The sequence below is a fragment of the Cucumis melo genome, chromosome 6 (genome assembly GCF_025177605.1).
Source record: "Cucumis melo cultivar AY chromosome 6, USDA_Cmelo_AY_1.0, whole genome shotgun sequence".
Classification (NCBI taxonomy): domain Eukaryota; kingdom Viridiplantae; phylum Streptophyta; class Magnoliopsida; order Cucurbitales; family Cucurbitaceae; genus Cucumis; species Cucumis melo.
In genome coordinates this window covers 29,950,004-30,090,280 of record NC_066862.1, presented here as the reverse complement: position 1 = coordinate 30,090,280, position 140,277 = coordinate 29,950,004, and the positions used below count along the sequence as shown (strand labels likewise).

General features: G+C 30.5%; 14 protein-coding genes and 1 long non-coding RNA gene across 20 annotated transcripts; 6 read left to right on the top strand and 9 right to left on the bottom strand.

Annotated features, from left to right (window-relative positions):
* Positions 1–6,081: 6,081 nt before the first annotated feature.
* Positions 6,082–10,284, top strand: LOC103490919 (NAC domain-containing protein 26-like). Its single transcript, XM_008450668.3, has 4 exons — positions 6,082–6,221; positions 7,232–7,417; positions 8,347–8,624; positions 9,388–10,284. The coding sequence occupies exons 2-4, from the start codon at positions 7,258–7,260 to the stop codon at positions 9,835–9,837; spliced, it is 888 nt and encodes a 295-aa protein (XP_008448890.1). The 5' UTR covers positions 6,082–6,221; positions 7,232–7,257; the 3' UTR covers positions 9,838–10,284.
* On the bottom strand, positions 9,280–11,659 carry LOC127149963 (uncharacterized). The gene is made up of 2 exons (XR_007821862.1): positions 11,408–11,659; positions 9,280–9,872 (listed from the first exon to the last, which is right to left on the bottom strand). It is a non-coding gene; the product is annotated as an uncharacterized LOC127149963 (long non-coding RNA).
* A 15,389-nt stretch (positions 11,660–27,048) lies between these two features.
* LOC103490918 (protein YABBY 4-like) lies at positions 27,049–32,574 on the top strand. The gene is made up of 7 exons (XM_051086495.1): positions 27,049–27,527; positions 27,619–27,789; positions 28,025–28,142; positions 30,207–30,255; positions 30,554–30,629; positions 31,031–31,118; positions 32,221–32,574. The coding sequence occupies exons 1-6, from the start codon at positions 27,429–27,431 to the stop codon at positions 31,070–31,072; spliced, it is 555 nt and encodes a 184-aa protein (XP_050942452.1). The 5' UTR covers positions 27,049–27,428; the 3' UTR covers positions 31,073–31,118; positions 32,221–32,574.
* Positions 32,575–32,856: 282 nt separating this feature from the next.
* Positions 32,857–39,616, bottom strand: LOC103490916 (probable trehalose-phosphate phosphatase F). 3 transcript variants are annotated; one of them, XM_008450664.3, is made up of 14 exons: positions 39,480–39,616; positions 39,291–39,381; positions 35,923–36,022; positions 35,320–35,817; positions 35,087–35,227; positions 34,923–34,994; positions 34,694–34,819; positions 34,490–34,546; positions 34,290–34,391; positions 34,116–34,193; positions 33,957–34,026; positions 33,814–33,884; positions 33,627–33,719; positions 32,857–33,310 (listed from the first exon to the last, which is right to left on the bottom strand). In XM_008450664.3, the coding sequence occupies exons 4-14, from the start codon at positions 35,614–35,616 to the stop codon at positions 33,212–33,214; spliced, it is 1,206 nt and encodes a 401-aa protein (XP_008448886.1). In that variant the 5' UTR covers positions 35,617–35,817; positions 35,923–36,022; positions 39,291–39,381; positions 39,480–39,616; the 3' UTR covers positions 32,857–33,211. The 3 variants fall into 3 exon arrangements, with proteins under 3 accessions (XP_008448886.1, XP_008448887.1, XP_050942451.1); XM_008450665.3 differs by having other exon boundaries at positions 35,923–36,075; positions 39,480–39,615; XM_051086494.1 differs by having other exon boundaries at positions 35,923–36,017; positions 39,480–39,615.
* Positions 39,617–47,038: 7,422 nt separating this feature from the next.
* LOC103490915 (probable xyloglucan galactosyltransferase GT19) lies at positions 47,039–48,888 on the top strand. The gene has a single exon (XM_008450663.3). The coding sequence runs from the start codon at positions 47,239–47,241 to the stop codon at positions 48,607–48,609; it is 1,371 nt and encodes a 456-aa protein (XP_008448885.1). The 5' UTR covers positions 47,039–47,238; the 3' UTR covers positions 48,610–48,888.
* Positions 48,889–50,214: 1,326 nt separating this feature from the next.
* On the bottom strand, positions 50,215–54,085 carry LOC103490914 (flavin-containing monooxygenase FMO GS-OX-like 3). 2 transcript variants are annotated; one of them, XM_051086490.1, is made up of 7 exons: positions 53,289–54,085; positions 52,642–52,712; positions 52,305–52,457; positions 52,145–52,227; positions 51,521–51,656; positions 51,260–51,433; positions 50,215–50,549 (listed from the first exon to the last, which is right to left on the bottom strand). In XM_051086490.1, the coding sequence occupies exons 1-7, from the start codon at positions 53,812–53,814 to the stop codon at positions 50,340–50,342; spliced, it is 1,353 nt and encodes a 450-aa protein (XP_050942447.1). In that variant the 5' UTR covers positions 53,815–54,085; the 3' UTR covers positions 50,215–50,339. The 2 variants fall into 2 exon arrangements, with proteins under 2 accessions (XP_050942447.1, XP_008448884.1); XM_008450662.3 differs by having other exon boundaries at positions 52,642–52,703; positions 53,289–54,063.
* A 97-nt stretch (positions 54,086–54,182) lies between these two features.
* Positions 54,183–57,977, bottom strand: LOC103490910 (flavin-containing monooxygenase FMO GS-OX-like 3). Of its 2 annotated transcripts, XM_008450655.3 has the most exons (7): positions 57,241–57,977; positions 56,586–56,656; positions 56,234–56,386; positions 56,074–56,156; positions 55,306–55,441; positions 55,045–55,221; positions 54,183–54,511 (listed from the first exon to the last, which is right to left on the bottom strand). In XM_008450655.3, the coding sequence occupies exons 1-7, from the start codon at positions 57,764–57,766 to the stop codon at positions 54,335–54,337; spliced, it is 1,323 nt and encodes a 440-aa protein (XP_008448877.1). In that variant the 5' UTR covers positions 57,767–57,977; the 3' UTR covers positions 54,183–54,334. The 2 variants fall into 2 exon arrangements, with proteins under 2 accessions (XP_008448877.1, XP_008448878.1); XM_008450656.3 differs by lacking the exon at positions 54,183–54,511 and having other exon boundaries at positions 55,045–55,226; positions 57,241–57,945.
* A 7,795-nt stretch (positions 57,978–65,772) lies between these two features.
* Positions 65,773–67,439, top strand: LOC127149961 (uncharacterized). Of its 2 annotated transcripts, none has more exons than XM_051086492.1 (4): positions 65,773–65,952; positions 66,044–66,433; positions 66,614–66,709; positions 66,797–67,439. In XM_051086492.1, the coding sequence occupies exons 1-4, from the start codon at positions 65,788–65,790 to the stop codon at positions 67,385–67,387; spliced, it is 1,242 nt and encodes a 413-aa protein (XP_050942449.1). In that variant the 5' UTR covers positions 65,773–65,787; the 3' UTR covers positions 67,388–67,439. The 2 variants fall into 2 exon arrangements, with proteins under 2 accessions (XP_050942449.1, XP_050942448.1); XM_051086491.1 differs by having other exon boundaries at positions 66,026–66,433.
* Positions 67,440–67,982: 543 nt separating this feature from the next.
* On the bottom strand, positions 67,983–69,787 carry LOC127149960 (uncharacterized). The gene is made up of 5 exons (XM_051086489.1): positions 69,466–69,787; positions 69,312–69,377; positions 68,844–69,233; positions 68,661–68,756; positions 67,983–68,569 (listed from the first exon to the last, which is right to left on the bottom strand). The coding sequence occupies exons 1-5, from the start codon at positions 69,766–69,768 to the stop codon at positions 68,012–68,014; spliced, it is 1,413 nt and encodes a 470-aa protein (XP_050942446.1). The 5' UTR covers positions 69,769–69,787; the 3' UTR covers positions 67,983–68,011.
* Positions 69,783–71,380, bottom strand: LOC127149962 (uncharacterized). The gene is made up of 2 exons (XM_051086493.1): positions 70,292–71,380; positions 69,783–70,028 (listed from the first exon to the last, which is right to left on the bottom strand). Exons 1-2 carry the CDS (start codon positions 71,003–71,005, stop codon positions 69,867–69,869), a joined length of 876 nt encoding a protein of 291 aa, XP_050942450.1. The 5' UTR covers positions 71,006–71,380; the 3' UTR covers positions 69,783–69,866.
* A 181-nt stretch (positions 71,381–71,561) lies between these two features.
* LOC103490911 (uncharacterized) lies at positions 71,562–73,580 on the top strand. Its single transcript, XM_008450658.2, has 7 exons — positions 71,562–71,765; positions 71,997–72,089; positions 72,374–72,518; positions 72,620–72,730; positions 72,801–72,883; positions 73,001–73,058; positions 73,268–73,580. The coding sequence occupies exons 1-7, from the start codon at positions 71,562–71,564 to the stop codon at positions 73,345–73,347; spliced, it is 774 nt and encodes a 257-aa protein (XP_008448880.2). The 3' UTR covers positions 73,348–73,580.
* Positions 73,581–79,657: 6,077 nt separating this feature from the next.
* On the bottom strand, positions 79,658–84,411 carry LOC103490912 (flavin-containing monooxygenase FMO GS-OX-like 3). The gene is made up of 7 exons (XM_008450659.3): positions 83,563–84,411; positions 82,680–82,750; positions 82,247–82,399; positions 82,091–82,173; positions 81,228–81,363; positions 80,974–81,147; positions 79,658–79,953 (listed from the first exon to the last, which is right to left on the bottom strand). Exons 1-7 carry the CDS (start codon positions 84,086–84,088, stop codon positions 79,768–79,770), a joined length of 1,329 nt encoding a protein of 442 aa, XP_008448881.1. The 5' UTR covers positions 84,089–84,411; the 3' UTR covers positions 79,658–79,767.
* A 589-nt stretch (positions 84,412–85,000) lies between these two features.
* Positions 85,001–88,709, bottom strand: LOC103490913 (flavin-containing monooxygenase FMO GS-OX-like 3). The gene is made up of 7 exons (XM_008450660.3): positions 87,976–88,709; positions 87,132–87,202; positions 86,716–86,868; positions 86,533–86,615; positions 85,923–86,058; positions 85,670–85,843; positions 85,001–85,293 (listed from the first exon to the last, which is right to left on the bottom strand). The coding sequence occupies exons 1-7, from the start codon at positions 88,520–88,522 to the stop codon at positions 85,075–85,077; spliced, it is 1,383 nt and encodes a 460-aa protein (XP_008448882.1). The 5' UTR covers positions 88,523–88,709; the 3' UTR covers positions 85,001–85,074.
* Positions 88,710–95,512: 6,803 nt separating this feature from the next.
* Positions 95,513–101,002, top strand: LOC103490909 (glycine-rich domain-containing protein 1-like). Its single transcript, XM_008450654.3, has 9 exons — positions 95,513–95,677; positions 96,041–96,212; positions 96,457–96,574; positions 96,663–96,929; positions 97,315–97,776; positions 97,924–98,462; positions 99,301–99,505; positions 99,833–99,988; positions 100,072–101,002. Exons 2-9 carry the CDS (start codon positions 96,055–96,057, stop codon positions 100,792–100,794), a joined length of 2,628 nt encoding a protein of 875 aa, XP_008448876.1. The 5' UTR covers positions 95,513–95,677; positions 96,041–96,054; the 3' UTR covers positions 100,795–101,002.
* A 560-nt stretch (positions 101,003–101,562) lies between these two features.
* Positions 101,563–109,246, bottom strand: LOC103490907 (adenine phosphoribosyltransferase 3). The gene is made up of 6 exons (XM_008450653.3): positions 108,918–109,246; positions 108,700–108,810; positions 105,944–106,036; positions 103,536–103,685; positions 102,764–102,822; positions 101,563–102,074 (listed from the first exon to the last, which is right to left on the bottom strand). Exons 1-6 carry the CDS (start codon positions 109,003–109,005, stop codon positions 102,015–102,017), a joined length of 561 nt encoding a protein of 186 aa, XP_008448875.1. The 5' UTR covers positions 109,006–109,246; the 3' UTR covers positions 101,563–102,014.
* Positions 109,247–140,277: the final 31,031 nt, after the last annotated feature.

The following is a 140,277-nucleotide window of genomic DNA, read 5'->3' as shown; positions in this document are numbered from 1 at the left end:
ATTTCTTTAGTCGATCTCTATGCGCTATAATATCATATTTAGATAGTACGAGGTTTCATCTCTAAGTCATTTGATAATAAGAAAAAAGTAATTCATCAACTATTTCATAAGAAGTATGATGTCGTAATTATATATACAAAGTTGTTTACAAACCGACCATATAAAATATTTCAAAATAAAGTCATAAATTAATTAACAGTGATAAAAAAATTCACAAGAAAACAATGGAAACTTGGGGTTAATTTTCTTATTTATTATTTGAGGTTAAAAACATAAACAAAAAGATGTTAATTAATATCAATATATATTGTTATAAGGATTAAAAGAAAAGAAAAGAAAAAAGAGTCAATTTTAGGGATATTAACAAAGCAATGAAACTTAACTCAAACAAGAAGTTATTAACGTGGGAACAAAAGAAATACCAAACCTTCAAAAATTGAAAATCACTCTATTTTCTTAGTCATTTGTTGGAGGGAAAGCAACTAATACTTTAAAGGTAGGGTTGGTAAATCCCATAAAAACATACAACCATTCCAACATATATAAACCCTCTATATATATATATATATATATATATATATATATATATATATATATATATATATATATATATATATATTATGTCGTAAAAAAAAGTAAAAGTTTGAACTTAGATAAGGACTATTTTCAAATATAATAAAATGTTATTGATAGATGTTGATAACCACTGATGAACTATTATCATTTATCACAGTCGGTAGACTATGAAATTTGTTATATTTATAAATATTTTCAATAATTTTATCATTTAAAACAATAATTTTCCTCTAGTGAATGTAAGAGAAAAATAAAATCTAGAGAAAAATATACTTTTAGTCGATAAGTTTTGATTATAATTTTTATTTTATATTTTGTTTTTAAACCGTTGTATTTTTATTATTAAATTCTGTAAATTTTAGTTTTCGTTTGATTCTTAAGTTTCTAAATCGTAAACCTTTTACCACTAACGTTTGCTTACTAATTTTGGCTAAGTGACAACAAAATTTAATGAAAATTAATTTAATTATTTAAATTAATTAGTAAACAATAAATATAAATAAGTAAAATAAACATTCTTGAAAATTCAAGAAGACCATCCTCAAAACACGGATGAGCAAGGCCTACATAAACCTTTGGAAAACAAACATTCCCAAAAAATGTAAAGTTTTCCTTTGGACCATAATCAATGATGCTTACAAATGATAAAATCTAGATGAGGATGAAATCCATGTGTCTGAACTCAAACTGGTGTGTAATGTGTAGAAAAGAAAGCGAGACGGGTAATCACATCTTTCTATCTTGCCAAACAGCCTCTCTTCTCTGGCACAAGACAAACGATATCCTAAGCAAAAGTAGTAGCTACGACAGCCTCAGCTCTCTCATCTCTTTCATAATCAACCAGAAAACAAAGATAAGAAAATGTATCATCTCTTTCAATATATTGGTAGATCTCATATGGAATATTTGGTTGGAAAGAAATAGAAGAATTTTTAAAGGTTCATCGTCAAAAACAGACTCCATATGGGACTCTATATGCAACTAATCTACCACTTGGTTTGCAAAAGATAAGAGGTTCAGAAACTACTCATCTTCTACAATAGTTTTAAATCTTAAGCCTATTTTTAGTTTTTAATTGGCTTATCTTAAGTCTTTTCTATCTATGTATCTTGCTTGTCTCTATTCTTCATGAATAAAATTTTGGATTGATGCAGTCTTTATAATACTAAGGCTCTTTGTTGAGGTAGCTCCAAAGCTCTGCTTTGGTTTCCTTCAAAAAAAGAAAAAAAAGAAGAAAAAGAAAATTCAAGAAGTTCGAAAGTGTATAATTATGAAACATATATTTGGATTTGGTTGATCTCATATTTAAACTTCTTTTTAAGTGATTTTTGAAGTCTAAACAATTAATGTATATATATTTCTATGGCTAATTAACTAGATCCACTTATGTGTTTGGTTGTACGTAATAATACTTTGGAACGTTTGTAAAAATAACAAAAAAAAAAAAAAATTATAATATGATCTATATTATACATTTTTTAAATTGCAAAAATAATAAATTTAAAAGCTGATAAACCTCTAATATTTTTTTGATAGTTCTCTGATAACCCTTTGATATATCTAATTATTTGTCATATTTGTAATATGTAAAAAAGAGGTGCTATGAAAGGATTTTTTTTCTAAATTTTTTTATCATCTGATACAATTTTCCTAATCCTTTTGGTCCTATAGTATTGCCCTATTTGTAAGGCCACATTGATCTTTGGTTTTTAAAGAAGAGCTCCTTAGTTGCATTGGTTGCTTAGTCAACTAGTGTATTCACATTGGGAGAATTTAATTAGGATGCTATTCGATCTTAATATCATATTTAAAAGTGAATATGATTTTGAAAATATTTGTTTTTTAAAATAAATAATTGTAGTTACTATTTAGCATGTTTTTATATTCTAATTATTAGTTATTGATTAATTCAAATTTGTTTTACTAATCTAAATATATCTTGCTATTCTTTAAAATGAGATTAAAAAAAAACTTAGTTAAGATAGTTTTTGAGTATCACCAAATTTTGACAATGATGAACAATCATTAAATAGAAATAATTATGTTACTTTTATATTGAAGAAAAAGGGGTATTTTTGGTAAAAAAAAAAAAGGAGGGAGATGTTTGGATCAGATCAATTTTGCAAATTTATGAAAGTTTTTTTTAGCTTCACTTTTTATTTAGCAAAAGAAAAAAGAAAAATTAATCTTATTGTTGAATTAAAATGAGTGAAACACGAAAGACTTTTCAAGTGGTCACCCAACTTAGTAGTATTCTCGTCCAAGCACCCTTAATTAATCTTATGCTGATTATTTTTCAACGCATAAAAAGATTTGTTGAAAAAACATCCCCTTTTAAAAATTGTCCGACAATCAAGCAATGTAGGCATTCTCAATGTCATGGTCGTGGCATCGGGAAAGAACACTTATTTTGACAAAAATGAATTTAGGTGTATGATAGGTTTTAATTTCAAAAGTAATTGAAAATCTTTTATTTACGGAAGAAGTGTGTTTTTAGTGGAAAAAGACATTTTCTTAAAAAAATTCAAATATTCAAGATAATTTTTAGCCTTAATATATTATTATTATTAATAAAAAATTATTGTAAATAACAAAACTTGCGAAAATATTTATATAAAAAATATATTAAAATTTTAGATATTATCAATGATAAAACTTATAACCTACATTAGAATTAAAATGCTTGATATATATATATTTAAAATATTTTAGTTTATTTTATGATATTTAATTAAAATGTTCATATGTTTAATAGTCATTAAACAGAAAATAAACAATCCAAAATTTTTTATTAAAAAAAGGGAAAAGGAAAAAAAAATGAGGATAAAATGTGCATTTGGAGGGACAAAATGAAACTCCTAACATCTAAAACTCATTTAAAACTATTATGATTGTATAGTCTTGTATGGATCGATGTGAAACTCATTCGAACACTTTTCAATTGGGATCAAAGTTCGTTTATTTGGTGAATTTTATGTGTTAGAGATTAGCTTCCATGCTAAAAGAAGAATAGAAAATTATGTTTATGAAAATTTCTTAGTGTCATGGAAACTCTTTCATGTTGTAGTATACATACTTTTAGTTTTCTCTTAGCCTCTGTTCTGAGATGATGATTGCATATTATCTGACTTTATTATTCTTATTCATAATATAAATTTGAGTAGTGACATACAAAAAGAGAGAAAAAATAAAAATATAAGATAAAAGAGAATATCTAAAAAACTCAACTCCATACACACATGACACTGATGTCAAAATCTGGGCAGAGAAAAACATACATATACATAACGTTCGTTTAGTAATAACAACTTTTAAATTTGTAATATGGAGAAGAATGTGAACTGCAAGATGGAAAAATCTTATACTGGTTTGGTATTTGTAATAATACAAACTCTAATGCTTAAGTCATATATGTGTAATCTGATAGTTTGAGTTAATTAGAACAAAATTACTTTCCCCGGAACCATCATGATTTATTTATATGTATAGTTGACCTAGGATCTTTTCATTAGGATTTTAGGGAAGCATAAGATATATCCTTTAAGTACTTTCTAGATTAAGAGCGTGTAAGGGTCGTCGTATGTCCCTTTTGACATTTTGCTAAGGTCGACCTCTTCCCAAGGTCTAGGTGGAGCACATCCCTTTTGCTATACTCTAGATCTAAGATAATCCCTTGGGTAAGAGAATGCATGTGTTAGGTCTATTAGGCATTTTGTGAGGTTTGACCTCTTGGCCTTGCCATAGGTCGAACATGCTAATTTGGCCAAGATCAAACCAATCCTTTATCTCTACTCCCATTTTTGGTTCTCGTGTGTGTGTTGTCACTTTTAACCTAAATTTTGCTATATATCTTTTGGACTTTGTTATCTCAGACGTTGTTTGTAAATGCCGATAATGTCCTTTTGGTCCAAAATTGGTCATTATGGATTTCGTCGCCCAAATCCGTGCCAAATAATGTACCGAGCCACACACTAAGATTAGTTTTAGTCGCAAGTTCGGGTTAATCACAGGGAGCACATTGATTCTCAAACAAATTAATTCTCGACCAAGGTAACCGAACGGAGGGGTGGGGTTTGAATGTAATTGTGCAAGAAAGTAAATTGCAAGAAAGTAAAACCTGTGAGAAATCTATGTTAAAACAATCTAGTTTGGGTTGTTGCGATATGTCCCCTCTTTTCCTAAGAATTTATTCATCGAACTATCATTGCTTAGCCATATGTAATCTTTACCTAACCAATTTTAACTGGAATTGCCAATTAAATTTTCCTAAGACTCTAATTGTTCTAACCCAATAGCATGCAATATCAAATTTAATTCCCAACTAGCATTAAGTTCCCTTAGGTAGAATGTCTAATTTTCATGCATCGAATTGACATTCGATAGGTTCAATTCTAAGTTTTGGTTAGAACCAATGTGCATCAATTTAGATTTACGAGCTAAAACCTAACCTATTGCTTCTAACCAGTTCTTATCTAATTCTCATGGGTCAAAGAATTTAGTGCAAAGCTATAGTCATACATTTCCATGCGCCCCACATATAACAATATTCATTCAAGATCAATGGAATTAAACCAAAGATTATATAAAAGTTAAGTTTAAGTTCTCGCGAAATTCTAAAGGACAAAGGGAGAATCTAAGAAAACCTGAACTAGAAAAGAGTACTTTAGCCTCCATCCACATGTCAAATGATGTGGAGATGTTTGGGGACTCAAAGTACATGAAAAGAACACAGAAAAATAGAGAGAAAGAGTGTAAAAGTCGACTGGATTAAGTTAGATTATAGGCTGGCGGCAAAATAAATATATAGAAAACGATTGAGCGCTGCAGTGCTTGAAGCTTTGCACGTGCGTATGTCTGCATTGATGTTCAAAGCGTTGCAGCTCTTGGCCTCTTTACGCAAAAGCCAGCTTAAACTGCGAGGTAGAATCCCAAATGACTTTTTTTGCTCTCTTCCAATGCCTCAATTTGTTCCAACTAGTCTCAGTTGACGTCATTTAACTTCGTATATTAGTCCAAAATTAGTTCCAAAATTTCCTTAGCACCTCATTTCACTTATAAATTGTTCAATACCTATAAAATATCTAAACAAGAATGTAAAATCACGAAACAAACTTGAATTAAGTGGAAATAGATAACGTATTTCATGCGCTATAAAAAAATAACCTATAAGACTTGCCATTTATACAAATAATGTTGTGCATCATTTCCTATATATATATGATATTATAGTATAGTATAGTACTTGATTAACATATATTCTTTTTCAAACTCCAAAATCATGTCACTTGAGCACCCAACTTTTAATCCTAACCATCCATCATCCTATCATATTTCTTCAACATTCTCTCTCTCTCTTGAACATGAAAAAAGCAGACAATTCCTTTTTTAATTTATTATTATTATCATTTTCTCTAGTCTCTATCAGTTGCTGGTGGCCAAGTTTTTGCTAATGTCTTTCTCTCTCTAAATACATTTCTTCACCACCTTTCCTTTGCCACAAAGCTTTACCTCTCTCTGTATAATCAACAAAGAAGAAGAAACTCTCTACAAAGTTTTAGCTCTCTCTGTATAATCAACAAAGAAGAAAAAACTCTCTACAAAAATCACTCAAAATAGAAGAAGGATTCATTTCTGAGGCACTTGTGGTATATATTTTATAATCCTTTATTATTAAGTATTATTATAATTGTTATTATTGTTCTAATTTTCTTCTCCATTATTACTTTGCTCATTTTTTTTGTTCATCACAATTTGATCTCTTCCTTTGTGTGTTCTTTGTTTGGTTAATTGAGAAGAAAGATTTGTTGTTTTAAAACTTTTAGAGAAAATAAGATTTGGGTATTAAAGGACAGATCCACGACAAGGTAAAAATTTGTGTTTGTTGATGAAATTAATATTATTTTTAAGTTTCACAATGATGATGAATATGGGAATGAGACTTTTGAGCTAAGCCAAGAACATTAATTAGGGTTTGTTAATTGATCATCATTTTGTGTTTCTTTTTGTCTACATTTCAATAATGATTATATGTTATATATAATATTATACGTATTGAAGTTCATAAATTTTGTTGTTTATAATTCTTTTTAGGGTTTTTACAATAACACGTTTTTTTTTTTAGTTTTTGAAAAAACAATTCACAAATCTATGTATTATAGTGTTAAAAAAATGCATCCAATGTGTTCTATTTGGCTTGATCCAAACAATATAATCTTCAAGAAATTACAACAAAATTTAATGTAGATCTTTCCTGCTTCCTAATAACGATACTTGTACAATTCTCTCTAAATTGGACACATTTTTCTCTGCTCTTATACTTTTATATATCCATCAATGAAGCTCTTTGTAGTGTCTTTTTGACCAAAAAAAAAAAAAAATTTCTTCTCCAACCTCATAAAATTGTCTCCTGATCAGTTCTTTCTCATTAGGGTTTTCACACATAAAATATTTAGATATTAATTATATCCCTTTTATCTTTGTAAAAAATGATACTTTTCCAATCAATTTCTACAAAAATAAATCATTATTGTTATACTTAAAAGCTGAAAGGTTATCTCGAGAAGATAAGTAAATTCATTTGATCATCGAAGTTGTTAGGGTTTTGGAGTAATTAATTAGATGAGAATATTATGATAGAATAATAATGTTCGTGCAGGGGGAGTAGTGAAGGTTGGGGAGAAGATGAATACAATTCAACATGTTCCTCCAGGCTTTAGATTTCATCCAACAGATGAAGAACTCATTGATTATTATTTGAGGAAAAAAGTTTCTTCAAAAAGGATTGATTTAGATGTCATCAAGGATGTTGATCTCTACAAAATTGAGCCATGGGATCTTCAAGGTATTAAAAAAGATACCAACTCTTCTATATATATAACATGCATATATACATGAAATTAAATATATTTGAAGAAGATACCCTTTTTCTTTCTCATCAAGCATAGTTTTTTTTTTTTTTTTTTTTTTTTTTTTTTTTTTTTTTTTTAATTTCACATGACAGAGAGGAAGTTAGGGCATCTACAAACATAGTAACTATTTTTGAAGGAGGTGAATTCTATAAGAATGGTAAAACATATAGTTTAGAACTTTCAAATGTAACATCGAGGCAATGATATTCAATTATTGGATTTGAGGTATATATGATGTGGGTGTTACAGATGTATAAACCTAAATAGTTAAGATATCTTGGTGAATCTATCTCATCCCACCCATCTCTCCTCTAATAGTTTGTTAAAAAAAATTCACAAGGAATTGATTGGTGGTTTATATATATATATATATATTATATAAAGATTTCAAGCTTAATTTGCTTTAGGGTTAACATTAACCAACTTCCTCAGGTAGACGACACAAGAAGTTTCTTTTGAGAAAAGATCACAAAATCAGTACATCTCTAGCTAATTAGAATTAATTTGGTCAAGGAAAGTGGATCTTTTATCTCATCGTAGTTCTTGTACTTTCAATAAAAAATTTTAATTAATTTATGCAAAATGAGAACACATTGAGTTATTTTTTTTAGAATTTATAAAAGGTCATATGCTAAAACGATAAACTTACAACACGGATTAAATTTAAGATTTATCGATAGAGACTAAAATTTAAACATTTGAAAAAATAGATGGAGAAAAATACGAAACTCAAAGTACACAAGTCTAAAAATGATATTTTAATCCGAAACGAAACTAATTATACACAAATTCAAATCACTGTCTATATAGATTATTACATATATTATCATGCAATATATATATAAATATTTTGTACATATAGAATTGTGCAGAATGGGAAGTGAAGATCAAGAAGATTGGTATTTCTTCAGCCACAAAGACAAGAAATATCCAACAAGCACAAGAACTAATCGAGCAACAAAAGAAGGGTTTTGGAAAGCAACAGGAAGAGACAAGGCTATTTACTCAAGGCATGGCCATGGCTTAATTGGAATGAGAAAAACCCTAGTCTTCTATCGAGGACGAGCCCCCAACGGCCAAAAGTCTGATTGGATCATGCATGAATACAGACTCGAAACGACCGAAAATGGACCTTCTCAGGCAAGTTTACAACCATAATTTCGATTATAAATAATACTGATGTGTTGCTTTGTTATAGTTTACATGGTATTAGAGCAAAAATAATTTTGGTGTCGTCAAACACACTTATATTAATGTCAATTTCTTTTTACAAGCATAAGGGGTGTAATTGATTTTATAATCGTAATTTATTATATAGCTTAAACTTGTTGATCAATTGAGGATTTAGCTTCAATAAGACTAAACGGTAATTAATTAATTTTGCCTCGTCTTTAGTAACCATTTATTAATTTTAAGATACCAAGCATGTTTTCATTCCCATTTCTACCATGCTTTTCATCTTTTCTTAAGCCATAGAGAGTTGGATTCTAATTAGCTAAACTAAAGAAATAAAACAAGTTTTTAAAACTACTGTTTTTAGATAACCATTTCATTTGTTTTGGGTCTGAAAATTAAACTTATTTCATCTCAATTTCTTAAAAAAAAAAAACATAAATCAAATTTAGAATTTTAGAAAAAAAATATTTTTTGTTGTAGTTTTTAAAGTTGTGTGATTTTTTAAATCATTGGCAAAAAAAAAATAGATAGGACTTTTTAAAAAAATTGGATCGAATGTTTATAGACTTAATTAAAGATCTTATACTAAAAATCAAATGGTTACTAACGAAGACCTTAATTAGTTAATATTAACGACGATTTAATTAAACACATGTCCGGAACACGTAAATCTAATGGGTTATATGATGTTTTTCATCTTTTTAATGTCTGAATTATTTCTATTCAGGAAGAAGGATGGGTGGTGTGTAGGGTTTTCAAGAAGAAAATGACAGCAATCCAAAAGATGGGTGATTATGAATCACCTTATTGGCAAGATCATGATCAAATGTCCTTCATGCCAGACATTGATTCTCCAAATCAAATCTCTCACCTCTGCAAGCATGAGGTTGATGATCATCATCATCTTCACTTCGCCATGTTCGATGATGCTTCCCCTCAGCTCCCACGACGTCCCGAGCTGATCTCTGACATCTCGTCAAGCAGCTATGATCATCTCCGAGCAAACAGTACCCCCTCCTCCTCTCAAACATTCTTTCATGCTTTTGATAACCAATCGATGGATTGGCGAGCCATGGACCGATTCGTTGCGTCTCAGCTGAGTGCGGATCGAGATGATCATCATGGAAGAGAAGAAGAAGCAATTTACTCTGAAGACACCAAGTATACAAGTGAATGATCAACTGAAAAGCTTGGACTATGGAGTTCTTTTTCCTACAGATTAAATGAATAGCTCTCTATTAATTGGAGCTGAATAAATGTTTTATATACTATATAGTAAGAAAAAACTTACATATTTATGTTACCTAAAAAAGATTTCTATTTAAAATAATTAAGCACATATCCATATACTCAAAATTTATGTGCTGTTTCATGCATACATGATTAAAGTGTCGTCACGTGTGTGTATATATATATATATGTATGTATGTATGTATGAGCAAACTTCAGAAATAGTATAAGAAGTTTGTACTTTTTTTATGTCCATATATTAACATAAACTTTTGATGACTTTACGTAATTTTTGGAACCTCACATCTAAAAAAGACCCATCCAATGGAAACAATTATTAGTTTTATTATCATTCATAAACTATACATCTCTTCATATTTTTGCTAACTTTTATATATGTGTCACAAGTCTTCAAATTTTGTCGACTTTGAACGTAGCTCAACCTAGTCTACATGTGTACTTGACCAAAAGATTGAAGATTGAATGGTTATATAATCAATGAAACCTTGCTTAATTAGCTTACGAGTTAGGGTAAATCTAATTAATATTATATCACTTCTAATATTTCTATCCATTTATGAGCTTAAAAACTTGTTGAAGAAGATAACAAGCGACAACATTCAATATTAATTCAGAAGAAAATGAATTTACAAAGATTCGAGAGGTTTTACTTTAGCTATATGCTAGAAGGTCGTTTTTGTATAGAATTAAAAGTTAGACAAGTGAGAGAATATTACTTTTTTGGCAGAAGGTAGTCTTGTGTAATCCATTTTTGCTTTTAACTAAGGTTGTATCAAATCAATACTATTTGTTGAAAATATTTGTTGAAGGAAAGAGAAGAGGTAAAACTTCAAATATTTTTTTATTTTTTGTTTATTGAAAAATAAAATTTTCTTTCTAGTATGATCTATGTTTTCTTTTTAAAGCAATTTAAAATTTATGATCGTGTTTGTTAGCCATTTGGTTTATTTATTATTGTTTTGTGAAAGTTATTATTGTTTTTCTTACGATTTTTTTACTATGGTTTACTTTTCAAAATTTTTAACAAACACTTCGGTTGAATTTCAAATTCTAAAAACTAATTTTAACTTAAAACTAATTTTCTTAATTTTCAAACATTTAGATTGGTTTTTGAAAAAAACATTATTAAAAAGTGTTTATACTAGAGTTTTGTTTTTCTAAAAACCAAAAACCAAAAACCAATGGTTATCAAACATTCTATTTATTCTTTTAACAAAAATTTATAAGAAGTAGAGAAATGAAAACAAAACAAATTAGTTCAATTTTTTTTTTTGTAGTAAACAAAACCGATTTTAATTTCAAACATAAATATTTAAACTACATGCGTGTGAATGACATTTAAATTTGATCATTCATGGAAAACAAGTACCTCAAGATGCATGAGAAATTAAAAGATTATCACATGAGAAATTCAAAGATTATCATAGTTTTCAACACAAACAAATGCAACTATTTTAACTTTCCTACTAGAGACTTCAATTTGGTATATACTTCACCATTAATTTGTTGGGCAATTTCTTTTGCAGCTACCCTCTTCTTTTCTTGGAGCTTTCGTTGTTGACCTACGCCGTCGTCATACCCTTCTTTTCACCTACACTTCACTGGCATATTCCCTTTCTTTATCAACGACCTTTAACATCGTCGAGAGATATGTTGTCGAAACATCGTTAAATTTTTTGCTCATGGCTCCTAAATCAACAAAAAGTTAAGTCTTTCAATAATAGGAGAGGTTGAAAGAAACTCTATCACTTGAGAGTAAAATAAAGAAAGAAAGGGAAAAAAGCCATATATATATATATATATATAAACAATGATTTGGTAAGGCTAATTTAAAGAGAAAAGGTATAGGTAGCATGTGGTATATTTTTACTTGGAGTTGAAGTAGAAGCATGAATTGTCCTAAGCACACTAAGTCTCATCCCAACAAGACACAATCATTGGGCGTGCTTGGGAGTGAGGGAGAGTAAGAGTAGGAGAGGATAAGGATTGGAGAGCTTCAATAATATCCAAAAAGTGATCCATACAAATTTGTATTAGGTGACTCAAGTATAGTATAGACATATATTGATGTCGTGTTAAATTATTTGAGAGCAAGACTGTCACAATGTAGTTGACAATTTTACATTGTTGAATACGCAGGAGAGAGAGAAAATGTAAAATTTTCTTGAGTGTATGTAAAACTAGTTTTAGATAGGGATACAGAACAAAGTTTTAAATTATGTTTTTTTCGCATAATATGTAGGATGAATGAATACATTTTGTGGTAACCTTATTGAGTGCGTGTTTTGATGAATTATAAATAATATATCAAGTAAGAAATAATAGTCTCCTATTTACCCAAATTTGGCTAGCCCTCCAACTAGCTTAATTGATTAGGACATTATAATTTTATCAAAACGTCATAAATTCGAATTCTTACCGCAATCGATAATGTTGACTTAAATAAAAAAAAAAAAAAAAAAGGTCAATGAAAATCTAAAACCAAACATGAACTTGGATTTTTATAGATATATATTAATTGTTTTACATATCTCCAACAAATCAATCTTGTGCATATATTACTAAGCTCAAATTTGAGCATCTAACTTTTAAAGTTAATAGTGCAAAATAACTATGTCAACTAAACTAAACTATTCTCATTTTACTTTATTTTATTTTATTTTTGTTAAAAGTGTAAACTTATATAAGTCAAGCAATTTAGAGTACAAATTGTTATTTCTTGAAAACAATATCCCATAGGTTTGATAGAAACGTTATAGAATTTTTTTTTATAAATATAATAAAATATCATAATTTATATATATACATCACGATGGAATAATATAGATTTTTATATGATATCATGATACATATAGACACAAATAGTAGTCTATCTTAGTCTATTGTGTCATAGTCTATTGTGTCAATCATAGATAGACCATAATATTTTACTGTATTTTGATTAGTTTTACTATATTTGGAAATAGCTAATTAAGAATCTTTAATTTTCTAACGTAGATTATAAGATTGTCGTGAAACATTAGAAACATAATTAACATATAAAAAAAATAATCATAATTAACACTTGGTGGTTTTAAAAGGATTAAGGGTTTGGTTTCTCCCATCTCTCCCAATGTTGTTGAATTAACAAAATTCATATTTAAGTATTAATCAATCAATTATATATAATTAATTAATGAAAAATTCACTAAACAAAATATTTAATTATCTATCTATGATACTCATCTTGTATCTTTTTTCAGAAAAAGAAAAAAAAAAAAAAAGAAAAACAATGAAACTCATATATTCAATATATATGAGACTATTTCTCACTCTCACTCTCTCTATTTCAAGTAAATTAAAATTCAACTCACTTCATATATGAAATCCATGATATTACAAATAAAAATACAAAACCAATATATATACTATAAAGTAATTAATATGTTTTAATATAATAAAATAAAGAGATATTTTATGTATGAAAAGTGTGTGTGTGTGTGTTTTTGTTTTTTTGTTTTTTTTAATTCTCCTATTTTAATTCGTAATTAATTGTCTTTAAAAGTAAGAAGATAACATATGGCATCATCAAACTTCCTTAAGTTCAAGAGAACATCCCATGTGAGAAGACATAATTGTTTATGTTTTCTTGTTCTTTCACATGTTTTTATACTATACCCCCCATGTTCATTTTATTTTATTTTTATATAGAAATTATATACAAATTCTAGAGGAAAATTACAAATAGTACAAATAAATGAAACTATTTATAAAAATAGCAAAAAAATTTAAATTTAAATTTAGCACAGTTCAAGACGTTCAATATTTAATGTAACCCTTCAAATCCAAGATTTAGAATCTAGATTCAGCAACTGACGCCCCAACATTTCCCTGCGGTCTAGCAACAAACATCATTACTTGTCTTGGAGGTTCATTATAATTGTATTAGGCTAATTAATTAAGCACATTTAACTTTGAAGTTCTTATGACTGAGCCAAAAAAAAAAAATGTATATCGTTGGTATAAGTAATAACTTTCAGTTCTTTTAAGCCTTTCTTAGTCTTACTTCCTTGTCCTCAGGATTTCTCTTATCCAGATGTGGTATCTGTCTATTCATGTCCTCTCCTAAATTCCGGGCATTACATTTAATCTTAACAAAAAAGGAAAATTTTCAAATATTGCATAATGAGTCAAAATATTTACATAATATATCAAAGTTTTAAATTTTATATGAATGATATATTTTGTAAATTTTTTAAGCAGTTTTTTCATTAACAATAATTTTTTAAAAAAATTATTAGCTTTTTCAAAATATATTTATAATTCATTATTTTATTGTCTTTAATTTATTAAATCCATTATTATAGATATTTTTAAATCCATTATTTTTTATATTTAATGCAGTGGTTAGCTTTCTTACAATTTTAAATATTTCGAGGGTTTTCCATTTTGAACTTCGAAATTTATTTTATTTCATAGCTTTCAAGTTCATTAGAAAACGTGTAAACTTTAAATTACTATTTTCTATATGTTGCAAACAACTTTTTCTCAAGAGATTAGATTGTTAAGTAATTGTTATATTTTACTTTAAAAAATTATTTACAATTTTTTAAGTAAACACGAATGAACCGATAATACATTTGAATGAAAAGATCTCAATTAAGGACATGAAAGTAAGGTTAAGAAAAACTTAAGAGAATTTAAAGTTACTACCTATATCATGCAACAAGGTACACCACTTCCTTTTCGGTGACTCGATCATAGAAAGTCCAAAGTTAAACGTGTTTAGTTTTGAGCAATATTATGTTAGAGTGACTTAGGAATTTTCCTAAGATGCATGTGTATGAGGAAAAAGCATCCTGAAAAGACTCGTGTTGGTTTGTAGGGAGAACTTTCACTCTAAGCCATTAAGACAAGTAAAAGATGATGTTGTCAGGAACAACTTTTTGATGATGGTATCGATGGTTGTCGATCTTAGTTACTAATCACTAACTGTCTAATCTTGGTTGTTTGGTTATGTACTTTACTAGTCCCTAATCCAATCACCAAAGTGGTTGTTGGTCATACTGATCTTCGACTCTAGTTGTTGATCCTCAATCTCGACTTCCCTTCACTCCCGTCTGAATCATTGAAAACTTTCACCGATCTCTAATCTTGATCACCCACGACCACCTTCCATCGTTAGTGGCCAATTACTAATTCAAGGTGTTTAATATTTGTCTTTTTAATAGTAATTTGATATATTTGTAGAATAATTTTAATGCACGAAAACCAAACATATTGTCCTTTTAATAATAGAGTACAATTTTGAAAAAACATTTTTCTCCTAGATAATTAAAAAAAACACAACCTTCATCTACCATATTTAAGAAATGAATGGGGTTGAAAATGACTCATCACCTTTTCTTCTTCAACTCTCAACATATTGTTAACATTATATATTTGGATAAATTTTACTTTTCTCTTCTTGGTTCAACTAGAAAAATAACAATTTTAAAGTTACTATTTTGAAAAATAGCTAGAGAAACTTTCATACATATAACAACACGTCAAATTATCTACGGCCCGTGTAACAAAGACTATGAAATTAGCCATTTTTTAAATATTCCAAGTTTTCCCTTCCACCTTTTCTTCTTTTACTTGCTGCGATTCTTTCATCGTCTTCCTCCTTGCTGCGATTCATTGTCTTTCTTCTCTTTCTCTTCTTTTTTTTTTTTTTTCTGCTGTAATTTCTTTCCATCGTCTTTCTTCTTTTTTTATTCTTTCTTTACGTCGTCTAATCTTTCTACCGTCTTTCTTCTTTTCATTTTTTTTGCTACGACTTCTTTCTATTGCCTTTCTTCTTTTCCTCTTCTTTTTTTACATCGTTTAAATTTGGGTAACCAAATCTAAATGATCATGTACAAAAAATAACAAAATCTAAAAGAACGTATATAAAGAATCTTGAAAAAAATCATTTAGATTTGAGTAACTAAATGTAAATGATCGTGTAAAAAAAACAAATTATTTGGTAGACAAATCTAAACGATCGTGTACCAAAAGAATTAAAAAAAATCGTTTAGCCAAAACTAAACAATCGTGTAAACAAATCTAAACGATAGTGTAAAAAAGAATAAACAATCGTGTAGCAAAAGAATTAAAAAAATCGTTTAGTCAAACCTAAACGATCGTGTAACCAAATTTAAACGTAACCAAATTAAACAATCGTGTAACAAAATTAAACGATAGAATTAAAAAAATAAAAAAAGTACATGGTGGACCTCTGGGCTTTTTTCGTTTTCAGAATTGTTCTATACAGTGTAAAACTTCTTTGTTATATTTTTTAAAAGACCACGAATAGGAAAACCACTTTTTTTCTTTCAAAAATGACAATGAAAAAAATATAATAAATAAGAATTTGCAAAACCCCAAGGTACCCCTATACACATATATTGTAAGCTACTTTGTTACGCTAAAATAAAATAAATACACTTACTTGTCCAATCAAAATTAGCACCCTTCATCTTCATTTTCCACACCCGTTGCAATGATCTTCATTTTTCATTTTTTTTTCGATTCTCCATCTTCCATTTTACGACTCTCCATCTTCCTTCATCTCCATTTTCTATTTTTCTTTTTTGATCCCATCTTCGGACAAACCCTAATATTTCCACCATGAAGCAGGCAAACCCCAATATCCACCCTCCCCTTTTGCAAGTTACCATTTCATCTGAAGTTTCAGTTTCATCTTCAACTTCATCATGCATTTTCAAGAAGAAGAATATAAACATTTGAAGCACGTAAATAATATCTTCATTTTTCCTCTTCCATCTTTGATTTTCAAGTCTACAACCTGCGATCACGCTTGAGCTGGAAGGATAAAAACCTTCATTTGGAAGAACAAAAATACAAAAGTTGCATCTTCTTTACCTCTTAGGGGAAATTTTTGCTTATTTTTTACTTATTTATGTTATTTAATTAATAAAATGTAGATGGAATTTGGGAGATTTTATATCTAAAAAAACATAATATCTTAGCCTATTTGGTTAGAAAAAATTGAAATTTTAAAAATAAATTAAGATCTTAATATGAAAACTAATTTTAATTTCCAAATAAAAATTAAAATTTTAAAAATAAATTAAGATCTAACCTAAAAGTTAATTTTAATTTTCAAATTATGAAGGGTTGAAAGATTCAACATTATTTTGAAATGGTTAAGATTTAGCCAATAAAAATTAATAATATGGTTATTTTGAAATAAAAAAATGAATAAATTACAGACTCATAAGTGCAAATCACAAATTAATTTTAATTACACTGAGAGAAATTAATTACATTAGATAAACTTTTGATAAGAAAGCATATATATATTGAAATAATTACAGTTTGTGAATGTGAGTTTTTTGTTATTGTATGAAATACTATGCCTGGGTAGCACTCCCGAAATCATGTTAGTTGGTATGTTATTTCTTCGATCACATGGTCAAATCAATATTGATAGAAATTATAATTTAACTAGTGTTATTCAGTAAAATGAACATGTTTTGGTTTAAAAGTTCTTTCTAAACAGAAATGGTTATATATATATATATAATATGAAGCAGATTCTCACTTGAACAAAAACGGCATGAACAAAAATTAATAAAAGGAATAATAATTTGATTATTTTGAAATTCAATTAAGTTTATTTTAAAATAAAATTAATGGTTGAGATTCTCCCAAATTCAAAATAATAATTTTGTTATTTTGAGATTCAGCCAATTAATGTTATTTTGATATAAAATCTATCGTCAAAATTTTCCAATTTTAAAAAATAATTATTTTTTATTTTAAATTCAAGTAACGTAATTGGTAAACAAATCAATTGTTGAGATTCTCCCAAATTCAAAATAATAATTTGGTTATTTTGAGACTCAACCAAGATATAAAATCTATAGTTCAAATTTTTCAATTTTGAAAAATAATAATTTTGTTATTTTGAAATTCAATTAAAGTTATTTTGAAATAAAATCTATCGTTGAGATTCTCCAAAATGAAAACAAATAATTTAGTTATTTTGGAATTAGTAAAATTGAATATAGTAGTTAAAATGTTGAATCAATTAGTTGAATCCCGAGATATTAAGAAAAAATTATAATATAAGTTGTTATAGTTTACCACGTCGAAAAATAATTAAAGGCTCATAAATACATAATATAGATTCATTATACTGTACAGTTTGAAAATGTAGATATTTTGGTATTTTATAAAATACCATGCACGAAATGAAAAGAAAAAATGATTTTGCCATTTTTCAAATGACTCCTAAAAGCCATGCTATAAACTTTATTATTCCTTCTTTCATCCGATATTTTTCATTTTCCCCAAATTAATGACTTATGGTTTTCCCATGAGGATTCACTTCATTTCAATTATTTTTTCTTCTTGGAAGTATTGTTCACCAAAATGCTGTTGTGAAGTGAAGATAAAATCCAACACCAAGTGAGAGCTCATTATATATTTAAGTGTCCATATAAAAGGTTCTTCAAAAAAATTCAAATAAGCTGCAAACAAATTTAAAAATTAGGGTTTAAAATGATACAAATAGAACGTTATAAAATTTAGATCAATTTAGACCGATCCTTCGTTACAGTTATATATCTTTGAAAATTATATGAACTTCAATATTTTCACATGTGTGTCCAGATTTCAAATGTCTAGCTAAAGTACAAAATGACCTATTAGACTTAACTAATTAATAGTTGTTCTCGATAAAAAAAAAAAAATCTAATGGAATCTAAGAGTGTGTTTGGAATTCATTCTTAAGTATTTAATTTAAAAAATAAACCATTTTAGTAAGAAAAAAAAGATGCTTGACAACCACTAAAAATATCTTTTGGATCGAAGTATATCTTGAATCATTTTTATCAAAGAAGTTTAAATAAAAATGAGCTTTAACATTTTTTCATAAGATCCAATTAGTTATTAAAAGTTTAAAATGATACAAATATAATGTTACGGAGTATGTAAATTGATATGCTAAATAAAAAAATAATAAGAAAAAAACCTTAAAAGACCAGCTTACATACATAATAATTGATACAATTATTACTACAAGATATTTATTATTTGATACAACTTAAAAAGTTTAGCGCGTAAATTTATATTTTTTCTAATTCAAATAATTCAAATTAGATAATAATATCCTGAAATATATCATATGTCATTGTTGTAATATGTTGTTGGTGAAATTAACTTGACAAAATAGACTAAAAGTTAGAGAAATGAGACTGAAGTTAAGCTCTCAAATAAATCCAAGGTTAACTAATCATACAGATACAACCAAATACAATCTTAACTTGTGTTCGATGAGAAAAAAAAAAACTCCAATTTTCTAATTCTAAGAGAAAAATGTAAACATCAAGTACATGATTATAACTTTTATGCAAGAGAATTATTTGATCTTATGATTTAACATGAACTACTTCTAACCTATTTTCCTCTCAAAAATAATTCTTCATGATCTCTTGCTTGTAATTGATTTTTTTCTTTTTAGATATGATCTCTTCTTTAAATTTAGAAATTTAATGTTGGTTGTCACGTGAAGTAAAATTTCACTTGCCTTCAAATTTGGGCATCTAACCAGACCTCAACCATATGAAAGAAGAGGCATTTATGAAGTATAAAAAGTTAGAAATTTGGAATCCAACAAATGCAAATAGAGAGAGAGAGAGAGATTGAAGTTGAGAAATATTTAGAAGGGGGAATTGATTGATATATATCCCCACTTTCATTACCCACCCAATGGCCAATTGCTATATAGTTGGCAGGCTTTATACAATGAATATATTAAGTCATATAGTACCATTATTATGCAGAGACATGCATTTTTAATTAATTCAATGCATTCAATATATATCTATGTCACATCCCATGCTCCTAAGCCCTACATATAATCTCAACAGTATTCTACACTCACTCCCCCATCCCATCTTCTCTAATTAACATTGTTAAAATGACTGTGATTCAACCGAGGCATCAATTAATTATGTTAGGATAACTTCAAAGTTTGAAGTTCAATCCTCTACCTCACATATTATCTAAAAAAAGTAATTAAGATTTTTTTTTTTTTTTTTTTTTTTTTTTTTTTGCTTTAGACATCATATTTCTTTGCTACGAGGGTAGAATTTTTTTAATCTTCTAATTCCAACTCAGGTTGAAATTGAAAACAATGTTTTTTTTTATATATATATTTTGTTTGATTATAATATTATTTTTTCTCGTTTAGTAAGTTAAAATTGTATCGTATCGAATTCAATCAATATATATATAAAAGATTTAAATGATCGAGATCTTTTCTTTGGAAGACATGAGATATATCTAATATTGATGCATATATATATTTTGATAAGAGAAGGAGAGAGAAGGACGAAGAATATGAACCTTCCTTAAAAGGATGTAACGAGACAAGAGGGCAGTTTTCATTGGATTTTGACGAAATATTAGGAGTGCGGTTGAAAAAAGTAATTAGTCCAAGCATTATAAAAATCAATCTATATATTTGTACTACAAGAAAATATGTATTTTCTAACGCACAACACAAACGTCAAGATAAGTAACTTCAGGAAAAAGGCTTATCCCGATGTCATAGAAGCTCCGTCGAGAAAGGTTGACAATTCCGATGCGACATAAGGCAACGTCGGTATAAAGTAATTTAATTAAAAAATTATAAACTTCTCTTGACGCCATGCATAATGGCATCGAAAAAAGTTTATAATTTTTTTTTTTTTTATATATATTTAACTTCTTTTGGCGCCATGCATAACGGTGTAGGGAGAAGTTTATAATTCTTTTTAATATATTTAACTTCTCCCGACGCCATACACAACAGTGTCGGGAAAAGTTCATAATTTTTTTAATATATTTAACTTCTCCCGATGCCATGCAAAACGGCGTTGTGAGAAGTTAATAATTTTAATATATATATATATATATATATATATATATATATATATATATATATATATATATATATATATATATATTTTAACTTCTATCGGCGCCATGCATAACAGCATCGAAAGAAAGTTCATAATTTTTTAGATATATTTAACTTCTCTCGACACCATGCATAACGATGTCGTGAGAAGTTAATAAATTTTTTAAATATATTTAACTTCTCCCGATGCCATGCATAACAGCGTAGGGAATTTCCCTTTAAAACCAAATTTTTAGATCTGTTTTACAGATCTGAAAGGCAGCCAAAAAACAAGAAAAAGAGAAAGATTTCGAACTTTCTAAAAGATGAAGAAAATTCCCATCGCCGACCACCATCCAGTCTTCCCGTCAAACTCCATCGTTCGGTCTTCACATTCTCTCATCGCCCCTTGTCAACAGTATGCCAAACTTTATTGTCTATCCGATCTTCGTCGTCAAACCCCTCACCGACAGTAAATCAAACTATGTTCATTTTATTGTGGATTTGTTGTTGATTGTAAATTTTGTTTTTATTTTGTTGATTATGTTGTTATTGATTTATTGTTATTGTTCTTTATGTTCTCTGTCCTCCCTTCCGATATGGTACCACCGCCACCCCTATCTCTTTCATTTAGTTATTTATTTAAGTTAGATTTTTGCTCTAAAATCCTAAATCCTACTTCTAATTTTGTCTTAGCTTTGCTAATTTTTCCATTCATTTGCTTGATCTCTCATTCTCATTTTGCAAAAAAATCTCTTCCATTTAATAATGGAATGTATTTTTTTAAAAAAAAAATAGAGGATCTCCCGACACTATATTTTGTGCGTTGGGAGATCCTCTCCCAACTCATTTCTTCCAACTCCAATCCCGACGCGGATTTATGCATCGGAAGAGGATTTTTCGATGCTTTTTCATATATCTCCCAATATGTTTGTGTGTTGGGAGACCCCCATTTTCTTGTAGTGTTAGCTTCTAATTATCCAACTCGAAGCACTTTAAGATCAAATATACTTGTTGATCAATTGTGAAAATAATAAATAAAACATTGAATGAGTGCTTTTGTAATTGGAGTCGGGGAGAATAGAAAATTATTCTATGTATTTGTAATAATTTTCAAATCGTCCAATCAATTTTTAGTCATCGATTTTCTTTTCTTTTCTGGTTTAGAGTTTTTCCACGATAATTATCGTTTTCCAAGTTCATTGTTTTCTTTCCTTTTTTTTATTATTTTTCTTTTCATAAAAAAACTTAATTGTTTTTCTTTAAGAAAAAAGGAAAATTAGAGCGTTCATATTCGTAATAATTAATAACAAAAACTACGATTTGAAATTAAATCACTATAATTTTTAGAACAAAAAGTAAAGTTACGAGAGTCAAAAAAAGCAGATTGAAAAGTGTTTTATTTGCCTTTAATTTAGAGTTGGTGTTTTTTTACTTAATATTATAAGATTTGATTTGATAGTGAAAGAGATCAGGAGCTAAAGACCAAGATTTAGAGTTGCTCATGAAAGTGCAAATCATCCATTTTTGTCAAATAGAAAGAAACAAGAGCAATCTGTAAGCAAATTTTAGAGTGTATTTGGTGTTAGGCTCGATTGTAGAGCATTGGAGAGTCGAATTCCACCTCGAAGTCGGGACCAAAATGCTAGATCACGTCTTTCTTTTCCTTTTCTGTCTTAATTTCTTCTCTGTATTTTTGTATTTTAATTATGACTATGTGTACGAAAGTCATGTTAGGCTAAATTACTTTATTATTCAAGGACTAGTTGAACTCTTTAGATTGTTTCTAAACCTATCATGTAATCTTGAATTGAATTAGCATTGAGATATTTTTTGGCATAATATTTCCTCACGCTTTTAGACAAATAATTATAATATGTATCTAACTCGTAAACATCAATTATTCTAAATATTTTAGCTCTCATATATTTAATATAAATAATATTTATGATCCAAACAAAGCATTATATGTAGTGAGAAATTGTGAGAGTTGGGAAGCAAAGTGGAGAAGGTGAAAATATTGAAACAAAAATTGACAGTTTAGTAAAGGACGAAGAAAGTAATTAAAAGAAGAGCATTTATGTGCTAACAAAATTGCCTTTTTGGGATTTTAAAATTATGTATTTTTTCGATATTTGTGTTAGGCAAGTGAGATTGAGTGGTCAAATCAAACTTTAAAAAACTATAGAGTTGTACTGCCAAAAAATAACATGTTATAGTATAGAAAGTTTTGGAAAACTATGCATTTTCACTATTTGGCAAAACAATCAAGAGATTTTTAAAAAATACAAGAAAGTGCAAAAATATTTATATAGTAAAAAATAAATTTTAAAAAAGAAACAAGCTCTCAAACCCATAATGTGAAATAACAAAAATACCCCGTGGTTAATCGGTCACACCGTGTAAAAGAACGATTTTATACCTAGTCTAAATGATGTTAGTACACGATCTTGTACCTTTGTATCCAATCTAAAGGATCTTATATCCTTGTACACAACCTACACAACAATTTACCATTGTATCTAGTCTAAACGATCTCTACACAATCGTGTATACCTTTGTACCTAATCTAAATGATATTGTATCTTTGTACTCAATATAAACGATCTTAAACTTAGTCTAAACGATCTTGTACCAAATCTAAACGATCTATTAGTGATAGTGGTCTATCTATGTTTATCTGGGATAGACAACTAATCATTTAGATATTGGTACACGGTCGTTTAGATCATGTATCAATATCGTTTAGATCTTGTACCAAGAAGAAAAAAGACAGATGAGAGATAAAGAAGAAGGAAGAAATTTTGGAAGAGGAAATGAAGAAATAGCAAACAAGAAGAAGTGAAAATATGATGATGATGAAGAAGTAATAATATGAAGAGAAGAAGAAGGAACAACAAAGAAGAAAAAGAAATGAAGTGAAGTGAAGAATGGTCCCGCAATATTAAAAACAACAAAAGACAAATCTAAAATTTAAGAAAAATAATGGAGGCTTCATGAACTTTAACTTTTTGTTACCCGAGCTGTAAATATTTTTTGGTTTTGTTACATTTATGTAAATTATCTAATAATTAAATTAAATTAAGCATTCATCTATATTAGACTTCAAAGTTTGTATTTGTTTAGTTTCTCAACTAATTTTATTTTTAAAAATTTTATGGATAGATGAAACAATTTAGCAACATTTTATTGAATATATAATTCAAATTCATACCTAATAGGAATTGATTTTTAAGAATTTAAAATTTGTGGACAAATGCATGGTATACCTTTTGGTTGTTCGAACTTCCTACACTTTGATATTTACTATAATTAGATCGATTAACATAAGCTATTGCATCTCACAACTAAATAGTAAATTCATCCAGGGGTAAGAAAGAGGACATATTCTCAATAATTGTTTAACTAAGAGGTCATAAATTCTATCTACATACAGTGTCACATACTTATAAATTAATTTTCTTCGAGATTTCTTGACTCTAAAATTTAATCATATTGGTAAGCATTATCGTGTGAAATCCTAAAAAATAATTAAATCATGTGACTTCAATTATTCTTTTATCTTTTATGTGATAGTTTCATCATATAATAAATATGTTAACTTATTTATTAAAAAAATTAACAATCATTACTATACTTTTTCTTCTATTTACCCAAAGTAATTTCAAACACCAAAATAAAGTCATTATAGGGATCAGAAGGAAAGATCATAATAAATCAAAACATGATTTTTTTTATACAAATAATTTTCTTATTTTATTTTTCTATGAAATGCAGAATGGAAAAAATCAAAACTAATATATATATATATATAAATGGGACAGTTTAAAAAATAGCAAAAATTGAAAATGTTAATTATATAAATACTTTAATTAATTATATGTGTTGATTGAAATATGATAGCAATGCAAATAGTGGGCCCTTTAATGTTAAGGTAGTTATGAAGCATGTTTATTTTCTTAAAAGAAAAAATGTATTTTTTTTTTCCTTTATTTTGACAATATAGAGGAACAAAAGGATATGTTATTAAATGAATTAAATATGAGACTTTGGCCAACTAATTTATATATATTCATATTTGAATGAAAATAAAAAGTAAACTTTTAAATGAGACCTTCAAACCTAAGAGTTTTTTTCTTTTTAAAGAAAAAATTATTCGTCTTAATTTAACATGGAAAAAGATTTGAACATTTGACCTCTTAGTCACAAACATATAACTTAATCAATTGACTTAAAGGTGTTATGTTTATCTAGTTCTTAAAGTGGGTCTAAAGTTATCAAGGATACTAATTTTCTTAAACTTTTTGATTTGATTGTGATATCATAGTCTTTAATTAATTATTTAACCTATAACTAACCCCCCATAGTGTGTGATATAGTGTGTGATATATCTATTACTACAACAACAAATAAAAGAATTAAATGTGTCTAAATCTCCAATTATATTGCTCAAATCCTTTAGGGAGGAAAAACATCATTGTGTTTAGTGATTCGTAATGAAATGAGTTTATAATGTAATGTACAATCTAAAATCCAGGTTTGAATCGGCTATTTTTAGCTCAATTTGTAATATTACAATTCTCTGTGTCGGTAACCTTCAATTCTACCTTCTTTTTTTCCACTATTTTTAACACTTCACAATCTCATTTTTGTTTCGTCTTCTCTAACTCAGGTTTTCCAATACTCTTCTAATTCCAATAATTCTGATTACATTTCATCCTTTGAAAAAGGACATTAATATATATTGGTTGTCAAATTAAATTAATGATATGTAGTGTATCATTAAATAGATATTTCTTGTAGTGTATCCAAATTAATATTTTATTTGGTTTAGTTTGACACCATTAAATATAAATAGATGGGAGCTAGTAGGGAAAAATATAGGACAACTAAACAAAAATAATGTCACATTTGCAACGTGTGCACTCTAGCAACCATACTCCAAATAAAGTATTATCTATTAGACATATCAATATCATCATCGTCTAGCTATTACTACTAGCTAGCAATAAAACTATAGACTATATATGAATAATAATAAAAATAATATATATGCATTTAATCCAAATATGTTATTCAATGTTGTTTTAAAAGTTGCTCTATATATATAATGTAGTTTAAGAGTTTACAAGTTTGAACAACTCTAATTTTTTAAGATTGTGTTTAAGGTAATTGAACTTTAAAAGTATTAGCAAAAGGAAAAAAAAAAAAAAAAAAAACAAAACAAAACAATTCTAGACTTCTGATTTTATTCCATTTTAGTAAGTTTTGTTTTTAAACTTTAAATAATGTCTAATACGTGGACAATTTATTAGAAACTATGAGACCCTTTTGACCAAACTTTAATTATATCATTCGAATTTTCAATTATGGAGTTTATAGTTTAATATATACTTAGAACATGAAAGAAAATCAAAGGAAAACCAATGTTGACAAGTGAGATTTAGTTAGCAATATGGTTGAAAATGTTGATGCCAACTATATTGATAAGCAATTAAATTTTACATTGATGTAGAGATTTTTTTAAAAAAAAACAAAATGTAAACAAAAAAGTATAAGTTGATAAATAAATATTCTACAAAGTCTTAAACAAGTTAAATTATTTATCAGCTACCATTCTTTCCATTAGTGACATGTTGTTACATATTGTTTGAATGCAATGAAAAAATGTTGATCAATCATATATGTTTTTTTTTTTTTTTGAAAAGATACGAATAAAAGGAGCTAGAGAGCAGCCATCCGTTAAATCCATAAAAATATGAAAATATTCATAAAAATATAGATATTTTCAAATATGATAAAATAAATTAAAATATAAAATAAATTTATATCAATCTATCATTGATAGACTTTAATAACAGTTTATTAGTCCTTTTTAAGAGTACGTACATCTTAATATAAAAATATTTAGTACTAACTCATTAGTGTTACCGAAATTAAGAAAATGATGATAGTGTGATGATTATGCCATTATTGGTCACAAGAAAAAGAAAAGTAAGAGAGGGTTTGTCTGCAAAAGGACAGAAGTTATAGGCCAAGAGGTATAAAGGAAAAGAAAATATATTATTTAGGGTTCGGAAATTGAGGAAAATTAAACTTCATAGCATTGGAAGAACCCATAACACAACACAACACAACACCCCTCTTTAACTTTTGAAAACTACAGCTGAGTTTGTCACCTCCATGCATATGTCCTTTTCTCTCTCCTCTATGCATCGGGAATATCAAAATCATACATACATACGTACATACATACATCCATGCGTGTTTTCTGTGTCCTTAATTACATAGTATCAGAGCACAAGTGATTTTGTAAAACGAGTGGAACTTGCTAGGAAGGAAGGAAAAAGGGTTTTCTCTTTCGAACATTTTGTTTATCATTTGGATTCGTTCTCTTTCTTTTTCTTTTATTTGCTTTATATCGATAATCAAAGAGGGAGAAAAAAAAAAGAACATAGATCTGAAATGAAGGTCATTTAGTTAAGTTGTCAATCCAATCAAATCAGTCAATCAAAAACTCAACCAATTAGAACCACAAAGTCGAAGAAAGGGAATCGTAAAAAAAAAAAAAAAAAGGAAATAGAGGGCACAAATTGTTAAATATGTCATCTTCTTCCCTTCCTACTACTTTCTCTCAACTTCCTCCTCCTTCCGACCAGCTTTGCTACGTTCATTGTAACATTTGCGACACAGTTCTAGCGGTAATAACAATCAGAATGTTGTTCTTTTTTCGAACTTTTTAGGGTTTGTTCTTGTTCTTTGTTTAATTATTCTTAACTTGTGTTTGTTTAGGTGAGTGTTCCTTCTACTAGTTTGTTCAAAAGGGTTACTGTTCGCTGTGGCTATTGTGCCAATCTTCTGCCAGTGAGCATGTGTGGTGGAATGCTTCTCCCTTCTCCAAGTCAATTTCATGGCTTCACTCACTCAACCACTTTTTTCTCTCCCAATACTCACAATTTCTTGGTAATTCTCTTAACACTAAACTCTATTTGTTAAACGTCTTTATTTATCTTTATTCTTGTTTTTCTTATAACTTCAATTTTCATCCATATCCCTAGCTCGAACATCCATTTTGGCTTTCAAAATCGAACATGTAACACATGACAAAACCGTATCGAACTAACAACCCTAAAATGATAGATAGGTTTGTAGAGCTCAAATTAATTTAAAGTTTTGGTTATTTTTGTTGTTTTTTCAGGAAGAGATCTCAAATCCAAATCCAAATTTTTTGATGAACCAAACAGAAGGAATTGATTTAACCATGGCCACTCGTGTACCTAATGATGTTCCAAGGCAACCTCCGACCATAAATAGACGTGAGATAATTTAATTCATTCATCATTTTTTTAAAAAAAAAATTTAATTTTCTTTTGTTATATCTAGTTTTTGTTCTGATCTTTTTTCATACAAGTTTGGTGTCCATCATATATTAATTTTTTTTCTTCACATATTTTATATAAATTAGAGAAATTTCTAATGATGAACAAACCCTTCAATGAATTCTTAACTTTTCAGAAAAGAACAATCTTTTGTCTTAAAAAGAAAAGAAAAGAAAAAAAAGAACAAAATGCCTTGAATAAAGCTACTTTGGGTAAAAGAGTTCACTTTCAAAACCTACCTATTATCATTAAGGTTTTTTTTTTTTTTTTTTTATAGTAATTATAGTGAACAACATAAATGGTTTTATTATTATTATTAAATATAGGTCTAGTGTAGTTCTCATTGGATAATGAGATGCATTGGGTATTTTGTTTGATTGAAAATATTTAATACTACAGAAAGGATTAAGTACTTGGAAGTAAATAACTTAAACTTACACTATTATTCATCCATTTTCTTTTTTCACCTTATATGTCAAGAGTAATTTTTAACCTTTTTTCAATGTATTATAGGCTTAAATTGTAGTTAGAGAAAACCCACAAACTTTTCATTTTGTTTTAAAAAATATATATATGTTTCAAAACTACCATGGACACATTTAACGAGTATAGCAATGACGAGTTGGAAACATGTGGAATGTCCAAGTTCCCAATTTTGGTTCTACCCACAACTTACAAATATCTCAATGTTATTGGTCCAACCATTAATCAACGTTCTACTATAAAACTTTTACAAAAAGGTTAAAAACAATTAATATTGCAACTCTTGAAAATATAAAAGAGAAGGCTCTTTGTAAATTATTTGAGATCGATGTCAACCTAATTGAGATTTTCCTATGTACTTAATGTGAACATTTAAACCAAACTATGAAGTATGAACAATAAGATAGGATAGGAAAAAAGTTTGTTGAGTAGATAGGAATATTAGTTTAATTTTGGGTAAATAATTGAGAATGTTATATAAAGTTAATTTAAGAGAAAGATGTTTTGGGAAAACAAGAAAATAAGAAAGTTTGATTCCAAGATATATTCATTTAACTATTGTCTTGGTTCTATGTGTGTTTTAATCTCTGCAGCCCCTATTTGCTTTTTCTTCTGTTTAGGGTGTGGCTGCAGCTATCAAACTTTATAAAGTACAAAACACAAACACAAAAAACTGAATCAATTTTTTGTTAGAATCAAAATGCATGCATGGCCTCATCTTTATTACCAAAACAATTTTTAGGTTATAGTTCCAAAAAACAAGAAAAAACAAAAAACCTTATTTTGAAAATCAATATTAATAGCTATGATGCATTTATCATTATTTGGATCTCATTCGGTAAACATTTGTTATTGTTTTTAGTTTGGTTTTTGAAACTTTGAAGAGTTGCTTCTTAGTTAAAATCCAACAACTACAACAAATTGTTAAGAATTACTTTTCTTTTTAGTTTTCAAATGCCAAAAAAAAAAAAAAATTGATTTGACCCCATTTGACAATATTTTTTGTTTTGAAAATTAAATCTATATTAGGGAAGTATTTTCAACTTCGAATTTCTTTCTTTGTGTTATCCACTCTCTATCAATGATTTACAAACTAAGTCAAATTTTGAAAACTAAAAAAAGTAGCTTTTAAAAGTTAATCTTGTTATTATTCTTGATATATATAGCTAAGAATTCAACTATTGCATTTAAGAAATATACAGATCATTGTAAGAAATTTCCTTGAAAACAATAAACGAAATGGTTATCAAAACAGGGCAAAATAGTTATAACTATGAAATGAAGTCTTAGTTTTTTGTTTTTTGTTTTTGAAAATCAATTTTATTTCCTTTCACGATTGAATTTGCATCTTTCTTAAGCATACATTTGAATTTAAAGGGGGGAAATCTTCAAAACTAAGGGTGTCATAGAAACATGTTCTTGTTATATATATATATATATATATGTATATAGTTAATTAATTAAATTTGTTGAGATTAGAATTGAGTATATAATGGTTTTAATTATATGACTAAACAGCACCAGAAAAGAGACAAAGGGTACCCTCTGCTTACAACCGATTCATCAAGTGAGTACTCATTTTTCTTCTCCCCTAATCTTTTCGTTTCCATCTTCTCATTTGGTAATTAAAGAAATATATGAACCAAACAAGCAAATCGTGTGTTTTACAAAGATTGCGAGTTCAAGTTATAGCTAATTTAAGATTTGTCCATATACTCTTTTAAGGTGATCATGATCTGAACGTTCATTTGTGCTTAATGAATTATGACGATACCGTATTAGATAAACATAATTTTCTTTTTTTTTTCTTAAGATTATGTATGGTCTCTCCAACTTTTAAATACGAAAAGTTTCATATGATGTAGGGACGAGATCCAACGCATTAAGGCTGCTAATCCAGACATCTCTCATCGAGAAGCCTTCAGTGCCGCTGCTAAGAATGTATGTATCCATATATATTCCAATCTTCCTTTTCTTTGATAAACTATAATGACATGTTCGAAAATAATTTTAAAATGGTTTAAATCACTTAAACAAAGACGTTTCTAATCATTTTAAACGAAGTTTATTAGTAAGAAAATGCATTTAAAAGTGTAAATTAAACATCTAGTCAAACATGTGATAAGTTTGGTTGTTGTGTTTATATAGTCAAACATGTGATAAGTTTGGTTGTTGTGTTTATATACTTTTTTTTAATCCGTATAATTAGGGTTTGAAGAGATTCGAACATTGAGTCTTGTGATGATCATTACTTACACACGTTTGTGCTAATCGAACTATATTCGTATTCGACCATTCTAATGTGTGTTTGTTATAAATTTTTTTTGTTCATGGTGAAAAAGTGGGCTCATTTCCCTCACATTCGATTTGGTTCTTCCTCCTGAAATATCACACTGTGCCAAAGAGAGAGACAAACAATGGCTTGAGCAGGTCAAACACAAAAACACTCTTAGCTTTTAAATTCTTTAATTTCCTTTAGTTTGCTGTGTTGGGTTTTCTGTTTTGTTCAATGGTTTGACGATATTCAACCAATAATTTTATGTGTTTTGAGATGTTTGAAGAATAACCCTTTCAGAAAAATTAAACCTTTCTGTCGATACGATTTTGTTCTCATTTCTATGTGATATAAATCGATGTGGTTCAAAATATTTTAGTACACTGGTAGTTATTAGGTTTTGAGTACTTTTGATTTAGTTCGTATGTTTTTAAATGTTGTAACTCTAGTATTGATTATATTTGAATTTTGTTTTAATTTGATCCTTAGGTTTTGAGTTTTATATACTTTTAAAAATTTTGGTTTTTCATTAGATAATTATTTTTCATCTTTGTGTTCAGTATTAGGTAACATTGTTTATTTTATCTCAAACCAATTAACAGTGAGATGAGTAGTCCGTTTACCTTATAGGGTGAGATCTCTTGATTTTTTTTTAATATGGAATCTCCACATCTACTAATTAGTTATATCAAAATTTAAAGTTTGAGGCATTAACTTAAATCTCAATAGTTAAATTATAATATTTTAAATACAAAAAATAAATTGAAATTAAACTCAAAACTTAAACTCTAAAAGAGTAAAATTTTGAAACCTATAGACCAAAAAAACTAAAACCTACAAATCAAACTATATTTTTCCTAACTCTTTCCCTTTTCAAAACAAATATATTATTTGTTGCTAACTATTTTGTATGGTAAGTTCTTCACTTTCCTTAAAGTTACTTTTGAATTCTAACCCAAATTTGAGAAACAAAATAACTTTTATTTTATTTTTTTATAGAAAATGCATGAGCAATATATTAAAGGAAACGAAAAGGAAAAATCTCATAGCCTAAAAAAATTTTGTTATCTTTTCTAATGTTAAAAATTAGGTACATCGAAGTGTTTAAGTATTTATTATCATTTCAACATAACAGTCAATACTCGAGAAAAATAGATAATAAAACGAAGAAATAGAGCAAATAGTTACGTGATATACAAGCTTATACTTCTCATTTCGCTCTAAATTTGACATTTTGTTTTCGGCTAATTTATGTAGGAAGGAGAGAGACATAGTGTTGAAAGATGATCAATTTTTCAGTTCAACTAAGTGGGAGTTTTCCTTTTTATATATATATATATATATATATATATATATATTTAATTATGAAGATTGAATCTTTGTGTTTTTGAAGGCAACAAATGGGGAGAGAAATCTTGAGGTTTCCAAATGGCTACCTTTCAGAGTTCTCTCTTTTAATCTAAAGTCTCTATGCTCTTTGTATTATCAATTATTGTGTTTAAGCCTATACTCTATCAACCTATTTTAGAAGTTAGAACGTTTGTTTACTTTATATATATTTGTTAGTATCCAAAGTTAGTATCCAACGACTACTCGTCAGTTTTATTTATACGTCTTAAAATGGACATCAACTAGACCCTCTCTCTTTTCCGAGCTACCAATATCATTTCCCACCTACAAAAAATGTCGTAATACCCTAAATTTTTTTCTACCTTCAAATGTTTCGATATCTTAGTCTTTTAAAAATTATTATATCATTGAATCACAATGAATTCCATTGAACTATGTCAATCCCATTAAACCATGTTAGATTCTCCTACTCAAATAACAAGATTATGATTAGATTAAACCAGGAAAAAAAAAACAAAGAAAGAAAAAAGTGAGCTTTGAGGGTATGAAAAACAAAAATAATATTAATTCCCAGCCATACATGATATGGTACTAAACTTCAAAAACGTTTTACATGTTGAGAAAGTTGAGAGAGAGAGAGGGAGAGAGAGAGAGAGATGAAATAATATAAAAATAAATAGGAAACATTGGACATTTCTTTGTGTGCTCTGCCAGAGGTAGGAGTAGGAAAAAAAAACCTTTGACCCCCACCACCCACAAAATAGCAGAGTAGTGATTCAAAACCAAACCACCCCCTAAACACAACAGAATACCCCAATATGAATTTATTAACCTATTCTCAAATTTCACACATACACACACACACAAACTGCTTCAGTTATTCTGTGTAATAAAAAACCTAAATTATCCAATCATTTGTTTTTCCCCCCTCTTCACCACCACCCCCGACCACCTTCTTCTTCTGGCTTCTCACCAATCCTCTCAGGAATTCCATTACCTGCACCAATTTCATCATCATCATCATCATCATCATCATCATCATCATCATCATCATATATTCTACTTTCTCATTATTTAACTTTTAGCTAAGTTAAAATATATACATATTACTCTCCCCCTAACTTTTGGTGCCAGTTTAAGTTTCAATCATCCCCCTAAACTTGGAATTTGCAAAACTGATGTAAGACTTCAGGTATAAAAATAATGTAGGGGGCATATAATTGAAAACGGCCTTAGACAAGTTTGGAGATGTGATTTGTATAATTTTAACATTCAAAAACAAAGGTCCCAGGAAAATGAAAAGGCACACTCACCTCTGAGGGATCCCTAAGAGAGTAGAATGCGTTGGTCTCTTTTGGCATAGGAGACACCAGAATGCCGTACCCTTGGTTTCTCTCTCGCAGCACCTGCAAGAAACAGTGAATAAATTTTTTTAACACTTGAACAAACCAACATAGGATTTAGTATTATATCATTTATTGGGAGATCCAGATTTGTTACCTTAAAAGCATCTTCATCAGTTTTGTCATCGCCAATAAAGATAGGGAGCACGTCTTCACTTGAGTTCAATCCTGCAAGATTATTAGATTCAGGATGAGAATATGCAGGCTAACTCATACCATTCATCTCAAACAAACAATTACCTAGAAATTCAAGCAGAAATTCAACTGCTTTTCCCTTGTTCCAATCAATCACTGGACGGATCTCTAAAACCTAATAATGGTATAGAAGCAGTAGTAAGAAACACAGGACAAACGAAACTCTAAATAAGGGAAATTTGCACGTAATGATGTATACTATACCTTCCGCCCATGTGTTAAACGTAAACGAGGGTGGTCTTTTAGTACATCATGAACACATTGCGCTATAGTAGGCCAATTCTGAAAAAGATCATGGGAGAACATGTTTAAGAACCCAGATTATAAGAAGTCTAAGCTTTGAAGTGGATACAATTATTAAATATCCTGAAATATTACCTTCTCATCTACATTGCGGTAATGTACAGCGGCACAAAACTTGTGATTTTCAAGCTTTGCGCCTTTAATACCTTTGGTCTTCTCGACGAGGGTTCCAAAAACCTACAAGAAATAAATAAATAAAACTTTGCGCCTACAAGTTTGAAACATTAAGCTAAAACTTGAAGATGTGTAAATAAGAAGAAAAAAATTATGTTCACCTCGTCTATCATGGGTAAGAATTCCCTTGCGGGCTGGAACAGATTAACATCCTTACCCTGTAATGTTAAAAGATAGTTCATGGGAGTTAAAATTAATGAAATCATAAATTATGAGCGTGTGATAATCATGATTAAGAATAAAAAAGAAAAGAAGCTAAGGTATAATATTAGAAAACAAGGTTCTTATTCTATTCCACTGCTCACCTGTTGGTCAGTAGATCCAATACAGTTGGGATGAGAATTCAGAACCGTTTGACCCACAGGGCCGACGATATCCATCCCATGACTACCAGCATAATAGAGTTCCGTTAGTCCTACCAACTCAGAAACCTGAAAAAAAAATTGAAAAAAAAGGTAGTTTAGTTCCTAAAGAAATTGAGTTATTTTGACAAAAGCTGGAAAACAGAGAATTTCGGACGGATACTCCATTTACCTTTTCTCGCTTTCTTCCACTAATGATTGCCGTTGGAAAATATTTGGCAACATTTCTTACAGCAGAACGCATCTGGAAAAGAAAAAGAAATTATTTTGGTAAGAAAATGGAAAAGGGAATAAGACAAGTGTGGTTGGAAATTGCCATTAGAATGCTAGACGTACAGCATTTGACATAACAGCACAATCTGGATCATCTACTATTGGAGAAAGGGTCCCATCATAGTCCAAAAAAACAGCTATTTTCTTATTTTTTGCGTAACTGGTAATTTGCTCTAGAGAGTTGAGTGCTGAAGGGTACTTCAGCTGCAGAACCAGCAACAAAAATATGAGTAAATTGAAGGGGAAAATATTAGACAAGGAGGAAGAAGCTAAGATTCCCAAGCATCAAACATTACCATCCAGGAGCTGTATGCAACATCAGTATCATCATCGGAAGGAAACTCGACATCGAAATCCTTAATTAGCTTCTTCCGAGGAGGAGAAGAGGATTTCATTGCATCCAACCAACCATTGGACCAGACATCATCAAATTTTCCTGACTTTTTCCTTGGGATTGTGATATATTTACTTGGGGGAAAAGAACCACCTGATTGAGAGTAAGGCAAAATAGCAGGATGGATTCCTAGCCTTGATTTATTCATTGGTGCAGGTTCAGTGAGAACAGGAGATGTGTGATTCGATGTCAAGTCCATATAGCAACTTAATACAAGAAAAAAAAAATATTTTTCTAATACAGTGGTGTGATGGGAAAAGAGATCGATCAAATACAGATTTATGCCCCCCTAGTCAAAAACTATTTACCCAACTCTTTTATCAATGAAAAACCAACGCTTCAATGTTTTCTTGTCACTACTGTTTGGTGAGCAGTCCATCAAGCGCAGTCTTCCTGAAAACTGTTGGTGATTCATAGATTTATTATAAAATGAAATTATATCATGGAGGGCAGAAAAAAGCGGCCAAGTTGCAAACAGGGAAAGACAAATTATGGTAGTGGGTACCTTTTCATTGCCAAAGCAGCACAGCATTTATAAAACGTTGCCTAACATTATTTGTTATTGGACCTTTGTCAAAGGAAAAGTATGTTGATTATCCTCTGTTCTGCATGGAGAGGGAAAGTGCCAATGGTGAGTAGCTTTAACAAATTACATCAGCTGATAGAAGTAGAAAAAAGGAAACCAACAATAAAAACATGAAAATTAGAAGCTAGTACACAGAATATTTATCATGTACCTCAGCAGTATGTTAACAAATAATTTAAAGAAATAAATATTTTAACCATAACCGGATAAGGTATCTAACATGTGGAATAAAATTTTCCAAATGAGCCTTGGTCAAACTCAAATGATCCATATCTCGAAGATGGGCATAATAATATTCTATCGGCCATGTAACCAGTTCAGGTCTTGAAATGTTTAACATCTTTTTTAGTGCAACAGTTCTCACATGCACTTTCTGATTTCAGATATAATATAGTTCTCAACCTGTGAATATAATTTATAACGGCAAGATACGGGGGAGGTTTAAGGGAGACCTGACAGTACTAAACTAACCACTTGATGAATAATTTTCCTGACAGTGCCAGAAGAGAAACGAAGGCGATAGAGTGATGACATCAAGTTGAATCATATTTAAATTACAAGTCCTAATAGAATGTTAAGAGACACCAATTGCTACTTGCACTTTGAAAATGGTTATTGTTGTGCAGAAGATATTCAGATTTCCAAATTTTGAATAAACATAAATGGCTTTCATATACCATTTTAGAGCACGACACCTTTGTCTATATGTACATCAAGTAGCTTTTTTTTACATGATATATACACAATATTTACATGTGTATATATATATTTCTTTTTTTTTTTGGGGGGGGGGGGGGGGGGGGGGGGGGGGGGGGGGGGGGGGGGGAAGAAGTATTGCAAAAAGGAAGGAGGAATGAACGATTTAGAAATTAGGAATAGTTTTTAAATTTATTACAAAAATATATTCAAAGGGGAACTGAAAACCTCCGGTAAATAAAGTTGAGTATTCAACTCAACAGTCCACCTCGTTTTTGGAATTATGTCCAGACACATTAAACTGTGGATAAGAATGCTTCAGGTCTTATCAACATATCTTTTATGCAACGAATCGTGTATTTCCCATTACAATATTACTACTGGTGGATTAAAAAACTCAAGTCTTCTGGGACAACAAAGAAAATATTGCAGGCATATCTTTGGGGATCATGCATAATCTAAGCATCAGGTGTACTTTTTCTCAAAAAATCAAACTCATGGATTAATTTCGCTCAACATCATCAGTTAAGATGCAAAAGAAGTAGTGACAAAAATATATTGCATTATGATAAAATATTATAATGTTTTTGATAACCAAATAAAGAGTACAAAAAGGGATATATTCATGCCACTTTGTCTACAAAGCGTTGTCTGTTAAATAAAAAAAAAACATTTTAAAGATGAAAACTCTGTTTGAAAGAGTGCTGTGAGTGTGTGAGAGAGATAAGGGCGATGATTACAAAAAAACAAAATAGGCATACAATGATTATCCATGTTAATTGGGTTTTAATATTTTCTGTAGTTCAATAATTGGATTTTAATACCCCCAAAAAAATAATGATAAAGAACCTCTACTCCATAGCACCCACCATGTTTTCTTGGTCATCAAATAGATCAAAATGTATTGATCATATTCCAATTTGGACGAACGAGGACAAACGGTAGTGTCCATAGATTGTTACAGAACGTTGAAAAGAAGCCATAGAAATTAATAATACACTCTCACAAAAACTTCAATAAAAAATCAAAATCAAAATCAAAAGAGTTGTTAAAAATTTTCTTTTCATGAATACATCTTAAACTCACAAGAAAACAAAAAATGTTTGGACACCTAGGCCCCGCCTACGGACCACAAAAGTCATATCTTAAGACAGTTGTATCAAAAAGCCGAGTCCTGTAACTGGTAGGGCCAACCGCTCAAAGACGAGTCCCACACAGGCTAGTAATTACCGAATCCATTTCAGTAGAGCTCTGTGTTCCCAGATATATCAACATTACTAAAAAACATTTACCTTTTGATTAGTGTGAGAATACCAATATAAATACTCTAGTATCAGCAATTTAAATATCAATTTGCAAAAACTATTAACAAAATTCAAGCATGTTCTTTTCTCCATATTTGGCTCTTGATGTTTTGTAACCATTTATTTTTCCAGTACTTGTATTCTGTAAGGAAGGATTTCTCCCCTATTTGTCTTTGTCCTTATGTTCTGTCAGGATTAGTCTTCTTAAGCTTAAGAAAGGTAGAATGCATCTTGAAGATCTATTATTTGAATCAAATACAAAAACTTAAAAGTAATTCAAACCAAAAAAGTTATCTTAATGAGAGGAAATGATTATAACAATTTGTTTTTTTTAATACTCGTGGTGTGATTAGAATATATTGTATCGTTCAGAAAGTTTTCAATTAATGTTTTATGAATTCATTTTTATTTCACTCTTAATTTAAATTTAAAGACATTTCAACAATTTCCGTAATTTTGATTACATCTCACGTCCCTCCACATCTCTCAAGAAAAACAAACAGAAACCCGGAGGAAAAAATAAATTAATGTTAAAGAAAACCCAAGAAATGGAGACCCATTTTAAAGAAAAAGATATGGCGAAAAGAAAGAAAGTTAAAATTATTAAATTGACCAACTGCACACCAGATTCCTAAGGGGAAAAAGTCAAGACAAGAGAAGGGCTTTCCTTCTTTTCTCTCTCTCTAAGTTAGTTACATCAACAAAAGCACGTGAATTATTTCAACAACGACGGTGTTCACAGTTCCCAGCAACCGACAAAATAGAAATTTGTGGTGAAAAATCAATATCACAGACGGGTAGGGGAGATAGATAGATAAAAAGGAGCTGTCATATCAATCGGTTCATAAAGCCCCAACTTTTCGACAAGTATCCTGTGGGGGTGTTTGGAACTAGAATGGAATCAGATCACCAACAATAAGACGGGTGTTGGAATACCCATCGAATTGAAGACGAACAAAAATAGGATAGATTTCTATTCCACTGCGGCTGTCCATCCAAACACCCATGTGTGTTAAATTTAGGAAATAAGAATAGCGATTAAGATTCACAAACTATCGAACAGAAACACACAAATAAAAAAAAACGTAAATAAATTGGTAAAAAGTTGAAAATATTAAACAAATCATCGGAAATCGAAAATGTAAAGTGAAAAAGAAAGAAAAGAAATGATATATCGAAGAAAGCGAAATCTCGACGACACAATCTCTGACAAACAATATAATAATAATATGAAGAGGGAATCGAAATGCGAAGAGGAAAATCAAGAGGGGGGAAGAATTAATTAACCTGAGTTTGAAGGAATTAGAAACGTAACCTCCAGTACTTGCTCATGAAACAAGAAAACGGCGCTGAACGGAAGAGATGACAGAGATGAAATCTGAGGGAATCGGAGAAAATGGAATCAAAAGAAAGAAGGGGGAAAATGAGAGAAAATGAAAGGAAAGAAAAAGAGAGAGAAAGAGAAGAAGAAGAAACCTTGGGTTGAGCGCAATGTTAGAGATGATGAAATCTAGAGCCAAACAGGAAAAAAAAATGCGAGAAAAATATTTTTAGAAAGAGAGAATTGATGGTGAAATGGAGAAATGAAAATTGGGGGAAAATAGAAAAAGGATTTGAAAAAGGAGAAATTTTAAGGTATTTATAGTGTTTTGATTCCGTGTTCAACAAGGTAACTCTTTTTGTTTTTCTTTTCAAATTTTTCTCTTTGGTTTGGTTGTTGAAAAACTAAAAACCAAAAAACTACTATTCAACTTTACATTGTTTTTTATAATTTTTTTAATTTTTAGAAATAGATGCACTTAATTACTCACTAAATATATATTTCAAAGTTCATTCTCAGTCATTTTTACATTATAAAATTTTTGAAATATAATATTATGAAAAATATGTATTTCTTTTAAATGTATTATCAAAATATATTTTCGATAAACTCTGATAAACTAATACAGTCTATTATATATCTTTATTTATATTATGACAACGGTAGTCTATCTTAATATATAATAATTCATTCCAAATAAATTTTGATATGTTGTTATAATTTTTTAAAAAAAGATTATTTAATATAATTCTTTAAAATACCTATTATAAATTTTGTACCGTTTTACGTTTTATTTTTAAAATTCAAAATTTAAAAGATACATTATAGAGTTGAATGGCCAAAAACATATATATTTGAAAACAAACTAAAAAGGTGATTTTCCTTATCTTTGAGATGTTCGATTTAAGGTATTTAACTTTAGTATAGTTCAGTTTATGATTTTTCAAAGGAGTCTTTTAACAAATATAACAAAGCGAACAAATATTTATACTTATAATAATTTTAAACGCATAATATATTTGAAAATTTAGTATACTCGTTAGTTTTGGCTAAACAAATTTTTTCAACAAGATTTGTTTGCTTATTTTTTCAAATTTTGTATTTAGATTTGGCTAAAAGATTTTTTTTAATTAATCATTTATTTATTTATACATTATATTTCTAAAAAAAAATCTTAGCAAAAAAAATAGAAAATGAGAAAGAAACCTGCTAACATTTAAAAAAATGACTAACTTTATCGAATTTGTTACATGAACAGTAAACTAAGAAAACATTGTTCACTAAAAATGTAAATTAAGAACACCTCAGAAGCATTTAAGACGAACAAAGATAAGGAATAGCACCAACTACATTTATCAAACTTGAATCTAGAAACAATGAGAGTTATAATTTAACCTTTTCTATATATATGGTATGAAATGTTGCAATTAAAATTTTTCCTTTTAATTTTCTCACTTTCATTTTTCTAATTTATTACCTCATAAATAGGAATTAACTATACCTTAGAGGAGAAATTAGACTCATTAAACAGTTACCAATAAAAATAAAGTTAACTACAAAAAGAAAAAAAAAAAAAAAACAAAATATAAATATAAATATATAGATATGTAAGATATAAAACATTAATCGCATCTCTCAATTATTAAAGTAAAAACCCATCTAAAATTGTTATTGCCTAATTTAAAATTTTGGTAGAACTTCAGATAATTAATTGATTTATATACATTAGGTAAGACACAAAATTGATGGTTCCAAACTTCCAAGTTGTATAAGTTTGTGGAAAAGTTTAGAGAGGTATTATGTTTTTAAATATTAAGTTAATTTGGTAGGTGAATAATACGAGAATTTAATTAGGGGAGATTAGGTAGATGTCATAATCCACGAATCTTAATAAGGTTTTCGAATTAGAAAAAGAAAATTAATTGTAACGGTTTTGGTTACTTCGAAATATGATTGTTTACATTAAAATAAATAAATATATATATATAATAAATAAAGTATTATTATTATTATTATTATTTTTTTTGTATTAATTCGACTTAGAAAAAAATAATTGACTTGAGAGAAACGAGGGAGGTGTTAAAGATTTAAATTATAAAATTAAAAAAAGAAAAAAAGAAAAAAAAAGAGTTTGTTTCATTAAAAAGAAAAAAATAAAGAAGTGTGGGACCCAGGGAGGGAGGGGGGGAAGAGGAAGAGGAAACTTACACGTGTAGGTGTAAGTTTTGTAAGTTCAGAGTCGACGACACCTATGAAGGGGAATGGGTGACGTGGCCACGTGTCTTGTGGGCCCAGGCTACAGAATATTGGACGGATGTGGCGCAGCACTCCCCCCCCCCCCCCTCTTATACAGCTGGCACTCGTCCCTCACCCCCCCCCCCTTCCCTTTTAAACAAAAAATGGTTGGCGGCCTTTGTTTCAAATACCAAAGGCTATTTTAGTAAAATATCACATGTTCCGTACTCTCAGAATTTATCGTGAATAGACCGTAATATTTTACTATATTATAATCGTCACAAAAATTATAATAGAAAATAGTTGCAACAATGACCGTCATGTTAAAGTATTAACCAATGTGATTGATAATATATTGTAAAAGAATTTGTAAATATAAATAAATTTAAAATAACTCTTGGAGTCTTATTAATGAATGATCATGGGGTTGATGGGAGTTTGTTATCGAACATTAATCAAAGTTTATTATAGATAGAGTTGTATGGTTTTTAATGAAGGGATCGAAATAAGGTAAGAAAATCTTTTTATCTTCCACTGCGTTAATAAGTTTGTTAATATTTGGTAAAGTCGGTATAATTCAACACTCTTATTTTTAGGATCAGAAGCTCAAATTTCTTTAAATTTTCACCTCTACGTAAGAAGCATAGCAATAATAGAGAAAATAACTATCGTGTTGGTGTGTGAGCCAACATGCTAATGTGTGGCGCACATGACTATTGTCCAAATTTGAATGTCTCTCAAAGTTGTTAATCAATTACCTTTTTTATATATAATTTGTAGAGTGAAAGAATCGAACCTCTTAAACCTTAATCGAGTCAACAACACAAACTTCATTTTAGTTGAATAAACTTTGCTCATTTAGAAGTTCACATATCTAATTTACATATAAAATGACAAAACATTACTATATACTTGAAATGCTAAGTCTAAATGGAAAAATATAAAATCAAAGTGATCTTGAAAATTCTTAAAACACGATTGACAAATTAATAATAGCTGAATTTCTTTGAATTTTTGAAAAATCATTCCAAACTCATACTTTAAATCGCACCTAAAATATATAACAATACAAGACAACAATCATTAGAATGAAAGAGAAGATAATTCAATTTCCCGTTAAAGAGAAGAGAACTCAATTTGACGAGAAAAAACGTGTTTCACCTTGCAACCATTTGAGTGATATACATTGGGATTTAATGAAGTTTTTGGCACAATGTTATGATTAAGAAATTTTCCCAATTTGCTTAATTACAAATTATTCCAAAGCTTTTGAAAATGACAATTATACACACGTAGGTTGCCAAATAATTAGATACAAGAGAATATTGCATTATATACCCTAAACTCCATATGCTCCATGCCAAGATACAAATTGACCCCTTAATGTTTTTTAATGGAAAATTATTGATCACTAACTTTTCAAGAATTTATTTTTATTTATTCTATAAAAAAAATTTAAACTATTCTTATTTTGATTTTGAAAAGTTATAATATTATAAAATGTAAAGTGGTTAAAACTATATATATATATAGTTTTTAAACTTTTTAACAAAAGAAAAAAAAATAAAGTAATGAAAACTTACTGATGTTTGTCATTATTGGATTTTTAACAAATGTGATATAGCATGTTGAGTATATATATGTTTGGCATATGAGAATTACTTCGAAGTCACCTAGATTAACTAGAGGTGACTTCTTGATTGAACTATTTTAATGTTAGGGAGCTATGTTATTCTTTTCGAGGTTGTAATATCGTGGGTCATTCTTTAATTGAACATACTTCTTTTTTTTTTTTTTTTGGTTGGTGCATCTTATTGTTGGACTACTACTTTTTACGGTTGGCTTTTCGTGTTATCGAGACCGATAAGAACGATTTGGTTGAGTAATATTTTTGTGCATTGAGAGCTTTTCAATAAAAAAATATGCTAATGCTAAAAAAGGTGACTTCGAGATAAACTAGCTACGTTGTTGATGTTTGAATTAAGCATCAACAGACAACATATACATATACATTTTCTCGATGTCATTTTTGTGCGTAGAAAGAAGCAACCCCACTCTATTAAAGTGCCAAGCATATATTCTATCTTGAAGCAAAGTTTTGGTGTATAGAAAAGGGAGATATATGTGAATGAATCTTATATGGGTGGAAAATAAACACTATTTTCCTCATAATGCTTACTTGAGTGACATGTTTTGTTTTAATATAAATTTAAAATCTAACTTCTCTTTAGACCAATGTTAATAATCAATTATAAGATTGCCAGCTATATCATTTGACCAAACCGAACCAAAATAAAAATAATAATAATAATAAAATAAATAAATAAAGGAGGAGAGAGAGGGAGAGGGGAGAAAGGACCTTTGTGTTTGGCATAAAAGTGATTTTTCAATAGTAAGAAACAAATACTACATTTGAAGGAGGCTTTTGTCCACTTTCTATAAAAAGAGTTAAACCCACCAAATAAAAGAACATGTTTGGAAAGTGAGTACTCAATTTATGATTACAAAATTTTTCCACTTGCTTTGCCAATTAGTCAAAGCCTTATATTTGGAAAGCAAAAATTGTACCTTTAATTTAGTTTCCAAAAATAATGGGTTATTAAACCAGATTTAAGAAATTGTTTTTGGTTAGAAAATGTGATTAATGACAAAATATTGTAAAGATATTTTTAGCATATGAATAATACTATGTCGTATAGCTTATCTCAATTGACATTCAATTATATTAGTAATAAGTTGTGATGTAGATGTAAGCTATTTTAATTTGGATTTAAGAATCAGACAAAGATAAAAATATTGATGTCGATATCAAGATTTCAACTTTTACTCATATATCGAAAACAATTTTTTTTTAAAAAAAAAAACAAGTGTCTTTATGATACTAATAAATAAAATTGTCATGACAACTAAGTGATTTTAATTTATTAACCCTATCTTTATAGCATATTTCATACCTCTTCCGAGATAGATTAGTATTGGGATAGACTTTTCTTCCTCGAACTCTTGCATCGGCAACATCGAATTCAAGGGATGACCTCTATTGACTTATTTGACCTATCAACGGCTACGTGGGCAATCGAAAAAGGAAGTGTTGCTTCCTTCGCTCCTACTTAGGAAGGATGCTACTGCGGAGTGAGACTCTTTCACTTATCATTGTGATAGTTAGAGAGGACTCAAATGAAATCAAGATAGTTGAAGAATGTCTGAAATTGCAAAAACCCGGGTTTTTTTTTTTCTTCCAACTGCGTTTTAGGAGTGAGGAGTGAATATTAGCTTTCTTTGAACAATATTGTAGATGTAGAAAGGATGGAAGAGGTTCGAAGTGGAATACAAATATATCCTTATCAATGAGACCACGTGTTCATATGGATTTCTGACTCCTAAAAAAGAAGGGTCTGACCTGTGATACTAACAAATAAAATTGTGATGACAACTAAGTGATTTTAATATATTAAACTTCTTTCTAATAGTAAGAAACAATATCAATAGCTAAGGTGAGTTTAGTCTAGTGATAATTAGAATGATCTTATATTTTGGAGGTGTGGAGGGTTTGATCTCATCGGCACAATTTTCATACCAAAAAGTAATATCAATAGATAATTGTTTTATCTTTTAAGAAAAAAAAGTGATTGAAAATATATTAAATAAAGTTTAGTTAATGTATGAGTTAATCTCCATCTTGTTCATTTGAGGCCATTTACCCAATGATGCAAGACCTCAAGCTCATATAAGAAGAAAGCTAAAGGAAAAACATACTCAACATTAAGGCCCATATGTAGCCCACTAGATTTAATACCATATTTCATAAAATGTTTAAACAGAATATATGACACTATGTTTTAACTAATTTAATGGACAAATTTAGCAACAACATCTATACCCATAATTTAAAATGAAAACTAATTTTTTAAAAATATTTAATATAATCTATGTTTGATGTTAAAAAAGATAGGAGAAAAATGGAAAATTTTCATAAATATTAAAAATACAAAAATATTTTTGGTCTCATAAAGTCTGTCATTTTTTTTAATATTCCAAGTTTGCCCTTCTTTTTCATCTTCCTTTTTTCTCAATTTTTCTTTTCCTTTCTATCGTCTTTTTCTTTTATTATTTTTCAAATTGTTAGTTGGTTTAAGATCGTGTACCAAATAAAAAAATAGATTTTATTTTTTTTTAAAATCGCGTAATAAATATATTAAACGCTAATATCAATTAATCAAGTGTTGATGGGACATTTTTTATATTTATGAATTTTTTTTATTTTTAAAATTGTTCTAAATGTGTGAATAAAAAATAATTTTTAACCTATGCAATTTTAAAAATTCATAACCAATTACCCAATTCATGATTGCATCTCTTGTTATAGAAACCAAAATTTTAACTTACACTTGAGGTTTAATGAAAATTTCCTAGTTGATTACATATTACCTCCATTATTAAATATTCATTACATGACCTACATAATTCTTAAATGCAAGTAATAAATAAAAGTAGTATAAAAGATTTGCGTATTAAAAATTTCTTCAATCTTCCATCTTTTTCTTTCTTGGTCGAGATTTGATTTATGATACTTCGATTATTGTATTAAAAAACTAAATAGTAGAAATAGTAATAGTAATAATAATAATAACAACGAAAATAAACAATAAGTTAATTTTCATAAATATAACAAAACATTAGAATAAAACAACTCATGATATTTTCATAAATTTCAGGTTTTTGCCTTCAAATAATGTTAACGAATTTCACTTTTTTTTTTCTTTTTTTTTGCGATTTATTCATTTCCTCCTCGTATTATTAATTTCTTCATATTATTACTTGTTCTTCTTCTTACAATATTACGATTATTCTTATGTAAATATTTACCAATTTCTTCCTTCACTCTTCCAAAAATTTTCTTTTTTATTTTCCATCTCTCATTTTATTTGTTTCCTTATTGGTCCAAAATTTAGACAATATTAGTACATGATCTAAACGATCGTATTGTCTATCCCAAAAAGACAAAGATAGACCATTATCATTAATAGATTATTTAGCTTTGGCATAAGATCATTTAGACTAGGTAGTAGGTACAAGGGTACACAATAGTTTAGGTTAGATACAACGACACAAGATCATTTAGACTGGTATATAAGGATACAAGATCATTTAGACTGGGTTACAAAATTGTTTAGACTAAGGTAGAAGATTGTTTAGATTGAGATACAAGATCATTTAAATTGGATAGAAAATCGTTTAGATTGGAGTACAAGATCGTTTAGATTGGTACAAAATTGTTTTTCATAATGTGTGATCGCTTATTTATAGAAGTACTTTTGTTATTTTACCCAGTAAGTTTGTGAGTTTTTTTATTTTTAAAAATCGTTGTAGGAGCAGTAAATATTTTTACGTTTTTCAAAACCCATTGGTAATAGTAGTAATGGTAATAATAATAATAATGATAATGTTGTGAAAGTCAGGGAATATTAATAATTTTATTAGGAAGAGAGGGAGAAAAAAGAGAGAAGTGGCGCCTATCTATAACAGACGTCGGCGCATCGGGTGGAGCAGACGAATCGATTTCACCACCGACAATGGCGGATCGTCTTCAACCTCAACCTCTCAACACAATTTCAAGGTAAAATTTTCCCTTTTCTTTTCAATTGACTCACTATTCTATGCTTAATTAACTTCCATATCATGGCCTGCAAATCAATTCCCATTTTCTTCTTGTATCTCTATTTCTTTTCCCTTTTCATTGAATTGAAATTCGCCCAGCACATTTCCCCTCCTGAAATTATTTCAAAACATTGTGATGATCGTTGGATTCACATCAGAAACCTCCCTTCTCGATTCAATCTTGATCTCCTTTCCAATTGTTCTGAATACCCTATTTTTGATGATTTTTGCCCTTATTTGGCCAATCACGGTCTTGGGCATAAGACTTATAATCGATCTCATAGCTGGTATAGGACTGATTCTTCAATGCTTGAACTCATTTTTCATCGCCGAATGCTTGAATATCCTTGTTTAACTTCTGATCCCAATTCCGCTGATGCCATTTATCTTCCTTATTACACCTCCATTGATGCCCTGAGATATCTCTACGGTCCCGAAGTGAATTCCAGCGCTGAGCATGGCCTTGAGCTTTTTGATTTCCTTAGCCGGAACCAGCCGGAAATTTGGAATCGCCGTCTTGGCCATGACCATTTCTTCGTCATGGCGAGACCGGCTTGGGATTTCTCTCAGCCATTGGAGAATGATCCGCCGATTTGGGGCACTTCGTTGTTGGAACTGCCTCAGTTTTTCAATGTCACTGTGTTGACATACGAGGGTAGAGCTTGGCCATGGCAGGAGCAAGCAATTCCTTATCCCACTTCATTCCACCCGCCCAATCTTGCATTCTTGGAGTCCTGGTTGCAGAGAGTTAAGCGATCTAAACGTTCCACTTTGATGTTGTTCGCTGGTGGGGGTGGCATCTCGGCCACACCCAATATCCGCCGAAGCATTCGGATGGAATGCCAGAGTGCCAATGATGACGATGATGTGACCAACTCCCGCGATGGCAGTAATAGGGATGCCAGTCTATATTCAAAGTTGTGTGAAGTTGTGGATTGCTCTAATGGAATATGTGAGCACGATCCTGTTAGGTACTTCCGGCCAATGTTGCAGGCAACTTTCTGCTTGCAGCCACCTGGAGACATCCCGACGCGGAGGTCAACTTTTGATGGGATCCTCGCAGGGTGCATACCAGTGTTTTTCGAGGACCTCTCTGCGAAATCTCAGTACAAATGGCACTTGCCAGAGGAGGAGTTTGAGGAATTTGCAGTGACAATACCAAAAGAAGATGTGGTGTTCAAGGGGATAAAGATTTTGGATGTGTTGATGGGAATTCCAAAAGCGAGGATTAGAAGGATGAGAGAAAAAGTGATAGAGTTGATTCCTAGCGTGATGTACAGAAAGCATGGAAGTTCATTAGGTTTAAGAACAAAGAAAGATGCAGTTGATATAGCCATTGAAGGAACACTGCAGAAGATTGGTATGAGAGTAAAAGAATTGGATTTAGAGTAACAGAAAGATGCTAGTTCAATATTATTCATTGCTATAGAGCTTTGTTCATCTCTTTTTTTTTTTTTTTTTTTGGCTAAACTTATGTAATTATCTTTTGTTTTATTTGTTTTCCATGATTTGTGGATAAGAAAATTTCGAGTAAAATTTTGATATTTAGAGCAGAATTCTAATGGAAATTAAGGGATGTAAGAAACATAGGCCTTTAGGAAGCAAGGACTATGAACTTTGTGCTACACGGTTCCTCTAACTTAGGAAGAATGCATCATGACATTCCAAACAGTCAAAGCCCGCAACTGCAATGGTTTCATTGGATGCTAATGGAAGAGAAGTAGACAAATAAGTAAGGGCTAAGGGGTTGACGAAAGTAAGGACTATTGATTATCTTTATTATAAGAAGAGTTGTACTCGTTTAGTTGTTGGGAAAGTAAGGACTAGCTAGCGTTGATTATCTTTTTTATAAGAAGAGTTGTACTCGTTTAGTTGTTGGGTAGTTTGGTCTGACACTATACCTTTCAAAGGAAACCATTGTAATGGTTTCTAAGGTTAATGACAAAGTTATGCGACTCAAAGAAGGAAGAACAAACATAATTCTTTAGGATGTCACAATATGTTTTCTACATAATTACATTGGTCACAGTTTCACGGTTACTTTATTCTAACTATTCAATATTCTTACAAAAAATTTAATCAGTCCGTTTTTTATTTGTAACCAACAACTAGTCTTAAGTATCATACATGAAAGGTGTTGTTTTAAGCCTAAGTCTATGTGTTTAGTCAATGAACTGTTTGATTAGGTTTCTTGGGCTTTTTCTAGTTTAGGTTTTGAAATACTAAATACACATTTTAAATTGTAATAACTTGATTCTGCGTATAAGTACCATATCAATAAATAATAATAATAATAATAAAAAAAAAGTAGGAAAAATTGGACGGGAATCCAATATCTGACACTATCAAGCTGAGTATGACCATAGTGCCAATTCAAATAATGAATTCATACCAATTTGGAAAGTAGGGTTGGAGAGGGTATGCATTAACTATAACCATAGAAAATTAAACAAAGCCATCAAGGATAAACTAGTTGGAAAGAAGTTATATTGTTTCTAAGATGGATACTACAATAACATTAGAGGATCATGAGAAATTAATTTTTACATGTTCATATATTGTATGTTCACATTAAGAAGAATGTTTTTTCAAGTTCTGCTTCTACAATATGTTATAAGCTTTCTGGAGATTTAGAATAGCCATATTTCTAAACATGGTATAGTAAACAGTAAGGGAGTGTTTGGAACGTACGTTTTCAAAATCTCTTGGAGTAAATAGGATAAAATTGATTTAACGTACGTTTCCAAAATTTCTTGGAGTAAATAGGTAAATAGGATAAAATTGATATATTTTAGTCGTAACTCCAATAACAAACAATTTTTGAGCTAAATCAAAGAAATTTTCGGATACCAAATTTTACATAAATGCTTGAGATTATTTGTTTGAATAAATAATTCTGAGTAAAGTAGTTTTTAAGCTTTTATTGCAACATATTTTGAAAGTAAATGTGTTTTTAACGAAGAACTAAAATGGACAATTCAATGTTGTGTCATAATCTGGTCTAATATTATTTTCATTTTCATTTATAAATCAAGATCCAACATTTATAATCAAGAGAGGGACGATCAACACACATGATTGTGTAATGTACAAAATGTATAGAACAAAACTTATGAAACATTCTAATTTGAGTGGTTTTGACTTATTTCATTCGTAGTATACTTGCTAAATTCTTCGTAAGCTTGATGAATCAACTCATCGTCGTGCCAATCATCACGGTATGACTCAAGATTGACCATTCTATTAACATCAGTAGCAACAAACATTTCCTTTCTCCATTCTTCATAGGGAGGACAACCACACGTTGCTGCAAGCCAGTTACAGTAGGCAGGCTGCAATTACAACATTCATTCAAAATATAAGCAAAAGTACAAACTTGATGTCTATACATGTAACTTAGTTTGGTAGGCCGTTGTTTCCCCAACAATAGATTTATGTACTATCATAAATCATAGTTGCATTAGATCTTATGCACCGGTGGATTTAGTATAGGTCCATGCAAAATTCAAGCCCCCTTAATTTTATGTTCTTTATAGAGTAATTATAGTGGGTAACAATTTTAGGAATAATAATTAAATATATAGAAACGTTTTTAAAAAATTATAAATATAGCAAAATTTATCAGCGATAAACTTCTATCGTTGATTGACTCTTATAGTTTAGCAAATATAGCAAAAAAATTGCAACAAACTTGATGTATATATAGTGATAAACTATAAAGTTAATAAGCGATAAATCAATATTTGCAACATGGTTTATCGTTGATAGACTTGGACAAATTTCGCCATATTTAAATTTTCTTTAAAATGTTGCTATACACTTAATTGTTTTGAATCTAATTGCTATATTTTCAACTATCTCTTCTTTGTACAATATATATAAAATATGAGATAATGCCAATAATAAAAGTTAATCCTAATGGAAAAAGTGTCTCCTGAACCCTTTTAGACTCATGTTCAAATTCCACATTTTATATTTTAACCCAAAACCAAACCGAGCCACAAATATTTGGTTAAATTTATGGTTTTGTATATAAACATACCATATAACCACCCAATTTATGGGTCCGATGCTTGGGCTTGCCAAGAGCTTCGAGTTCTTCGTAAAAAGCTTTAACATCTGCCAACATTTCCTCTTTCGATGGAAGTGCAATCCTGTTTGATAAAACACCAGCAATCCAATTGCTTTGAAGCTGAGATATGACAAAAGGAACAACCTGCAGTACAAATTATAGGCTTATAGCACCATACATTATTCTATCGGTAAACCAAACTCGAAGGTCGTAGCACAATCGGACACTTGCCTTAAATGGTAATCCAACGAAGGAAAGCCCTGGGGCCAGTGCTGGGGGGAAGACATGCTTGAAAAGAGGTCCTACACGGTTGTCGTCCACCGTAACAGTGCCATTGGTTTCAAGAAACGGGAAATTATATTTGTACCTTCAACAAGAACATACATGTAAATGTTGTCAATTACCTGCAATTCTTAAGATAACTATCAACACTTCAACACTCACCTTCACCTATGAACTTGAAAATTCGTAAAAGACCGAACAAGTAGAAATCAATACTAGATGGAGAAGAAATGACATAATTGAGGCTCAAGTACAAGAAGCCTTTCGTTTACATAATGTGTTAACTTGTCAATCAACTGAAAAGATTAAGCCTTTCTCCTTCCTTAGAAAAAACGGCTAATTATTTGAACTGTCCCAACTTAGTTTCAAACTTGTAGGGAAGGAATCCTTACAAAAATGCATTTAGCAGTCTTTGTAATCAGTAGAAGTTTAAGCTCTGCTGTTTATCTTTATTCCCCTCATTAAAAGATTTCAATTTACATGTTGTCTAAAGATATTATTTCTTTGATAAATAATGTCTTTTCATCAGCTTCTACCTACAAAGAAAGCTCAAAACAATCTACAGTAGAATACCCAGTACAATGCAAAATAACGTCAGCCGAAACGATGCAACCGTCTTGAAAGACTACCGTTCCATCTTTACGGACACTTTCTATCTGCAGTTTTTAAGTAAATATTAGGACCATAAAAAACTCATTCAAATATAGAAATCCTCTTCAATGCTCCATTATACCATTGGATGAAATGACACGTTACTAATAATTGATTCTTCGTCCAAAGGCTCTGTTTTAGCTGATCTGCAAGCAATATGAATTTCTTTGGCAACCCCAATGAGCTCCTGAGAAATGTCCCCACCACTCGAAGCATAACCTATCAACACAACAACCTATCCCAAAAGGAAAAAACGAAGTATACAACTGAGGCCAATCCATGGAAGAACTTCTTGAAATACAAAAATTAAAATGTACACAACGGAGTTTAGAATCAGAAAATATTACCCTCCTGAACACCTACAGTACCCTTAATTTCATGCAAGTTGACATAGAATATATAGAGCATTCTGAATGTACCTTACCGCGAAATGGTTCGGGGTCACGATAATTGTGACTATGAACTTGTTCCCCAGGCCATCCTTCAATCCCTAAAAAGATTTATTTGTCATTGAAAGATAATGCAACAAGTCAACCTCTCATGCTCGGAGAGAGAAAATAGCTCTCGTCGCAAAGTCATTGTGTGATGGGACTATTTGAAAAGCTTTAATTGAAAATTGCCAAAACGAAATGAGTTTAATATTACAATTCATGCTCAAAACGTTCAATCCAGATATTAATTTTGAATTACATTAGTATGTATTCCAATTTCATTATAAATGTCCAAACACGCTCGAAGTGCTCCTTGAGACACAAGACAACATATATGCGTCGTGTTTCTATTGCACATTTATTGAGTAACTTTACCATCTATTATTTTTATTTATGGAAAAAACCCCTCTTTTCCTTTTAATTTATCTTCCACGACTATCGAGAAACTTTACCTCCAAACAAAAACTTATTAACAAAAAAAAAAAAAATAGTAACTTGAGTGCTGTAGTTGAAGCGGTACATTCACAAGTTAAAGAAAGACAAGTTCATGACAGCTTGAGCTATGAGCACAGTATTGGTCAAAGAACAAAATTGTCTAAAGGAAAGTAAAAGAAAATTTTCATGCGTTAATTTACCGGGAATCTCTGCTATTCGAGGCTGCGAAAAATTCCCAACACAAACAACTACAGCATCAAAAATGTCATAATCAACATCCCCATTTTCACATCGGAATTCAACCCTCCATTCCCCAAGCTTCTCCATACCAGCAAACACCACCTCAGTTCTAAATCTCACCAATTTACAAATCCCAAATTCATTAGCGAAATCTTCCAAATACTTTAGAACCTCCTTATGACTTGGAAATCGCCTCGGATCTCGATCCTCCCCTTCTCGAGGAACAAACGGGAAATCCCGGACCCCCATGAGTTCTCTTGGTATATTGGTTCGTAGAGATTTGTAGAGGCTGCTATGAATTCGGGTCCGATTCGGGTCGAGTCCAAGTGGGTCGGATTCAATTTCGGGCGAATATACCCAGACCCCTCCGATTTGATTATTCCGTTCGAATACCACAACTTGGTGGCCCTCCCGGGAAAGTTCCCGGGCCGAGATGAGGCCGGCGCCACCGGCGCCGATCACTGCCACGCGGCGGGAGTGTTGCATCGTCGTTGGTTGAGCTGAGGGGAGGAAACTCAGGGTACCAACTACCAATGACCAAAATTGACAAATAACATGGATTTGTTCTTTGCAGGGAATCTTGTGATTGAAAAAGGAAATCAATTTGTTTTTGTTGAAGTATGATAAAGATTTAATTTTTAAATGCTGTATTGCTGACTATTCCACGTGCAAGTTGTATTATATCATATTGTTGTTTTTAATCAATTCCTCCTTTTGAATAAAGAGAACACTTCTACAAATATGACCCTTCTATCTAATACAGGAGTGTTTATGGATTGAGTTAGGTTGAAGGGCTCTTTAAACCCAACCCAAATTGTGATTTATAATCAATCACCGAAATGGGCAATTCAATGTAGTGCTATAAAGTAAATATTATTTCAAATCAAGATCCAATATTTGTAACGAGGAGGAAGAATCAATAACACATAAATATGTAAATGTACACATATGGAACAAATCTTATGAAACATTCAAATTTGAGTGGTTTTGACATTTTACATTTGTATTATACTTTACTAAATTCCTCGTAAGCTTGATGAATCAACTCATCATCGTGCCAATCATCACGGTATGTCTTGAGATTTGGCATTCTATAAAGATGAACAGAAATGTTCATTTTCTTTCTCCATTCTTCATAGGGAGGACAACCACAAGTTGTTGCAAGCCAATTACAATAGGTAGGCTGCATTATAACACCCATACAAATATATAAGAAAAGGTACAAACTTCATATATTCAATGAACAAGGTGTGGGCCCGCCTTCTTTCATCGGATAGAGTGAAACAAAACAAATAAATACATAGGTAGAAATAGTGCTCATAATCTTGATTTGCAAAATCAAAAAAGAAAAAAAAAACACTATAATCAAACTGGCCCAAGTTTTTGATATGGGATTCGAATCGAAAGCTTTACCAAATTCACTTGGGTTAGGCTCTAACACTAACAAACCACCAGTAGGTTAATATGCAGATAGGTGGTAATTGTTTTCCTTTTTGACCAATATTTTGGTTGACTTACTACAAATATCCTTAAACTTTTTACTCCTTTGCTTTCAAAAGTTAGGATATTACCTAAAACTTGCACAAATGTTTCAAAATATCCTTGAAGTACAGACAAGTATTCATGTGGATGTTTGTCACAAGACCTTGTGTTAATGGTGATGAGAACCTCAGAAAATAATCATTCAGGCTTGTGATTATTAAGCATAAAACATACCATCATATAATCACCCAATAAATGGGTCCGATGCTTGGGCTTGCCAAGGGCTTCAAGATCTTCATAAAAAGCTTTAACATCTGCCAACATTTCCTCTTTTGATGGAAGTGCAATCCTTTTTGATAAAACACCAGCAACCCAATTGCTTTGAAGCTCAAACAAGGGAAAAGGAATAACCTGCACTGCAAATTATAGTTATTGCACAATAATTATTCTGACCATAAACCAGACTCGAAGTTTGTGACACAATCGGACACTTGCCTTAAATGGTAATCCAACAAAGGAAAGCCCCGGGGCCAATGCTGGGGGGAAGACATGCTTGTATAGAGGTCCTACACGGTTGTCGTCCACTGTAACATTGCCATTGGTTTCAAGGAAAGGGAAATGATAATTGTACCTTGAACAAGAACATGCATGTAAATGTTGTCAACTGCAGATTTTTAATATAAAGTCAGAAGTAAATATCAATGACCAAAGCAATGTTTCAGTGAGATTCCAGTTTTTCAACCTCCAACTTTAGGTTTTTACCTCAGAGAAGTTTAAGTTGATATTCAGTATGTTACAAGATATAAGCTTCAACCCTTCACCTCACTTGTAGGCTTAGAAATTTGTAGAAGGCCGAACAAGTAAAAATCAATAGAGAGGAAATGATATTATTAGTACTAGAACACAAGGCTTCTTCCCCCTCTACCATATTTAATCACCATCAACCCAAAGGCTCAAGGCGAGATTATTTAAACTCTAATTTATTTGATATTTGCACCAAATTAGTTTTGAAGCTTGTAGATAAGGAATCCTACAGAAATGTATTTACCAGTTTTCTCCTCATTAGAAGTATAAGCTTTGTTGTTTATTCCCCTCGTTACAAGATTTAATTGATTGTATGCTAATTGAGCTACTCTTTTTGGTTCTCATTACAAGATTTCAATCTACATGTTGTCTAATGACTATCATTGCTATGATAGATATTGTATTTCTCATCTACTTCTACCTACATTGAAAGTTTAAAAGCAATTTACTGCAGCTTACCCAGTGCAATGCAAAATTACATCAGCCAAAACAACACACCCGTCTTGAAAGACCACTGTCCCATCTTTACAGACACTTTCGATCTGCAGTTTATAAGTAAATATTAGGACCTTAAAGACCTCATTCAAAAAAAGATATTCCCTCCGATGCTAACTTATACCATTGGATGAAAAGAAACATTACTAATAACTGATTCTCTGTCCAAAAGCTCTGTTTTAGGCGATCTCCAAACAATATGAATTTCTTTGGCAACCCCAATGAGCTCCAGAGAAATGTCTGTACCACTCGAAGAATAACCTATCAAGACAACAACCTACCCCAAAAGAAAAAAAGTTATACAACCGAGGCCAATCCATGTTTGTTTCATCATGTGAATGGAAAAACTTCTTGAAAAACAAAAATTAAAATGTACACAACTGAGTTTAGAAACAGAAAATTTGACCCTCCCTAACACATACAGACCCTTGGTGTCATATAAGTTGACATAGAATATGCAGAACGTGTAAATATACCTTACCCCGAAATCGTTCGGGATCACGATAATTGTGACTATGCACTTGCTCGCCAGGCCATCTATCAATCCCTGAAAAGGTTGTTTCGTCATAAGAAGATAATGCACATGTAAATCCCTTATCCCGAGAGAGAGAGAGAAATAGACAGACACAAGACAACATAAAGGGGACTGTTTGGCCCACTAACTGCTTAAGTTGGTGTAAACTACACATTTGAAGTTGCACATTTATCAACTAAATTTCCCATCTCAATCAACTTTGTATTCATATGGTTTCGTTATAAGTTCAATAAGAAAAAAGAAAAAAGAAAAAACACATAATTTTTCCACCAATTCTTTTCCTTTTCTATACAATTACTTAGATATTGGAGTGTTTGCTGAGCCTTGTGAAGTGTTGCATTCACATGTTAGTAATATTCCGAGTTATTCTAAATGACAAGTTCATGACGCCTTGAGCACCATATTCGGAACATAATAGTTATAGTTTTTATTATTTTCCTTATGCTTCTACTCTTACACAATCAACTATACAAAACCAGCAAAAATTGAAATGAATGGACAAACTATATCCGAACAGTAGTTAATCGAATCCAAGGTGTACAGAACTCTCATTATCTTCTCCCTGGATTGAATTGAAGTAAAGAGAAGCTTCCTACCAGGAATCTCTGCTACTCGAGGCTGCGAATAAAGCCCAACACAAACAACCACAGCATCAAAAATCTCATAATCAACGTCCCCATTTTCACATCTAAATTCAATCCTCCATTTCCCGTTCTCCTCCAAACCAGCAAACACAACTTCAGTTCCAAATCTCACAAATTTATAAACCCCAAACTCATTAGCGAAATCTTCCAAATACTTCAGAACCTCCGTATGACTTGGAAATCGCCTCGGATCTCGATCCTCCCCTTCTCGAGGAACAAACGGGAAATCCCGGACCCCCATGAGTTCTCTTGGTATATTGGTTCGTAGAGATTTGAAGAGGCTGCTATGGATTCGGGTCCGATCCGGGTCGACTCCAAGTGGGTCGGATTCAATTTTCGGCGAATATACCCAGGTCCCTCCAATTTGAGTATTCCGTTCGAATACAACCACATGGTGGCCTTCCCGGGAAAGTTCCCGGGCTGAGACGAGGCCACCCGCGCCGGCGCCGATCACTGCCACGCGGCTGAAGTGTGGCATCGTGGTTGGTTGAGGGGAGAGGAGGAAATTCAGTGTAGCTAATTGAGTATAACATGGATTTGTGGTTAAGAAAGGGGAATCTTTTCTTGATAGAAGTATGAATGATTGCTGAATTGTTACCCACTCTCCTCCACATGCATATTGTTAGGAAAATGGTAGGAAATAGTTTTCAATAGGTTTTGTCTTAGTATAACTAGCACAATTTTTCAAAAAAATCAGTTTAAATACCTTTTTTCTCTCTGGACTAGGGTGTAAGATTCAACCCGATAACCCAGACTATCCAATCCATGGTGGATTAGTTTAAAATGTGAATTGAGTTGATTGGATTGAAAATTTCTATTTTTTTCCGAGTTGGGTTGGATTGTAGGAGGGTTGAAAAATTCGGGTCAACCCAACCCAACCCGAATTAATATAATAAATAAATATATATTTGATAAAAGAAACATCTTGAGTTCTTAGATTTTTTTCGATTTATATAAGGTTGATGATTTCTATTTAAAAACATTAAAATTTAGAAACGAAAAAAAAAATACAACTCGACAACCCAACCCAACCCATATTTTACGGGTTGGGTTGGAAACTTAATTAAGGTTATTCGGACCCAACCAACCCGAAAATATGGGTTGGGTTGAGAATGTCTCCCAACTAAACCCAACTCTACCCGTTTACACCCCTATTTGAGATCGCCTGAAGACATTTTTCTAAAATATTAAAATTGATCATTGTTTTGGATTTTTTAGTGTATCTAGCTAGATATTAGATCGAGATCTATAAGGTTAACAATTTTTCAAATATACTCATATCTTAAATTACATTTTTTATCTGAAAATTTTGAAGACATGGATTTATGCCAAATTTTCAAATGACTAATCTTTCTCAATCTCATATCGAATTTTAACTAATTTTCGATCTGATTTTTTATATTAATTTTTTAAACACAATTCCTCGAATATTTTGTTCTAATTTATCTATTCCATAATTATGTTGATAAGATTGTCATTGAAGTCTTATTTACGACAACAATTTTATTATAAATTTGGGAAGATTATAACAAAAAATTTGACAAGATTATAATAGAAAATTTGAGTTAGTAAAAGCTCTGGTTGATCAGATAAAATTAATATGTTTGAGACTTAATAAAAGATTTGATCACATAAAATTGTACCGAGAAAGTCTAAAATTATCAAAATTTTAAGCTTTCTTAGTACAATTTTGGTCAAGATGAACCGAGATTATCAAGTACCATTGATTATTGCTTTCCGCTACCATTTAAGTAATAGTAGAATCTCGATTTAATGTTAGACTGACAAAATCCAAAACAACAATCGCACTGAAAAAATCAAAACAAATGGACAAAAGAGGTTTAAAGGATTTTTAAAAAACATCCTAGTTTTACGAGACAAAACTTGTTAAAAGCTATTTCAAACAATCTTCCCATATTGTTATTATTATTCAAAGTTTAACACAATGTGACCATGTGGGAGGGAGATACTTGTATAAAAGCCTTAAAAAGAAAGGAATTTTGAACCTACCTTTTCTAAATTTAAAGAAAATTTCCCTATTTGCTTCTCTCTAATTTAGAAATATGTACCATTGATGAAAATATTGAGGTCTTGGTTGAGAAAGAAAAACCTTTTCATGATAAAGTGTGTTGCTACCGCTCCACATGCTTGTAGTTGTGGAACCATGAAAACCTTGGGCCAGATAAAGAGTATTCCACTACTCTTCTAATTTTTCCATCGACGATCTTGCAATTGTTATAAAAAAAAAATTGAGGCTAAAAGGGAGAAAACAACCCTTTAAGGTATAAAACCATTTTTTTTTTAAAGATAATGAGAGCTATAGATGACGAGGTTGCTTGCTCAACTAAAAATTTCAAGGTAGTTTTTTGAAGATTTTGTTGAAGCATATTTTCTTGACTTTTAACCAAATCAATAAGATGATGTGCAATTCAATATGTTACTGTAAGTTGATGTTATTTTCAAATCAGGATCCAACGTTAGATAAATATGTAATGTACACACACTACTACAAATTTGATCTTTCTTGATGCACGCAAAATTGTATTTCTTGATGGTCATGGTAAAGGTCCATCAAGAAAAATATTTTTCTTGATATAATATTTATCTTGACGGTCATGTACGTCAAGAAAAGTTCCTACATTTGATTAAAAAAATACAATTAATCGTAAAAAATGTGGATTATTAATTTCCTTGATGGGCAAAGTTCCCTTAGTTTCGTTGATGGACCACAAACGTCAAGAAAACTATTTTTCGATGGACAATAAACATCATGGATAATATATTAGTTGACGGGCAATGCCCATCCAGATAGCTAAGTTTTCTTGATGGACAAGATCCATCAAGTGATAATTTTTTTGATTTGCAATGGCCATCATCGAAAAATAATTAATATATTTGTTTTGGATTTCTTCATGGGTTTAGAATTTTCTTTAGTAGCAAAAGAAAAGTATTGAAGAGTATGGGAAAATCAAGTAGAACCAAGACTTAAAGAGTGATTTAGGATGTAAACTCAATTCACAAAAAAAAAAAAAGAAGTAGAAATTGAACTCTTATAAGAAAAATGAGGGAATAGGCAAAGGGCACTAATCAATTCTTATCATTGAATTAAGAGGAATATGAAATAATTTTTGCTCAATTAGAAGGGGTTATTGATCAAAATTCTTGCATGATCTTGTAAGAATTTTAGTTAAGATTTCAAGAAAAGAGACAATCACCTCAAACATTTATTGTATATTCTTGCAATAACAACTAAAGTCTAATCTTTGGAAACAATTTGCAATCAATGAATTAATTGGATTTAATCGTGTACATTAAAATTGATGCAATCAAACTCGAAAATTGAGGGAGATTCATCTAGTATTAATCAATTTTAAGATTTGACATGTTGCAATCAAGAATTAGATTGAGTTTTTGTGTAGACAAAGGTAATCAAATTAATCTTGCATTAGTTTTTCATACCCAAAGTATCTTGCATACAAAATGGTGAATCAATAACAATATCAAGAATTAAATTGACAAGAATGCTTGTAATTGAAAGAAGGAATTATTTTTCATACAAAAAAATTGGGGATTCAACAAAAACTACAAGAAATTCAAATATTTGATCATATCTGATTAATAAGAAAAAATAAAAGAAGAATTCTCCAAGAATTGAAAAACCCTAAGCACACTGACCTCTTGGTGATTAGCTCTCAATAAAAAAATAATAATTTTGGAAATTAATTGAGAGAACAAAAAAAAAAAAAAGGCAGAATGGAGGAGTAATTTATGAAGTTGAAGAGAGTTTTGGGAGAATTTAGGGTTTATTTGAGAGAAAATAGTGAATTCATTATGGATTTATGAGAAATGGGGGGATATAGAAAATATTTGAAAATAACCGTCACCAAGGCTTGAACTTGCAACATCATGGTCATCTATGTGCTCTAATTGACGGAAAAGTTGGTTAATTGTTGGATAATTGCAAAAGAAATACCAAATTACCACTAAAAAAATTCTTCAAAAATTAATTAGCAGACGCTGAGGATCGAACTCAAGTTGGTAGGAGGCGTGTGTGCTTCAAGAGTTGACACGTGGTGGCGGAAGAGTCCAGAGGCGGATAGATAAACACTGGCGAAAAAGAAATTTGAATAAACTAATTTTAATTTTGCATTTGGTGAGTTCTAAACCTGTTACGTTTGAGTTGCACAAAGAGGATCAAAACGACGACGTTTTGGCTTTGAAAAATCTAGAAAATAATACAGTGCTTAGGATTCAAACTCGTGACCTGAGGGTGGCTCGCACATGTGGGTTGCTGATACGTGTCACGACTTTTTGAATATTTACCAATTTGCCCCTAATTTTTGTTTTGCCCGTTCTTCTTCGTTTGGACTTCGTTTTAGGTGATTTTCGTTGTGTTTGGTTCGTATCTGAGTCTTCTTTCATATTCTTCACAAAATATAAAAATAATAAAAATATGTATATTATGGATTGAGAATAGTGTACAAATAAATGAGTTAATAATTATCCCAACAGTAAATCACGCGTTCAGTCAAAGAATGCATGAAGAGGTTTAAGGTACCAGAGTAATCTGTGCTTGCTTGAACGAACCCAGAGGTTCATCTTCGAATAGTGAGGGACTCAGCAAGAAAGTAAGAATAAATTAAATTCAATTCACGCATGCTACTGGGATCCGCAAACGCCTAAAATCTTAAACACATAATCTGTTGAACTTTAAGAACCCAAAGTAAGACGTCAAAGAAGGTGTCCATGCAGATAGTTTAGTGAGATCTATATCTTTGCTAACTATGCGAAAAGGACCAAAGAAACATCATTTGAGCAATGCAATGAATAATTGGGAGCAGATGCTATTGTGATGAGCAATCAAGATGCAAAAAGCCATGTAACAAATGATTTAAAAAGTTTAAGGAGTATAAGTTGGAGGTTGAGAACTTGTTAGGTAAAACAATCAAGACAATCTGATGTGATCGATGTGGAGAGTATATGGACCTGAGGTTCTAGTACTTTTTGAAAGAACATGGAATCCAGTATCAACTCTCTACACCTGGTCGCCTCAGTATAATGATGTATTAAAAAGGAGAAACATAACCTTGTTAGACACGATTTAATAATGAAGAGCTATGCATAGCTGCCTGATTTGTTTTGGAGACATGCAGTAGAGAATGTTGTCTATATTTTGAGCAATGTTTCCTTTAAAAATGTTTCTGAAACACCTTATGAGTATGACAGACATAAATATAGTTTCAAATATAAAAAAAATGAACAAAAATATTTACAAATAGGGGAAAATGTCACTATTTATTAATGATACTACTGTCATCTATAACTAATAGATTATTAGACATTGATAAACATTGAAAGATGTCTATCGGTGTCCTTCATTAACAAACTGTGCTATTTTAATACATTTAAAAATATTTTTAACCGTTTGACATTTAACAATTTTTCTAGAGAATTATATAATTTTATAAAAACTTCCAAAATTTTTAAACTTAATTTCAAAAGTTTAGGGAGTATAAAGGTAAACTTAGGAGCGAAATGCACCTACTCGTAAAAGTTTAGATACTTACGAGAAATATTTAGAAAATTTTACAAAATATTCTTCGTCGTCCCGCAACTAAAATCGCAATTAAAGAAAAAAAAAAAAAGTGAAAATGAGGGTTTTGAGTTCTGGAAGTAAGGGTTTGACTTTTGATTTAAAACAACTTTTTGTTTTACTTTGTTATAATTTTATAATAGCGCCGCCCTACACCCTTCTTTCTCTCCCTTTCCGACCACCATCTCCCGTCCTCTCCGATCCGGCGATCACTGTCACCACTACGCGCCGCCTCTCTTACTCTTTCCCAAGACCATTCGCCAATTGGTATGGCTTTTCCTTCTTTCTCCTGCTCTTCATTTTCCTCTTGTCCGTTATCTTTCTCCCTCACGTTCGCCTTTTTCTCTTGCGCAGCATCCACTGCCACCGCTCCTCCCGTGCCCGTTGGACTCCGATCGCTGCTTACTTGTCCAGCCGCCACCACCGCTGATTTTGTACTTTGGGCGAAACCCACATTGTGGGTTTAAGTGGGCTTGTGAATCTCGGGTAAGAATCATAAGTTTGGTTCAGAATCAATTACTTTCTTTTTCATTCGATAGAATATAACAGTTAATCTACATTAGTTATGATTGGAAGTGATATATTTATGTAACCTTTTTGTTTATGAGCTAATATAATAGCTATAAATTGGTGCCGATTCCTAATGTGCCTCCTCAGAAAAGGAGGAGCTCTTTTCTTTCAATTATATCTACGCTTCGTTTTCAAGTATATCTTTGAACAAAGGATTCTTTTCTTTCAGTTTCTGATTAGCTTCGTTAACATTGAACCACTGTTTTAAAGCCATCTTCAAGGCTACCTTTAGCCTTTTACAACACTGCTTGTGAAAGTTGAATATTTTCTTTTTTTTAAAGTCTGGTTTTATATCAGGTGGTTTGTTTAATGTTTAAATCTTGATATTTTAGATTGCTGAGGTTATTTGAACAAATATTAGAATCTTAGTTTGTTTTAAATAGGTTAATGTCTAACTTCAGGTTCACCAGTTGAGAAAGTTTGGTATTGTTCCCAGATTTAGTGCAATGCTTGGGGCTGTTACAAAGTCATTTTTATTATAGTTGAAGGAAAAATTACAAAATGACTAGCTCAGTGCCAGTCACCTGTCTTTTAATATATATATATTTTTTTGGGGAAATTGCCAAAAATAGGTTAAAAAAAGAGATTTAAATGAATTTTGGGACAAGTTTTCAAAAGAAAGACTTTTAGGACAATTTGGGTGTGAATAGACAAAAATGCCCTTCCTTTCCTTTCCCTCTTCCACGTTGCTTTCCCTTCTCTGATTCGTTCTCTTTCGCGTATAGTTCCGTTTCCCTTCTCTTTTCTTTCGTGTAGAACACTTGAACCTACTCCGGCCATCGTCAGTTGTTCATCGTCACTTGCCCATCGTCGCTTGCCCATCGTCGTTTGCCCTTCGTCGCTTGCCCTTCGTCGGTCGTTGTCCAGTGCATTTCGTCGCTCCTATTCGGACCATTCAATCAACTTCGAGCGTCTTATTTAGGTGAGTTTCATGTATAACCGATTTTCAATTTATCTGCTGTAAGTAAATGTTTGTTAGGGTATTTGGTGCTATTTTCATCCGTAATTGTCTGGTTTTTGGAATTGGACTTATTTGCCGTAAATTAGTTTAGTCAAATTTTGGTTTTAGGTTCTTAGAAAGTTCAATGTTCAATGGCTAGTGAAAAATGAATTGAACTAGAGGATGAGGATTTAGTTGGATCAAATAGAGGAGGAGTAAGCAATAGGAATAGAAGGAATTAAGGTTTTTTTTTTTTATCTCGCATTTTTTTTTTATCTCGCACTTATCTCGCACGTATCTCGCACGTTCCAAACTTTCACTATTTATTTCAAAATCAACTTGGTACACCTCCTAATCCATTTAGAGCTATTCTTTGCATGTTTAGTAACTCTCTTAGGCCCTCATGCTTTATCTCGCACGTATCTCGCACGTATCTCGCACACATCTCGCACGTTCCGAACTTTCACTATTTATTTCAAAATCAACTTGGTACACCTCCTAATCCATTTAGAGCTATTCTTTGCATGTTTAGTAACTCTCTTAGGCCCTCATGCTTTATCTCGCACGTATCTCGCACACATCTCGCACGTATCTCGCACACATCTCGCACACATCTCGCACGTTCCAAACTTCCACTATTTATTTCAAAATCAAATTGGTACACCTCCTAATTCATTTCTTTACATCTTGCACGCATTTTGTAGGTTCTTAAGTTCAAATCAATTTTTTAAGATACAAAAGTACTTAAGGTAGTTTAAGGATGGCACATGTTCGGATTTTAGTGCGTCACGGTGGTGAATGGGATGAGGGACGAAGAAAATATGAAGGAGGAGTGTTAAAAGGCATTGTTGTCCCTAAAGAAATAACACACAAAGATTTACAGTCTGAACTATATGACCTTGCAGAAGTTGACCCTACAAAGTTTGACATAAAGATAAGATGTATATATGAGATCAAAGGGGAAAAGGAAGCTCCTCCATTTGAGTTAAGCAATGACCGTGATTTGAAGTTTTATATTCTTAGTGAAAATCCATTGGAGGTCCCCCTATACCTATCGTTTGAGCCTACAAGCAATCGAAGCATGAAAGTGTTAAACAAAGATTACAATTCAGTATCTGGGAGCAACCAAGTTCAAAATTTAAACCCTCATCCTCCTCCAATTGGAATGGATAGATTAGATGAGAATGAAGTTGATATTGGTGAAGTTGAGGGTGGCTTGTGTCATAACATGATAGGGACCAATTCGGCTATATGGGAATCATATGAGTCATATCATTCAATAGATGATACTTTTACATTGGAGTCAGTTGAGATGTACAATGAATTGTTTGACATCCCAGAACAAAGAGATATATCGGATAATGACTATAACAAAGGTAGGGATGCAGACTTGCTAATGACTATAAGAGATATATCGGATAGTCTAAGTCATCAAATTCAGAAAGAATCAGACCTGCCACAGATGATTACTACCCTTCCATATGTGAGCCAACCTCTTGCACTTTGTGAATTGGCTCCAATGGATCAAACTGTACAAATTGTAAATGAAGAATCTCAACTGGTATGTATACACAACAAATTTGTAGTCGTTTGAATGAATAGTTTGTTACTTGTTTAATACGATTACATTGCAGGAAACAACAAAAAAACAGGTTGAGATGAAAAAAAATGATGAAGCAGTTACTTTGGTTGAAAAAGAACCAGTAACTGTGCCTGATAAAGATGTGGAAGAAAAACCAATAAAGAGAAGAAAGCTATGTAAAATAGCAAATAAAGAGGTGCAACATGAAGATGAACAAGGTAATCCACCCACAACATCTGCTCAGATCATATCAGTATCTACAACACCTGTCCCAGATGTGGAAATCAGAGAAGTAGATCCATATAATCCGATGTGGAAAGTGGATCCAAAATTATGGAAGGAATACTTGCAATGGAAAAAATCAAGAAAAACAACCCATGAAGAAAGGAAAGTAGTCTCCACAACCAGAAAGAAAGACTTTTTCAGACAGCTTGAAGAAAACACATGGGTACATGGAGACGTAAGTACTCTTCCCAAACGATCGCTTATATTTGATATACGATCGCTTCTATTAACTAAACGATCGTTAAGTTAATATTACACGATCGCTTACTACGTAAACGATCACATGTACATTTCTTATGCGATCGCTTATCCTCTCCTTTCATTCATTAAACGATCGTTTATTTTTTCTTTGTAGACATTGGATCTGCTATTCGCCCACTTGCAGAATAAAATGTTGCATCTCAAGCACCATTGCAAGCGTTCTTTTAGAATATTACATTCCTCTTTTCTGGTAAGTTGTTATTCTTTAATTTTTTTTTTTGTATACAAGTTAAACTGCATCATTATATTCTGATTAAATTTTGACTTGTTCTTGAAGACTGGAATCAATAAACCAGACTGCATTGTTTGGAACCACATTTTTGATACTCATCTGGTGACACCAGATAATAAGAAAGCTGAATGGACAGACCCAACAGCACACCTAAGTATATGGACAGAAAAAGATGTCGAATACTATTTCAACACTGCTGTTGGTGATTACAACGACATACCAGGGTGGGGAGATGTCAACTACGTGATTACCTGCATCAACATAAAAGAACACTGGTTGGCTATTGCAGCTGATATGAGAAAATGCAGGATCTACGTGTTCGACTCAATGCCAAATTATGTTGAGCAGAAACTTGTTGATGAAGCTCTTCAAATGCCTGCACGATGCATTGCCTCACTCGCGATTGCAATTGGAGTCAACCTCCATTCAGATCGTTTCACATATGGCCCTTGGCCAATACGCAGATCGAAGGCCACATTACAGAAAGGGCGTTCATTGGATTGTGGAATTTTCTGTACCAAATTTGTTGAATGCCTTGTAACTGCTAGTGACCTTGGTTGTCTAACTGTGCCAAACATGAAACTGTTTAGACAACAATATGTGCTGGAACTTTGGGCCAATAAATACTTTTGTTAATATTTGTATTCGTTTATATAATTTTTTTATGTAATTTTTATAGAGAGAATAACATATTATAATTTTAAACTTTGTTATAAAATAAATACTTTGTGATATTTTCAATTAAACGCGACCAAAATTGAGAAAGAATATTTGAGTTAATATTTGTATTCGTTTAGATACATATCACAAAATATTCGTGTAGAGAAATACTCATCGCGCACATATGTATAAACGATCTTCTTAATAAACGATGTCTAAACGATCTTCTTAATAAATGTCAAAATATTAAGCGATCGTTTAGTAAAGTCTAAACGATCGTTTGGTAAAGTCTAAACGATCGTTCGGTAAGTGTAAACGATCTTCTTAATAAACGATGTCTAAACGATCTTCTTAATAAACGTCAAAATATTAAGCGATCGTTTAGTAAAGTCTAAACGATCGTTTGGTAAAGTCTAAACGATCGTTTGGTACAGTCTAAACGATCGTTTGGTAAAGTCTAAACGATATTCTTAAAATCATAAAAAAATTCAGCGATCGTTTAGCTACAAGTAGTTTTGCAACATAGAGAATAATCGATACTACTAATTGAAATGCAACATACACAATAATAGAACAGCCAATTGATACTTGTGATTTATGTTAATATTTCAATACATAGGAGTGTTGGTTGGTCCATACTTGAAATGCTAATTGTTTTCTAAAGTATGACATGTTTTCTTGACATAATGTATCTAAACCAACACCAGCAGCTATGTACTCAAAATACTTAATTGCGAATACGCCACAATCACAATTATTTCGTTGAAGTGGAATTGGGTCAACAATGACAACTGGCCAAGGTTCCTTGTATGTCGATGATCTACCTCTCCTATCAAAGAAGCCAGTACTATCTAACAACTTTGGCACCAACTGTCGAATGGGCAGTAATATGTTTGTCATCTCTTCGGCAGTTGTAAGTGACGGAAGCGAATCCCATACCTTCACTTGACAACTTACCAAATCCAAGCATAATAGAACCCAATGGTTGCCATGGACATTGAATGGAGAGTAAACGTAATCAACACTTGCCCAAGGATCTTGGAAGTCCACTTTTGACCCGACAACATAGTCAACCAACCTATACTCTTCGTCCCAGTCAAACGGGCGATTCTCTTTAATACATTCTTTGTATAGGGGCCACTTCGAAACTAAAATGCGCTGCAAAGAAAAACATACAAACGCAAATATCAGACCGAAAGACAAATATCAAACGCAAATACATACATAAAGTAACGAGACGATTACAAACCATAAAGATTGTGTCCGCAGTTGTGAAGTTCTGAGAAGAAGGTATCCCGGCTGCCTTAATCTTCAAGCGAATGAAAAGAAAAAGTGCATCCAAATGCTAATACAAACAAAAGTAAGCAGTAAATGTATAGAACCATAACAATGATAAAATTATAATTGCATAAATGATAAGATAATCCCATACCTCATCCGACAACCACCGGCGACACATAAACAAGTCTCTGAAAAAAGCCTTCGATTTTTTCCCATGAAAGGTTTCACGCAGCTCATCGTCTGTACGCTTGTCTGTAATCCACGCTCGAAGTCTATCTAAATGGACGTCAAGTATTTTGTGCATAGGATCATAAACAATTGCTTCAGACTCAGAGGTGCTGGTGGTTGATGTCAGAGACCGTTTAGGTAGAGTTGTGAATGGGGTTGATAGGTAAACACTTGCACGCTTCCTACGGGCGGGCCGAACGTGTGGTCGTTGAGTGAGAAATGGTTCTATCTCTATGACGTCCTCATCGTCAACGACATCTATTGGCTCCTCTAAACCAATATCAACCTTCTTCTCCAACACATCTTCGTCACCCTATGGAAGCTCATAATGCATTAGTGTATATAATGATAGAAATTAAACATCAATATTAGCATGAACATGGAACCAAACCTTCTTTTTAACTTCAATGTGTTCATCCTCCAAGCCTTCGGACACCTTGTGGTCCCCTTCGTCACCCTATGGAACCTCAAAATGAATTAGCGAGAACATGGTTACCAAATATGAAACAACTAACGTGAATACACTTAACAGTTTCATTCCTAACCTTTCTTTGAAGTCCAATGTGCTTCAATATGGTTGACATCAGGCCCTTCAATTCGTCAATATCGGATTTTATAGTATTAAGTTGGCCTTCAACAACCGCTACTCGATCTTGGAGATTTCGAATAGCCTTTTTCATCTTAATCTTGGACTTCTGTTTCTTACTCTTTTTCAACTCATCTTCATCGTTAACAACTTCTCGTACTCTTTTTGAACCACCATTCTTCGACTGAATAATGGTAGATGAGCGGAAGTTTTCAAAAAGTTCACCTGAAGCAATTTTCAATTGCTCCTCTTCAGGTGTCATCTCAATGACCGCCTTAATTATAAACTGCAAATAGAAAAAGGCAAATGTATTTAGGACAAAGAAATAAGCACAAAATCACGCGATCCTTAAGTAAGTTACTATTGCTTGCTACTTACCATTGGCGAGTCAAACACCTGGCTTATAGTTTGGGACTTTGGTGATTGTTGGCACACCCACCTCAGCATTCGTGGTATGGCATGATCGTTTACTTTATCTACACCACATCCAATGATGGTTGGTATAGACTCATATGCCCAAACCTATTCCACATTTGACAAACAAGTTTAGAAAGTGCCACAAGATATATATAGATATATAAACAAGTGGTTATACAATCGTTTGAAAACAACTATACGATCATTTAACATAACTAAACGATCGTTAAAAAGAACTAAACGATCGTTTAAATAACTAAACGATCGTTTAAAATAACTAAACGATCGTTTAAAATAACTAAACGATCGTTTCAAATAACTAAACGATCTTTTTAAAGTTTTGAAGTAAGAAGTAAGAAGTCAAATACCTGTAATGCATGCGGAAATCCATTGATAGTATATTTTTTTGTCTGTGTTGATTTCTTCTTTCCCTTGGCATATTGCTTGTCCAAGGCTCTTTTCAATGCACTTAGCGTGCGTACAAAAACAATCCGACCCCAATCATAATTATTAAATGAATTCCAATCATCAGCAATCTTCAAAAAACCAATGTCCACTTTGGTTCGCCTATCTTTTCCCAACAAAGATATCTCTATAAAGTAGACTAAAGCTAATTTGACGATATCATCGTCATCACCCTCGTATTCCAAAAATATATCTTCTAAGTCGCTAACGTAAACACAGTCCTTGTCTTTGAAAAACTTCTCCAACAGTCGACTGTTCCCACCCAACTGAATATAGTCCTCTTTAGGACCCCATAGTCCAGTTACGATGTTAAACTCTCTCCTACCGAAAGTACAAACAACGCCCCCTAGTAGGAAACTTATAGAATCCTTTCCTTCATCTTCCACCTCCCTTAACAGTAAGTAGTGGATGAGTGGCCCATTGAAGACAATATTTAGGTCCAAAAAGTGCCCAAACTTTGTTTTCCTAAATAAGGCTAATTGATCGGGTTTGAGTTTGGCCTTAATATTATGTGTTGTCTTTTCCAAATGAGACAAACAGCTTACTAGGGAATAAAAATGATGGGAAGGATTAATCTTGTAGAAGGGTCCGTCGGTCGATGTTGAAGTCGATGTCATGATTCAAGCCAAGAAAAAGCAAATATATTGAAAATGGGTTACAGATAAAACTCACTGAAATAAGAGAACACGCTCAAAGTTGATTCTTAGGTTCGAAAAGGAGAAGCGACGAAATGCACTGGAGGACCGACGACAGACGAACAGTCGGAGTATCTTCGAAGAGCAGAGCGGGAAATTTGAAAAGCCAAAGAAAGGAGATGTTTTTTTTTTTTTTTACTTCAGGTGTTCTATGCGAAAGAGAAGGGAAAGCGAACGTGGGTAGGCGAAACAATCAATAGAGAGCGATAGAAATTTAATGAAGGGCATTTTTGTCTATTCACACCCAAATTGTCCTAAAAGTCTTTCTTTTGAAAACTTGTCCCAAAATTCATTTAAATCTCTTTTTTTAACCTATTTTTGGCAATTTCCCATTTTTTTGTTTATTTTTTCTATGTTGGTGATTATAGATTTAGCCTTATCAGATTATCATAGATATGAATAGTAATGTAACATGAGCTTTTGTTTGAATTGTTAATTTGTATCTGAATTTTTTTTTATTAGTTTATAAGGGTGAAATATGGGAGGAGGGATCCTACAACCTTGTTCGAGGAAAAGGAAGGTGAGAGACGATGAGCATAGTATTGGTGAGGTTGACGAGGGATCTATTGATGTTTTGGGTGCACATCCTGGTATTCCATTGGTTACTTCAAATCCAAACATGAAACCTAGAGTCACTTTTGTACTTGAGAAGGCATCTTTGACACTTGCCTTTGTTGGGAAGGTAAAGGTTCCATATGTTGCATTTCATCTGTCTCGATGCTTTCAAATCCAAACATATAATCTAGAGACACTATGTATATATATGTCCATTAGCTTTTTATGTTCAATTCTTTTTCTTTTTTAAGTTTGACCTTTAATCTTAACTAGAATTTATAGATTAAAATCAATTGTTCTTCTACTCGTAATTAATGGTGTTTGTTTTTCTATTATTACTATGTGCATGTTTCTTCAGAACTATCATATTTTGAATCAAGAAAAACATGCTGAGTTCTTGCGGCGGAAGAGAATGGATCCATACAAATATAGGCCTGATATAGTTCATGAGGTGGGTATAAAAAATTCTCTTCAGAAGACCAAAACATGAAAATCCTCTAATATTGATACCACACTTTAGAATAGTAATGTTGAAAACCAACAAAATGGACTTGGCCTTTATGAATTCTGAAATTCCATCTTTCACCCAATCTAAAATGTTTCCTCAAAGTTTTACAAAAGAATTGAATTATGTTTTTTTTTTTTTACCTTTAATAGAACTCCTAAGCCAACACTTCGTAGTTTTGTGATGTTAACTCTTGAACAAAATATAATCTTTAATTGTTCTTACGACAGGCTCTTGTCCATATCATGTATTCTCGAATTTGTATGGCTGGATTAGTTCAGGCGGTATTCGTAAGAACTGATGAAGGGGTTCTCATCAAAGTTGACCCTCATACTCGAATACCAGAATCATTGGATGAATTTTGTGATATGATGTGTTAGTTTTTCTTGCTTAGCAGAATACTAATAGCTAGTTATGTGAATGAAACTAGTTCTTATGATGCTTCTATTTAAATTTCTTACGTATGATTCTTGTAGCTCAATTGTTGCAAAAGCTTAGCACTAAAGCCAAAGGCAACCGTGGAAAACTATTGCAAGTGGTCAAAAATCCTGTGATCCAGTACTTACCTGTCAATTGCGTGAAGATCGGTGAGTTAATATATTTTGAAAGATTGATTAATTCATAGAAGTTTTTGTAACTTTGAATAAAATAATGCAGGTCTTTCCTCAAGTTCCAAAAAGGTGATTGAACCACGAGATTACCTCAAAACGTTTAGCAACGACGTCAATCTAGTATTTGTGGTATTTACTCATCAGACACAGTAAAACTCTCCAATTTCTCATATTATGCATCAACTATAAGCACACTTTTCATTCTCATCATTTTGATAGAAAACTAAATGATTATTATGTATTCAGATTGGAGCAATGGCTCATGGCAAAATTGACGATGAAAACATAGATGAATTGATATCAGGTTAGTCTTTTGTAAGTTATTTAGATGATTGTTTCTCCCTCTAAATTAGCTTATAATTTTTCCTTATTTTACATATTGTTGGTTTTGTTCGTTCCTTGAGAATGAACTGTTTGATCGAACTTCTTTTTTTCCCCCTTCATAACAAAAATAGTTTAAATTTGTTGAAAATGATTTTCGAACACTGATTATTTTCACTGGCTTGCTTGCAGTTTCTGGATATCACTTAAGTGCTAGAGTTTGTCTACGCATGATATACGAGAGTTTGGCTAAAAAATATGAAATCTGGTGACTTCTCACATTCTTGTATAGCCGCCCAAACTAAGCTTTGCAGAATCATCAATATGCTTTTTAAACATGCTTTTTTCTTTTCCATTCTTTTTTTTAATGATGTTCATTTACATTTGGGCGGGAATGCCTCTAATTGTGTAGTGATCGTTTAGGTCGGTTTTTATTTAACAAAAATTGTACTTTGAATAGCCACATTTGAGATCTTTTATTCATATATATTTAGATTGGTTCTTTTCGTATAAGTTTATGGATCATTTTTGTATACTTGTACTAGCCATATTTTCCCTTTCAATAATCAGTTTCATTTTCAGAAAAGAATTGTATTATCAATTTACTCGGAATTAGAGAATTCAAACATGTAATTTATTTATTGGTTGATGATATTTGCTCTTAACTTGTGAGTTATACTCAAGTTGGCTTCTATATTTTAGGTTTGATATTGGTTTCTAGTTGGGCTTCCATCTTTATGCTTCTATCTTTTAAGATTGCTTTCTAGTTGTGTTCTCTTGCTTCAAAATCGTACTCATCCTTTGATAATTATTTTAGTTTTTTTTTTTTTTTTTTTTTTTTTTTAATGTTTTTCCAATTTATGTTGATTCTTATAAAGAAAATTTCTTTAGAGATATTCTCAGTTGAATGCTAAAAACATAGACAAGCTTTTGGAAACAAAAAATGTGAGAAGTTTTAGTTTCTAAGTTGGTAGGAATGGATGCATTTGGTCTTAAAGTTTTAATTTGGCCAATTTAAGTCTTTAGTTTTGGAAAAAGTTTTAATGGTCTTTACTAAATTAATTTGGTTTTCTTACAAAAATTGAAAAGAAATTACCTCTCTGAGTTTTAAAGTATAGCCCCTTCAACTGTCTTTATTGACCATCACATTTCTACGGTGATGCTTATGTGCATTTGTAAAACAAATTAATTAATGAAAAGTTATGCTATGTGCATTTTATAAAATAAATTAATTAGTTAAAAGTTGTGCGTTTAATTAATGTTACAATGGGGTGAATCAACAAAGGAACAAGATGCTTCAATATCTTTTGTGTTATCAGATTTGCTAAACATCACCTGAAATCAAAATGCCAATATCCCTAAGAAGCACGTCAAGAAAAGAAGAAAAAGTGGAGTGAATGTGATCGCTAGGGGTTGTGAGATCTTGTGAGCAGCAAAACCGAACTTGGCAACAATCGAAGGGCATTGAGAAGGGTAGTGAAGTATGATGGAAACAAAGAACTGGAATTTCTTTTTAAGGTTTTTAAGTTCAATTTTAGAGTTTTCAATCATATATATATATATATATATATATATATATATATATATATATATATATATATATATATATATATATATATATATATATATATATAGGCATCCTTCAGGAATTGACATAGCAGTTGGTTAAGGTAGAAGACCAGGGACAATCCTCATTCGTGAGGAAGCTATTCACGCTATTACCCAGCCTCTAAAAGATAAAATAAATTCCTCTTTAGGGGTTTAACAGTGGATTGAATTTTGAATTGCTAAAAGATAAAAATCCAAGAAATTGTAAGTTCTATTATAAGCATTTGATTAGTTTTTTACTTTTTGTGTCTATTTTTCGCTGGGATTATGATTTTGAGCCTCCAAAATATGTAGATATAAGGGAAACTTTTCTAAATATAACAAACTATTAGCTCGTGTAACAAAACCCATAAAGTTATCTATTTTTTAAATATTCCATATTTGTCCTTCCATCTTTTTCTCCTCATTGCTATTTTTTATTCGTCCTCTATACTAATCGTCTTCCTCTATACTCTTCTTTTTTAGCTGCGATTTCTTCCATTTTTTTTTGTTTTTAGATTTGGGTAATCAAATCTATTTTTTTCTATAGTTTTTTTTTTGTTTTCCTCTCTTTTTTAGATGCGTGCATTTCTTTCTTCCTCTTTCTTCTTTTCCCTTCTTTTTTTCCGTCCACTGCATGCATTGTATCGTCTTTCTTCTTTTCTTTTTTTACGTTTAGATTAGGTAACAATCTTGAAAAAATTGGTTAGACATTTAAATTCAAATTAAGATAACCAAAACTAAAAGATTGTGTATAAAGAATATTAAAAAAAATCATTTATACCAAATTTTGAAAAAAATTCATTTAGGTTTAGAGTAACCAAATCTAAACGATTCTGTAGCCAAATCTAAACGATTGTGTAGCCAAATCTAAACGATCGTATACCAATTTTTTTTTTAAAATAGTTTAGATTTGCAACCCCAAATCTAAACAAATCTAAACGATTGTGTAACAAATTAGTTAAATCTAAACAATCGTGTACTAAATTTGAATGAGAATCTTCAAATGTCGAACAAGAGTATCCACTTCCAATCTTCAATCAGATAAAAGATTGATAGATGTTGAGAGAGCTCAAGATTCAATCGTAAGAGTATTGTGATTCTCGTAGCTAAGTCACGAGGAACAATAAGCCCTTCAAAAGAAATGTTAGCATCTTCACTATCAAAAGTATGGGGATTCCTATAAGGTCGCATGTCATGATTCCAAGTTAGGAACATGACTGCCCTGAAACAATCTGTAGCTAAGTGATAGAGTCTTTGGTTCAGGATTAGGGGCATCATGTTCATTGAATATATTCGAGAATAGGTGAAGCAACAAACTAGAGAAAAATCGAGGTAGGACAATGGGAATCTTTACACCAAAGGTACCCACATGCCTTAACAACTGCATATATATAAATAACCCAACTTCCAAAGAGTCATCATGACATATTTGATAGAGAAATATAGCCAAAGCAGTAGACACACTCGAAGCATAAGAAGAAGGAAACCAATTTGCAATACCTATCTTACGAAGGATTGCAAATTTTACACTGAGTGATATTGCAGAAATCCCATTAATAGGGCGGATAGATAAAGCTCCACAAGATAGGACAAAAGCCAATTCATCATTAAGGGGATGTGAAACATGAGATTCAGAGGAAATAGAATTTTCAAGGAAAGTATCAACGACCGATGGGGAGATTTTAAACCTGACTACTCTAATATGAACAGTCTAATAATCAAGACTACTTGGGTCATTAAACTCTGAACACAAGTTCACAATAAATTCCCTAATCAACTTGGGATAAAAAGGGCCCACATTCAAAATGGTCATAGACAAACCAGACTTGAAAATCATATCCATAATACTTAAACATGAGTGGTGTTTATAAAAAATGTTGATTTCATCAGCAATTCTCCTTTGTACTACATACTTCCAACATTGAACACCCTCCTCAAGATGAGACGAAATTCCATCAATGGGAACTTGTGGAATGTTTAAAGGAAGTTTTCGACGGCCAGTCTTAGTGGTGACCACACGAGGACCTTTTACAGGCTTTCTTAACTTCTTCTTGGGATTGGCAGGAGTAGGATCAGACTCAGTACAAGGATCATTAGCATTAGGATTAGGTTGATCATTAACATTACCACTATTAGCATCAGCAGGTTGACTAATAGGTTTAGATTCAGGTTAATTTTGAAAAAGAGGAGCTGGCTCTTGATGAGTGTTTAAGGGGTTTAAAGCAGCAGGAGAGTGAACTATTTGTTCAACAGTAGGATTCACATTATCTATATGAGACTGAATAGGGGAAGGAGCAGAATCATTTTGGGTGAACCACTGGATGAATGCATTGATGGAACAGAGGAAGAATGGTGAGCAGCGGATAAGCCAGAAACATTTTCAAAAGGTTGGGAAGATTTTCTAAGTAGGCCACGTTTTAATATATGGACTAAAGGAACATCATCCCTCATCATAATCCATATCTGAGAGATGAGACTCTAGTGAAACATGCTCACACTCAATATGCTCATGAACATTTGAAGTAACAGTACTATCATGCAACGACACATCAGAACTAATAAAAGGAGATACCTAACCTCTTTCATATGGAAAATGATACGAATGTCGTGAAGGGATACTCTTAAATCAATGGCCTCTCATTCGAACACCATGCATGGTCGTTCTAGAGGTAGTACCTTCGTGAATAACTTGAGTCAAACGAGATTGATACTTGCCTCTACGAGTGTTCACTATTTTTGTTCAAGAAAGACCCAAGAACCAAAGCTATGGTTTCCAAGACGAAGGGTTTCGTGAAGCTGAGGGAACTCAAACGAAAATAATAAAACTTCCCACTTATTTGATAACTTTAAATATCATGGGCCAAATAATGGGGTCTCAAATAGACGTGGCCTCTAATAATAGGCCATAAATATCTCCCCACTTACTCATTTATTTTTATATCATAAAAATAAATATTAAATTTTACAAACTCCTAAACCAACTCTTAAATGTTCAAATGTAGTTGCACCAAATGGTTTAGTAAAAATATCGGCCAGCTAAAGAGTAGATCGGACGTGCTCAAGTGAAATAATTTTCCCTTCAATAAGCTTCGTGATAAAATATTGCCTTATATCAATATGTTTGGTTCTACAATGTTGAATATGATTTTTAGAAACATTTATTGCATTCATCTTATCACAATAGAGAGTCATTGTATCTTGTTGAATGTCATATTCATGAAGCATCTGTTTCATCCAAATGAGTAGAGTACAACCATGCTCAGCTGATATATATTTAGCTTCTACTATTGATAGAGATACACAATTTTGTTTTTTGCTAAACCAGGAAATTAAATTGTTACCTAGAAAGAAACATCCTGCTGAGGTACTTTTCCTGTCCTTAGAGCAACTTGTCCAATCTAAATCACAATTGCCAACTAGTGTAGAATTTGTATCATAGGAATATAAAATTCCAAACTCACTAGTACCATGAATATATTTGATAGTTCTCTTAACAGCAACAAAGTGAGAAACTCGTGGATCAGATTGAAATCGAGCACATACTCCTGAAAAAAAATCATTTGGATTGGAGTAGCCAAATGTAAACGATCGTGTAAAAAAAGTAAACGATCGTGTAAAAAAAGTAAACAATTGTGTAAAAAAAGTAAACAATTGTGTAAAAAAAGTAAACAATCGTGTAAAGAAATCTAAACGATCGTGTACTAAAAGAATTAAAAAGATCGTATACCAAATTTTAAAAAAAATCATTTAAATTTGGGTCCCCAAATCTAAATGATCGTGTAACAAAATTAAACTATTGTGTAACAAAATTAAATAATGGAATTAAAAAGATAAATGGTAGTCATTTTTGGTATTTTACATTGGGGCCTCTAGACTTTTTCTGTTTTTGAAATTGTTTTATAGAACGTAAATATTTTGCCCTTTTTTATATTTTTGAAAATATCCCTTTTTTATACTAATTTTTTTTGCACAATTCTTCAAAACTTTTGTTCTAATTTATCTATTCCATAATTATGTTGACAAGATTGCCATTGAAGTCTTATTTACAACATAAATAAAATTTTGTAAGATTATAACAAAAAATTTGACAAGATTATAATAAAAAATTTGAGTTAGTAAAAGCTCTGGTAGATCAGATAAAATTAATTTGACTGAGACTTAATAAAAGATTTGATCAGATAAAATTGTACCAATTATCAAATTTTTAAACTTTCTTAGTATAATTTTGGTCAAGATGAACCAAGATTATCAAGTACCATTGATTATCGCTTTCCACTTACCATTTAAATAATAGTAGAATCTCGTTCTAATGTTACACCGAGAAAATCCAAAACAATCATCGCACCAGAAAAACCAAAACAAATGAACAAAAGAGGGAAAACCAAAAGAGATGGACAAAAGAGGTTTAAAGGATTTTTAAAAAATATCCTAGTTTTACAAGACAAAGCCTATTAAAAGCTATTTCAAACAATTTTCCCATGTGGTTGTTATTATTATTTAAAGTTTAACACAATGTGACCATGTGGGAGGGAGATACTTGTATAAAAGCCTTACAAAGAAAGGAATTTTGAACCTACCTTTTCTAAATTTAAAGAAAATTTCCTATTTGCTTCTCTCCAATGTTAGAAATATGTACCATTGATGAAAATATTGAGGTCTTGGGTGAGAAAGAAAAACCTTTTCATGATAAAGTATGTTGCTGCCGCTCCACATGCTTGTAGCTGTGGAACCATGAACACCTTGGACCAGATAGATAAAGAGTATTCCACTACTCCTCTAATATTTCCATCAACGATCTTGTAATTGTTTATAAAAAAAATTGAGGCTAAAAGGGAGAAAACGACACTTTAGGGTATAAAACCATTTTTTTTAAGATAATGAGAGGTATAAGCTTGAGGTTGCTTGCTCAACTAAAAATTTCAAGGTAGTTTTTGAAGATTTTGTCGAAGCATATATATTTTCTTGACTTTTAACCAAATCAATAAGATGATGGGCAATTCAATATGTTACTATAAGTTGATATTATTTTCAAATCAGGATCCAACATTAGATAAATATGTAATGTACACATATAATCTTACGAAACATTATTGAGTGTTCTTTCATTTGTATGTATACTTGCTAAATTCCTCGTAAGCTTGACAAAACAACTTATCATCCTGCCAATCATCACGATACGTCTTGAGATTGGCCATTTTATAAATACCAATAGCAATGTACATTTGCTTCCTCCATTCTTCGAAGGCCGGACAACCACAAGTTGTTGCAAGCCAGTTACAATAGACAGGCTGCATTATAATATCCATTCAAACATATAAGCAAAAGTACAAACTTTGATATGTTATAGAGCTAGAAGTAGTGTTCATGAGCTTCACATAAAAAATACATAAACATACAGCAAAATAATAATCAAACTGGCCCAAATTTATGATATGGGATTTGAACCAAAAAAAACTTCTCTAAAGTTCAAAACATCACCTTTACCACCAATGTCACTAGGGTTAGAGTTCTAACACAAAAGCCACTTGTAGGTTTATATGCAGATAAACAGTAGTTTTGGACTTTTAGTCTGAGTCAATTTCAAGATTGAAACTAATTATTTTCCTTTTTTATGGTTATATTATAAGAAATACTCTTGAAAAGGGAAATTGTATCAGATGACAACATAATTTAGAAAAAAACCAGCCCATCGTATCTCTTTTTTCCATATTGTGAATATGACAAATATAACAAGTAATTAATGATATCAGACGGCTATCAAAGAACTGTCAGAGGGTTATCCGCTTTTAAATTTGCTACTTTTGCAATTTAGAAAATGTAGTGACATAAGCTCTATTATCATAAATATTTTTGCTATTTTTGTAAATATCCTTAAAAAATACTTCATGCAGTTCAAAAGTTATAATATTACTCTTAAACTTTCAAAATATTTAAAAAATACACTTGGAGTATAACTTGAACAAAAATTAAAATATGAAATGATGTAGCAGTGATCTAGAGTGAAAATTTGAATCATCACATTGTTTTAGGTCATCTCATCACCACACAATCGAAAGTCTCGAAGTTTGTTTAAAATTCCAAAACATTTATGAAAGTTTATTAATGAAAGTTGATGAGTTATGGAATATTATTTTTAGTAAATGGTAAGTTAAACGTATTTGTTATAATTTAGCTTTTAAAAAAAATGAAATTAGAATGTAGACAAACAAGTTTTCAATTGCACGTTTCTTCACAAGAGTTTTTGTTAATGCTCATGAGAACCTCACAAAATAATATCATTCAGGTTTGTGATAAAGCATAAAACATACCATATCATCACCCAATTCATGGGTCCGATGCTTGGGCTTCCCAAGAACTTCAAGATCTTCATAGAAAGCTTTAACATCTGCCAACATTTCCTCTTTTGATGGAAGTGCAATCCTTTTTGATAAAACACCAGCAATCCAATTGCTTTGAAGCTCAAAGATGGGCAAAGGAACAGCCTGCACTACAAATATAGCACAAAAATTTATTCTAACCATAAACCGTAAACTCGAAGTTCGTACCAAAATCAGACACTTGCCTTAAATGGTAACCCAATAAAGGAAAGCCCTGGGGCCAATGCTGGGGGGAAGACATGCTGGTATAGAGGTCCGACACGGTTGTCGTCCACCGTAACAATGCCGTTGGTTTCGAGAAAAGGGAAATGATATTTGTACCTTCAACAAGAACATGCATATGAATGATATCAACTACCTGCAATCCTTTTGATACTTACCAATACTTCAACACTACATCTCACTTATGAATTTGGAATTTTTGGGGTGGTCCAAAAATTAACTAATACAAGACCTCATGTTCTTATTCCATGCTAAATCATCAACTGACCGAAAAGCCTGAACTTCAGTACAAATGTTATATTCTCTCTCCCTTTTTAGAGAAGTTGGTTAATTATTTAAACTTTCATTTATTCGATATTTGCACCAACTTAGTTTCGAATTTTGTAGAGAAGAGATCCTACATAAATGTATTTAGCAGTTTTCTAATCATTAGAAGTTTAAGCTTTGTTATTCATTCCCCTCCCAACAAGATTGCAATGGACATGTTCTCTAACGTTCGTCATTGCTCTCCTTCCTCCTACATTGTATTAAATCACCAATTCAATCAAAAGCTTAAGTTGGTGGTTGAAGCAAATTTAATTATATATCACCAACACTCCCCCTCACTTGTGGGCTTGAAATATTTGAAAGGCCCAACAAGTGGAAATTAATTTTAATTGAAGAGGAAACGACAAAGTACGGGCTAAAACACATAACCTTCCTGGACCACTTGATCCGATACATATTAAATAACCAATTCAACCAAAAGCTTAAGCTGGTGGTTGAAGCAAATTTAATTATATATTACTAACACATTGAAAACTCAAAACAATCTATAATAGCATACCCAGTGCAATGTAGAATAACATCAGCCGAAATAACGCATCCGTCTTGGAAGACCACTGTCCCATCTTCACAGACACTTTTGATCTGCAGTTTGTAAAGTAAATATTAGGACCTTAAACACCTCATTCAGAAATAGAAATCCCCTCCTCACTTATACCATTGGATGAAATGACGCATTACTAATAATTGATTGTGTGCCCAAAAGCTCTGTTTTAGCTGATCTGCAAGCAATATGAATTTCTTTGGCAACCCCATTGAGCTCCTCAGAAATGTCCATACCACTAAAGGAATAACCTATCAAGACAACAACCTGTTCCAAAAGAGAGGAAGAAGAAAAAGGAATTAAACTCATTCTGTTTTTATTGGCATCAACAGATTCATATATATCAGACATCAAAGACAAAAGTTTTTAGATCATCAGTGTTTTTCCCAATCATCACCCAAATGGAAAAAGTTATTGAAATACAAAAAATTTAAATGAATACAACAGAGTTTAAAATCACAAGATATGGCCCTCCCCAACACCTACAATATCAGTAAAGTCATGTAAATTTACATAGAATATGCAGAGCAATCTGAATGACATGTACCTTACCTCGAAATGGTTCGGCATCACGATAATTGTGACTATGCACTTGCTCCCCAGGCCATCCGTCAATCCCTGAAAAGATCGGTTTGTTATTACAAGACAATGTACTAGTCAGTCCCTTATCCCTAGAGAGAGGGACAAAAAGAAAACTCCTGTCGGAAACATTCCTATAGACTGACAGACACAAGACAATATAGAAAGAGTACATGAACCAAAAAAAAAAAAAAAAAAGCACTAAAACCAAAACACAAAATCTGTTGAAAAAATGTGACAGAAAACGAGCAAGAACACAATCAACCTGTTTGGAAAATATGAATAAAAATTTATTTGTTTTTAAACTTTTCGTGAGAAGGTGTGTTTTTTGAGGATATGCCTTTTCTCAAAAGACAAAACTCTATCCGAGTCTATAAATATGTGGTTTCTTTATAAGTTCTACAAGGAAAAAAACACACAAAAAATTGTTCCTCCAATTCTTTCTCATTTCTATATAATTAGTAGATACTAAAATGTTCGTTGAGTCATGTTGTTGAAGTATACTATTCACAAGTTAGTAATCCTGTCTTAGACTGGAAGACAAGTTCATGACAACTTGAACAGCACCATAGAGAGACAAAATTCTCTCAAGGAAACAACGTAAATTCATTCATTAAAATTTGTGTTTCCTTATTCTTCTCATAATTTACTCTTCCACAATCAATCTATACAAAACCTGCAAGAATTGAAACTAATGGACAAGAGTAGTTAATCTTATCTAAATTGTACAGAACTCTCATTGCCAGTTGGAAAAGAGAATAAGATGCCAATTCTATCTCCTCCTCAACCTTCATATTCATTTAAACAGTAAACAATTGGGTTTAATTGAAGAATTTTCCTTGTTCTCATACCAGGAATCTCCGCTACATGAGGCTCCGAAAAGTTTCCAACACAAACAACCACAGCATCAAAAATGTCATAATCAAAATCCCCATTTTCACATCTGAATTCAACTCTCCATTTCCCAAGCTTCTCCAAACCAGCAAACACCACCTCAGTTCTAAATCTCACCAATTTACGAATCCCAAATTCATTAGCGAAATCTTCCAAATACTTTAAAACCTCTCGATGACATGGAAATCGCCTCGGATCTCGATCCTCCCCTTCTCGAGGAACAAACGGGTAATCACGGACTCCCATGAGTTCTCTGGGAAGATTGGTGCGTAGAGATTTGTAAAGGCTGCTATGAATTCGGGTCCGATTCGGGTCGATTCCAAGTGGGTCGGATTCAATTTCCGGCGAATATACCCAGGTCCCTCCGATTTGAGTATTCCGTTCGAATACGACCACATGGTGACCCTCGCGGGAAAGTTCCCGTGCCGACACGAGGCCTCCGGCACCAGCTCCGATCACTGCCACGCGCCGGGAGTGTTGCATAGTCGTTGGTTGAAGTGAGGTGAGGAAATTCGGTGCAAAAGTACGACAAGATTCAATTTTTTATCGTCGTCTTTGCTGCCCAGTCGACTTGCAAGTTGTAGTATTATACTAATAGTTAGTATCTTCAAAAGTTCGTTAATTCACAAGAAAAAAACAAAGTATTTCGAGCCCAAATTCTTTTGTAAACTTTAGTTCAACTAGTCAAGAAGAGATCAGGAAACATGGCAAGGAAAGTTCAATAGTTTAGAAGTCGGGCATGGATGACAAAAACAAAAAAGTATAATAATGTCATATATGCACTGCATGAAAAAACATGATGTCAAACCGTTAAATGTGTTGTATGAAAAAACATAATGTCAAACTGTAAATGTATTCAACTTTGTTGCCTTTCAAAGAAGGAGATATTTAAGACAGTTTGAAGTATTCATAAAAACGTGATGTCAAATCTTGTTATGCATGTACTTTCAACTTACACAATTTGATGTATTCATACATTTTTAGCTTTGTATTTTAACTCATCAATTAGAATTCAAATAAGTTTCAACCACTTAGTACTATTTTCTACAATTGGTACTTAATTGTGCTTGACTTCTGCATTCTAGAATCTTTGCACAACCTTTTAAGCTTTTACATGACCTTGTATTTATTCAATCCCTTTGATGTTGTCTTTTCTTGTTAAATCAATTTGTTGAATTAGTATTGACCAGTTAATTGTGAGGTGAATTCTCTTTGAATTTAAGAGTGACTATCATAGATTTTGATTTTGATCTAAAAGTTATTCGTTTTTCTAACTAAGCTCTTTTTGGTTAAGTTAGCATTATTTGTGAGAGTTTGCAAGAAACTAAGAAGGACCTCTAATTTTTCGTTTATCAAAACATTTTGGGCACTTATAAAAAAACGGGCAATTCAATGTTTAGCTATAAGCCGTTATTATTTTCATTAATCAACAACACATACATTATGTAACATGTATACAACAAATCTTATCAAACGCTCAATTTTGAGTGGTTTTGACTTCCTTCATTTGTTGCATACTTGCGAAATTCCTCGTAAGCTTGACGAATCAGCTCATTGTCGTGCCAATCGTCACGGTATGACTTGAGATTGGCCACTTTATTCATATGAGTAGCAATGTACATTTCCTTTCTCCATTCTTCATAGGCAGGACAACCACATACTGCTGCAAGCCAGTCAAAGTAGGCAGGCTGCATTATGATATCCATGCAAAATGTAAGCAAAAGAACAAATTTGATACATTATATAGGTAATTAGTTTGGTACGTATTCATCTACAAACAGAGTTAGCACATGACAAATTGAGTTTTTAAAACTATATACATTTAAAACTTTAGCTAGATTAAAAAATGTTCTCAAAACAGTGAAACACGTAGGTGAAAGTAGTGTTGGCACAAAAAAAGATCTAACCAGAAAACAATACGACAATTAAACGGGTCTTCAGCATGAGATTCAAACTCATAACTTCTCCAAACGTCTAAACATCACCTTTTACCACCAATCTTCACTTGGGTTAGAGCTTTAACACTAACAAACAACTAGATTTACATAGAAAGATTTAACATACCAAACAATCACCCAAGTCATGGGTCCGATGCTTGGGCTTGCCAAGAGCTTCGAGATCTTTATAAAAAGCTTTAACATCTGCCAACATTTCCTCTTTTGATGGAAGTGCTATCCTGTTTGATAAAACACCAGCAATCCAATTGCTTTGAAGCTCAAACAAGGGAAAAGGAACAACCTGCAGTACAAATTCTTGCATAAGAATTTATTGAAACCATAAACAAAATCTGAAGTTCGTACCACAATTGGATACTTGCCTTAAATGGTAACCCAACAAAGGAAAGCCCTGGGGCCAATGCTGGGGGGAAGACATGCTTGTATAGGGGTCCTACACGGTTGTTGTCCACCGTAACAATGCCATTGGTTTCAAGAAAAGGGAAATGATATTTGTACCTTAAACAAGAACATGCATGTAAATGTTGTCAACCAACTGCAAGCATTGCAATAACAATCAATACTTCAACATTCCACCGCACTTGTGAACTTGAAAATTTGAAGAAGATGCAACGAATAAGAATCAATTCTAACTAGAGCAGAAATGACATTATTGGAGCCCAAATACGAGACCTCTTGTTCTTATAGGTCGCCAATTAACACAAAAGCTTAAACTTCACTTCAAAATTATGTTTTCTCCCTTTTTAAAAGATGTTGGTTAATTATTTGCCACAACTTAGTTTAGGGATCCTACAGGGATGTATTTAGCAGTTTTCTAACAACTGGAAGTTTAAGCCCTGTTGTTCACTATCCTCATAACATGATTGCCATCTACACGTTGTCTAATCTAATGTCTATCATTGCTTTGATAAATGTTGTCTTTCTCATCTGCCTCTACCGACATGGAAAGCTCAAAAGAGTCTAATACCATACCCAGTGCAATGCAGAATAACATCAGCTGAAACAGTGCACCCGTCTTGAAAAACCACTGCCCCATCTTTATGGACACTTTCAATCTGCAGTTTTTAAGAAAATATTCGGACATTAAAGATCTCATTAAGAAATTTAAAAAAAGAAAAAAGAAAAGAAAAATCCTTCCAATATGCTCACTTATACCATTGGATGAAATGACACATTACTGTTAATTGATTCTGTGTCCAAAAGCTCTGTTTTAGCTGATCTCCAAGCAATATGAATTTCTTTGGCAACCCCAATGAGCTCCTGACAAATGTCTGTACCACTCGAAGAATAACCTATCAACACAACAACCTATCCCAAAAGAAAAAAATGGAATTAAAGACATTCTATTATATTGGTGGCACCAACAGATTCATATCTATAAGACCTCAAGGACATAAGTTTTCAGAACATCCATGGTTGTTTCATTACATGAATGGAAAAAAACTTATCGAAATACAAAAATTAAAAATGCATACAACTGGGTTTAGATTCAGAAAATAAGGCCTTCCCCTAGACCTACATTATAAGTAATCTCAGTGAATAGACATAGAAACAGAGCAATCTGAATGTACCTTACCCCGAAATGGTTCGGGATCACGATAATTGTGACTATGTAATTGCTCCCCAGGCCATCCATCAATCCCTGAAAAGAGTGTTTTCGTCGTTATAAGATAATGCACAAGTCAATCCCTCATCCCTGGAGAGAAAAAGAATAAATAGATAGCCTGTCACAAGCTTGCCATTATGTTAAGTGTTCTTCTAGGCAGATACAAGAGACAACATAAAGAGAGTAGAATAACCAAAAATAAAGACTAAAACCAAAAGAAGAAAACTTATATTATGAGCAAAAAAGATGACATAAACAACATTTAACAAAAGAGTAGGTTTTTTCTCAAAAGACACAACATTATACATGTCATACATATTGATTTTCTTACAAGTTTTACGAAACAATAACAAGAAAAGAATATGAAGAGTTTTCCCTCCAATTCTCTCTTTTCTATACAATCACTTAGACGTTTGTTGAATCCCGTGATTGAAGTGTTGCATTCACGAGACAATTGTTCATAACCCCTTTAGCAGCATAAAGGGAACGAAATTGTCTCAAGGAAACAACTTAGATTCATTGGATTCGGATTAGTAGTTGTCATTGTTTCCTTATTCTTAACTTACACAATCAGTGTATACAAAGGCTATAAGGACTGAAATTAATGGACAAGCTACATACAAGAGTAGTTAATCTTATCTAAAATGTCCAGAACTCCCATTACGAGAGACAAAAATATAAGATACCAATTCTATCTCCTCCCTCAACCTTGACTTTTCATTTAAAGAGAGGTCATAACTACCTAACCATAAACACAAACTAATAGTAAACAATTGGATTGAACTGAAGATATTTTCATGTTCTTTTACCAGGAATCTCTGCCACTCGAGGCTGTGAATAATTCCCAACACAAACAACCAGAGCATCGAAAAGGTCTTCATCAACATCCCCGTTTTCACATCTAAATTCAACCCTCCATTTCCCGACCTCCTCCAAACCAGCAAATACCACCTCAGTTCCAAATCTCACCAATTTACAAATCCCAAATTCATTAGCGAAATCTTCCAAATACTTTAGAACCTCCCGGTGACTTGGAAATCGCCTCGGATCTCGATCCTCCCCTTCTCGAGGAACAAAAGGGTAATCGCGGACCCCCATGAGTTCTCTGGGGAGATTGGTGCGTAGGGATTTGTAGAGACTGCTATGGATTCTGGTCCGATTTGGGTCGACTCCAAGTGGGTCGGATTCAATTTCCGACGAATATACCCAGGTCCCTCCAATTCGAGTATTACGTTCGAAAACGACGACCTGGTGGCCCTCGCGGCCGAGCTCACGAGCAGTGACAAGGCCACCGGCACCGGCGCCGATCACTGCCACGCGGCGGGAAGTTGGGAGGAAATTGAGAGGAGATAACATCCGTTTGATTTTCGGATTAGAAAAGGGAATTGGACTCTTGATGATACTTGTTCGATGTGGTTGTCAACAAATATGGTTTCGATTTTTGCAAGTTAGGATAAGATTGGTTTATTCAAGTTTACTTTATCCATAGAAGGAAGGTATGAAATGTAAACAATGGCAAGTTCCAATTTTTCTAAAATACATTATAAAAAGATGTTAAAAGAAAAATGATTCTTCCATGATACCGGGTTAAATTAAGATTACGTTTACGAATTTCATCCACATAACCTCACGTCTCATTTCTACTACCATATTTGATAAAGGATCGTGACTAGTTCACGATTTTTAGAAATTCATGTTTACAAGGTTCATTTTTTTACTTTTTCTTTCTTATTTTTTAAATTTAAAAGTTCTTTTGTTTTAATATATATATATAGCTTATACAATTGGGAACTTTTAATTATTTAGGGCCGTGTAACAAAGCATAGAGTTACCTATTTTTTAAATTTTTTAGATTTGTCCTTCCATCTTTCTTCTTTTAGGTACAATTTTTTTCTATTGTCTTCCTACTACGATTTTTTTCATCTTTTTTATTTTCCTACTTCTTTCCATCCTATTCCTTCTTTTTTTCTGCTGCGATTTCTTTCCATAGTTTTTCTTATTTTTTTATTCTTTTTTTACGTCGTTTGATCTTTTTTTTTCTTATGATTTCTTTCTATCATCTTTCTTCTTTTCCTTTTTTAAGTTATTTAAAATTTGGATAACCAAATCTAAATGAACATATACAGAAAATACAAAATCTAAAAAAAATCTCGTGTATAAAGAATTTTAAAAAAATAGTAAACGATTGTGTAAAAAAAACAAAAGATCGTATATTAAAAAAAATCATTTAAATTGAAGTAGCAAAATGTAAACGATCATATAAAAAAAGTAAATGATCGTGTAAAAAAAATAAATTATAAACGAAAGATCGTGTAACCAAATTAAACGATCGTGTAATCAAATTAAACGATATAATTGAAAAAATAAATTGTAGTAATATCTAAACGATCGCATACCAAATAATAACCAAATGTAAACGATCACAAATATATTACACGCATGTTGTTGTTGACGGAGAGTTTTTGGTATTTTACACGGTGAGCCTCTAGGTTTTTTACGTTTTCAGAATTGTTCTATACAATATAAATACTTTGCCGCTTTGTTATATTTTTTAGAAGATCCCTATATAATATTTATGTTTCGAAGTATTTAACAATAATTTTTTTAACATTTTAAAAGTTTAAATATGGTTTATGGGGTACTTCAAATTTTCTTTATTTAGGTTTATAAAACATTTAAAACATGTAGTATCACACGATTAAAAAAAAAAACCCAAATTAAAAAAAAGGAAGTTGCAAAAAACATACTAATTAAATCTAAGATGTAAGATGAGACATACACAAAAGTCCATACATCTTAAATGGAAATCATGACATTTTCATCAAAGGCAGTCATTTGAGTGAGTAGTCCATTATTCTCACGCCATTTTTGTCAATATTTTTTATTTTAACTTATTGTGTCATTTATTTATATTCTCACATTATTTTCAAAATAAATTTACTAACGGCCTCCTTCTTTTGTCATTCTTTTACATAAATATATTATTTTTAGACTTAATCGAGATGTGTGCTACAAAATCTAAAAACGAAAATTACAATGGTTTCAATGAAAATAAAGTTGTATTTTATGTTCATAGATATGTATTTGATGGTAAATTTAGAAAATGAATTCTATTTTTTGAAAAAGTATAAATGTGTTTAGTATCATATATTTAGAAATCATAAAATTAGCGCTTACTTATCAACTAAGATTTAGTTGACAATAAGTTATTTTTAATTAATTTATTAATATAATTTGATAAAAAAAATCGGTTAAATTGCAGTTTTAGTCTCCATTATTTGAAAATAGTTAGAGTTTAGTATTTAGCTTGATAAAACTTTACATATAGTCCTTATAATTTGACAACCTTCATAAGAAGTCCTACAAGCAAAAACGGTTTTTTATGATGTTATCAAACCACAAGGATTCTAATTATAAACTATAGAAACTTTCTCTATCTTTTAAAAAGATTTTAGGGACCAAATTTTGTAAACCTAAAAGTTTATATAATTATTTCTTTTTATTATTATATAATTTATAATACGTTAGATAACATATATTATATTAAAAAAAATGAATCATATTGTATTTTTAAATGTTTTTATTATAGTTCTGCTTTTAAAAAGGTAAAATTTAAATTATGGATAAAAATATAGAAAAAAATTGTTTTCAAAATTTCTACTATTTAGATCATAGAATTCAAAAACAGGTTTTTCAAAAACAGGATTCAAATTGTCTGCTAAATATATATTTGCTGAACTCAGTGAATCTGAAACATAAAACAGAATTCAAATTCTCTACCAAATAATCAAAGAACCCTTAATCTTTTTCTTACATTCTACGTTGAATTGGATTATTCGTGTTTAACTTACTAATTGTGCTTTTGTTTTAAAATATGGGTGGGACTTTAATGACAAATGTATTTTTACTACTAAGAGTGCCTACAACTTTCATTGTCAAAATGTTGCCTAGTCCTAGTGAGGATAGTGCGTCCGACCAGTGGTAGAAAAAGCTTTGGGCTATTAAAGTTCCAAATAATGTGAAGTTTTTTATGTGCAAAGTGTTCAACAATAATACTGCCCTCTAATTAATTACAATCTTTTCATCACTAGTTTCAAATGGTGTATGTGTTGTGGTAAAAGACGAAGAAGAGGTTGAGCATATCTTTCTCAAATGTAAGCGGGTAAAGATATTATGACAGTTGATTCTTCGTTCCACGACGTCTATAGAGTTGCGGTTAATACCTATTTAAGTTGTTTGTTGCTTGGTAGAGAAAATGTTAGAGACTGAGAGATGACTCGATTCTATGTGGGATGTTAGGAGATCAGATCTAGTTCGATTGGAACCTCTTGAATCAGAGTATGTGGGTTGAAACGGTGGACCTAAAATTGAGATTATGCCCATATAAGGAATGTATGAAATCTAACCAATGACATGTTCGAATTTTTTAAAATACATAATAAAAAGAAGTGAAAAGAAAAATGATTCCTCTCTAACATTGGGTTGAAACGGTGGACCTAAAATTGAGATTATACCCATATAAGGAATGTATGAAATCTAACCAGTGGCATGTTCGAATCTTTTAAAATACATAATAAAAAGAAGTGAAAAGAAAAATGATTCCTCTCTAACACTGGGTTGAAACGATGGACCTAAAATTGAGATTATGTCCACGATTTTCACACACATAGCGTCACATCTCATCCTACTACATATTAGATAAAGAATCATGACTAGCTTCACGATTTTTAAAAGTTCAGGTCCACGATGTCCACTTTTAACGTGTTTTTTTCAACTTAAGAGTTCTTTTCTGCAACTCAACTTTTTTTTTTAATTTTCTATTGTCTTTTGTTTTAAACTTTTATGTTTTGAAATATTTTAACAATAATTTTTTAACATTTTAAAATTTTAAATATGGTTTATGGGGAACTTTATTTTTTCTTTGTTTAAGTAAAAAACTAACTAATTAAACCCAAGATGTAAGATGGGACACTTCCAAAGGTTCATGAATCTCAAAATAGAAATTATTATGAACTTTTCCACCCTTTGATGTGGCAGTCGTTTGGGTGAAACATCCATGATTCCCACACTTATTTTTTGTCAATATTTTCCACTCTAACTTGTTGTGTCATTTGTTTATATTCTCACGTTATTTTCAGAATAAATTTGCTAATAACCTCTTTTTTCTTTTTCTTTTTTGTCATTTTTTATGCAAATATATATATTATTTTTGCTACAAAATCTAAAAGTAAAAATTACAACTATTTCAACAAAAACAAAGTTGTATTTTATGTTTTTAGACATGTCTTTTAATGATAGTTTTATAAAATGAATTGTAGTTTTAAGAAGAGTATAAATGTGTTTCGTATCATATATTTATAAATCATAAAATTATTGTTTACTTATCCACTAAGATTTAGCTGACAATAAGTTAAGCTATTATTATTATTTTTTTAGTATATAAATGTTTAAAAATCGGTAAAATTGTAATTTTAGTCTCCATTATTTAGAAAAAGTTAGAGTTTAGCCTCTGGGTTGATAGAACTTCACATATAGTCCTTATGATTTGATAACCTTCATTAATAGTTTTACAGACAAGACTATTTTCTATGATATTATCAAACCACAACGATTAAATTTTAGTTAAATTTGATGGATTACTTGACGTTAATATAGTGTCAAGTAAACGTATATTTGATGGTTTTTTAGTGTCAAGTAAATGGATACTTGACGGTGGTTTAGTGTCAAGTAAACGTATACTTGACGGTGTTTTAGTGTCACGTAGACGTATACTTGATGGTTTTTAAGGGTCAAGTATACTTATACTTGACGATGTTGTAGTGTCAAGTATACGTATACTTGACGGTTTTTTAGTGTCAAGTAATCAGACTATATTTGACAGTCGATTACTTGACGTTTTTAAAAACGTCAAGTAAACGTTTACTTAACACTGTCTTAACGTCAAGTAATCCGATTTTTGTAGTAGTGAAAAACCATAGAGACTAAATTCTATCCTTTTTAAAACCATAGAGATCAAATTTGTAATTTAACCAAAAAGTTTATGTAATTATTATATAATTTATAATACATTACATAATACATATATTATATTAAAAAATGAATAATATTGTATTTCTAAATGTTTTTATATGTATCTAATATAATTTTGCTTTTGAAGAAGTAAAATTCAAATTTTGAATACCATGAAAACATAAAGAAAAATTATTTTCAAAATTTGCACGATTTAGATCATAGAATCCAAAAATAATTTTCAAAAACAGAATTCAAATTGTCTGGCAAACGGATATCTGTCGAAGTTATTGAATTTAAAACATAAAACAAAATTCAAATTCTTTGTCAAACTATCCTTAATCTTTTATTACCTTATACACTGAATGGGGTTATTCATGTTTAATTTATTAGATGTGCTTTTGCTTTAAAATGACAAATGTATTTTTACTACTAAGAGTGCTTATAATTTGTTGATTGACAAAATGTGTTGTCTAGTTCTAGTCGTCCGATCGGTGGTAGAAAAAGCTTTGGGCTATTAAAGTTCCAAATAATGTGAGGTTTTTTTTTTTTACGTGGGAAGTGTTCAACAATATACTGCCATCTAATTAATTACAATCTTTTCTAGAAACACATCACTTATTTTAAATGGTGTATGTGTTGTGGTAAAAGATGAAGAAGAGATTGAGCATATACCTTTTTCAAATGTAAGCGGACAAATAATGTCTTCATCCCATGATGTTTGTGGAATTGCGGTTAATTGTTACCTATTCAAGATGTTTGTTGCTTGGAGGAGAAAATGTTAGAAACTGAGAGATGGCTCGATTCTATGTGGGATCAGGTTCAATTGGAAACTTTTGAACTAGAGTATGTGGATTGGGGATGTCGAACTGCGTGCAGAGTTGGTGTTAGAGATTATTGAGAAATTGGCACAAAGAAATTGGAGTTTTAACTATCGGATGATGGTGGTAAAGGACAAGATGGTGTTTCAGAAAGGGAGGGGTTTCTTTTGAGGCCACCGAAAGAAGGGGAGTATAAGTTGAATGTGGATGCTTAAAAAATGGGGTTAAATGAGATTAGATTAGAGGTTTTTCTTCGTAACTCACAAGGAAAGGTGATGAAGGTTGTGGATTGATTATGTGATGGCATATCGAGGACATTTTGACTAGGGAAGCTTTAGCTTTGCTTTGTGGATTAGACTTCAATTGACTTTGGATTTGGGCTTCAATAATATTTGAGTTGAATCTGATTCCCAAATTTTAATTAAGGTCATCCATTCTTGAGATTTGTGTAACTCTCTTATTGAGGGAATTTTAGATGAGATTCATGTTATGTTGAGGAATATGTCCATTAAAGAGTGTTCTTTTAGTTCCCATATGGGATGACTCGTTCATTAGCTACATGAGCTGCCGCGAATGTTAGTGGTTAAGATTGATGTGTGGGACTATAATCCCCAGTGCGATTCATTTATTGAAAGTGTTTTTCTTATTTTAAAAAAAATAGAAATCAAGATGAAATTTTGGAGAAGACATCGTGCTACGATGGATGTCTTTTCTATGAGTTAGTGTTGAACATTTGAACAATTTTAATTTATTAATCATACTTTTGTTTTAAAATTGAAACATGATTTTAAAGGAAGTATCGAACTCAAATCGAGATCCCTATCCTAATGGTGCATGAAATGAAAACAACAGTTAAGCAGTGAGAGCATGCCATTAAGTCAATGACAAGCCAATGTTAGTTTATTCTTCATTTGCTTACTAACAATAAACAATCTAAATGAGTTTTCTTCAATAACATTTAAAACAAAAACGAAAAGGGAAACAAAAGAAACATACCTAAATAAAAATAAAATTATTGAAAACAGAGAAATAAAATTATTAGTCAACAAATAACTTTTTTTTCGGTTTTTTTTATTACCTTCAAGAAAAAAAATTATTTATAAAAATCAAATAGGCACCAATCAAACTCAAAGTTGAAACTAAATTATTAAAACGATTATACAATGAAAAAATCGATGAAGTTCACAATAGATAAATTATTCCAATCGTTTGTAATTGATTTTAAGATAAAACACGTGTTATCTAATATGACATTAAAATCAAAATAAGTATTTGTCCCCATTGAAAATTTTGAGATTTGATCAAAAATAATAAATCTAAAAGAAGCTTAATCGAAAAAAATGTTGACTTTATAAGAAAGATCAAAATATCATTGAGCAATATGAAAATCATATTTCCAATAATTTCCCTAACTTTTCCTTAGAAATTTCTCTTGAGATATATATTTTTTGATAACTATAATTGATATTGACATTTGCAACTTCCTCCTAACTGCCAACTTGCTCAAGCTTCCACACTTGCCTTTTCCTTGTTGTTCTTTAGAAAATATATAAATGACATTTTTTTCTTTCCTTTTCCCTCATTTCTCTCTGTTTATTTATTTATATTTTCCACCCATTTTTCTTTTGTCGTCGTTTTACGGTTCTTATCTCCAAATCTCGCATGCTCAAGGAATTTTAAGGTAATAAATCCTCTACATTAATTAGTTTAATTTTCGATCTTGTGTTACTTCATCATTATCGTAGTTAGAATCGAAAGAAACTTAGAAAAAATAAAAAGTAAAGTGATAGCGATGATGATGATGATGATTTTGATGTTGGATTTCTAATAACATCTGAGGAATTGGAATTACTCTTTGAGAATTGATTATTATTATCTGTTTTTAATCGATGTTTTCATTGACTGATGAAATTTTTACTAATTCTCAAAAGAGTATTGTAACATCCCCAGTTATCACTATGATTGATGAGTTAGTTATATGTAAGTAATTGAACAATGGATGGTAGTTAGACTGTTTTTTCTGAAATGGGTTTTCGATGCATAGACTTGTTCTGCAAAATGGAGAAGAATCAAGAGCTTGAATGGGTAGAAGCACAACAGATTGAAATAGGTGTTGATCTGGTAGCTGCAGCTAAACGTCAGCTTCAGTTTCTCTCTGCCGTTGAGCGGAATCGATTCCTTTATGAAAGCCCTAGCCTTGAAAGGGCTATTTATAGGTAATAAATCTAGAGGTTGATTTTTGTTTCAATTGTTTTCAATGTGTCAATGTAGAGAAGTTGATAAATCAAAAGACAGTATATTCGTTTGTTCAAATATTTTTCTATTACCACTCAAGTGTACTTGTTTATGTGTACAGTGGTTTTGGCTGAAAGTTTTATCTCTTGGATTACTACTCAATTGTAAATTGATATTTGAGCATTAGATGAAAAATTTCTGAAGTGTGGAAAATTTAATTTGTAGGTACAATGCTTACTGGCTTCCATTACTTGCCAAACATTCCGAATCCCCACTATTTGATGGACCTTTAGTTGTCCCCTTTGACTGTGAATGGATTTGGCATTGTCACAGATTGAATCCTGTACATTCTAGACTTTGATGTTTTGGGTTCATTGCTAATATGATTTATATGGTTAAGTGGCTAACAAATATTTTCTTAATTTGTATAGGTACGGTACAAATCTGATTGTGAGGAACTTTATGGAAAGATACTTGATAATTCCAATGTTATATCGACAATTGGGAGTTCTTGTTCAAGAGAAACTGAAAAAGTTTGGAATGAATTATATCCTGAAGAGCCCTTCAACTTCAACTTCAACTTCGACTCCACGAGAGATTCTCAAGAGGATATTTCGGAAGTGCTCTCGGGGCTTCAAAAATACACCAAATATGATTTAGTTTCAGCTGTCAAAAGACAAAGTCCCTTCTTTTATCAGGTACTGATACTAATAACTTCGATAAGTTTTATTGCAAGGGTGCCTAATGAACTTTGTCTTACTTTTCAAAAAAAGAAGGTTATTTAAAAATGGATCTTCTCAAAGTTTTTTATGCATCATGTGGACTTCACACTAATCATTGAAGGCTTTGATCTTACAAGTTCAAACTTTTTCTATATGACTTTTCTTTTAAATTTCCTCCAGGGCCAAACTTCTTCGGTTCTTTGTCCATTTTCTGCATCGTTCTCAACGGAGACATTTGCATTTCATTCCACTAAAAAAATGAAATCTTTTATACGTATATTATTTAGAAAATACAAGCGCATTCAATGTCGAAACATTCAATCCTTCGCCATATGTTTTGTCCTGAAATTGATGTGAACAGGTGTCCCGACCTCACATGGGCAATGAAATTTTCCTTCAAGAAGCTGTGGCTAGATACAAAGGATTTCTATATTTAATCAAAAGCAACAGGGAGAAGTCCATAAAGCGCTTTTGTGTCCCAACATATGATATTGATCTAATTTGGCATTCTCATCAATTGCACCCTCTTTCCTATTGTAAAGACTTGAAGAAAATACTTGGTACGGTATTGGAGCATGATGATACGGATTCAGATCGAACCAAAGGGAAAAAACTGGATAATGGGTTCTCTGGAACTACTAAACAGTGGGAAGATACATTTGGTACTAGGTACTGGAAGGCAGGGGCAATGTATAGAGGCAATTGCCCATCTCCTCTCGTCCTAAATCCATATTCAGCTTCAACTAACACGATTAAAGATGATGTGGTTTCATCCCAAGACTGTCAAAATATAGTTCATCTTCCTGAATTAAAGACAGTTGAGGTAGCTCCTTTTTCCTCAATTTATTCTCACATTCCATTCCCAACTTTTCCCATGAAAATTTTATGAACATTTTTATGCAAATATATGCATTTGAAATTGAACTTATCCTACTAACAATTGTTATTGATTACCTGTTTCTATTTTCAGGTCCTATTGGAGTTTGTGGAAGTTAAAAACATACCAGAAGGGTTGAAAGGAAATCTTTTTGTACAATTTATGAAAAGTCAGCCAGATGCTATATTCAATTCCAAATGGAAACTGAGTATATTATCTGAGACGGGGTTGAAGCAGGTAGCTTCTTTTCAGTGTGAACCTAAAGGAGATCTACAATTGGAGCTCATATGCTGTAGGTCTTCCAACATTCCAATAACACGGACTACCTTAACATTGGGTTCCGTTTCGCTTCCCCTAGACGATATTCTTGTTCCATCCTCTAAGCTTTCAATGGAGAGATGGTTGGAGCTGAAGCCAGTTTCAGACCATGTAAGCTCAAAACCAATTTCCCTCCGAGTGGCTGTCTCATTTACCGTTCCCCACCCAGCACAACGGGAACTTCATATGTTTAGTTCTCGAGAACTATCCAGATGGACTTCTTTTCTCCCTTCCTGCACAAGGATGCAACGCTCAAAGGGTTGGACGCAGGTCACTGATGAAGCAGGAAATGAGGTCATCAACCTCCAATTGAGGTAAGGTGATTCTTCCTTTCTAATAGCCTGGGAATTGATGTTATATTAATGGTTACAAGTACACATATGGATACGAGACATAGATATGATACGACATGGACCCGTGACGTTTCATTTGTTGAAAATCTAGGACAAACACAAAATGACACATTTAACAAAATACACGTTTTAAAAGTATATATTACTTACAAGAAGAAACTAATTCAGAGTTAATAAGTTTATGCATTTATATGTTGAAAAAAAAAGAGTTCGATCTATATTGCTTGCAAAATTTATTATGTGTCTATTTAGTATACTTAACAATGGTTCAAAAAGTGTCTAAAATGTTTAACCTACATGGATTTTGTACCACTATTGCCTAACACATATCTATTGTCCTTACGAATTTAGATATACATCCAACTAATTTCAAAGTGTCCAAGTGCACATATGTCAAACTCAAGTGATTGTGCTTCTTAGATCACCACGTTGTTTACATTGTTAAAGTAATGTTGCTATTGCAAGTGATATTAAAACTGTGGTCGTTGTAGCTTAAACATCTTTGTAGACGATTATCAAAATCTTCTATGTGCAGCCCTTGAACTGGTTCGACATCCCAATTGAGAGGTTCATAGCCAATCTCTTAAGTAAAATCACATTCCTATAGAGCTCTAAAGGATAAAGATACTTATACGGCAGTTTGGAGTCTTGGATGTACTTTCTTACAATCCCAATCCCAATGTTAATGTCTCAGTTTATTTGATAGCTTTACAACTTATTTATAAATATTATCATATAGGTACACTGCATCTTTTCAGTTTTTAATTTTCTTTTTGATAAGTTGGTTCTTTTCGTTAAGGGATTCTTTGAAGGAAAAGGTGGGGAAGAATACCATTCCAACCAGTAAGGAGGTGATTGGCATAAAAATGTCCGGTGAATCATGCCATCTTGCTGAGTTTGTAAAGACAGGGTGGTCGCTGATTGATGGTCAATGGCTCCTTGATTTACAACAAAAATCCAGTGAAGATGATCATCTTTTCAAGCTTGTGGGCAAGAGAAAGCTGGTATGTATTGTCCGTGTTGCAGAAATTTGATCCTTATTATACCATGATGCTGGAGGGTCGAGATCGTTACAGAAAATCACTCCGGTTGTCTATTATCACATCAAAAACCTAGAAATTATGCTGATATTATCTTTTATTGGCCAGAAAAACTAGACATAGTTACACATTGAAAATTTCAAATCATATACTAGTCAATATAGTTATTCCAATATGCAACGTGTTCATCTACTATATAGTAAATACTTCCTTCTAAATGGCCTCTGTGGATTAAGTTTCCAGCTTGACTTTAAAATTTTCCTACTTTCTGTCAAAAATTTGCTTGTGTAGGTGAGATTTTACCAGGGCAGGAAGTTGGACTATGAGCCCAAAAATTGTGAGAAACATAATCGTGAACAGGATTTCATGTCTGCCATCGAGTTCTCTGCAGAATATCCATATGGAAGAGCAGTGGCATTGTTCGACTTGAAATTTGGAGTTAGCAAGGTACTACTACAATGCAATTTTGCCTATTTTGCAAATTGAATGTTTGAGAATGATACTCACTGACTCTATATTATCATAAAAAGATAAAGGAAGAATGGATGTTGGTGCCCGGAATCTTGACAGCTTTTCTTCTCCTTCACACATGGAAGAAAAAAGGGTATAATAGCCTAACTGTAAGTGAAGAAAAATTGGAGGCTGACACTGATCCTGAAAGAGTACAAAAGTCTCGAAAGGAAGAGAAGACTATGAATCAAACCAATTTATCCTTTTCAAGTACAGATCTAAAAGCCAATGTTTCTGAAGGAATTGCAGTTGTGCCAATAAAAGAAGAAGATTCTAAAGAGAATACAACAATGTCACTGAACCAGGATAAGCTTAGCAGCCATTGTGGCCAAAACACAGTGAAGAGCGGTGGATGTGGTGGATGCGGTACTGGATGCGGAAACATGGTAAAGAGCGGTGGTTGTGGTGGATGCGGTGCTGGTGGTTGTGGTTCCGAGTGTGGAAACATGGTGAAGAGCAGTGGATGTGGTGCTGGTGGTTGTGGTGCTGGGTGTGGAAATATCGTAAACAGTGGTGGTTGTGGAGGATGTGGTGGTGGTTGTGGAGGATGCGGTGGTGGATGTGGTGGTGGAATCCTGGCAAAGAGCGGTGGCTGTGGCGGGTGTGGTGGTGGTGGCTGTGGTGGTTGTGGCGGTTGTGGCAGTTTTGGGTATAAAACTGCAGAACCAAATGAAGGTAAGCAGACTGATGCAAGTATTGTTGAAAAAGATTTGCCAGCAGCTTGTGGTATGGAATGTAACTAATGAATAAACAAAGTTTGTATTACAAAAACAATGTATAGGCAAAGTCTAAAACCTACCCAATAAACATATAAAAGTCGAGTCATGATGCTGTGTTTACCTTACCCATTCTGTGTATGAAGCCTGTGTCAAAGTCTTGGTTTTTGTATCTATATAAGTCTCAAGATTTGTGTATATTGATAAATAAATGTGTGTGTTGATTTGTGTACAACTCCAGCAGCTTAGTACGTTAAGACTTACTACTTTTATATCATTTCTATTTCAATAGATCAAAGTAGGAAAATTCTGAAATTAGTAAACAATCTCAATCATAAAATTTAGTTAAAGTAATAATTAAGTTTGTTTTTACTCCTAAATTAAGTTATATACATTGTTATTAGTATTCTTGCACTAAATAGACGACAAATTTTGAGATTCAAACCTTGCAACAAAACATAGAAATTCCTCCATTATATTGTAAATGAACCAACAAAGTCACAAGTTGTTTTCATTATTTAGTAACTAAAGATGGAGAAACTAAGTTGCCATTCTCCGCATTTTTGCTTTATCAATAAATTTTTTGGATTGAAACATAATGACTAATGAGAACACTAATTAAGGAAGTGTCAACCTAGCTAGTTGAAATATCTGAATGCAATTACTGATTCCTTGACCTCTAGTACGATCTTTTTTAAAAAAGTCTCAAATCCAAGTCATTAATTTTATACTCAAAATGTTTGATTAGAACTACACCTCAATATTTATGTTGCAAAAGAAACTCTCATTCATCCCTGAACAAACCACAAGAACCATAGATTATTTGAAGTCACAATGATTACATAATAATAGAAGACCTACATACAAAATGAAATGGACATCCTATTTCTTCCCCACCTAATCATACCTTTAGCAACAAATAAACCATACTCAATATTTGAACTCTCTGCTGCAAATCCCCCCAAGAAAAATGCTTCAAGTAAGTCAAGGAAAGAAAAGAATGGTGGTCAAAAGAAATCTCTCTCTCTTTTCTTTTTTCTTTTTCTCTCTCTCTTTTTTTTTTTTCATGAGAAACTTTAAAGTTCCCAAATATAAAATTCAATGATTAAATAGAGCAAAAGCAAGAAGCTGAGGAACAAGAAGAACAAACAAACTGTGAGAGATGAGAGATCAAAAAATGAATCTGGCAACAAAGGGTATTCCTCCAATGTACACATCTTGGTTTCACCCACGTCATCGGCAGCGACTTAACCGTGTCGATACTCCACTAAAATGTACAATGATTTACCACTTAATCTCTCTCGACCCTGTTAAGAAAGTTTTGTTACGTTTTGTAGGAATAGTTTAAACACATATCTATATAGCAATCATGTCAAAACTATTTGTAGATATAATACAATGTAAAATAATAGTCTTAGAAACTATTAGTAACAAATATATCACTCATTGAGAATTATTGATGATACAATGTATTACTACTTGTAGTTTACGAAAAATAGTGTCATAGACTTGATTATTTAGCCATAAAAGTGTTACTCCACCCTTCTTTTTAATTCAAGTAAATATGATAATCTTCGTTAAGAAATATAGATTTGAACACCTTTAAGATATTGTTTATTAAAAACATATTGATAAACTCTCAAAACAAAATAAAAATATAAGAGATATTAGGTGTTTTTTAATTATAAAAATTAAACTTACAAAATACTACTTTTTATGGGTTCATTTATTTGTTTTATAAAATTATAAATATAACAGTCTATCAGTAATAGATCGATAGATCATATTGTAAATATTGATCTATCACTAAAATAGATCGTAAAAGACTAACAACGATAGAAGTCTATCGTGATAGAATTTACTACATTTACAATCTTTTTTAAAATGTTGTTATATATTTGATTATTATCATTAAAATTGTTAGTCCATTATAACTATTATTTTTAATAAACATTTTTTTAAATCAATCCATATCATTCTAGCGCATTGAGCTTACCTTCAATTCTGGTAATTCGATTACACAAGCACATTCAACCACTTCGGCTCCAGCTCGTTCTACAAAACGTTTTGTTGACAAATTATCAATCATAATAGGATAATGGTAATGGATAGCAATTTTTAGAATAATTATTTAATATGTAGCAACATTTTAAAAAAATTACAAATATAACAAAGTTTGTGATAAATTTCTATCGTTGATAGACTTTATTATTTATCAGTGATAAATTCTTATCATCGATAGATTTTGATAGATTGTGTTATATTTATAATTTCCAATCTAATCATTATATTTACTGCTATTGTTAAATTAAATTTGTTCAATTATAATAGCTCAAATTAAGAAAAGGAAGGGTCGAATCAGGCTCTAACATATCCATTCAACTTTGAAAGTACTTTTAAAGAATATAGATCAAATCAAAAGCTATGCTATTTATAAAAAGCAAAATTAAAAGTTTAAAAGACTGGTTAAACATTTTAGCAAAACCTATTAATACAAGTAAATCTTAAAGAGTTATATCAGTTTAAAATGAATGCTAAAAGAATAAATAACAAAACAAGAAACTGGTGTTTGTTGACTCACTCAAATATTAAGGAAAAAAGTACTAAAATTTATACGAAACACACCCAGTTATACCATATTGTCTACTCTTTCTTTTCGTAATAAATTTTTTTTAATGCACTTCAAAATAGCTAGATTATTTATTTCTTTTTTTCTAGAAATAAAATGAAGAATGTTTGAAGGGAAGAATTAGAATAGTAAAATATACCAAGTAAATTGATGGCTGCAGAGAGAGTACCACCAGTGGCAATCAAGTCATCAACAACCAAAGCACGTTCCCCAGCCTTAACAGCCCCAACATGCATTTCTATGCAATCTCTTCCATATTCCAACACGTACTCTTCATGCATTACTTCACCTAAACCAACCCTCACAAATATACTTATTACATTTAAAATACTAATATATATATTTATAATAACACCTCTAAATTTATTATTTATCGACACTTTATTACTTTTTTCTAAAATTTCTACTCATTATAATTAATCTAACCAGAACAAAGAAAAACTAACCCTTGACACATTTATTTCTATGTGTTGGATTAGATAAATTCCAAACACTTTTTAAACCTAATTAATGGAATTAGATGGTAAATATGTTTCCACTCAAATAACTTTTGTAAAATAATAAATCTAACCCAATTTAATTTCGACTGATATTAGGCAAATCAACATTACCATTAGAAAGAAGAAGAAAAAGAAAAACAATGATACCCCTGAAGTGAATGTAATAGAGGCTTTCCGAACCATTGATGTGAATATAATATAGAGGAGCACTCGGAAAATAATTTTTTATTTACAGATTCTAACTATATAGACTATGAAATTTTGATATATTATATAAATAATTTTACCAATTTTATCGTTTACAATAAATTTTCAATACAAAATATAAATAAGAAACAAATTTTAATACATATGTATTTTTAGAATAACAAGTTTTTAATATATTTTATTTTCTAAAAAATTATATATTATTATAGTTCACTGTTTTTAGGGAAGCATGTCACATGATCTGCTTCTTCTACATTTACAAGTTACAAAAGCAACCAATGTGATATTCCACTTGCCTTGTAGTTTTCTTTCCTTTTCCTTTTCCAAAATGCAACAACTGTCTTGTCTTTCTAATTACTTAATGTTGCTGTTCCTTACAAAACGTTTTATATTCTTTTTTTCTTTATTTTCAAAAAGTATTATCAATCATAATTTAGCTTTTTATCCTAATATTAAATATATATTTTAACTATAAATTCTATGCACAGTAATTTGTTTTATTTTGGTTCATAAACTTTTAAAAATGTTTATTTGTCTTTAAAATTTTAATTAATTAAACTTTTAATGGAAGGATGAGACGATGAATAAACTCTAGGTTTATCATATTAATTAAATTGATTCATTTTAGGAATATTCATCCACAATCTCGTAGAGTTTATTTTCTATAATAGGTGGTTTTTATTTGATTTTTTTATTTTATTTTACTTTATCATAGATGTTAACATTATTTTTTGTTATATTAGTTATATCTTATTTTATTTTTTGTTTTACTCGATGTTTTTTTATTTCCTTCAAGATTCCAATTGGAAAAAAACGAAAATCAAGGAATGGAGGAGTAGGGGAGAGGACGTGAAAAAGTTTAGATTTGTCAAAGGAAAAAAATCAAAATTAGTTTTTTAGTTTATTTGATTTAAAAGTGTATTGATTATATTTATCTGTTGGCATACAAGATTTATTAAATAAATTAGCAAGATTTCCTGGTTTAATAACATCCTACCAATAATAATCAAAGTAAGTTTTCTTTTTCTAAAATTCAAATAATAAAACAAATGTATTTTAAAATTTAACTACCAAAATTGAACAAAATACAAAGTTGAGTAGTTTTATATAATTGGGTGATGGGTAAAAGAGAGGTTTGGCATTTGCATGAAAGAAGGTGAATGTAAAGAATGGGCAGAGCCTTGCATGTAGGAGAGAGAAGGGAGTGGTGAGAGGGCCTTTCCATATAAGAGAGAGAATGGAAAAAGGGTTTAGGGTCAGGATCATGCATGTAAGAGAGAGAGTATGTAGGGTCTTGCATGTTGGGGAGAGACTAAAAACAAGAGAAAAACAAGGCCAATGCGATTGAATGGAAAGAAAACCAATAGGAAAAATTAAAAGAAAATTTTAGCAATATGACTTAAAGACAAATAACGATTGTGTACTAATTTAAACGAGATTAATCTCTTGAAATGTTTTGAATCTGTTATCAGGTATTTTGAATAATTCATAGTTTAGAGAAGTATCCAATATATAGATCTCCATATCTAAATTCTAAGTTGTATATATTAGTATTTATCTTATTTACATTATTTATCATCATGGCTCCAAAATATTAAAAAAAAAAATTGTATAAATTCTCTAACTCTCTATTAGCGCATTTGAATCTATGACTTGATGTATATTTCTTCTTAAATAATAAATTGTTTGTAAACTATATAAATCTTTAATTACGTCAATTTTCTATCGATAGTGAAGGATAGAAACAAAGTACTAAATTTCCATTTATACGTTGATAGATAGACGTAAAATTAATTATGATTTATGACTAAAGGAGGATGCATAGGATTGAAGATATTACCAGGTAATTTCTTTGGTTTTCTCAAGGGCACAAACTTGGCTCCAATAGCCAAAGCAATAGGAGGACCAAAAATAAACCCTCTAGCCTCAATTCCTGAAAAATATATAATCAAACAAACATATTTCAACCATATATACCATCATCAATGTGAAAGAAAAGCTTGACTAATTATATACTATTTAACATATATATATATAACAGGACAATAATTATATTTTGACTTTTCAAACCCTTTAATTCCTATAGAGGACTATGCTCATATGTTGATTGAATTTCAACAGTTTTTCGTCAATAAAATAATAAGCTGTTCAATCATAATCATACATCAATCACATTTGATTTTATTTCAACTATACAACAACCTTATCCCACATTAGTCTAATAAACCTAAATTAGAGTCAAGGGCAACCTAACTGTTGAAGACTAAATATGGTGTTGTAAACTGAAAGTCAACGAAGATACAAGTTAAAACAACAAGGATAAATGTCTATTGGATCATTATTTTGTTTTTTTCTCAACTTTATCAAATTTAAACTTAAAACCACTGCGGATGGTTATTACGAGGTTATTTGAAGGATTAAATCTTGATTTACAAGACTATTCAAAAGATTAACAAAGACTGTCAAACTTGTGACAATTTTATTATTAGGATTACTATTAACAAGTTTGAAAGGAATATGACTCTATTTTATGGTATTAAAAAACTATGTCAAATATTAGCATCCCTCCCGCTCCATGGGAATTGAACCATGTAGCAGGAGCCAAAGATCAATATTGATAAGGAACATTAAAAAAGCACCACTTTGAACCTTGCCGTAACTAGGTAAGACTCTTTCAAAGATTTATTAATCATGATTAAATTAAAAAAGAGAACATAATAAATACATGATTGTGAAAATTGAAAACCGAATGAGTTTGAATTACAAATCGGATCCAAATTGCTCAATCCAAACATAAATTTTGAATTACATTAAATGATTACAAATTCATTCATTATGATTCCTTAAACAATCCCTAGCTAGTTATAAGAATTTTAAGATGCATATTTTCTTTTTCCTTCCCGCCACACAACAAAAAATGTTGGCACGTAGTGGCTTAATTTTAATTAGATAGCACTACGTAACAACTTCTTTGCTTAAATAGTTACATTACTAGAATATTTTCAAAATCCAAATCATGTTTAAAAGTTAGTTCTTACAAACTTGTTCTTGTTTATAAGTTCTTCTTTCAATAAGTGATTAAAAAACACCAAACGGATAGAAAAAAATGCAATTTCTCTTTGTTCTAAAAATTTAGGTCAATGCTGGAAAACCAAACCAAATAAGGAAGTGGAAGAGTGCCAACAAGTCACGAAAAGAAAAAAAATGGCCCAAAGTTTGTTGAAGTGGAAATTAATTGTAAGACGCATAACAAACTTACTTCAGCTTTAATAAAAATGGAAGTTGAGTCTTATAATGGATCACTATTATTCAACAGTTTTGAACATATGCAATGTTCTTCATAAGATATTATGAAGAGGCAAAAATAATAGAATTGGATTCGAAAAATTTGTGGTTGGTTTTCATTAGTTATGTTCATAATTTCAATATGCTAGAGAAAAGAAAACTAATCATGAAGACAAAGATCAAAATGATTAGTGAAATTAATGAGTTGAAATGGCATAATTTGTCTGAAATATTAATGAAAAAAATTGGAATATGGTATCGTGAAAATGTAAAAATTTAGGCCATGTATTTTCAAAATGAAAAAAGCAAAAAAAAAAAAAAAAAAAAAAATGTATAGTAAATTACTAAGGTTAATTGATGTTTGGTCCTTTCTAAAATGAATTTTGTTATGGAAAAAGTTAGGTCATTTCTGCAGACAAAAATTTAAAACAATTTTATATATCAAAAATTAGTTTCAGAATATAAAAAATAAATAAATAACAAAAATTACGGTAAAGAAGAAAATAATTTTAAATCAGAACTATCAAAATGAACTAAAATATTTATCGATTATAGTTTGTGTATGGCGTGATAAACTATTCTTTTTAGCTTAATTGTTTTAATAATAGTTAACATCAAATAACTAATTAAAAGTATGTTTTTCTTTAATTTTTTAAATCAAAATTTATAATAATTATTTTTTCCAAAATATGTTTTATTTTTTCATATCAATTGATTCAAGGTAAATATAGATTAAATATGAACAAAAAATAAAACTTAGTTACAACCCCATGTTTGCACAAATTTAAATACACTTTCCATTGATAAGAAAGTAAAAAAAATATTTTAAATAAGAAAAGGTTAAGTCACATGTGATAATTTCCTATTGGATTATTTATTAAGTCATTACACAAGAATGAGTATAATCGGAATACCAAATTATAATAATATAAAAAAGAACTTTGATTAAAAAAAATAAACAAACTTTGAAAATTGTAAAATAAAAAAATCCAAAAAAAAAAAAAAGAAAAAAGAAAAAGAAAAACAACAATAAGTTTGTTAAATTTTAAATATAAATTAACTTTTTTGGAAAAAGAAAGGAAAAGGATGAACATCTTGAATCATTGGTCACAAGTAGGGAGCGAAGAAATAGACAAAGGGCATAACAAAATCATCATCCGTTAATCAAGGCGTCAGCGTGAAAAATCCGCATTTTGCAAATTCACGATGAACAATCAATCAATCAATCAATCAAATCAAGTTGTAATTAAACGGTCATTTATAGGAATCAAGAACCAGAGATTGGAGAATTTTGGTGCGATTTTCTTGTACCTGCAACGACAGAGATGTTTTTGCCCTTGTATCGTTCAACGAACAAATCAATGGTATCCTTGAACGCTTTAGGTTCAAGTAACAGAGTCGTGATGTCCTGAAACATTATACCTAAAATTTGCGATTCGAAAATGGAGAATATATTAAAAGGATATTGGAATTGAGAGAGGATTAAAAAAGTGCTAAGGGAGAAGAGATTTGATTAGAGAAGAACGAACCTGGTTTTGGAAAATTAGGAACCACTCGAATTTTGGTTCGGATGCCATTGATGCGAGGATCTTCTTCTTCTTCGATAATGCTCGACATTGTTATTAATTTATTGCTCTCTCTGTTTTCAGAGATTGAAAGAAAACGAAACGAAATGAAAGGAAAACTCTCTGTTTCTTTGTGTGTTATTGGAGGAAGAAATTAAAAATGGGAAAAATGGCGTTGGGAAGAGAGATTGCATTTATAGAGTAGAAGAGGGAACAAAAAAGAAAAATGAAAAAAGGTGAGAAACGACACAATCAATTTTGTTTAATATCAAACACTCTATAGTTTTGTTTGGTATACATTCTCAGTTTCTCATCATCATCAAAATTAATATACTTTATGACTAAAAATTTAAAATATTTATAAAATATCAAAATTTCATGTATTATAATACACGCATCGGACGGTAATATTTTGTTGAATATATTTAATTTTGCTTGATTTGAAAATAGTTCGATTTATATATATATAAAATATAAAAATAATAAAAAATAATATGACAATGTATTAATATATGATTCTCGTTTATTTGAGACGTTATTTAATAATTTATTGGCTTATTTTGTGGAAGGTAACTTTTACGATTTTGGAGTTTTACACCAACGATATTAAGTTTCTTTTCTAATTTGACCACATGAAAAATATCATAGTTCAACTTGTTTAGTGATTCTTTTTAGTGCAATTAATCATAAAACAATGACGTGAGGAATTCTATTTTATTTTTTTTTTATTTTCCTTCAAATTGTCATCTTCAATTTCGGTTTAGAAATAAAACATTTTATATATTGACTTTTAACTCTAATGTGAGGCCTATATTTATTTATTTTATGATGTAATAGGTTAAATTAAATAATACACATGATAACATTATCTAAAAAAAGTTTGTAATAAATCTCCTAGGAAAATTAAGACAACATTTTGGAAGTCGATAGTTAGATTAAATTTATGTCATGTTCAAGATTAAATAAATGCAATATTCTAAATATATATAAAAGGCCAAGTTCTAAGTTATCGTATTCTTTTCTAAATATAGGTTAAATTAATTTTTTTTTTAATTCTTTATTTTAGGAACAACGAAACAACCCAAAATAAAAGCATAGAAACAAAAGTCACTTGTCCAAAGTCACAATTAGATTGAAAGACAACGAACCAAATCTCACATCAATTATATATGTCAACATTTGCATGCATAAGCTCTCGAATCTTTTCCATATAACTTATTTCATTTCAATCAATGACACTTTTGTTTTCAACACTCAATGAACCATTTTTCATTAGGCCACTTGACTAGTTGGACGAGTCTGATCATGAAAAATACAAGTTTAAAAACGATAAGCTTGCATCTAAGTCGTTCCTTTATAAGGAATAAACCCACTTTCGAGATTTCACTCATCATTTAGCATCACGTAAGGAGTCAATTTCCAAACTCGATCATGTCAAAGAAACCCACTTTAGCAACTTAAATATTTGAATTACTATTTTAGAAATTATTTTTAAAATTTAGAAACCTTGATAAACTTTTGAATTTATAGATACCAAATAGAATTCACATTGAAATAAAATATTGGAGGAGGGTTGGTGCATTGAAATAATAATTAAAGCCCAATTTCCAAATAATTTCCCTTGTGGATATCAAAGCACATACATAGGTAATCTAATAATTTAATTAGGTGTTATTGCCAAGATTTTTTGGCAGCTCTTTGTTACCTAAGTGGTCCAATCAATCTATTTAATAAATGGAAGTTTGAAATTCAAGTTGCATTTTCTTATATATACTTATAATTTAAAGTTAAATTGATGATGAGTTGTTACATCTAATTCATTATGTATATGCATCGGACTCTCTTGCATCAATAGTTAAATTAAGGTAAGGTCATTTGTCATTTGTCATTTGTGTAGTTATTAATTAAAATTATTAAACTAATGAAATGGATAGAAAGGTTTAGACATATAAGATGATATTATTAATTTGGTAACGAAAATATTTTAGTTAATAAATCTACTTAAGATTAGTTAGTATAGTTATCATGTGAGACACTAATTTTGGTATTATTTTTGCAACTATTTTAAGGAAAAGTATATAACCATGTGAGTATTGTTATAGCTAATTTTGGATTAACGGACACAATTAATCAACACTAAATATGAACATACAAGTGACAAGTTAGACTACAAAATAACATATTGGCAAAAAAATAGCACCCATCACTCTAAAATGGGTCTAGAGCAATAGAGAATAAAGTCGAGGTCAAGTCTAACAAAAAAGAAAAGTCAAATGGGACATTTCTCTCATGCATGCTCTAACCAAAACTAGCATCCTAGGACAATAGAAGACGATGCTCATACCTTTGTCAATGTCGAGTTTAGCCTAGCAAAATGTCCAATTAGATGATATACTGATCTATTTAAGATAATGCAGGTTTCCACTGTTCATTGTTGATATAGATAGTAACTTTCGATTATTTTCGATCTTTCTTGACCAATGCATTGATCATATATCCTTAAGATTTAGCTTATTCATAATGTGATATTGATTCATTCATGTCTCTCTTAAACTCAAAACATCATTATTTGAATTCTTTGTAGAAGTTAGTATAGTTTTACCATGTGAAAAATTTGAATGAGAAAACTGAAAAAGCAAAAGAATGTAGAAGAGGCAAAAGCTGAATAGGGCTTCAAGACAAAAACCAAATTGCATCCATCACTTTCTATGCATACAGCAGAGGTTGCTTTCAGATCTCCACACTAATATTCTGTGCCCAACTCTCATCCTTTTCAATCCAACCAAAGGTCCAAAACCATTGTCACCATATATATAAATATAACTAATATAGGATAATTGTAATAGATATTGTTGGAAGAACAAATGTCAATCATTGTTATACCGTATCAACCATTCTCTTGAAAGCAAAATTCAACGCAACATTGATGTTAAATTGCATTTGTCAGTTGCTCCCCAAAGTTAACACAACTTCTTAAATTACTCAAGCATGCACTCGTCACATTAAAAAATGAAATACAAAAAAAATATTGCTCCTAGAAGAAATCAAAGTTTTGGAAGAAAAGAAGACAACTTTCGACACACCAAAATCTTTTCCTCAAATATATAATAAAATATTATTTTAGATTTAATTTTAATTTTAGGTCTATAACGATAAGTGTATTAAAATATATCATTATAACCATAAAACAATTACAATATTTATAACATTAAAATAATAATAATAATAATAGTAATAAATAATAAAATATATCATTATAACCATGAAACGTTATAAATAAGTATGATTATACCCCATGAATTATAAAATGATTGTCGACTTCAAAAATTGGATCTAAATTTTATGTTTTATTATATCCATGGACTTTTCTTGCATTGTGTTATATTTTAGATTTAATAGTCATTTTTCAAGTAGATTTAATATTAAGGTTAATTTTAAAAAATTTCATTGGATTTATAAACTTTAATAAGATTTTAATATATCTGAGTACATTCTAATTTTTGTTTCTGATAAGTTGTTGAGATTTGAAAGAGTGATAAATCCTAAAACTTTTAATTTTATTCATAATGTCATGAATTTGAATTTATTATCAGATCTCTACCTGATAAAATGTAGTTTCTCTTCCACTAAAACCTTTAAACTTTTAATTTTTAAGAACTATATTGAACTTTACTCATAGTAATTTAGAAATTAAATCTTTGTTTTATTAATCAAACATTTTTATACAGTAAAATTACATTTTTCTTTTCTTGAAATTTAACGGTGAACATAATCGATCGAAAAAACGAGTCGACTGAACTAAACCAAAGTCGGTCGATTGGAAAACGAGAGGACCGGTTGGGATAGGTTTCGAAAAATTTCAAATTGAGAATTTTCAAAAAGTATTTCTAACCGACCCGACAGACTGACCCTTACTCATCGATGTCAAGGTTGGTTTGAATATTTACTAAATCGACTATGGTCTGTTCGGAATCGATTTTGTCAAAAACCAGCTCCGATCGACCGATGATCATCGTTAATAAAACTTGAAATTTTAGGCCAATCAATCAGACAATTCAACATTTTTTAGATTTTGGAAATATCTTTTTCAATTTTGAAACTTTTTGATTGATTGACAGGAATAATTTAAAAGTTCAAACACCTATTGCAATTAACCAATTTTTAAACTATCCATCAATAACATTAACATTGTACCAACACATTTCCATTTACTTTTTTAAAAAATGGAAAAAAAGGATAAGACTATTTTCATACTATTCATATGATGAATCTTGATAAGTCAAGAGTAGATTGCAATATTTTGCTATATTTGTAAATATTTTCAAAAGTTATGCCATTTAAAATAATTTTCCAAGAAAATGTTGGCTCTTGATTATTTTTTGAGGATTTAGTATCACAAATGAAGACAAAACGAAATTGAAGGTTTGATATAAATAAATAAAGAGGAACGGTGTTATTGGACAACGCTAATTAAACACAAAGCATGAGTAATATTCTTACCTTAATTTCTTGAATAAGATCGAACCACTTAACTTTTGTGGTCTATACATATGGATATGTTAATGTGCTATGCTATTTTTCACCTAGCACGCGTTACTTGTTGTGCATTACTTTATATCATTATATTATTTCTTTTGGTAAGATAAATTTTTTTTTATCTTTTCTATAAATAAAAGTGAAAAAAATAGTGTTTTGAAATTTAAACACAAGTTGAAATTTATACTCAAATTTCTATTTGGTCATTCAAAGTTTCAAAACCGACATGTTTAATTCTTAAAAAATTTTAATTGAATTTTATTGATATTGTAAGCTTGTAATGGTAAAATATAGCGATTTTTTAGATTATATCAATAATAGATACGGTAGACACAGATAGATACTGTTAGAAGTCTATAAGTTGTTTATTAATGTCTATTATTGATAGAATATGAATTTTTTATATTTTGTAATTATTTTCAACAGTTTTCCATTTATAATAATTTTTCAAAGTAAAATGATAAAAGTCGACCATATAAGAGAGCGTGTTTGAAATACATTTTCAAGTGCTTAATTTAAAAAATAAGCTATTTTAGAAAAATTAGAAGGTTTAAAAACCACTCACAAAATAACATTTGAGGTATATTTTAAACAATATTTTTTTAATCAAAAAGTTTAAATAAAAATAGATTTTAAACCATCATGGGTTGGCTCAATAGTCTCAATAACTAACTAAAAAGTCGTGAATTCAATTTATGGGAGTCATCTACCTAGAATTAATTTTTTCCTTGACACCTAAATGTTATAGGATCAGGTGGATTGTCCTCTGATATCAGCCTAGGTGTGCATAAGCTGACCCAAACACTCACGCATATCAAAAAATAAAATAAAATAAAAATGAATTATTTTAAAAAAAATATCTTAAGTCAATTTAAACGGATCTCGGATAATTTCAAAATATATATACTTGTATATAGTCAAATGATATCTAAAATCGATCCATTATTCTATAATGATCAATGATTACATATGTTTTTCTTTTCCAAAATGAATCATCACAATTGGATCAACAAATTCAAATTCATAACTTTGAAGAAAAGATATATATAGTGATGCATTACCAATTAAGTAAACTTAATTATTGAAACAAAGGAATTATCATCAATTTTGTTTTACATAAAAAGAGGAAAAAGATTGAGGGTTGAAGTTTTTGAAAGTGGGCCTTTAGTTAAAACTTGAGAGTAAAAGGTAAAAGATTGACACCAAAACCATCAAACAAATACTACTAAATTCAAAAATTAAATAGTTTGAAATATTGGGATCCAATACATATTAAAACAAGAGCTGATCAATGATAAAAAATGTAACGTCATTATCAAGACCGAAGATGTAACATTTTAAATTTAAGAGAAAAAATAAATTAACTGAAATTACATCTGAATAGAAAAAGTCATAAAAAAAAATGATAGTATGGTTAAAAAAACTTAAAAGAAATGAAAATTACTCATTATATTAACAAGACGTATTTTTCTTTTCGGTAAAGCAATCATATGTTAAATAACCTCTGAAAACTTTTCTATAATACATATGAATAATTACAAAAAAAAAAACATATCTCGATATTGATTTGTGGGATAACTTTGACCGTTAAAATAGTCAGTAAAATGAAACAAATAAATAAATAAGAAAATGTCAATAAAAGGTGGAAGGAATCTTGCAGTCTAATAAAGAGCCAAGTGATTCAAATTTAGTGGTCATACAATATATTTAATGCAAAAAGTAGAATATCTAAAGACCTTTTTTTTTTCTTTCTTTTAACTAATATATATTGTTTTTTCTTTTAATTAATATAAAGAGAAAAAGAGAGAAAAAAGAAAAAAAAAAAAAAAACCTACCTCTCTAAAGCATATAAAGATTATTATGGATAACATATTGGACCACTAACCCAAAATGAATTTAAATGAAAACTAGGATTTAAATAAGGCTTTTTGGTTGACTTAATAATCAATGCTATTATTACTCTCTATCATCTAGGTTAGGTCTACTCTAGTGATTAGAATGATTGAAAGTTCTTGTTAATCATTGTGTTGATTTTTATGCTAAATTATTTTTTTTTTAAATTATATGTTAAATCATATTTTAATCCTAACTATACATTTTAGTTTAATCATGTGTTGTACTAATTAACCCAATGGTAATAAGGAGAATGATTTTGATAAAGGATGATCATGTGTTTAATTCACGACGATCATTACTAAATTTTCTTGATGTATTCAGATGTCATGGAGTCATATGATTGTTTTGTGAGATTAATTAGACAGATGCTCATAAATAGTAAAGAAAACTATCATTTAAGGGTAATTATAATGGGTAACAATTTTAAGAATAATAATTAAGTATCTAGGAACATTATTTTAAGAAAACAACAAATGTAGCAAAATTTATCGATGATCAATGTACTCATATCGTTGATAGATTCTTAAGATCTATTAGTGATAGACTAATATCTTCAATATGTTATGCTGGTGATAGATTTCTATCATTGAGATATTTTGATAGAATTTGTTGTATTTGTAATTTTCTTAAAATATTGCTATATATGTTAATATTTTTAATCTAATTACTATGCCTGTAACTATCCCATTTTTTGACCTATTTTAATTGTATACCTTTAAAACAAATTAAAAATTTAAACTTTTATCATATAATTTTTTAGTACTTCCAAAACGTGTATTTTGTACCCTTTTTCTACTTTTGAATATGATCATTTTTATCATAAGACTACAATATAATAATAAAACAAAAACAATTATAAAGAGGTGCTTCGCTAAGCCCAAAATTAAACCAAAATGGATGAAAAATATCTAATGAAAATAAAGCTGCTTTTTTTTTTAATAATTTAAAGGTATTAAATTAAAATATGAGAGAAAAGAATCAAACCTCTACTCTCAAAATTGGTAGTATAAATATATTCTCGAAATCGATAGTACAAATATATTTTCAATTCTATTATATTCTCGAAATCGATATTACAAATATATTTTCAATTCAATTATATTCTATAATTAAGTCTGGTTTATCATAATTTCTCTTTATTATACGACAAGAAAGAATAATTTAAAGCTTGTGAAATTAATTAATTAAAACTTATTGTAAAAAAAGGAGTATCATGCTTCAATTATATAAGTATAGGGATTTACTTACCATTTTCTTTTATAAACCTTTCATTTGTTGACAACACATATGCAAGCATTTGTCTTTTCTTTTGGATGAAATTTTTTCATATATGAGTAAAGAATCTGGAGAAGATTTTGTTAGTCGTAACTTTATCATGTCATATTTATCTTTAACTTTGATTGTGATGTCTAATAATGCCCTTTGTGTTGAACAATGGGAAGTTAATGGAGATCATCTTGTCAAGCATTAAACTATTTTTCTACTTACTAGGGAAATTTAAGTTATAAATTAGTCGATGACTAAATATTTTGTGAAAAACAAAATGAATATCATAAAATAATAATCAAAACCTTTCTACTTAAAAGGTATTTATAATATATATATATATATATATATATATATATATATATATATATATATATATATATTAAGAGATTATTGGAGAAATATAATTTTCTCATCTAACTACTTGATAGGGGGTGTACATAAGTCGGGTTGGACTGGGTTAGAGGAAAAATATGAACCAACCCAAAGAATTTGGGTTGACAAAAAATGAATCATATCGGTTCAATAATATGTAAGGATCAACCCTAGGTTAATCCAAAAAATCTAAGTTGGGTTGGGTTAGGATGGTGAGTTGGTTTTTTTTCTTCCATCCCTCCATAATTTAGAGGGATCATAGTATGTGTTTAGTGTATGTGATGTGTTTTGGGTTTAGGTACTGAGATTATCACAGAATTAATAAATAAACAGAAGCATCTAGGTTAGCTATTCTTTGGCCATTGTGGTCTCGAGATGCATCGAGCTAAAAAACATAAACAATTATGTCATAGATCTTGGGCCAAAGTTGCTTCGAGAAGATGTCCCCTAGTTTAAAACATAAGTTAAAATTGAAAGACTAAATGTATTTTGGGTTTATATATACATACATATAAACATGTCCAACTTGGTAACCCAACTCATATATTTCTTTTTTTTTCTTTTCCAATTTTCTAACCTAACCCAACCCAACTCTTACGGTTTGAGTTGAGTAATATCCGGATTGGTTGGGTTACCATCATTTTGAACACCCCTACTATTTGAAAAAAATTTGTTCTTACCCTAAACTTAGCAAGTTGTAACCATTTTACTTCTAATCAAAGTTTGAATTCCATCCTTTTAAACGCATAACTTGTTATATTATTATATCAATTACAACACATTTTTAATTTTATCCAATGTAAATCTCAAATTTGAATATGTGTATCAATTTATTAATTAAGTTTTTGTTTCGATCACTAATGTAAAGTTTATGCACAAAATCATATGTTGTTTGATGATACTTACTTTTGTTTGTAATTTATTTATTTTTAAAATAAATAAATCAATCAATTTAATTTTATCTAAATATTTTTATAATTTCTAGTTAATTTACTCATTTTTCTTGTTGAAGTCTTTAAAATTCTAACGACTCAACTCTTTATACTAAGCTGAGGTTATTACTACTTAACTGATAATAAAACTTTCTTAATTTAAAATCTTAAATACTCATTAAAATCATAAATAACTAAAGTAAGTAGAAATAAATTTCAAAAATAAAATCCTAGTCGAGCCTTATATAGTTTCAAACAAAGAAATAATGAAAATACAAAATATTAAAATAAACAAATAATGTAATGGCAGAAGCAAAAGTGTTTCCCTCTGGCATGCCACGGTCACTTTTTGTCATTTGCCAGCTTACTTTTGCGTGAAAAATTAAACATAAAAGGGGGAGTATAAAAATATACTCAGTTAGGGGCCTACTACTAGCCCCGCTAGGTGTTTGTTAACTTCCTATTAGAGTTTTGTAAAGTGGTATCACTAAACTGGCATGTTCCCAAACATGCGCAATCTGTAATCCCGTAGAAACATCTTTGGTATTCGGGGAACCCAAAGGAACACCTAAGACAAAACTGGTCTTCGGTGAACACAAGGAACACCTAGGACAAACTGGTCTTTAGTGAACCTTGAAAGTAACACTAAGACAATCGGGCTGTGAGTGACCCCTCGAGTCCCTCGTAACATATCATCTCATATTGGACTGGTGATCCTATTGAACTACACAATCGTAAAAGGTGGTGATCTCGAGGGACATACATGTGAGTACAACTTTAATAGATAAATCTAACAGTACACCCTATCCATAACATGTAGTATCACATAACTTCATGAACATGACATGAATATTAATCATAGCATTTTAAATCATAAGATTAATATTGTATGCATAAATATCAACATCATCAAATATCATCATCAACATATCTCAGTTATACTAACAGCAATCATAAAGATAAACTCATTATGCATTTTAAGTACTCAATGCATAAATGGAAAAATTACATGTAACCTCTCACTTCAGTTGAAAGTCTAGTAGGAGAAATCAGCTGGGACATGCTTTAGGGGAGTAGTGGCTTGGACGGCTTGCGCGCGTAGCTCGTGTGCGCAGGGCGGCTCGGGCACAACCAGGTGACAGAAAGCTCAACATTTGCGAAATCGACAAAGGCAACCGATGGGGCTCGTCGACGGCTGTTGGGTGGAACGACGAAAGAACAGGAAAAAAACAGCAGATGCGGCTCGACGAAGGGCTGGTTTGATGGTGTAGCAACTCGGCAGAACAACAAGACACGATGATCGGCGAATGCACGGCGGAGAGATGAAACACGGTGAAGACAATGACAATCGGCGACTTGAACGAACCGTGTTTCGTGGTGGCTGTCGAATGGAGGCTAGGTGATGGCAGCGGTGCAAGGGGGTGACTAGGGTTTTCACTATGGTTTTCTTGTGATGAGGAAGAAGGAGATGAATAGTTACACACGCATCCTGAAGCGCTTTTTAAAGAAAAATGAATAATAATATAAAATTATTATCATTTTATTTTCTCTTTCTTTATTCTTTTTTAAATAAAATCCCCTACTGTCTCTTCATTTAAACCCATCAAATCCCCCCTTAAACTCCAATATTCTCTCTCTTTCCGATTAGATCACTTTATCTTTCCAAAATAATAACCCAATCTCTAATAATATTATTTTTATAATACAATTATTTTAACGTTAAATTCCAATAATTATATACTTCTATGTATAATTATTCAAAATTCTCTCGAATGCAAATCTCTCAACAAAAATCACTTAAAAACAAACAAATTCAATTATCGATTCCAAATTTAATTAATTAGATATTTTTCCAAAGTATCTGATTAATTCTCATCTCTACGAATCAAAGATTTCCAACATTAGTCAAAATTAAACTTAAGATAATTAAGAATAAATTACCTTAATCCGGAGTATTACAATAATTTACATTTTCTTTCTTTTTTTTCTTTCCTTTTACAATATGTGTGGTAAAGTTAATTGAACATTCGACTTTTGACCTTGATAATATATACGTAAACACTGTATAAGTTGAGCATAGCTATGCTTATTTTACTTAGACTAGAGGGGTATATATATCTCTCCAATTTCTCATCCAATGGGATCCAATGAGCTCCAAGCCTAGCCCAATTTAGATGTGGCCCAACTCCTCTTACTGAACCCATCATGGATTCATATTAATTATAATAGAAATGAATTTGAGAGGAAATAGTTAAATGTATAGCAACATTTAAAAGAAATTATAAATATAGTAAAATCGATCTAATTGGTTTCTATTATTGATAAATTTGGATAGATTTTCAATTTTTAAAATACCACTCTATATATATGTTTTGAATTTAATTATTATATTTGCAACTATCCTATTTATATTTGTATAATCCTAAATTAAAGTGAGAAAATCATGGGGCAATGATCTAATATTTAAGTTGTGACCCTTGGGCTAAAGTTGAAAATTTCACTATGTTTCTGACTATCACATTAGAGAAATTTTAGTGTATGGCCAAATCAAAGTTGGGTTTTGAAAAATATTCATAAACAAATGTTTTGATTTATGGCCACACTTTGGAAAAGAAAATTAAGTTTGATATTTTCTTCCTTTTTTGGACACTATCCGTAAGTGTGATTTAAGTTGTATACTAACTTTTAGGCTTTGATGTACTTGAACTGTACAGTCTTATATCAACTAATATTTTTCTAATTCAAATTTTAATATATAAATTTTGAATAGATATTTTAGTTTCATTTTATTCTTTAGGTTAGGGATGTAAATGGGTTGGATTGGGAGACATTCTCAACCCAACCCATATTTTCGGGTTGGTTGGGTTGGCAACATGAATAACCCGAATTAAGTTTCAAACCCAACCTGTAAAATATGGATTGGGTTGGGTTGAGTTGTCGAATTGTACCTGTCTCCCTCTTCCCTACTGTCAATCTTGAACTCAATAAAGCCAAAAACATAAAATAATTCACAACATACTTCGAAGGAAAACCAAAAACAAAAAATTGGAGTTTAATTTTTGCAGAATAAATAATTTTATACCAACCTGTTAGGATGGTCGTCGGAACTCGAAAGGAGAAGATGGCCGTCGAAAGTTGACTAAGAACTGAGAAGTCAGAAGATGAAGAGATTGAGGAGAGGGAGACAGACGGCGAGGAGGAGATGATGAGAATTGAGAAGAGGAGGAGATGACGACCGCGAGGAAGAGAAATCGAAAATTGAAAAGAGAGGAACGTGGCTTCTTATCTCTTAACCTAATTATTTAACTTTTATTAAATAAAAAAAATATATATTATATTAATTCGGTTAGGATGGGTTAGGTTGTACCAAAATCTTCAACCCTCCAACCCGAGACCTAATTTCAATCGAAAAAAATTCAAAACTTTCAACTTAATTCAACCCACATTTTAACCTAATTTGTAAGTGAATAGTTCGGATTGTTAGGTTACTCAAGTTATTCTTACATTTTTATTTTAAAAGATTTAAATGGGTTATATATATATACACACACGGGTGTATTTAATTTTACCATTTCTTTCTTGGTTTTACTTTTTTTTTACTATATCGATCTCTCCCCTTTAATATTCAATAAAGTTATTGAGTTTTGCACAATGACAGAGATATCATTTGTTATTCTCTAGACTTTAAAGCTTCTTTTTACCAATTTTCTCCAATTTTTGTCAAGATTTTGAGCCAAATTAGAAGAGCTAATCGAAATAGAGTCAGCAATAATCCACAAATGAAAGATACCAGTACGAAGACTTAAACTCAAAGTGAGTGGATCAAGTGAATCAGACTTGAAGTTCAATTTGCAAGTGGATGATCAGTTCAACTTTCAAGAGGTTTGAATATAGGTTTTTGATTGATATTTTTTAATTCAACTGATCAAAATTTTCCTTCTTTTAATACAAGGTTTTTGCATGGCTTAGCGTAAAAGAAACCATATTTAGAAGGCTCACTTTTATAAGTTTCTTTTAGCTGTATTCCATCAGCTATATTACAATGTATATAATAAAGATTTAAATCGTCTAGAGAATGTATATTTTTATAATAGATTGTTATCATCTAATCAACTTCTAATCTTTTCGCTCTAAAAAACAAATTTACATTACCACCCTTAACTCGAACCAATAAATTTGCACAAGAACGTCTTTTAAATCACCAACGACTACATTCTTTTATTTAGTTATTATAATAATGAAAAGTTATCGAATATAATTTAAACCCTAAATTGTGAGATAAAACGAGGGAAAAGAGGTACGGTGAAAAAGAAATAAGGGATATATGTGTTGGTAATTTTGCCACATATATGTTGTTGGAAAAATGTGTGTGTGGACAAATATTACAAAAGGGTAAGGCCAAAGTTGAGAGAGTGGGCTATTTGTTAGTTCAATTATATATGACACACGGGTTGTTGTACTGCTCTCCCTCTCTCTCTCTCTCTTCTACCAAAATAATATAACACATCAATTCATTTTACCTTTTCTCAGGTTTTTCTTTTCCTTTAAGATCTCTGCCTTCTGCTGCACCTTCTTTTATCTCTCTCTTGTCCCCTATGACTTTGCCTTTTCTTTTTCTTAAAAAGAATATTAATTCAGACCCTATATTTTCAAATATTTGATTATAGTTTCGGTACCCTTTCAAACAATCTTCAAGTTTTTCTTTAACAAATTAATGCGTATGAGCAATGGAATTAGTAGCTAGGTATGTCGCAATGTTTCAACTTTTGATTGATACATTCGTAGCACCATCATCACATCTTGAAACCTAGAATGATGCATTTCAAGAGCTAGAGATGGACTAAAAATTAAACGAAAAAAATATTGAAAGATAAGGTTAGAGAAAAGTTGACGAACTTAAAGCAATAGCAACCTTAAATCTTAAACTTAGTCCTTTGTACGTTACTTTTATCCCTTGTGAAAATCGAAAATTTGAGAATGCAAGTCTAAAATTGAACAAATAGGAGTTAAAAGTAAATTATAATTCTCTTTTTTTATGTTATGTCCCTTCACCATCTTTTCCTAGGCATTCTGTTACTAGGTATAATCTCTTATCTGATGTCTCTGTGCCACACTGCCATTTCTTTCTCTTCTTTCTTCTTCTTCTTCCTATAATATCTGATCTGATGCCTTTGGAATAATAATATAATTTTGACATTATTCAACAAACAGTTATATATATATGTACACACACACATATATATATATACATCTTCTTTTTACCATTAAAAAAGGGAAAAAAGAGAGTTTTGATTTTGTAATTAGTTTATAATGATAACCCATGGTTTTGTTTTCCTACTTTTTGTAAAATAACTTGCTGTTTTGGAGACTCATTTGCTGAAATAATTATAATCCACTTTTGAGTTAAATAATCATGATTGTATCCCAAAATTTAAGCAAATGGATTACAATAAATTAAATAAACTCTTGGATTTAATAGCATTGGATTTTGTGTTAAAAAGCCTATAATATATCATTTATATCTACTTCGGGATCAATTTTCTACGAATTTTCAATTCACAAGTCGAAGGAAATCCCAGGAAATCTTGTATTTTTATATATTTTTTAAAAGTGTACAACATGAAAACTTTCAAAATAATATGGTCATCCAACTAATTACTACTACTTTTGTTCGAACACGTTTAACTGCAGAGTTCTAATCATTGGTGTCGGTATATATGATAGTACCTAGAGAAGCATTATTTCAATGTTCATTAAAGGTTAAATTTGCCAAATTTTTCAATACTTTTATCAATTATTTGCACCTCTATATCTATTATGTTACGACATTGATGTGAATATTTGAAAATGAAAGAAAAGTTAGAGTTTTCATATATTTGACAAAAATGTTACTATACCATTGTTCTCAACTTTTATAAAGAAGCAGCACATATTTAATTAATAATATTGTTCACTTTTCATAAATTTAGAAAAATTGGGCAACAACAAAGGCTTATTATTGGTGACAATGATTGTTATGATTTGTTAGTCGAATCATTATTGTGGTTTATCAAAGCATATGATTGCGATAGAATTGATGTGTAAAAGAGAAAAATAAAAAAGCACTAACAATACTTCATGTCCATCAAAGACGCATGGGTTTAAATAGTTACCAATATATATAATTTATCAAATTAATAGACAAGCAAAAAATAATATATACTATTGTACAAAACCTTTCAAGCAATTTATCTTAAAACAGTAAAAACTTCCAGGAAAAAAAAATTGCAAAATATGGATTCTTCACACGACCCTTCAAGATGGTGTCTCATCGGGTTCACCAATATTAGATGATCGATAATTTTGACTTAATGATTTCTGATACCATATTAATTTGAAAGGACGAGGTTTCATCTCAAAACCAATTGGTAATGAGAGATCTTATAAGAATGTGAGTCCTCTTAGTTTTTCGGATGTGAGATTTTCAACATCTCAACATTATCTCAATAGTCTATAGTGTTTATTAAGTGTTTTTATGATAATGGATAATGTTATTTTGTTATATTTATATAAATATTTTGGTTCATTATGCTATATTTGAAAATAACCTAAACTTTTATAATAATTATTATTATTGTTGGAATGAGTTTTTTTTTTAACAATATTCACGAGGTAAGAAAGATCAGGTGTATTTTCTTAATTAATTTACCTAAGTATTACATTTATGTTAAAAATTCTTCCCTCGACCATTCTATTTTTTAGAAAAGAAAAAAGGGTAGTGGTTGATTTGTCAGGCATATTTACAACTTGTGTTAATAAAGGTACACAAAGGTAGAATAATTGTACCCTCTTCAATAATGTACAATTGTACATAAAAAAACATGAATTTTAATGAAAAATTTAAAAAAAAAAAAGATAAATTTCACAAAATATCTATGCAATAATAATAAATTTGACAAAATATAACAAAATTTTACATTAATGATAGACATCGATATGCTTCTATTTAGTAATAAAAGTCTATCAGTGTCTATCATTTATAAAATTCAAAATTTTGCTATACATCGTATTTTTTTTCTTTTTTGAAAGTGTCTCAGGTACATACAAATGTCATTTGAGCTAAGCTCATGTTGGCAATTAGTGGATTATTTACCATTTTATTCTTATACTCGTAGATGTTATTGGATTAATAAATACATAATTACCATCCAACTCTAGAACAACCATGGACATAATATACAAATTTAAAACCTTCTTGAAAAAGCGTAAATTTAGACCTAGTTCAACTAGTTAAAACATGTCTCTTCGACTGAAAAACTTAGATGTCGATAAAAACATAGTTCGGCTAGCTAAAACATATCTCTTAATTCAACTTAAAAACTTTGAGATGTTCAAATTTTTACCATAAACGTTTTGCTGAAAAAACTCATTGATAATATTGATAATAAAATTATAATAAGTTAGAGTTACCACTTTGTAAGATAATTAAGGACACTAATATTTTCATAAGATAGTTATGGTAATCATATGATCAAGTCTTAAGTAGAGAACCACCAAAGTTCGATCAGACTTAATTTGAACATAATCTTACAAAACACAAGTGAGTTACCTTATTTTCTTTTCTTTTAACTAAAGGGACCAACCTCTTTGTTTAAACTAGGCCTTTAAGGACACCTGTATTGGCAAGTTGAACCATCGTTGTTGTTCCTCTGGCAGAAATGGCTACTCTTTCTTTTCAATAAAGAATTACTTTTGTAGAGAAGAGGGCTGTACCCTTTCTTGTAATATTATATAACTGTGTGTTGTGTAGCATTAAAAGAGAAGTGTAGCAAACATATGATTTAGGGTCAGTCTATGTTTTTGGCTGTTTGGGGTTTAGGGTTTGTATAGCCAAACCCAACTTAGTTCAACCATATTGAAAAATATTAGTATGGTTTAATTAATTAATATCTTGCAGTAAAGATCGAAAAACTGATAGATAATTAAATTCATGTACATAATATTTTATTAAACAATTATTCTACAAAGTGGTATTTGATTGATTGCACCCACAAGACTAAACTTTGTTTAACAAATCCTTAATATCCTTATCAATGCACTAGTTCTCAAAAACCCTAAACCCTAAGTTGATACTTAATATAATTAGATGAAAATTTTTACAACAGATACTAAATTGTTATTTTTGTAAGAGCTTGAAAATGTCCTACTAAAGTATTTTCTTTTTAACCTAAAGAGGACTAAAAGGGGGGTTTACTTTTTGTAGAGATAAGAGGTGTACCCTTTCATGTAATATTTCACATAATTGTGTGTTTGTGTAGCAAACATTGATTTGGGGTCACTCATATGTTTTGGCTGTTTGTGTTTTATGTTCTATTGACATTGAGAGGCACATATCACTCTTTTGAACACACAATTTGTAAACTGTGTGCTTTTCATTGTTGTGGGCAGTCACATTATTGTTGTCTGGTTTCTCTCTTCATAAAAAGCCCTATAAATCTATGCTCATCAAGAAGTACTTGGTCCTACAAAAGGGCCATTAACTTGTTGCCCTTTCATGGGGATTTTTCCCCCTTCCCTTTTCTTTTCTCTTTAACTGTATGCATAAATTTAGATGCTTGGATTTGGATCTTTGTAACATCTCTCTATTTTCTCAACTGTTTTCCTTATCCTTATTTCACTATGGCATATCATTTTTTTGCTTCTGTTTTAGTTGTTTCATTTCTAAATCGGGTTGTCCTTATCTTTTAACCATTTATTTGGAGCTACGAAAGGTTCGAAAAATGGGTGTTTTGAAATATGACAAATGATTTTAAATTTTTTTATTTTGTTTTTGAGATTGAAGAAATTTAAAATGATACGTATTTAACATTTGTGTGTCTGAATGAAGAGAAAAGAGAAAAGAAAACAAATTCCAAAGTTTGTTAATATTGACTTTTAATTATGAGGTTTTTTTAACATGAGAATTTCTAAAGTTGACATCCAACTTAGTACTGTTCTTGTCTAGCTAAACACATTTAAATTGCGGATTTGAGAGCTGAATTAACTATATATATTTTTCTAAGTCTATTGATGATAAACTTCTATCGACGATAGATGTCTTTATTTTTTATAGATTCTAATTTACTACGTAGCTTATCACTAACCAATTTTAAGAGTTGAATATAAAGTTTATTATATTTTCAATTTCTTTTGTATTGTATTATATCTATTAATATTTTGAACCTAATTGACATATTTGCTACCGCTCCATTCAACTCCCACCTACATGCATGTGTTCTCAAGACTAACAACATCTTTATCTATTCTAAAGAGAAAATTGTAAACCACCTTGTATATAGTTACACACCTTGACTTTCAATTTGATTATTTATGCCCTTATACTTCCTTAATGGTTGCAATTATTAGCCCTTTTAATTTTTAAATTAACCTTTATCTTTTTTAGTATAATTGGACATTTTAAAATTAGGGAGTTTTTCAAAAATATAATATACTGGTAAAATATTTACAAAACCATTTAAAAAAAAAAAAATCCCACAAGCCCGAAATGAAAAATACAAAAAAATGATCCAGTCAACATGCGATTAATCGACCACACACCCGTGTGTGTAATTTTTAAAACGAATGACATACGATCGTTTAGGTCATGATACATGATTGTGTAGTTCTTTTTAACGATGGGAAAAGTGCTTTAATTTTAAACGATCGTGTTAACCATGCTAAATGATCGTGTTGACGTAATTGTTTAAATTATATTCACACGATCGTATAGTTTTTTTTTTTCTAAACGATGGAAAAATGACTTTAAATTTAAATGATCCTATTGACCATGATAAACAATCATGTTGACAATGGTGAACAATATTCATTTAGATCCATATCAAAATAATATTTATATGTTCTTGATATTCTCAAATATGATAAAGATGAAGTAGTTTCAAAGAATCTTATCGAAAATGTAAAGATGAAATAAGAGATTTAAACAAAAAAATAAATCGTTTAAAAATAGAAGAAAGAAAATTTGGAAGAGAGAAGATAAAGAAATGAAAAGAGAAGATAAATAAATTGTAAAAAAGTAAATAAAAGAGAAATGACGAATCGTATACAATATTCAAAGCATATCTTAAACTTATAAAAATATTCTACTGGACTTCATAGATTTTTGCTTTTTATTATACCAGCCATGAATATTTTTGTACTTTGTTACCTATATGAAACTAACCTTAAAACTAGTAAATGAAAATAAAGATTCTCTCCTCCATCCGTCCGCATCTTCATCTTCGTCTTCATCCTCATCTTCCTCTCTCCCTTCACTAAAAAAACAAATAAACTAAACGATTTGAAAACTTTTACAAATTTCGACTCGAATTACGAAGAACTGAAAGACTTTGAAACTTCAGTTGCGTTTTCCATAAAATGAGGGAATGAGCTTTCTTTGTCAGAAGGTGTAAAACGAGGGGAAAAAAATCAAGTTAATTTAATTAAAAAGAATATATTGATCTCGCACTATTTCCTTACTTTTTCAACATACATATATATGGCCATCTCTTTCAATTTCATATCTTTTTTCCTGAAAAGAAACTTGGTCTATTTTGGTCCATCTCAAACATAATTAAATATGAGAGATGGGAGAAAAGGAGGGCTGAAACAAAAATTAAAAAAACAAAAAAAAAAAGGAAGAAGAAGGATGAGTAGAACAAAAACTAGGAAAACAAAAAGGAAGAAGAAAACAATGAAAAAGAAGGAAGAAGGAAGGGAGAGAAGAACAAGATTCATGAGGAAATATATTGTAGTGAAAATCAACAACAGTCCTATGGAATTTTAGTGGCAACAATACTTGAATTTTTTTTTTCACAACTTAATCGTATATCTCCCACCTCTCTCCTAACTTGAAACTGAAATTTGTAAAAGGTAATTTGGATTATTTAGTTTATTTGTTTTTTACATAAGGGGTGAGGAAGATGAAGATGAAGATGAAGATGGAGAGATTTGAGGTGATAGAATTTTTATTTTCATTTGTTAATTTTAAAATGTCTAAGAGAAATAAAGGTTAATTTAAAAAGAGATTGATTGCAACCATTAACCAAATATTTAAAAGTTCATGGATGGTCTAGGCAATTTTTTCTTAGAGTTTGAAAGGGGAGAGTCCTTTTTTCCTTGTTAAAATGTTTTCTTCATCATAATTTTTACCTCAAACTTTTTCAAGTTAAAAGAAAAGGTTAAAGAATGTAATAATAATGGTGAAAAAAATAATAATAAAAAAAAAATCATGTGATTACTGCTGACAACATGGGGGCCTCCTTCATCAATCACTTTATAATTCTTTTTAGTCGGTTTGTTTTGTTTTGTTTTCTTTTTTCAACTTTCAACAATTTCATTTCTACAAATACTCATGAAACTTTTAAAGATTACAACAATATAATGTTTTTAATGTTTCAAAAGTTGCATTAATGGTTTATCCACATCCTATCTCTCACGTACTCATCCATTTTTCCCCCATTTGCAATATCCTCTTTAATCCTATTCTTCTATTTCTCAATCACTGCATTTATCAATATATAGTTTCCCCTTTTAGCTATCTTCTTTGATATCGAAATTTTAAATAAGTAGGAAAGCACTCTTTCATTTTTGTAAGCATGATCAAATAATATTTTTAAAAAAATTCAAATTCTCCACATGCCTCTCCTTTTGTGTATTTTGGCCACCAAACATATTAACTCTTACTCAACCACTAATGTACAATGTGTCGTCCTCCTTAAATATTAAAACTTTTAGGTTCTAAGACAAGCCCTTTGGTGTTTCCATGATTCTCCTTTCTTCTGACTATGTATAGCATATATATATATACTCTTATTGAGAGAATAATCGTAAAGATTGGGAATGAAATAAACGAATTAAAAAGGTATATTCAAGAAGAGAGAAGAAAATGGACTGTGAAGAGATTGTTTTTAATTTTCTTAAAAAAAAAATATATAGTGTGGTTCAGTAAGTGTACAAAAATATCTTAAACTAGATTGACACATTTATAACACATTCATCGTATTCCACTTCCAAAAAAGATGGACTAGCTAGAGAATAAGTCTAAAAAAAAAAGAGAGAGAGAGAAAAAAAGTTGCATAAAAGTCATAGGTTTATTGAGATGGAACATGGATTAGAGTCTTTGAAGAGTTTTGATCCATAAGTCCAAAAATTAGATAATATGTCTATATCCTCCTAGAGTGTAGTATCGATATTGTGTGGTTCGTTTATTATCATTGGTTGACTTAATAGTAGTGGGAGCATAAAAAAAAGATCAAAGAGCCGAAGATTATGGTTAATTCATAGTGGTTCGCCTACCTAAAATTTAATATTCAACTAGTTTTCTTGGCATTCAAATATTGTAGAGTCAAACATGTTGTTCTATAAGATCAGTTGAGAGCTGAGTGTAAGGCGATGATCTTCTTGACTTATATTGTTCAACAAGTGTATTTCTTTAAATAGTATATTTCTTTAAATACGTGATTGTTCCTCTCGACTTATATCCTTCAACAAGTGGTGACCGATGTGTTAAAAGATGATGGTGCCTTGTCAGGTATTTAATTGAATTAAGACACTACAAATGTATATGCATAGGGAAAGAAGGTCTAACCCTAAATCTCTGTTCTATTAATGGGGTTGGTCCCCCAACAAGTTTTGAAGCTTAAGGAAAAGGCTTTTGGGTACCCTACAATGGATAAAAAGATAATTCAGAGTTTTACCCTTCTGCTTGCAAAGGGGGCACCAATTTAGATCTAAAGAAAAACACTACATCCTTTTTTGGAGCATCTGCAAAGTGTGTTGAGACTTTTATGTAGAATGGTCCATGTGAATGATAACTTGCACTCTTTTGGTATGCACGTTTTCTACAAACAGGAGTACGTCTTGGAGTTTATGCTTGGAATGTCTCATTGATAGACTACGAGCAAAGTGTTAGGTCATAGATTAAAGTATAGAGGAGAAGAGAAAATAAAAGATAAGGTGATAAGATATAGGTTATAAATGATTTCGGTCCATATATACTACTAATAAAAACATTTTTAACTTATGCTTTTCAAATTAATTAAGACCATTAATATTAACATATACTTTTAAAAGTTTAGGAATCCTATTAAAATTAGGTATAAAGTTAAAAGGGTATAGATAAATGATTTAAGTTCATATATTATGGTTTTTTTTAGAAAAAAATTATATTGTTTCTAAATATAGGAAACGATCTAAAATATTTACAAATATTACAAATAGGCACAGATTGTAGTCTATCATAGTCTACTGCAAAATGATTGTACTATTTCGCTATATCGTAGATATTTTCAACAACTTTATCATTTAAAATATTTTTTAAAAAAGATTAAGATATATTTAATAAAAATTTTGAAATTTAAAACCTATTAGAGTTGAAGAGTAGTTTCTAAAATTTACCCTAATCATTTGATGCCATATTTTTCCAATTTTTTGCTATTCATACAAACACCTAGACTCCACTTATCAATTTTCCATCATTATTGTGCATACTATTGAATTTTGCTTTGTTTACAGATTGGAATTAAGTGTGTGAACTAGACAAATCTACGACTTGTGTTGAATTATGTAAAACACACACACCATATTCAAATCAATTAACTTAGTTGTGCCTTTAGTCACATCAAGAGAAAATGCAAGGATGATACTTGTCAATAACATAGGCTATACAAATTTCCCACTTCAAAAGAAAAAAAGTTTGGATTCCATAATCATGTTGGATCAAGATTTGTTTTAGGAAAAAAACAATGCAATTCCAATAATGGAGTGTGGAAAAAAGAAACCCCAATTCACTAATAAATGTACATTTAGGAAGCCCCCTAAGTTGCACTTGTGGAGATGATTCGAATCATTGGGGTGGGTGGGTTTAGTGTTCATAAGTTATTGACATGTGTATAATAAATATGAGTTAAATTAGCAATTGGATTAATTTTATCTTTTTTATACATGTAATTAATATGTTATGAAATAGAAAATCAAAGAAATTAAAGGTAAATTATTTTAAATGAGAAATCTAATTAAAATATTTACAAAATATAACAATATACCATAAAGTTTTTGCAATAGATCATAATAGATTGCAATAGACATTATTCGTGTCTATCGTGGTATATCACTGTGATATTTGTAAATATCTTGGTTCATTTTGTCATATTTGAAACCATAGGAAAAAAACCAAACATAAGAATTTATGTGTTTGTTTAATATAGAGTGTTAACTATGTCTGTGAATAGAAGAATGTATTAATTTATTATTAGAAAGAACACAAACTACGGAGGAACTTTGTAAGGTTAGAGGGTTTATACTTTGTCATTTGAACTATTGGATAAAAAGTTCAAAATATTCCAACCCAACAAAAGTGAAAACCTTTATCTTAACCCTTAGGTTAGAATTTTGCTACAAATACATCATTATGACTATCAAATATAAGTAAGTTCATTCTCATCTCTAAAAGTACTCTTGCTACAACCAAAAGTCTGTTACCCACTTACAAATCGAATACATTGTGGCAAATACCACATTGATGCCAAAGTTTTGATCATTGTTTTACAAGTAAATCTTTGCTTAATCACAAATTCTTAGTTGGTGTCCTCTAAAGGCCGACTGTGTTTTTTCCGTTCCAATCTTAGCACTATGGATATAAATATTATTGATAAAAAGAATTGAGTTTAATTAAAAAGGCAGAAGTGATCATTTATTACTTTAAATATTTGTATGATAGTGTTATGATATGTGGAACTTAGTTGAAATATTTGATTGTATTTATTAATCCGGTTTATATATTTATTTATTTTATCTTTTAAAAAAAATTCTCATAATTAATCAGAAAAATCACACACTTACACATATCAAAACATAATTTTTTAACCCATAATAAAATCGGGTCTACTCTACACCATTTCAAAACTAATAACACGTCGTAATCAAGTTCAAATCTCCAACTTCATGATAGGGAAACATACATAATACAGAATAGTTGAGTTGTGTTCAAGTTTGAAGTGTGTTCTATAGTTCTTACTCCAAAAACAAATTTTAAAAGTTGGTTAGTTATATAATCCTTTCATATCTTGAAACCAAAGATTAAAGTGCTTGAACAGGAAAGCTACAATAAAAGAATAACCAAAATGAAAAGAAAAAAAAAAACAACATTGTGTCCCTAATTCAATAACTAGGGTCACAAGTAGTAACTTCATTTGAAAAAAAAATCAAATTAAGAAAGAAAAAAGAGAGAGAAGAAACTATTAAAAGTAGTACTTCTTTGAGTCCTTATTAATCAAATCTCCTAAAAAGTTGTGTACCTCTAAGAAGGGGGAAAATTAAAAACAAAATAATATTTTCTTGAAAGAAAAAAAACTAAAAATAACTTTGGAACAAAGAAACACTCCTAACTCTTGATCTCCTTTAAGATGAACCTACCATTGCTGGATTGTCAGTGGTTAACATGTGAAGAGAACATGGAATTCATAGACCATATTGGAGGAATTTAAGGACCATGGGGGAGGTGGGGACTATACAAATTTTTCTTTTTTTCTTAAAAAAATAAGTAAAAAAGAAGAAAAAGGAAAAGAAAAGAAAAATTTGAGATTGCCACTAAGTAATGTTTTTGAGAAGTCATATTATGAAGCAAAATTTGGTGATTGTTAAGTACTTTAGAAGCATGGATTTGATAGTCTATTGTTGGTATCTTTCCAACCTTCAACAATGCTTAATTATTCCTCTCCTCATTGTTTCACAATTCCCGTCATACCTACAGTTAACAAAGTTGAAAAGGGGTTATGTATTTTGAGGAGAGCTTACCCTACAACGTTTGGGTACCCTACCCTTCTTTTTTTGGTTTTGAGAAATGTAAATTTAGAGATTACCATCTTATCTACATTGTTACGTAAAACTTTATAACCGACATGGGTGCTATGGTACATTTAATTACATCATTCTTTTACATGCTACATCATGCATATAGTCCAATAAATGAATACCAATATTTAATATAGATCAAGGCAATGATATCATTATACATAAATTAATTTGAATGAGATTTTATTGCTAATAATAATTAATCTAAAAGCTTGAGTTGGTAGTTGATAGTTAATAGTGAATTTAATTTATTAATTATATCAATCCATTTTGACAGTTAGCTAGGGGTTTTGGGTTTTATTTGAAAACATGGGGTTGATATCAAAATAATTTAAATTTGAACTCAAACTTGTGCTTCATCCATGCAACACACTCTTTCCCTCAACAAGCCTAAGGTGGCTCTTTCTGGTTTTACCAATTCCTTGATTATATCTCAATTCTTTGAAACCATATTAGAAAATAAGAGTAAATTTATCTCAAAATTATCAATTAAATGAGAGAAAGTTAACTCATTTATCTTGTTAAGATTGTGAAATTTTTTTATTATTTTTAATGTAGGATTCTTACCAAAATTTGGTAAAAATATAGAATACGAGTACGTTTTCAAATAAATTAAAACCGTAATACTCGAAACCATCTAAACCAACTATTTCTTGGTTTTTAATTTTTGTGGGGTGTGATTATGTTAAAATCAAACAAACTAAATGAACTATAATGAAACTCAATTAAGCTTTAGAAATCAAATTGCAATGAAACTAAAATCATAATTCACAAACATCAACATTATCATTATTATTCTATATTTTTAACTGTAATACATTTGAATTGATAGATATATGTATAAGTAGTTGCATCAAGATCCCGTTTCATAATCGTTCGGTATATATATACACACACACATTATAGAATACAAAATAGTGACATCGATATCCCACCGATATCAAAGAGTTGGTTAAAACATCACACATTCAAAGAGATTCAACTTATTATTATTATTTTTCCATCACCTGCAAGCATCATTGTATATGAATATATAGAAATTAATCTTATAAAAATAAATGCTAGAAATGGGACATTATTATTATTTTGTATATATATTACGTTGGATATGATATGATTCTCTCACATTCTCTGCCTCCCACTATGTAAAAAGCTACCATATGGTAATAGTTTAATAAGCTATTACCAAGGCATATAGACACAAAGAGATGGGACTTTCTCATTTTACAACTCAGAGATCCCTTTAGAGAGAGAGAAAAATGCATGCGTAAAGGATCAATTATTTAAAATCTCAAAAAAAAGTAGTTGAAATGATATATTTCTTTTTTATTATTATTATTTTTTCCTCTTCTTTTTGGTATTAATTTTCTCTTATTGGGAGGACATTGGGGTCAAAACAATACCGAATCCAAAGATTGACAATAAATGGTATTCTATTATTGAGTGAATATAATACTACTAAAGGCTAAATAACACAGAATCGAATCTTCCAAAGTTGATCCCATTGTTGAGGTCTTGTTTAGTTTAACATACAATATATAGCTAATACCAACACTAATTGTGTTGGGGTAGAAACAATGGAGGAACAAAAAAGAATTAGATAAGAACACACATACGTGTAGATTTACATGGATTACTAATGTTGTTAGTTACATCAATAAAAACTATTGAATATATAATACAAAGATATTTGAAAGCAAGAATACAGAGACTTTTTATATATTACACTATCTCTTAAGCCCTAAATAACATAGGTTCAAAATAAAACCCTAAATCGAAACTTGAATAATAATCTCCATATATAACTTAGTTTTAGGGAATTGTGTAACGATCTGAGTTTAGGAGGGAGCATGAATAAACCAATATCACATCTGAATGAAAGAGATATCATGAAGACATGAAAGGAAAGGTTAAAAAAGACTTAAAAGAATTAAAAGTTACTATTTATATCAATATAAGGTACACCTTCCTTTTCGACAGTACAATCATAGGAACTCCACAGTTAAGCATGCTTAGCTTGAAGCAATTCTATGTTGGATGACTTCTTGAGAATTTTTCTAGGATGCATGTGAGTGAGAAAAAAACTTGCTGAAAGGACTCGTGTTGGTTTGTGATGAGAACTTTCGTTCTAATAAGCCTTTAAGATAATAAGGATGATGTTATCAAGTCCTAGGGATGCAGAAAAATGTCTTGGACCTGGACGTTACACATTGTCTTCTAAGGCTCTTGCTAGAATGTTTACCTTATTGTTCGGTCAAAAGATTTTTTTTGTACTAAATCATTTGGAGCTTCATGTTACTTACTTAAACATTTCAATATTAATTATGACTATGATGTTTGAGTATATTTTAGTGATTAAAACACGCTTCCAGGGATGGTTTAGTAAAAAATAGAAAATCATAAAACAAGAGAGGGGAAATGAAAATATCTTTATTCTTCAAAAATATCCCATCACTTCTTTTTCCTTATTTGGTGTTTAATTGCCTCTAATTATGCATTGTTGCTATGGGGGTGGTGGGGAGGCAATGTTTAATAGCTTTTTGAAATATGTACAAAATATTAGGTTAGATTATGTATATAAGCACAACCCCATGTGTACTTGCTACTTTTAAGGTGGATAACCCATAGGGGAAGGCCAAATCTAATTAGAGATATAATAATATGGATCTTGCTATGCAAAAAGTTTACCTCAATTATTTAAAATTTTTGGTTTCCTAATTTTTAAAAAGTCATATTTTAAATATATTTAATTAATAATAATAATAATAATAATAATAATAATAAAGTGGACATGATGTTCATTACTTGTTGTCTATTCTATTTTTTGCAAGATGTCTTTTATAAATATTCTAACTTCTTTCCTTATTTAAGGGCTACATTTTTTTCCCTATTTCTTTATAAGATATGAATATGTTAATATATTTTAACTTCCTCCTTGTGAGTTATTGTTAAATAATCATGGATCTAAGCCAATAATAACAAATAGGCTTCGTAAACTTTATTTTAAAAAAGAACATAAATTTTGAAATATTAAAAATTTGATAAACTTTATCGACGAGATGTATACATCAAATCTCATTTTATTTCGTCTTATTTTAATCGTTGATATGTTATGTACATTATTGAAATACATGAAGTTAATATATATATAAGACTTAGGAGTATGGTGTCACACCAATTTATTTTAAGAACAGTATAATTCAAGGAAAAAATTAAATGATGCACCTAATTATACATAGTTAACAGTAACAGAAATTGATGTGTGCAAAGTGTCACACTACACCAATTTCTATTTCTATTAATTACGAAATTACCTTTCATTTTAGTGATGTTTTGACCTAAATTTTATAATAACTATATATATATATATATATATATATATATATATATATATATATATATATATATTGTGGAAAAGCATATAATGCAAAGTTTTTTAAAAGTTAGTCCTAGTATTAAAGAGTAACCGTTGAATAGGTTTAGGGTTTAAAAAAAAGTACAAAATCTTTTTGTTTTTCTAAATTTGGATGTATCTTTTAAAGTTCTCAATTGGAAGACTTTCCTCTATCATTTGATCTCTTTGCTTTCGAATGTTGTATAGACTTCAAGCTTCTTTCTGCACTTTGATTGTAGAATTTCTCTTTCTTAATCGATACATCTCTAACGGGTTGGGATATAAACGAGGACGTAAATACCATATTTTTCTTTTATTTTTATTTATTTATTTATTTATTTATTTATTTTTATTACTTTAATTTACTTTATTTTTATTAAAAGGAAGTTGATTTGAATTTGAATTTAATTTTTAAAAAAACAAAAACAAAGAAAAGCTAGAAGAAAAAAAAAAGAATCGTATTTATGCTCTCTATTTTCCCTCAACTCACTCAATATTCTCTCTCACGATTTTTTTCCTCTCCCTCACAACTCTTCCGACCTTCTCCACTCTAAAAAACATGATATGCCTTCTTCTTAACACTCTAAAAAAACTAGCATCTCCCTGTCCAATAAAAACAAATGAGGATTTCTTTTTGGGAGTTGGATGGAGATTAATTAAAAGGGATGAAAAGAAAGCTAACAAACTATTATGTCAAATTGGCGTAATTTTTTTTTTTAATTTTCTTTCTTTCCTTTCCCTTTTGAGACTCCAATATATCAATTATAAATTTGAATTTTTTCAAATTTGTTTTTGTTTTTAATTCGTTGAATTGACTTTAGGATGGTTTTAAATTTGTTAGGGTTAGGTTGTTTACCGTGGTTCAATTTTAGCAAATTTAGGTCAATTAATTTTAATATACTTCAAATTTGTTAAATTATATGTCATTTGAGTCTACTCTACCTCTGCTTTACGTATTTTAATTTTGTTAGGTTTAGGCCAATTGAATTTATTGATACATCAAATTTTGCTTGTTTTAATTTTGCTAGATTTAGACCAATTGAATTTATTATTGCTTCAAATTTAGCAGATTTGGACCAATTGATTTCAATGTGATTCAAATTTGTTAGATTTAGGTCATGTTTTAAATTTGTTAGATTTAAGACATTTGATTTAAATTTTTTAGATTTAAGGTTTAATTTGGTTGTTGTTAATTTTTTGTTTAATTAAATATGCTGCATGTTTGATATTAATTGATTAGACTTGTGAAAGGCAAAATAGTTGGTAATATTTGATATTTGTTTCACAACCTATGCATTATATTATGTATTTATTTCCCAAGCTTATTATTTTTCAAACTGTATATTATTTTTAATATATTATTTCATATTATTTCCAATATATCATTTACCAACCTGTTTTATTTCCCAACCAAAATATTATTTCCAACCTATATCTAACTTGTACTCTTTGTTGTATTATTTGCCAACTTGTCTTATTTGCTAAATCATTTGCCAACCTGTTTTATTTGTATTTACATTGATTTGTTAGTATTATTATTATTATTATTATTATTTATTTTTCAATTTCTATAATTGCAAAATGTATGAAAAAAATTCATTTGTTTTTTGCCATGTGAAAATAAAAATTTAAGACGGGAAATAAGTAATATTCATTTATGGATTTTATGATTTAAATTCCATAAGTACATGAAATTTTTCATTTTGAAAAATGAATTAGTAAATTGTTTTTAAACAAAATATATCAACAATTTTATATTTTAAAACGAGACTCAATAGTGTTTTCTTTGGAATTTATTAATTCTTTAGATACATGAAATTTTCCCTTTGAATACTTATAATAGAGATCAAAATATCGAAGTTTGATATTTTAATATTCTTGAGGTGAATATAAAAACATCTTTTGAAACAAAAAATAAATTTCACTTTTCTAATAGCTCTCATGCCACCCATATAATTATCATTTCTAATAGCATGAATTGATAAATATGGGACACTTAAAAAAATCAAATAAAAAGCTTTGTTTTGTGAACCTGTTAGTTTAAAAGATAAATTTTGGCTACCTTTTAGGGATGTAATAGGATGCTAACATCTTTCCACTTACTCCTGAACCTTAATTTACGTAAACCAATGTTTTTTTTTTGTGTGACTTAATAAATAAAAGAAGATGTCGGCCGGACATCGCGATTACATCACAACAGAGAACAATATAGATATGTCAATCTAATTAAAATTTTTGGGTGCATCTAGTAATCTATGGACTCTTCCTTAAAAAAAAATACATACGTAGTAATAAAGTACCTCTTTTCTTATTCATTGACTATTTTATTAATTAAAACACAAACTACGGATAGAAAGCCTAATTGTGTTTTTGGAAGATTTTTCACCCCTCAAAATTAGAATAAGAAATAAAAAGGTTATTGCTCGTATATCTTTACTTTAAAAAACGTACGTCTCCTCATGTGATCGAATTGAAATCTACATCTCATCTATTAATAAGGGTTTTCAACAAAAGTTGCTATAAATTCATAGACTATCAGGGAGTAAATTCAAGCTATGTGTCAACGCAATTCCACTATTACCCAAAAAAAAAAAAAGACTAATTATGTTTTGCATAAAGTTTCCAAAGTATACTTAATATCGAGATTTGAAATCCTCGATGTTTCTAGCATTAATCCTTCCATTTTCAAGAACCTTTGGAAATCGGGCATAAATGAAAATGCAAGTTCTTCATCTGGTCGCTTCTACATGAATGTTTAAATATTGCAGATAAGCTCCAAAGAAGATTTCCAAATTGGTATCTCAACCAAGTTGGTGCTCTCTAGGTAAAAACCACTCGAAAGATCTAGACCATCTTTTCATCTCCTGTTCTTTCTCTCATTGTGTCGGGAACAAGGTGGCGAATATGTTGAATTGGAACCAAAATTTCTCTAACATGGTGGCTTTATGTAAAGATTTATGTAGCATCAATGTTAAAAGCAAAAAAGGGACCATCGGTTTCAACACTATTGTCGTTACACTATGGATTATCTGGCTTAAAGGAACAACAAGATTTTCAA

What these genes read in the sequence shown, in the direction of transcription:
- LOC103490912 (XM_008450659.3), bottom strand. Translation starts at nt 84,088, where the DNA reads ATGCAACACTCCCGGCGCGTGGCAGTGATCGGAGCTGGTGCCGGAGGC. An exon ending in GTTATTCTACATTGCACTGG is followed by an intron (nt 81,364 to 82,090) that starts GTATGCTATTAT and finishes TTCTTGTTGAAG; the next exon opens with GTACAAATATCATTTCCCTT. An exon ending in ATGAATTGGGTGATGATATG is followed by an intron (nt 79,954 to 80,973) that starts GTATGTTTTATG and finishes ATTATAATGCAG; the next exon opens with CCTGTCTATTGTAACTGGCT.
- LOC103490919 (XM_008450668.3), top strand. Translation starts at nt 7,258, where the DNA reads ATGAATACAATTCAACATGTTCCTCCAGGCTTTAGATTTCATCCAACA. An exon ending in TGAGCCATGGGATCTTCAAG is followed by an intron (nt 7,418 to 8,346) that starts GTATTAAAAAAG and finishes TTGTACATATAG; the next exon opens with AATTGTGCAGAATGGGAAGT. An exon ending in CCGAAAATGGACCTTCTCAG is followed by an intron (nt 8,625 to 9,387) that starts GCAAGTTTACAA and finishes ATTTCTATTCAG; the next exon opens with GAAGAAGGATGGGTGGTGTG.
- LOC103490915 (XM_008450663.3), top strand. Translation starts at nt 47,239, where the DNA reads ATGGCCTGCAAATCAATTCCCATTTTCTTCTTGTATCTCTATTTCTTT.
- LOC127149962 (XM_051086493.1), bottom strand. Translation starts at nt 71,005, where the DNA reads ATGACATCGACTTCAACATCGACCGACGGACCCTTCTACAAGATTAAT. An exon ending in GATTTCCGCATGCATTACAG is followed by an intron (nt 70,029 to 70,291) that starts GTATTTGACTTC and finishes AATGTGGAATAG; the next exon opens with GTTTGGGCATATGAGTCTAT.
- LOC103490909 (XM_008450654.3), top strand. Translation starts at nt 96,055, where the DNA reads ATGGAGAAGAATCAAGAGCTTGAATGGGTAGAAGCACAACAGATTGAA. An exon ending in TTGTGGGCAAGAGAAAGCTG is followed by an intron (nt 99,506 to 99,832) that starts GTATGTATTGTC and finishes TTGCTTGTGTAG; the next exon opens with GTGAGATTTTACCAGGGCAG. An exon ending in TGAAATTTGGAGTTAGCAAG is followed by an intron (nt 99,989 to 100,071) that starts GTACTACTACAA and finishes TATCATAAAAAG; the next exon opens with ATAAAGGAAGAATGGATGTT.
- LOC103490910 (XM_008450655.3), bottom strand. Translation starts at nt 57,766, where the DNA reads ATGCCACACTTCAGCCGCGTGGCAGTGATCGGCGCCGGCGCGGGTGGC. An exon ending in TTGTTGGATTACCATTTAAG is followed by an intron (nt 55,222 to 55,305) that starts GCAAGTGTCCGA and finishes TTTGCAGTGCAG; the next exon opens with GTTATTCCTTTTCCCTTGTT. An exon ending in TATTGGGTGATTATATGATG is followed by an intron (nt 54,512 to 55,044) that starts GTATGTTTTATG and finishes GTTATAATGCAG; the next exon opens with CCTACCTATTGTAATTGGCT.
- LOC103490913 (XM_008450660.3), bottom strand. Translation starts at nt 88,522, where the DNA reads ATGTTATCTCCTCTCAATTTCCTCCCAACTTCCCGCCGCGTGGCAGTG. An exon ending in ATGTGTCATTTCATCCAATG is followed by an intron (nt 86,616 to 86,715) that starts GTATAAGTGAGC and finishes TAAAAACTGCAG; the next exon opens with ATTGAAAGTGTCCATAAAGA. An exon ending in ATGACTTGGGTGATTGTTTG is followed by an intron (nt 85,294 to 85,669) that starts GTATGTTAAATC and finishes ATCATAATGCAG; the next exon opens with CCTGCCTACTTTGACTGGCT.
- LOC103490907 (XM_008450653.3), bottom strand. Translation starts at nt 109,005, where the DNA reads ATGTCGAGCATTATCGAAGAAGAAGAAGATCCTCGCATCAATGGCATC. An exon ending in TCCTAATTTTCCAAAACCAG is followed by an intron (nt 108,811 to 108,917) that starts GTTCGTTCTTCT and finishes CGCAAATTTTAG; the next exon opens with GTATAATGTTTCAGGACATC. An exon ending in AAACATCTCTGTCGTTGCAG is followed by an intron (nt 106,037 to 108,699) that starts GTACAAGAAAAT and finishes TATATTTTTCAG; the next exon opens with GAATTGAGGCTAGAGGGTTT.
- LOC127149961 (XM_051086491.1), top strand. Translation starts at nt 65,788, where the DNA reads ATGACTATAAGAGATATATCGGATAGTCTAAGTCATCAAATTCAGAAA. An exon ending in ACACATGGGTACATGGAGAC is followed by an intron (nt 66,434 to 66,613) that starts GTAAGTACTCTT and finishes TTTTCTTTGTAG; the next exon opens with ACATTGGATCTGCTATTCGC. An exon ending in TATTACATTCCTCTTTTCTG is followed by an intron (nt 66,710 to 66,796) that starts GTAAGTTGTTAT and finishes TTGTTCTTGAAG; the next exon opens with ACTGGAATCAATAAACCAGA.
- LOC103490916 (XM_008450664.3), bottom strand. Translation starts at nt 35,616, where the DNA reads ATGGACTTGACATCGAATCACACATCTCCTGTTCTCACTGAACCTGCA. An exon ending in TTGCATACAGCTCCTGGATG is followed by an intron (nt 35,228 to 35,319) that starts GTAATGTTTGAT and finishes CTGGTTCTGCAG; the next exon opens with CTGAAGTACCCTTCAGCACT. An exon ending in TCTTACCCATGATAGACGAG is followed by an intron (nt 34,392 to 34,489) that starts GTGAACATAATT and finishes TATTTCTTGTAG; the next exon opens with GTTTTTGGAACCCTCGTCGA.
- LOC103490914 (XM_051086490.1), bottom strand. Translation starts at nt 53,814, where the DNA reads ATGCAACACTCCCGCCGCGTGGCAGTGATCGGCGCCGGTGGCGCCGGC. An exon ending in CCGAACCATTTCGCGGTAAG is followed by an intron (nt 52,458 to 52,641) that starts GTACATTCAGAA and finishes CTTTTGGGATAG; the next exon opens with GTTGTTGTGTTGATAGGTTA. An exon ending in ACGTGTCATTTCATCCAATG is followed by an intron (nt 52,228 to 52,304) that starts GTATAATGGAGC and finishes TAAAAACTGCAG; the next exon opens with ATAGAAAGTGTCCGTAAAGA.
- LOC103490918 (XM_051086495.1), top strand. Translation starts at nt 27,429, where the DNA reads ATGTCATCTTCTTCCCTTCCTACTACTTTCTCTCAACTTCCTCCTCCT. An exon ending in TTTGCGACACAGTTCTAGCG is followed by an intron (nt 27,528 to 27,618) that starts GTAATAACAATC and finishes GTGTTTGTTTAG; the next exon opens with GTGAGTGTTCCTTCTACTAG. An exon ending in ACCTCCGACCATAAATAGAC is followed by an intron (nt 28,143 to 30,206) that starts GTGAGATAATTT and finishes ATGACTAAACAG; the next exon opens with CACCAGAAAAGAGACAAAGG.
- LOC127149960 (XM_051086489.1), bottom strand. Translation starts at nt 69,768, where the DNA reads ATGACACCTGAAGAGGAGCAATTGAAAATTGCTTCAGGTGAACTTTTT. An exon ending in ACATTGAAGTTAAAAAGAAG is followed by an intron (nt 69,234 to 69,311) that starts GTTTGGTTCCAT and finishes GAGCTTCCATAG; the next exon opens with GGTGACGAAGATGTGTTGGA. An exon ending in GCCGGTGGTTGTCGGATGAG is followed by an intron (nt 68,757 to 68,843) that starts GTATGGGATTAT and finishes TGTTTGTATTAG; the next exon opens with CATTTGGATGCACTTTTTCT.
- LOC103490911 (XM_008450658.2), top strand. Translation starts at nt 71,562, where the DNA reads ATGGGAGGAGGGATCCTACAACCTTGTTCGAGGAAAAGGAAGGTGAGA. An exon ending in TGAATTTTGTGATATGATGT is followed by an intron (nt 72,519 to 72,619) that starts GTTAGTTTTTCT and finishes TGATTCTTGTAG; the next exon opens with CTCAATTGTTGCAAAAGCTT. An exon ending in CATAGATGAATTGATATCAG is followed by an intron (nt 73,059 to 73,267) that starts GTTAGTCTTTTG and finishes GCTTGCTTGCAG; the next exon opens with TTTCTGGATATCACTTAAGT.